The sequence below is a fragment of the Phoca vitulina genome, unplaced genomic scaffold, assembly GCF_004348235.1.
Source record: "Phoca vitulina isolate PV1807 unplaced genomic scaffold, GSC_HSeal_1.0 scaffold20, whole genome shotgun sequence".
In the NCBI taxonomy this organism is placed as follows: Eukaryota; Metazoa; Chordata; class Mammalia; order Carnivora; family Phocidae; genus Phoca; species Phoca vitulina.
Genome location: NW_022589723.1, coordinates 29,944,136 through 30,064,310, shown reverse-complemented (window position 1 = coordinate 30,064,310; position 120,175 = coordinate 29,944,136). Strand labels below are relative to the sequence as shown.

The window sequence follows — 120,175 nt, the reverse complement described above, 5'->3', positions numbered from 1 at the left end:
GTAAACTGACAAGGGCCTTCTCCCCCATCCACGGTCTTCCTAACATAAACTAACCTCCGAAGGACCTCCCCTCCCCAAAGGCAAGACGGGCCACGAGAGAGGCCGCTCTGCATGCTGGGGTTTGTAGTCTCCTCGGAGACCCAATCCGCGTGCTCCTGGGGCGGTGCCGCCTTCCGTGATCCTTTTCCTGTTGGTGGGCGTTGGCGAGCTGGGGAGCCAATGAGGCCACAGTAACGTGGCAGCCACCCACGAGCCCGCGTCTTGGCCAGTCCTGACGGCGGGCCGGGCCACGCCCCCCGCGAGGTCCTACTACCCGGCGCCGACCCAGAGGGGGGAAATAAGGACCACCTCCTGCCAGGAGGCGGGCAGGAGCCCCGGTTTCCCCCCAGCCGCTCTCGGTGGTGGCGCCGGTGCCCACGCCGACGCGTCCCCACCCTCTTCCGGCCCTCGGCTACCGGGGCCGCGCTCTCTTCGCTCGGTGGATGCTGCGCCTCTCCGAGCGGAACATGAAGGTGCTCTTCGCCGCCGCCCTCATAGTGGGCTCCGTCTTCTTCCTGCTGTTGCCAGGTCCCTCGACGGCCGACGAGAAGAAGAAGGGGCCCAAAGTCACCGTCAAGGTCCGTCCTCCCCTCTCCCGACCTGCTTGGCGAAGCCCACCCCCCCCGGCCCCCACTCCCCCCGCGTCGCCCGCGTTCCGGCCTCGGCGCCGCAGGTCACCGGTGTCCGGGGCATTTAAGCTCCCGGAGCTCAGGCCTGGGCGTCCTCGGCTTTGGCTCAGCCCCTCCCTAGGTTCCCGGCTGTGGCCTCGTGGCGTCCGGGCGGTCTTGCTCATTCACACCAGAGAATGCCCGACTCCTCCCCGACACCCCAGCCCCAGCCTTAACCCAGGAGCGGGCGCCCGGCATGTGCAGCCGGGGCTGGCACTGTCAGCCTCAGAGCAGTCTTTCTGCGAATACCGTCCAGCGCTGGGGAAATGGTGAAACATCACGTCTGGCAAACTGTGAATCCTTTTCTTTACTTGGGCCAGATGTTACCCACTTGCAATTACAAAGCATAGCAATCTAGTTGAAACTTGCATGATGCTAAGTTAGATTCCCCTCCTTATGGTTTTTGGATGTTCATTTCTAGAATCTGCACTCATTATTTATGTAGACTAAAGGTTGTTTGCTACCCTATAAAGGGAGTGCAAACAAACATTTCCTGGGAACAGGGTCTGGAGCCTTCATTAGATTCTCATAGGGTTTTTGTCACCACCGAAATCAGGTTCAGAACCACTGCTCTCAAAATATGGTTCTTTCTCTTCCACCTTCGTGGTAACTTCTTGGGCCCTCGCTTCCCTGGCAAGACCCCTTCAAAAAGGCTGAGTTTGAAATGGTCTTCTTCCTCAGGTGTACTTTGACCTGCGAATTGGAGATGAAGATATAGGCCGGGTGGTCATCGGTCTCTTTGGAAAAACTGTTCCAAAAACAGTGGATAATTTTGTGGCCTTAGCCACGGGAGAGGTAAGTGGCTGGAGCAGAGGTAGTGGAACTCAAGTGAAGCTGGCAAGTAGAGCTGACAGCGAACGGATGTGCAGAGCGGGGCCCGTCTAGCAGTAGCCCTCACCAAGTACCAGCAGCTCACCGCTCTCCTGCAGCTCTGGGAACCTGGTATCATCATAGCTTCTGGAGGTTTTAAACTAAATCCAGAAATACGGATTTTTAAAATTTTTTTTTAAGAAAAATTTTCATTTTTAAGACATTGCGGTAATCAAGGAAAACATATCCATGGAAACTAGTTTGTGGCTTGTGCACCAGAACTTTCTCTTAAGGGTAAGGGGCCCAGAGCTTCCCAGGTCTTAAAGAAACAGGAGTGCCCCGTTTAAAAGTTTGTATTCCTCTTAACTCTTAAGAAGAAACTGGTGGTTGGGCGCCTGGGTGGCTCAGTTGGTTAAGCCACTGCCTTCGGCTCAGGTCATGATCCTGGAGTCCCGGGATCGAGTCCCGCATCGGGCTCCCTGCTTGGCGGGGGGTCTGCTTCTCCCTCTGACCCTCCTCCTCCTCATGCTCTCTGTCTCTCATTCTCTCTCTCTCTCAAATAAATAAATAAAATCTTAAAAAAAAAAAGAAGAAACTGGTGGTTGCCAGAGGGGAGCTGTGGGGGGATGGGTGAAACAGGTGACGGGGATTAAGAGTACACTTATGATGAGCACTGAGTGATGTATAGAATTGTTGAGTCACTGTATCGTGCACCTGAAACTAATATAACACTGTATGTTTACTGGAATTAGAATAAAAAATTATCAAAGAAAAAGTCTGTATTCCAACTTTGCGGTGACCCAGCAGGTAACTGTTGTTTTTTGGTCTGTTTTCTTGCATCTGTTCTTAGGATTAGAAAAAGAGCAGGGAAAGGTGGAGACATCATGTGAAGCAGAATTGTATAAAAGCAGAGGAGCGTGCCATCTTAGCCCTTCCTGGGTCTGTGGTGCTCCGCGCCTGGCCTGCTGGTAACTGCTCACTCAGCAGGTCAAATGATGAATCTGATCAGCAGTGGTGTCTCTTCTGGGAGCAGGAGCTGTGGGCTGGGTTCCTGCAGGGCCTGCTTAATATCTGCCTGGTGTCTCATGCTGCCTCTCACCTTCTTCCCTTTTCTAGAAAGGATTTGGCTACAAAGACAGCAAATTCCATCGTGTGATCAAGGACTTCATGATCCAGGGTGGAGACTTTACCCGGGGAGATGGCACTGGAGGTAACCTCAGGACCTCTGGGCAGCAGGGTCTGTTGGTGCAGCCTCTAACCTGGGAAGGCTGGGCCGTGCTGGGCAGACGAGGCCCCCTGCTCGCCCAGCTTGGAGGCAGGACTGGCACCCGCACGGCGACCCAGCCTCCTTTGTACAGGGACCCCAGGACAAAGGAGAGGAGAACGGTGGGGGGATTGTGTGGCTCTCACCCCGCCAGCAGGCCTGCCGGCCAGGGCCTACAGCCTTGGTGGCTTTTCTCTCGGGGTACCCCCTGGGGGGAGGGGGAGCAAAACTAAACACGTGGGTCAGTGACTCTAGGTCAGGCTCTGTCAGGTTGTTTAGCATCTAGGCGGGAGGAAGCAGGGGAACACGACGTGGCAGCCATAGAACAGGACAGAATGTGAGTGATGGCCATCGGCCGCGGTGCCTGAGAAAGAGCAGACATGATACAAAGCGCTGTGTGCACGGGGTCGGACACAGTTGGGTGAGATCTGCCATCTTCGTGCTCTGTGACCTCAGGCAGGTGAGTCCTCTGAGCTTCGGGTTCCTTCGGGTGTAAAGTCAGAGTGGAAAGAGTTGGGGTGCTGCATGGTAGGTGCCCAGCATGTGGCAAGTCAGTCACTGTCGAGGTGCCAACAAGCGGAGGAGTCGCTTCAGGCCAGGCTGATTGAGAAGTGGCCGCCTTGGGAATGTGAGGGAAGATTTGGGCAGGGTCCTGGCCGGGGAGAACCTGGGCAGAGAGGCAGGGCTAAGGTGAACCCACCTCTGTTCTGGGGCAGGAGCTTGGCTGAAGGTGGGGTCCAGAGATGGAAGGAGAGCACACACCAAACCGGGGCCCAGAGTGCTGGGCCGTGGCCGGACCTGGGAACCTGGGTTTGTCCTGCGTGGAGGGCGGACCCACGGAGGGCTTGAATGGGAGGAAGACCCAGGCGCAGAGGAGTTTGAGGGAAAATAATGTGGCAGTTTTTCGGGGTGTAAAATGTTCGTGTCGGTTCTCTGGCATACACCGTTCGCTCTCTGAGCATGAGTCGTTACTGCAGTGCGCGTGGCAGGAGTGGAGAGGAGGATCGCTAATGCGGCTGGGAGCCACATGGAAGGTTGCAAAGGAAAAGTTGTCAAAAGAAGAATTGAAGTCTGGAGGGAAAGATGACGAAATCGGTTGAGTTTAAAATGAAGTTATCCGTTTGAGTTGGGGATTCCTTATGCGTTGGGAAAGTGATCAGAGCCAAGGATGGAGATGTGGGGTTTTCTGGAGAGTAACAGTAACTGAAATCCTGCTGTCACTGGAGATTTACAAAGAGGACTCTCACCGAGGAGAGACTCTGAGCCCGGAGTTGCTGCAGAGGGTTGGGTTGCTCCCTGGCCCGGGCATGAGATGGCACACACACAGCCCCCCCCCCCAGCGTCTAGTGATTGTCGGGTTTAGCCTTCCCCACCTGCTACGGAGTCAGAAATGCCTCCCTGACGAGCAGCGGTCCAGGACAACTTCCACAGCTGGGTCCCTCTGTGGAACCACGGGATGCAAATAGGTACAGGTTGTGTATGCAAGTGAGTTTGAAAGGTGTTGGGTAAAACAAAATGAAGCTTCTTTGTTACTGGGTTTCTCCAGGGCCTGTGGTCACTAGCACACAGTGTGACTCTCCTGAGAGGAGACAGGGAGAAAGAAGGGGGCAGAAGCAGCTCTGGGAACTTAGGTGAGGATCTCTGAAATGGTGTCGGGGTCTGCCCAACTCCCTTTGTCGTGTACCCTGGCCTCAGACCCCTCGTGGATAGACATACCCCACACATCAACATCCAGCTTTTATTTTGTGTTCATTGATAAGAGGCTCTTGATTATCCAGAACCCAAGGGGCAGCCCCTCCCCACTCATCTATCTTCTGTGCTGTTAGGAAGAAAAGCTGGTCAACCACAGCTGTCCTCCTTTTCTGGAGAGTTCTTACCTCCCCTGCCCCCTGCATAGCACCTCTCTCTACCAGAGTACCTCAGAGTTCCGGTGGCAGACCTCCCAGGCCATCGCCAAGGGTAGCTGTTGATATTTGCCTTATTTAAAAGCCACTAAACTGTATTCCTCAAAATAATTGATCGGGTGAGCTGTTCACTAAATCAGCCTGGCCTCATGCCCCACTTGGTCTGTCAGCATGGTTTGGCTCCAAGACCAGAGGGTAGGAAGGAGACAGCTTTTAGTCCTTATAATCCACTGGAGCCTGGCCTGACACCAAAGACAGGTTGAGTCCCTGGAATCCTCACCCCAAAGATCGGCTTGGTTTGGGCCAACTCAGCTCCCTGACCTACTCTTCCTTCCCAGGAAAGAGCATCTATGGTGAACGCTTCCCCGATGAGAACTTCAAGCTGAAACACTACGGGCCTGGCTGGGTGAGCATGGCCAACGCAGGCAAGGACACCAATGGCTCCCAGTTCTTTATCACGACCGTTAAGACAGCCTGGCTGGATGGCAAGCACGTGGTGTTTGGCAAAGTTCTGGAAGGCATGGTGAGTTTGAGGGGCAGGGGCTAAACCTGAGCAACCTTCACCAGGAAACGGACACCCCAGGGTAGGGGTGCCACCTAGTTTATCCCTTTCCCAACAGGGAACGCACAGCTTCCCAGTGTTCATGTGCACAAACCCGGAGGGCATCGGGAACTACCCTACGTGTCTCTGCCCCCAGGTTCTCAGTTCCTCAGCCTGCCCTGGGGCAGGAGCCTCCGTTTCACTCACTCGCTGCTAGGCTCCGCCCCCCTCAGTTGTGCAGGACCCAGCCAAACACTGTGTCCCTGAGAAGCCACTTGGTACCCACTCCCCAGCCACCCTCCTCCCCCTCACCCTTAGCTCAGCCCGGTCCCACTACAGAGGATCAAAACTACCGCGTCCTCTCGTCAAAGCTGGGCTCTCCCTGTCTAGGGTCCCGTTAGGATTTTGGTGCCTCAAGGTTTGCATGCTGCTCGTCCCATGGGGGTCTCAGCCTTCCCCGGCCATATTCCGGGGCTTCTCCCTTGAGGGGTGGACCTCCGCACTCACGCCGCTCTACTGCTTCTGCCTGCCTTCCCAGGAGGTAGTACGGAAGGTGGAGAGCACCAAGACTGACAGTCGGGACAAGCCCCTGAAGGATGTGACGATCGCAGACTGTGGCAAGATCGAGGTGGAGAAGCCCTTTGCCATCGCCAAGGAGTAGGGCCCCAGGGACCTCTTTGCGCCACCATCTGTGCGGCCCTGGTGCCTTCCCGCGGGTGAAGACCACCCGCCGCAGGGCTCCGTGCTGCACTGGCCCCAGTGCTGGCGCCTGACGGAGCGGACCCCCCCACACACACATTCCCCAGGCCTACCTACCAGCCTGGTTTTGTAACAAAGTCCTACCAATGCTGACCTATTAAAAAAAAAGGTGGGTTTTTTATAACCAGTGTGTGGGCTGGGTTCTTGGGCCTGCAACACCTGCTCAAGTCCCGGTCCCAGCATGTCTGGGACTCCTGTGGCCGGGGGTGCCTTCCCCCCTTCTGGGGCTCTGGTCGGAACCCTATTGCCCTGATAACTACCCACAGGTAGCAAGCAGGAGCTTTTCCTTCTAACCTTTGCCACTAGGGTGCCTCAGCCTTTGCTTGTCCCCCGCCCCCCTGCGGGTGGAGGGGAAGAAATACATCTCTCCCTTGTCAAAGCCTACCTCTAAATGGACTTCTCCCTTTATTCCTTATCCCCTGTTGTCCCTGCCCTGGCACCTCGGGTAGGTTAGTCCTGGGTCTGGGCCAAGGGGGACCCAGCCTCCTCTGAGAAGGGGGTACACACACTGAGGCACATGCCTGTCCTGGCAGGTGGCCCATAGGCCTCTGGGCTGGTCAGGGCATCGGTGGCAAAGGAGCAGGGTGACAAGATGCCTCCGGCTGAGCTTCAGCTGGCCCGTTGCTGCAGCCATAGAGGCCCTGGAGCACGCCATTCACCACCACGTTGGGCAGAGGCTCTGTGGGACAGAAAGAAAACGGGGGGAAGAAAAGATGGGGGGTGGGCCTAGCCTCAGGCCTCTAGTTCCTTGAGCTCCTGAGCCCATAGGCTCTGCCCCCTCCTCAGGAATAGAGGTCAAAGGTAACAGCTGGCCACCCCCCAATGAGGCCTTGGCATGCCCCGCTCACATTCCGTTCACATTAGCTTGGTAAGCCGGGCTGGGGAGGAACTGAGACCAGGAGAGCCGAGGTGATTTCAGAAGAACACAAAGGCTACAGGGGCCGCAGGGCAGCTGTGGCCCCAAAGGAAGGCAGGAGGCGCGAGATGCTGCCTGGAGGTCCTGAGCTGAAAATGGCAGGTTCACCCCCGGCTCCCACCCTGGTACCTAGGCCCTCACCTGGGGATGGGCTGCGAATGTAGGGATCCCTGTGGAAGCCGAAGACAGGCCGGTGGTGCAGCTGGGAGCTAGGAGGGAAGAGTCCCGAACAGTGAGGGAGAGGCAGGGTAGAGACCAGGGATTGAGATCACGAAGCACCCAAAAAGGAAAAGGTGAATGGGAAGTGGGCTCAGGAGGCACCAACAGAAACCGGGATTGGGATTGGGGGGGAGGGGGGGGTAGGCCAGACAACCGCAGGCCGCCTCCTGGCACGCGGCCACCAGGGGGCAGCAGGAGCGGGGTGGCTGGGGCTTTGACTTGCCTGCTGTCATTGGGCAGGAACTCCCCCAGGGCGCTGAAAAGGAGACGCGCTGTGAGCTGCGGTTGGTGGGGGGAGGTGGGGGCGGGCGCGCGCGCGTGAGGAAGAGGTGGAGACACGCAAGCCCAGCTCTTCACCTCCCAGGGGACCACTGCTTCTATTTGTAACAAGCTCAGTTCCGGAGGCGGCTGCGGTAACCGAGACTGTCCAGAAAATAGCCCCTCTGCCCCTGGTCAAGAAAGCTAATGAGGGAGGTCGCGTCTCAAAGAAGCAGCAGGCTGGTGCCTGGCCGATGTAAGAAGGAAAAGGGCTTGGCTTCTCAAACCTTTCCTCACCCGCTTGCTGCAGAGAGACCCTGTCCCCCCAAGCACTGGGGCCCCTCTCTCTTGCCCAGCCATGGCCCCCAGAGGAGCTCACCCCCAGCTGCTGGCCTTAGGGTCTGTGGGGAAGTGCCGAAGATTCAGGAATTCCAGTAACTCCTTGGGCACATCCTGGTTCAGGTACAGGACACCCTGGAGAGATCAGAGGGAACCTGTAATCAGACCCAGCTGTCTTACAGAGCCCAGTGCAAAATGGGGAGGCGGGGGCCTTCCAAAATGACTAAGAATTTCAAGAGCGAGCAGAGCATTAAGCCAAGCTTGGAGCCCTTCTGAGCACTGGGCCCTGGGTGACTCATGGGTTGTAAGCCCAGGAAGCCAACCTGGCCTGGAATCTGGCATCACTGTGTGGGGAAGAGGGGGGGAAGGGTCCCCACCCAAATCCTCAGCATTGAGGGTAGCACAGACCCTCACCCTGGGGGAAAGAGAACTAGCTTTCTGAACTGAAACCACCTGCCTCGTGTTACTTCATCCCATTCTATCAATACAGAGGGCTGTCTGGACCCATGACTGTTCAGAATTTGAGGCTTGGGGTAGTAAATAGCACGCTCAAGATGTGGGTCCCCTTCACTCCCTACCCCCGCCCCTTCCCAGCTGTCTGGGCCACACCTCTGGTCAAGCAGCCTAGGGGGCAACAGAGTGAGCCCCGTGCACACCTGGATATAGGCCTCCAAGCCCTGCCGCCGCTGCTCCAATCCTCTAGTCCTCCAGTTAGGCAGGCGTTTTGAGGGGAAGTCGGGCACTTTGTACAGTTTCTTGATCTGCCAGGAGGTTACCGCGGTGCCATCACAGTATTCCGATTGAGTCCTCAAGCTCACTGCGCCCAACAGTCTCTCCCAGTCCTCCCCGCCCCCACCTCCAGACTTCAGGCTCTACCCTGGGGCAGACGCTAGCGAGTGGATGGTTGGGACGGGGGCGAGAGAGACCCCAGCAACCCCCCCCCAAACGCCCGAGGGCTGGCCGGCCACGCGATGGCATCGACAGTACAGGCTGGGCCCTACCCCCTCTGCACCCACCCCGAAGCCCGCAGGGAGGTCTGTGCCCAGGACCGGAGCCCTCCAGGGACTGGGGCGGCAATGGTGGCAGAGGCTGGGCCCGCAGTTCGCCCGTCTCCCAGGAGCTGGGCAGGAGCCGGGCCGGGGTCGGTCGGTCGGTCGGCGGCGCAGCCTCACCCGCTTGTGCAGCGCGTGGAACTCGCTGTAGCGCCTCTGCACGGTGTGCCTGCGCCCGCGGCACAGCACTTCCACTCGGAACACCTGGCGGGCGCGGGCGGGCGGCCAGGTGCGCGTGAGGCCCCGCGGGCGGGCTCAGCAGGACCCGCGCCCGCAACGCGCCCGCCCTCCCGCGCTCAAAGGCACAAAGCGGCCTGGGAGCCCCGCCAGTCTCCGGGGACCCTCCCACGCTCCCCACACATTTGGGGAGATGGGGAGGCCGGGCCCGCCCCTCAGCTCCGTGCAGTCCCTCGTGAACCCGGACCGTCGTCCACGGAGCTGGCAAATCCAAGCGGCCCGAGACCCTCGGCAGGCGGTCTCCGGACGGCCTGACCCGCCGCGCTCCGATGCTGCAGCCCGGGCGCGGGATCCCCACTGCGCTTGGCGCGGGGAAATCCGGCGGGTCCCGTGCGCCTTCCCAGCCAGTGTCCCCGCTCACCATGTGGCCTTTCTCTGGGCTCTGCCTGGGATCCTCGGGTCCCACCGACGGGATGTGAACTTCCAGCATCCGCACACCCGCTCCAGCCCCTCCGAGCGCGACGCTCCGAGCAAGACCTCTCCCAGCTCAGACCACCGACCCCGGCGGGGGCCCGCCCCCTTCGGGCCCGCAGGCCCCGCCCCTAATTGGCCCCGCCCCGGGCGTTCCCCCGCGCCGCGCGGTCCTGCGAGGGGCAGATTAGGCAGCGCGGGGAGGCGGGAGCCGAGCACCGCCCCCTGCGCCTAGTGGGCCGCAGGTGGGGACCCTTCTGCGGACAGTCATCCGTTTGTCAACATTTACTGAGTACCCGCTAATTGCCAGGAATGCAGATGAGCCAAAATTTCACCTACTCTTTATTGAGCGCCTAGTAAGGACTAGGGTCTGTGGGCGCTGGACATGGAGGGAGGCAGGGCCCAGACCTCGGCGCCTACCTTGGGGGATGTTCTTTGCGTTCCTCACACCCATCCCTGGGACCAGACTGCCCCCCATCCACTTCCCTCCATCTTTCACCTGGACCCAGGTTGTGCAGCCGCCCCTGGGGAGGACTGGGGCAATCTGGCTTTGATGTCCACCTCTTCCAGCATCCACAAGCCCCTTCACTCATTTATTTATTCATCCATGCATTTATCTTTCAGCCCCAACCTGCTTCAGGTCCAGTTTGCCAGGAAGAAGCAGGTTAAGGACCTGGGCTTTGCGTTGGAGGGCAGATAGCTTGGCTTTCCTGAACTGTGTAGACCTGTTCTCATCTGCAAAATTGGGCTAATAGGCCTCCCTCAGGAGAGTGTATAAAAATTGAGACGATCCCTGTTAAGCCCCCAGCAGAGCAGGGGCTGAGAAGATGGCAGCCTGTGGGCTTGTCCTGGAGGCAGAGGTGGGTGGTGTCCGTGTACAGGGCAAGGGATGGGGAAGAGGGACTGTGGGAGAAGGCACTAGGCCGTTCTTGCCCACCACTTCGGGCAAGGCCTTCCTGGCTACGGGGTAGGATTTAATCCAGAACTCTTGCACCCCTTGGGCTAAAAAGGGCCTCTGCTCTCCCACTGAGCCCCCTACACTTCAGCCATAAGGGAGCTGTCCCATTCAGCAGAGTCCCATTCAGGACACCTCTGACTTCTCCCAACAAAGGTCTGGGCAGGTGGTGGAGGGCGGGGAGGCTAGAGGCCTTGTGGTGGGAAGGAGGAAGCAGAGCACCTGTCTTAGGGGTAGGGGCTGGTGATTGGGGGACCACTGACTCACTTCCTCCCCTGCTAGTGCAGAGGTGCTTCTGAGCTGGAGCAGAAACTCTCCCCACTCCCACCCCCAGCTCCACTCCCAGAGAGAAGCTGAGAGGATGACCCCAAAGGGGGCAAGCAGGTCTCACCAATACTATGTCCCACACTTTCTTCCCCCAAATTCCATCTCACAAAGAGCCCCAGAATCAGGAAGCTGAAACTTCCCGCAAGGGAAACGACCCACTATGAACAGAAGTGCTGGGGTTTCATTTCTTCCCTTGCACTTTAGAGCCCCATCACTCAGAGACCCTGTTCTCCTTGTCTATTGGCCAGAGAGTCCTCTCCCAGGACCCTTAGGCCTCTAAACTTCTTGATCACCTGTCCTAATGATGGCCCCCTGTCTCTGTTCCTACCACCCAGAAAACTGCTACATCTCCTAATGGATCTCCCTGTTTTTCCTTGCCTCCCTCTCTCATACAAGGTCCATTCTCTAACTAGCAGCGCAAACCACCATCAAGGCATTGCTTCAAGCCTTCAGAAAGCTTCCCGTTATACTGAGAACAAAACCCACCCTCCCTACCACAATCTACCGAGCTCTAAGTGACCCAGCCCTGCCTCCATCACTCATCTCATTTCCTCTCCTTCCCCTTCATGTACCAGGCTCCAGCCACAGTGACCTTCTAGTTCTTCAAACCCAACAAGCTCTTTCCTGCCTCAGGGCCTTTGCGCTTGCTCTTTTCTCTCCCTGGAACACTCTTCTCTGACTCCTTACCTAGTGGGCTTAGCGCAAAAATTCCAATTCTCGGCCTTAAACCTCCTCAAAGAGACCTTCCTTCCTGACCACTTACCCTATCCTATCACCCTGTCTTCCATTACATAGTTAATGTTTGTTTATTGTGTGCCTCCCTAGTTTTCCTGACTTTGCCCCAGACTCTCATTGCCATCAGGCCAGGGACCTGGTCTTGTCAGGGGTTGCTGCCATGATGCCAAGAATGCAGGAGACACTCAAAAAACATTTGTTGGTTGAAAGCCTCTAAGACTGAATGGGGGAGAGGATGTTGGGAAAAGGCTGGGGAGCAGAGGGAAGCCCTGGGAGAGAGGCAGGAGGGAGGAGTTAGAGGAAGGCCTGTGGGGGGAGAGGGGGAGTTACCTTCAGAGTCAGACACCTCTCTCTCCCTCTTTCTGTGTGGAGTGTTGTCCACCTTATTTATTTGCTAAATTTTCAGGTGTTCCTGAGAAGCCTCAAATCAATGGATTAGATGCACCTGACTTGTAAAACATCTGGTAGTGAACCCGCAGCTCCTAATTCCACAGTGTTCCACGGTACACAAGTGAAGATCCAAATGAAGAAAGACAAGATCCTTGGCCTGGAGACATTTTAGGATGTCTCTGGGAGGTAAGTTCTGGAGAATATTTTCCTGTAAAGAGGCATACATGACCTCCTGTAGACTCCAAAGCCCGTATTACGGTCAAGGGAAAAGCTTATTTTCTGTAGTGGATGAACACGGAGCTAAGTTCCACACACTCTAGGACGGGTGTGTAGACCTTCAAAGCGACTGCTGTTTTTAGAATGAGTTTTCCTGTACAAGCCTTTGCCTTTTCTCCATCACTCTCTAATGAATGAATTTCATTTCCAAGTTTCTGCGAGAAAGGGGCTTAAAAGCACTGGTTTTTTTGGCCAGAGTATTTCCAGATCAGACTATAGAGCAGTGGTTCCCAGGCCTCCACAGGCATCACCATCATCATCATCACCTACAAGGCTTGTTGAATCGCAAATCGGCTCTGAGCCCAGTTTTCTGAGCGCGTGGGCGGTTTTCACACCTTCCGGGGCGCTGCGGCCGCTCCTGGTTGGGGGCCACACTGCAGGCACCAGTCTCTCGCCTCCTGGGGATGAGGGTCACCGCCAAGCAGAAGGCAGCGAGGGCTGGGGGCACAAGTGTCCCCTCCCCGGCCCGGTCTGGGGCGGCGCAGGTGGGCTGGACCGCGGCTGCCCCCTGGCTGGGCCCTGGCTCTCCCGGGCCCTCCGCAGCCGGCACACAAAGCCCCTTTCAGTGGCCGGGCTTCCGCGGAGCCGCCGACGCTGCTCGGGAGGTGGCTTAACCTCTTCAAGAAAACAAGCAGCTCCTGGGCTGGTGGGCGCCGCCGGGCACAGAGGCTGCATTCTTCCCGCCGGGCCTGCAGCCGGAGGAGGCGGACTAGCCCGAGGGGGCCCAGCCCCGCCACCCGCGACCTGGCCGCCTGATGGCCTCACCCCCGAGGCTCTGGTCACCTGGACAAGCTCAGACAGCTCCTTGCCCTCGGGGTCCTTATCTGCACAGCAGAGCGTTGTGTGTGGATGGAAAGACATCATGCTTCCAAAAGGTTTAGCAGGGGCCTGGCACACAATAAATTAATGTTAGCTCTTATTATTTACTGAATTATACGAATTTGCTGTTTTTGTCACAGTGGTAGGCTATGGGCAATTACATAGGTTCATCCTAATATATTGTTGATTCAACTTTGAAACAACACAAATAAGCTTTACTCTTCCTCTTTCAGTATCCTGAGATTGCAAGGTTAGGTTAAAAATGAACTATTTTAACTACTAACTCGGTGATCAGAATTTTCCTGATTTTGGGGCGCCTGGGTGGCTCAGTCGGTTAAACGTCTCCCTTTGGCTCAGGTCATGATCCTGGGGTCCTGGTATCGAGTCCCACATGGGGCTCCCTGCTCAGTGGGGAGTCTGCTTCTCCCTCTGCTGCTCCCCCTGCTTGTGCTCTGTCAGATAAATAATCTCTTAAAAAAAATGTCCTGGTTTTGTCGATACTGTGCAACCAAAAAACGGTAGAATAAATTGGGAGCAGAGTTTGGTGTAAATCAGCAACTATTCTGTTCATCCTACCAGCCTCTGAGTTATTACTAATTGCCTTTCTAATGGGCACATCTTTTTTTTTTTTTTTTTTAAGATTTTATTCCCAGGACCCTGGGATCATGACCCCAGCCGAAGGCAGATGTTTTTTTTGTTTTTTTTTTAAAGATTTTATTTATTTTTTTGACAGAGAGACATAGCGAGAGCAGGAACACAGGCAGGGGGAGTGGGACAGGGAGAAGGAGGCTTCCCACAGAGCAGGGAGCCCGATGTGGGACTCGATCCCAGGATCCTGGGATCACAACCTGAGCCAAAGGCAGACGCCTAACGACTGAGCCACCCAGGCGCCCTGAAGGCAGATGCTTAACCGCCTTAGCCACCCAGGCTCCCCCTAATGGGTACATCTTTAATAAAATAAAACACCATACCTTTATGTTTTGAATACTGGACTTTGGTGTAGATGTCTACAAAAACAGCAGTGCTGCTAAAACATCTTAAATTATTGAGGAGTCTAAACTCTTCATCTTACACAGGAGGAAATGGAGGTGCATGGGAGGGGAAGTGAGCCCTGGAGACGGTTGTGTTAGGAGAGCACCTTTGATGAGCGTGTCCTGCCACAGCCCCGAAAGCAGTTTGACTCAGGGTGGGTGCTTCTCAGGGGACACACAGGCTCTAGCCCTGGGGCTCCAGCCAGCAGTGTCACTACTAGGAATCCCTTCCCCCCCTGCCCACATGACAAGGACAGCTCAGTTGCTTCAGACATGACCCCGGACTGGGTGGGGGGGGGGTTGGCAGAGGCCTCTGAGGCACACAGCTTCCCAGGGAGATTGTTCTCAAGGTGCTACAACTCCCAACACCCCTTACTTAGAACGATTATGTCACAGGACCAACCAATCGGCCCCTCTGGTGTGCCCAGTGCTGAGGTTCCGGGAACGAAGATGGGCTTAGGAACCCTCGAGTCACAGGGGTTTATTGTGAAGAGTTGCAGGTCCAAGCACTGAGGCCAAGAGGAAAGCCAGGCCAAAGGCTGGAAGGCCCTGAGGTCTGGGACTGAGGTGCTCTCACCACCCACTCTAGCTCTGGGTGCTGTCTGTGGTTTCTCAGCAAGGTTTTGTCTCTGCCACTGATGGTCCCCAGGTACTCACCCAAGCTGCTTCCCTGTCCTCCAGCTTCTGCTCCTGCCCCCAGCTGGGCCACACACTGTGCATGTCTGGGGAGAGAGTACCTCACAGAGGTCAGAGAAGTTCCCATGCCTACAAAAGTCAGGTGGGTAACATGTCCTTAACAGGTCTACTGTGTGGCTTCAGTCGGGTCTTTAAGAACTTAGTCGATTATTATCTAGGTTCCTCTTGTCCATCCCTGTCGAGAATGTGTGGGACATGGTGTGGCAGACAAGCTGAGTCAAGCAGATTGGGTTCAGGTCTTCCCTCTGAGCTTGGGGACAGGGGGACGTGAGACTGAACAGGCTGCTTCAGGTCTCAGAGCCTCAGTCTTTTAATGCAGATAGTGATGCCCATCTGGAAGTTCCTGATGCTAGATGCGAGATGTTTGAAAGCCCAAAGGCCCAGAGTAGGCCTTTAACACATGACAGCTCTTATTGTGAGGCTCCACAGTGGGAAGGGATTACCCTGCCCCTACACAGGTTCCCGCCTCCCAGGTGCCTTGTCATTATTTCTGGTGAGGCTGCCCAGAGGCCTGCTGGTTGGGCGCCTGTGCTCATCACCGCGGCCACTCAACATGGAAGAGGAAGCTGAGCGCTCCGAAGCTAGGAAGGGCAGCCATTCAGAAACAGTGGTTACATCCCTAGAGGGAAAGGTCCTAACTCAGATTGGACAGTGGTTTTCTGTGCTTTTCTTGGACCCCAAGTGCATCCGATGGAGGCTGAGCAGCTGGCTCCCTTGGAGCAGCCTTGGGGGTGAGGGGTGTTTTCTGCTCCCGAAGTCTGGTCATCACAGCCAGAGGGGCATTCCCACAACAGACAAGGGCAAAGGGGAGGAGTCCTGTCTGGGGCAAGTGTGGGGCAGGTGGCGATCACCTCCCAGCCTGCAGGCACCCCCCCCGAAGCACCATTCCTGCCAACCCCAAATCAGGCCTGATTTCTGGATCTCTTCAAAAACCCCAAGATCTGGGCCCACAGGCTCGTAAAACAGTAACTGCCAGAGCTGAATGGCAGTCATTGCCCCCTTAGGCTGCCTTTGTGGGTGAACGTGGAGATGGGTAGGAACAACACAGTCCATGATCTTAAGGAGTTCCGAGCTCCAGAGGCTAATGAGATCATCTCAGAGATAACAGTGCCCACAAGAGTGAGAAAGACCAGAGGTTTAAGAGGATGACAAAGAGTTACAAAGGAGGTAGGGCTACCATTCCAGTCTGGGTGTAGAATGGAAAGTGCATCAAGGAAAGCTTCCTGGAGAATGTACATATAAAGTAGGCCTCAAAGGATGCACTGGGTTGTTTTCCCATAATGAAAACACTTTATTAATTTTTATGATTATAAAAATAATACACAAATTCCAAGCAACATAAAATGGTATAAAAATTTTAAATAAAGCAAAATTCCATCCCTTTGGCAACCATAGATAACAGTTCAATCAACATCCTTCCCATATATAATTTTGTATAAACGTAGACCATACTATACATGTAATTCTATAACCTTTTTTCACTTAAAAATGTTTTCCTTGTCAATGAATATAGCTATGTATCATCTCCAGTGACTGTATAATATCCAAATGTATGTACCATAATTCATTTAATCCCTTCCTGCTGTACATTTAGATTGATTTCAATTTTTACAACTGTAAACGATGCTAAGATGGGCACCTTCAGAGTCATCTTCATGGACTTGGTGTCTAGACATGTCTACGGGAATCCCCAGTGAATGTTCTCACATTCGCCAGTGCCCTCCGTCTCTACCTACTTACACTCCCATTCAGACAGGTGTAATTCTGAGACTGCAGAGAGGGATGGGAGCCGAGACAGGGTGCATCAGGTAGAAAGCCCACCATTAATAAAAGGCTCCTTAGGCCGCACGGAAGTGAGAAAGGAAAGAGCCTGTTTGGAGGCAGTTGCTGTGAGGTGTTGGCATTGTTGTGAGGCACCGGGAGATAAACCGGAATGGTGAGCTGCGGCCTCTCACAGAAGGCTGTGAATGCCAGGTAGAATCTGCAGTTGGAGATCATTCAACATTTATCTATTTGGCACCTATTTTGAGCCCAAATCTTTGCTAGGAACCATGGAGTTACAAAGACGTACCACTTCACAGAGTTGACTATTTGGCAGAAAATGCCATCATCAACCACACACCTGGTGTCATAAGACATTGGCAGATGACGTACACACCATCCCCACAGCTAGAAGACAGGCATGAGTGGCTCTTACCCATTTCTAACGCTCAGCTAAGGCCCTACTCTCCCCAAGCGCAGAGCAGAAAATCTTAGCCAGTGTCTCCAAAGATAAAGCCTTCAGTTTAAGCGTGTGCCAATTGCAGCAAAGGTCTGCTCTTCTTTGCTGCAGAAGGGATCATCTTCCCCTTCCCTCCTGTTTCCTTAGGCTGCTGTGGGGAAATCCCACGACCTTCGGCCTGATGCCCCTCACAATCCATGGTTTCCACTCCCATGTGGGCCCCAAGCATGCTCAGCAACGGGCACTCATTCTATCGCCATCTCTCTCCTCAACCAGTTCCCAGTCCCACCCGTAGCAGATTTCATCATCTTCCCGTTTTTAAACTTTGAGCTGCAAAGGCATTCTTTATTTTCTTTAGGGTTCCCAGCTACAGGTGCATTCAGGATGCAAGTCTTTTTAAATTTTCTTTTTTAAAATTTTAAGTAGGCTCCATGCCCAACATGGGGCTTGAACTAACAACTCCGAGATTAAGAGTCACATGCTCCACCAATTGAGCCAGCCAGGTGCTCCAGAATGCAAGTCTTCTGGAAAGAGTTCAAAGTTACAAATATTTATGTGTGACACTTTCTATCCTTCCTACTTCTCATTTATTGTCACTGACTATTCATATTGAATGTTGGGGTCCCTCCAGCTCAAAGTCCTCATCCTCAAGGCTCTGGAGCCCAGAGATTCTTAGGGGAAATAACACAAGGAGAAACGGGGGAAGAGTAAACTTCTCTCCACACTTCTCTAAACCATCTGACTCAAAATAGGAAAACCAGATATCCCTATTTGAGAACACTGTAATTATCAAGCAGGAGACCTTTACTCTCTGCCCCACCGTATCTTTCTTCCCCACACCTCCTCGCCTCCCGGCCTGGCAGTGAGGCGGCTTGCTCTGTGCATTTGCTCCCAGACAGGCTCTGATGGTGATTCCCTTTCTCTCCTCTGAATTTTATTAACATGCTGTCTGACCCACCTTTAAATAAAGGCTCCTTTCACTCTCTCTCCCACCTCTCAGCACGGGCCTCTTATACTACAGGCCATGGTCGGCACCTACTGTCCTCACTGTTCCGCTCCCATCTGTTCCAAACCTACTTGGCCTCCTATGTTACCTGTGTCATGAAGGGCTTCACGGCCTACTGCGGAATCCCAGCCAGAAACCTGCAGGTGAGGCTAGCTTCGGCCCTCCCTCAGGCCTCTCATCAAAGCAGTGCCCAGATACTGGTGGGCCCACGTCCGCCTCCCGAGCCTCTCCCTGGAGCTCCAAAACCATTCTTTCTGCCCTCCTCAGCAATCGGCTGGCTGGGATGAGCCTGGCTGCTCTCCTTGCTTCCAGTCTCACACCTTCTGATGTGACTATGTTATTTCCTGCTTAAGTCCCTCCAGTAGCTCCACACACTTCAGGTAACATTCCAAGCACCTCCCAAGTTGTATCGGTGTGATCTGCTTCCTGCTCGTCACTCTCTGCAGGCTGCCCACTGACTCGACTCTGGCCACACTGAGCCACTTGCATTTCCCAGATGTGCCTACCTCCCACTGTCAGGAGGCAGGGAGGCAGAATGGCCCCAGCAGAAGGGGCGAACACCTCTTCACCTTTAAGACACAGTTCAAGCATCCTCTTCTCTACAGATTTCTTCTTCCTGAGTCCCCAGGTAGAATGACTCCTTTTGTACGACTGTGCAGGCCTTTGGGCTCAGTACTCTTAACCTCCTGTTGGCCTTCTCAATTTCCATGTCTGCAAGCTCTGTACAGAAATGCACGGACCCTGTCAGCCTCAGATGCCGGAGGCTGAGGAGAAAGTTCTGAAACCAGAGATTCTATCCCAGGAAATAATAAAAATAAACTTGCATCAGGATGATCATTGGATGGAACATAACAAAGCAAGGAGAAAGTTTTAAAATTAAGTTTCTTTGGAGAATAAAGTCTCCATATGGAAAAGGGAGACTAGGATAAACCCAATGGGGCTAGACTGGAAGTATCCGTGTGAGTTAATGATTTCTAGTATCTGATTCTTTATGCCATCTCTCTCTCTCACTATTGCTATAGATCTTTGTCCTTATTTTCTTGCCTGGCCACCAAGGGCCTAGAAGCAATGAGCACTCTCGGCACCCAGACCTCGGTTTCTAAATATAATCCTCCACCAAAAGAAATCAAGACTCCTGGAGAAAAGACTGATTCTAGGGCTGGGGCAAGGAAGATACAAGAGAAGCCTGAAACACTTTATTATGCCAGAAAGCAACAAAAGTGTTCAAAAATGAAGGGGACAGGTTAAAAAGACACAGGACCCTCCCAGAAATCTGGGATGATTTGAGAATCAAAGTAAACCAAAGCAATGGCTTGCAACTCAGTAAATAGGAAACCATTCATTCACCCTGATAAACATGTAGATTATTAAGTAGGGAGAAAGGATGCTTTTCTTTAGTAGAGTGCCAACCAGTAAATGCAGATTACAGAGTTAGAAAAGCATAATGGACGAGAAACAAAATATTTACATGATCTCAAAGTATCTCCTCACAAATTCCTTGTTAATTACAAAAGGGAAAAGAGTAACCAAGTGATCAGAGTTAACTTCAGCTTAACAGGACCAACTGACATCATATGCCAACTTAAAATTCACTGAGGATACATCACTTCTGTGATGTTCCTGCCTCATTGCAAAACCCTAATCTAGTCATACGGAACCATGAGGCCCTGTATTCTTAAAATGCCAAGGTAATGAAAAGCAATGAACCAAAGGCTGTGAAGTTCTTCTGGATAGAGAGAGACACGTGTAATCATGTGTTACAACTAAATGTAACACATGATCTTGCACCAGGAAAAAGGGAATGGCTATAAAGAACATTACTGGGACAACTGACAAAATTTAAATATGGACCATGGGCTATATAACATTATTTCAGTGTCCAACTTCTTGATTTGGATAACCATACTTACGGTTTTAAGTTATGAGACAGCATCCTTGTTCTTAAGGAAATACTAAACATTTTGGGGTAAAGGGGCACAATGTCTGCAACTTACTCTCAAATGCTTCAGAAAATACAATACATAAATATAAATAAAAGTCAAAGCAAATAAGGTAAAATGTAAAGACTCGGTAAATTTGGGTAAAGGATATATGGGAGTTCTTTGTGATATCCTGGAACTTTTCTGTAAGACTGAAATTCTATTAAAATTTAAAATTTACCAAACCACCAAGAATCCAACAACAAGGGACGAGTCAGAATTATGGTACAATCACTCTGTGGAAGCCTCAAAATTACATAGCCTTAGAAATAAAGCTTGTGAAGATATATAACAACATAGAAGAAATGCTTATAAAATATACAGTGCTGAGTGATAAAAGCAAGATACAAAATATTTTGTGTATATTATTACAACTAGGCAAAAGCAAACACATAAGAAAGACTGGAAGGATAGAATCAAGGGTGGTAATGAGGATACTGGGAGATAGGAAGAGATTGAGTGACTTTTTCCAAAAAAATCAACCTGCTGAAAAAGATACTTGCCAGCACTGCACTCCCCGCCCCGCAACATCCCTGCCCCCACCAGCCTGGTGTACCGGAAAGCAGTGTCCTTGACTGCATTCTCTTGCTTCAGGCTGCCCCTCCCCAAACCTTGACCACCCACCAAAGAGAACTAACAGAGCAGGTGTGGAATACCCTCAGAAAGGGGCATCTCTGGGGCTGAGGCTGGGGCAGGGGGCCTGGGAGTGGCGAGGTTCCGTGGCAGGCAGTCTGCCAAGCCGACCCTGCAGAGCAGCTCCAAGTCCCCTTGGAGCAGCCAGTTTAAGCAGCTGTGGACACAGCTGAGGGGAAGCCCAGTAGCAGCGCATTGGAGACTCGAGCCTCCCTGGCCAGGCCGGGACAGAGACCCCTTTGAATGCCCTTGGCCTGTGTGGACAACACTCGGCCTCTTGTTGGCATGCTACCTCCTGGGCACAGACAGTAAAGCTTCTTGGAACCTCAAAAAATTTAGGAACTCTTGGATGACCTTATCTGGAGGCAGAGTGCCTGGCTCTGTCGTCAGTGGAGACAGCGTTAAGTGCTTATCACCCCTTTACACTTTTCACATGAATCAGTCTTCTGAGGATGTGGCAAAAAAGAAGTTCAGAATACAAGACTGCTATCAGAGGGCAAGACTCAGAGAGCCCTGGGCAGCTAAGGGAAATAGTAGGAATAAAAGAGAGTCTGCCTCCTTTGCAGGAGAATCCATTTTGCCTCTCTTACTATAAGAGATGTCTTTACAACTCCTTCCCTAAAAAAGCAGGAATAAGAATTAAACAGATTAAGAGACCCTCAGAGCAGGTAGCTGAGGTAGACAGGAAAAAAAAAGAAATCCTAGTTCCATAGGGACGCAGCAGCAAAAGCTTGTAAACTCCTGTGGAGAGAAACTTACTCTACACCTGGGCAACTTCTTGGTTCGGATTCCGGACCCGCTTCCCAACTGCTCCCCGTCCTAAAGCAAAAAGCACCACCATTCTGAGTCATATGACCTGATTTTAAAATATTTTATTACATAATCTTTTCATGGCACCATCAGGAGTAACAGAAAACGTTATTCCCAGTTCCTAACCACATCCTGAAAAATATACATTTGTATTTATATATTTATATCAATACTCCACCCCTATTCCCTAACTCCACCACCTAGTGTAGGTCTTTTGCTTAAAGCAAGAAACTATTCTCTCAGGTAAGAAAATATATATGGAAGCTAAATGAAGTAACGGTTAGAATGGGGACAGGTTGGTCGTGGGGGCGGGGAGGAAGGGGTAAAGTCCAGGCTAGGCAGGATGCATCACTGGAGTCCAGCAGAGGTGGAGGACAGTGTATAAAAAGGCAGCGTCAGGCAGGTGGGTTCTGGCGTCCTTGGTCCATTAGGAGATGGCCTTTGCCTCAGGAAGGAAGGCTTCCCAGTACTTTGCCAGCTGCAAAGAAGTGGGGACAGTAAGCAAGTGCCCCACCGAGTGGCAGAGCCTGAGCCTAGGAGGGGAGCAAGCACTGTGCCTTAGCACAGTCCCCCAGATGCCTTAGCCACCTAAAGGGAGGCTAGAGCTGAGGCCAAGCTGAGGAAATGGCTAGGCTGAGTAGACCTTGGGACAGATTGGCCAGCAAGCCACCCTGCCCTTACCGGTCTCTAGACTGAGAGGAAGTATCAAGTGCAAGGGAAATTGCTAAAGACAGTCCTGCTTCTGCCCTGGAGGAAGTACCCCTGTGGGGGCCACAGCTTTGCCCAGCTCAGTTAGCTCCTCATAGTGGGGCCCCACTGTTCACCACACTGACTGGGGCCTCAGCCTTAAGAGGGTTAGGTGGTAACACGGGATTGTAGGGAGATTTGGGGTTTGTCCTTAAAAACTAACTTCTTGTAGGATTTGGGCAATCCTGCTTAGCCAAAGACCCTATTAGATGCTCCATGTTAGAGCAACAGGGCCAGCCCATCTCATCCTGTTACCAAAGCCCAAAGTAGGCAGCTGGCCTCTGGAGCGGGCACAGAGGAGGATGAATAACTTACATACCTGCTGCTGTGAATATAGGAGTGTCTCAAGGTACTTGATCACATGGTTTTTGAAGTCCTTGGATTTCTCTTTCTATAGGAGACAGGATTCTAGAGTGATCATCCAGACAGCTGCTCCTACCCCTCTTGATGGGGTGGTGTTTATTACTGATCAAGGCCAAACACAACCCCAGAAACTATAGCCAGCAGCTGGAATAGCTATAATTTCCAGTCAAACAGCTTCTGCCAAGGCCTTGCAAAGCTTTCTTCATGGTGGGCAGGGGTTGGGGGATGAAGGAAGAGAGGAGAAAGGAAAGGGGACCAGAGGACATAGGACAGCCGCAAGCCTTGTTTTGTGTCTAACTGCCTAGTCCAGCAACATAGGACACCTACTTTGCCTCAGAACACAAATGTGAACACACACACACACACACAGGCCACACCTGTTCACAACTACCACCAAGTCACCAGCACTTCCATCTGTCTCCCTACTCAGTAGACGTGAACAAAACCAACACTACCACTAAACCAGGCACTGTACACTTGTGAGGAGTAGGATGTTCCATCTCACCTCAAACCGTATCACTTCTTTTCGGACCACAGTTGAAATCCTTTCAAAGTCCCTTTCATACTGAGTCACCCGAGACTCCCACTGGGAAGAAAGGGGAAAGAAAGGATCACTTAATATCATGACACCATTACAGAGTCTTTACCTCTGAACAGCAATTCTACATATGAGACCTGAATTGGTCATTATGTTTGTCTGTCTCTCTGGGTAAGACTAGAAACCATATGGGATTGGGTGTGTAAGGCCATCTGGCTGGAAAAGAGGTACTGTGTACCCCAGGCCAGGCCTGATCTCTAAGAAAGTTCTGGCACTCCATAGCCTCTGGTTTAGGCACCCACCAGCAGAGCTGGGCGTTCCAGAGAACTGAATTTAGTTCTCACCAGAGGGGCATATCTGAATCACCTTGGAGTTTTTTGAAGACCCACCCAGGACTCTTCCTGCAGAGATTCTGATTTGACAAGTCTGGGGGGGAATGGGAAAAGAGCAAGCCTGGACTCCTCAGAGGCTTCCCCAGCAGCCAGCGTCCTTTAGACTCAAAATAGCTCTCTTGGGGCGCCTGGGTGGCTCAGTTGGTTAAGCGACTGCCTTCAGCTCAGGTCATGATCCTGGAGTCCTGGGATCGAGTCCCACATCAGGCTCCCTGCTCGGCGGGAAGTCTGCTTCTCCCTCTGACCCTCCCCCCTCATGCTCTCTCTCTCTCAAATAAATAAATAAAATCTTTAAAAAAAAAAAAAAAAAAATAGCTCTCTTGCCTGCTGTGGGGTTTCAAGCACCGGGGGGGGGGGGGGGGGGATGGGACCTGGGCTCATTCAGGAGCCAGCCGAATACCCCCACTGGTCTGCCATGGGAGGCCTTACCTCTAAGATCTCGTCCTTGGCCTGCTGCAGTTTGTCAGGCTTGTTGGCCCAAAGCAGCCGAGCCTCAGCCTCCCGCTTCTTCTGCAGCGTAGCTTGAGCATCCTGCCAGCGCTGCCAGGTCTTCATGCGCTGGTCGAAGGCAGCCTGTGGGGGTGGGGGGTTGGGGAAGAGCACAACCAGCCCTTCAGGAGCTCCACTGGCTCTGCCGGGGGTGGGGTGGGGGGAGGGGGACTCTCTCCCAGCAGCTGTGCTAGAGAAGGGCAGATTCTGCAGCCACATGTTAGTGCCCAGCTGGAAGCTTAACATCAAAATGCACAAGCTCGGGTAAGACTCCTCTCCAAGCCTCCCGGAGGCCAGTGCCATGCTGCTTCATGCTATTCCCAAGGCTGGGTGGCTGGGAGCATGGTAGGTGGCCTGATGCCAATGCCCAGGACTATGGCTCCCGAACTGCCTCCCTCAGGTTAGTCCATGGGTCTCCACACTTTTCCTGAGCTCCTGCCATGTGCCAGGAACTAAGAAGACAGTGGGGAATGAAACATGTGGTTCTGCTTTTACTGGAGCTTATAATCTAATAGAAAAGGCTGACATTATATTAAAAATTACCAATAAATAATTATAGGTATGCAGAGTACAGAGAAAACAAACAGGGGACCTATAACAAAATAACAGAACTGGAGACCTAGCTTAGCCTGGAAGATTATACCAGGGCAGGCCAATCTAAAGAAGCAACCTTTAAATTAACATCAAATAGTATACAGGGTTAGCTTAACAGATCTCTAAATAAATACTAGAAGCTACCACGGACACACGGCTTCCATCTCATCTGTACATTCAACTGTGGGAGGCTAGCAAGGCTCACAAGAAGCTCCCCAAGGGGGCGCCTGGGTGGCTCAGTCGTTAAGCATCTGCCTTCGGCTTGGGTCATGATCCCAGGGTCCTGGGATCGAGCCCTGCGTTGGGCTCCCTGCTCAGCGGGAAGCCTGCTTCTCCCTCTCCCACTCCCCCTGCTTGTGTTCCCTCTCTCACTGTATCTCTGTCATATAAATAAATAAAATCTTAAAAAAAAAAAACAAAAAAAAGAAGCTCCCCAAGGTCCACTTGCTGGTTTGCCCTGATTCTAGTCCCTTGATCACATTTCCAGAGGAGAGTTGTTGGCCTAGCCACACCATCCACCACCCCCACTGGCTCAGTAGGCTTCAAGAGGTGGCCTGGATGAGAGATCTGTAGGTGGGGCCAGCCTCCCAGCCCTGTTCCATTTGCTCTCCTTTGCTGCAGAAGTTCCCTGGATGTTTTCTAGGTCTCCTTAGTGCAAGCCTTTGCTAAAGTTTAAACCTTAGGGATTGAAATGCCACCACATTCACCTTTCCCAGCACTGACTGTCACTTGTACTCACTTGCAATTTCCTAGCAGCTCAATGTCAAAGGACAGGTAAAGGGTAACTTCGTATCCACGTAAGACTCAAGCCTAACCCTCTGGGTTAAGAGCGGTGCAGCTCCAGATTCAGGGAATAGCAGAAAAGAAGTATTTGCTCATCTCCTCAATCCTTCCACCAGCTCATGATTATGAGGGCAGGTGAAGGGTCTCTGAGAGAAGCCCAGCTCGTAGTTCCGCGCACAGGCATGCTGCCCCAGCCCTTGCACGGAGCTCTAGGCTGGACCGCTCTCACCGCTGTCCACAGGGGCTCACCCAGCCTGGAAGGGAGGTCACATCCAAGAGTTGCGCTCTCCTGAGACTCCAAACAATGCCCCCCTCTGAAAACTTCCCCAGAGAGGGCCCTTCCCTGATGTGGCGCTCCAGTCTTTGTAGTCTGACCAGTTCTACGAATTCCAAAGCAGGTTATTTTTCCAGCCTCTTATCTGTCTGTAGTTAGCAGCAAACCAAACAGCTGAGGGAGAGGACAATGAGCAACCTCACAGGCTATATTGAGCAACTCTACCATAGAGGAAATGAGAGCCCTGGGAGCAGCTCGGGTCTCGACAACACAGGAGCTCCCTGGTGGGGGAGATGCTGGAGATGGGGAGTGAGGTTGGCTCTGCTCCAACTCAGGAGGCTCATCCTGGTCCCAAGCTGGTTCAGTGGCAGACTGAGGCCTTATAAGGTAGGTGCCAGGATCCCTCTTGGCTCTTTCCTCTATCACAGGGAGGCCGTGCAAGAGCTAATACCACTGCCCAGTGAAGCCTCCTTGGCCGCTCTAAAAGGTCATGGGCAACCAGACTGCCCTGGTTACCAGGAGAACAGGTGAGGTGCCTGACCTGAGAGGCAGGCCGCAGTGTTGTTACCAGTGTGGTCAGCACAGCAAAGGACTCTGGTGACAAGCTCTCTCAGCCCCCTGGCCACACTCCTCCATGCAACGCCAAGCCGGTTCCGTGTAGTTACCTGCCTGCCCACATTAGAGGGACAAGTGGAAGCCAGCAAGAGCTCTTACCAGGGCACAGCCGCCGCTCACTGTTAAGGAGGCAAAGACCAAAGGACTGAGGAAGTCACTGCTCCAGGGGGCCAAGACAGCAGGTCTGTAATTCGCCTCGTTTGAAGAAAGGAGCACTGTCCAGCTTCAACAATAAGGAGGGGCCTACTTGGAAATTCAAGAGTAGTCTTTTCTCTAAATGCATTTTAAAAACTGGCTGTAGGCCTCAAAATGACTCCGTGATAACTAGCTAACAGTTAAATGGATTTTTTGGTTCACAAGATACCTTCTCTCTAGTAGAAAAAAGCTACACCTATTTTCAGCTATAATGGATGGAAGTTTCTTGGGAAGGGGAAAAGCAAAAGAAAGACAAATTAAATCAAGGGGAAGAGGGAGAATGAGGAAAGGAAACAGAAGCTTACTCGGACTATGGCCAGGAGACGAATGTAGTCACTCAGGAGCTCAGCAAGGAGGAAGAAGTCATTGTTGGCCTGTTCCTGGTGGAGCTGCTCAATTTTTTCTTCCACCTCAGCCAGCTGGGAGAGTGCCCGTGACAATGCTGTGTTGTCCTCAGAGCTCCCAAGCATGGCTAGACTCTTTGCAAACTGGGCTGTGTTCAGTGCTAGCTCTGGAAGAAGACAGCAGAGGCCTCTGATCTCACAAGGAAAAGGGACAAGTCAGCTGGTACTGCATGGCATGCCTTAGCAAAGCTGCCCTCTGCATATCTAACGACGGGGGGCTCTGCAACCCAGCCCCTTACACCACGGCCGTCTGTACTTAGAGAGTGAGGGGAGTGCAGTGCGGTCACATGAGCAGGAAGAGGCACCTGCTGGCCTAAGTTTCACTAGGTTGAGGCCTACCTGGAAGAAGCAGCTCCAATATTCCTGGAGAACTAGGGGCCAGTTGATACAAATAGGCCAAAGGAATGATTCTAATTTTTATGTTAAAGCTCATTGTTAGCAGTCTGTTCGCATGAGAGAGAGTGAATGTATGTGCACAATGGATAGTCTTATATGTTCTAGAGCAGGACAAACGTTTTCTGTGAAGGGCCAGATGACTGAACCTTTATGGACCACATATGGTCTCACTTTATCTCTTTTTTCACTCTTCACTTTAAAAATGTAAAAACCATTCCTAGCTCGTAGCAATAGACTGAGGGCCAGATGTGGCCCATGGGCTAGACCCTATTTTGCCAACCCTTACACTGCCTTCAATTCTAACGGTTTTCTGCCTGTTTTGATTTCTGATTATACCATGTTTAAGGCAGAGAAGGAAAACATTCAAACTTGGCCAATTTTAGTAGCGCTTAGGCAAAGGTTAGGAGACATACATGGTTTCCATGAATTTACATATTGCCCATTTGATCATGTAGCTGAAGTATGTGACATCACTTTGGATATAAGCCACCAATTCAAATCATACCAACTTAAGTCCAAGTTCTAGGTGAGGCTGTACGTGGTATGGTTTCCCTGCACCCTTCCCAGGTAGAGTACAATGTTCACAGTGGCTGAGGCAGGAGGTGCAGGGCATGCCTTTTTGATGAGAACATCAAGGACGAGGTGGGCTGAGAATTTCAATTTGAATGGCTGATAGGCTTGGGAACAGGATGCCCTCCCATCTCCAGCTCACTGGAGACATCAATTTCCCCCAGCTCCAAGTGCATTTCCAAGGTTGTTACCTTTCCTATGGTTGACTAGAGTTTCTACAACAGCATGCAGTTTCCGTAAGCGCTGCTCTTCACACTCTACCTCCTGGAGCTTCTCCTCAAACCACTGAAACACACAAGCCCAGATCTTTAATGGAGGGGACTCATATAGGTGTCCAGCACAGCATTTCCTTAGCAGTTTTTTAACAAAGGGACTGAATTATCTTAAAAGGAAAGTCTCTGAGAAATTCAGGACTCCTCAGGGCTTCTGACCCATAAGACTGAGGGAGCAGGGGAAGCTGAGAGGCACAGGGCTACTCACAATGTCTGATTCATTCATCTTGATGGTCATTTTACTGACGGCATCTGTGGCTTTGTTGAACATCTTGAGGAGACCAGCGCCACTCAATGTCTGGGTACCCACAGCGCGTGGCAGCTACAAGACCAAGAAGGCGGGATGGCATGTTATCTGCTGCCCCTATTTTAGGTTCAGAAGAATTAGTATCCATCAGATGGTGTGCCCAAAACTTGCCAAAAAAATCATTTGAACTGTAGATTGTTGTTTTCAAAGGCAGTTAGACACATCTGTAACTAGCACGTAGAGAAAGGAAAAAAAATCAAAGTACTATGTTAAAAAGAACTAGCAAAATTTTCAGCTTTTGATATAGTGTGCAGAAAGAAATGAGAATAGGATTGTTATGTGGCCAGGTGACCTCCTGTTGAGTCTGTCTGCCATCCCAGCATGAACTCCTTAAATATCAAACATGCTTTTGTTAAAAGATCCTTTGGATTAGCATACTCTGCACACAGCTGGATGTAAGGTCTTGAGAAGCTTTGAAGCTGTGCTGTGATTCCATTTGGATTTTCCTCAGTGAACAAAGGTCTAAGGACAGGAGCATTATTTGTTCAGATTGAGGTTACTTTTGGTTGGTTCAGTCTTACCACTACTTTGCTAAGGTATGGAAGGGATGGTAAAGAATCTACAGTAATTACAGTATACCATGCTGAAAAATTAGATTTTGGTGCTCAGGACTGTTAGGGCAGTAGTTTTCAACTTGGGGCCATTTTGCCCCCTACGGGACATCTGGCCATGGCTGGAGATAATTTTGGTTGTTCAAACTGGGGAGGGGTGCTACTGGCATCTAGTGGATAGAAGCCAGGGATGCTGCTAAACCTACAATGCACAGGGCAGCTCTCTAGAACAAAGAATGGTCCAGCCTAAATTGTCAAAAGTGCTGTTGTAGACAAACCCTGTTTTAGGGGTATGAAGTGGGGATGAGGGACTAAAAAAGAAAAATGGATATAGGATTCCCACAGGAATGAAAAGATTTCTGCATAAGGTAAAGAAACTGTAATTAAAAAATTTCATTTTGGGGGGAAAAAACCCCATATACTTAGTACCATTTTCTTCATGAGAGTAATGCATACTATATGTAAATAAAAATTTAAAAGTAAAAACAAAATGAAAAACCAAATACAAAATGATAGTCCTACCCTGTCACTTACTTCCTTCTAGTTTTTTTGGTATGAGATACAACATTGTTTTATTCCAGTGTTTCTTTTGATTCTTAATGACTAACATGCTCCCATAGCTCTATATACATGCGGTTTCAAGTTTCACTTTTTATAAATTTTCTTTTTTTTTAAAGTAAGCTCTACACCCAACGTGGGGCTCAAATTCATGATCCTGAGATCAAGAGTCACATGCTCTACCAACTAAGCCAGCCAGGCACCCCATGTAATTCTTTTAATGTATATTTCCAATGAATATATATAAATACTTCTGTATACTTTCTGTTCATAATAAGAATAAAGTACTTGTCGTATTGGTATATTTCACTTACTTCTTCAATTGTTAGTAACTGGGCCATCTCCAATTTTTCACAATCATGAATAGCCTATGCATAGCCTGTAAAAAAAGACTGTCTACTTGAATCAACACTTTTGCTCGTGGCAGTTCAGTGGTCTGTGGTAACTGGTTTTGAACCAACGCCCCTCAGCTCCTGGCATAAAATAAGCATTCAATTTGAGCCAAGTAGTAACTTATGAAAGACATGAAAAGGACTTGCCAAACAGATCGTTGTGTTGTTCCAGTAAGACAAAACCAGGCTGCAGTTTGACCTCTAAAACCAGTTGCTTTCGACTACAGGCAGAAATTCTTTTATTTCAAAGGCTGAAAAATACCTGTCATTCTTGAGGGCTTACAAATTAGGATACAGTCTCGTACTAAGCTAAATGCATGTAAAGCGCTCAAATGTTTGTTGAATGAACTAGTTTCATTTCACTAGAGGCAGAGAGAAATTATGAAATTCAGTCTGTATAATACTAACCTCTTCTTTTTCCAAGAACTCCCTGACATCAGGGTCCTGTAACATGGTAGGATGATTCACAATCCTCTGAAGGTACCTACAAGGTATAAGCAGTTATCTGGCTAGTCAACCTGGCCTCACAAGGTGTTGGCTGTCATACAGTGTAGGCAAGGGTACAATGTCTTCCATTACTTTTAAGATGTCCTCAGATAAGGCACTTAAGTGTGACTCTGCTTAAAAGCACATTCAAATTCATGTTCTTCACTTTTCTAAAAAGGGAAGAAAAATAACTGCTCTGAAAGAGACCTCGGAGCCATTCATATTTGACTGTCCAAGGGAATATCCTTGTCTGCTCACTCAGGATGAGGAAAGAAAAGATGGTCTGTTCCTAAGGTGGGAAGGTCAGAGACTTAGGAAAGGTTAAAGAGCTTATAGAGGTGTGAATCTTTAATTCAGTCAAGTCTCATCTCTACTAAGTTCAGTGAATGTTTCATGATTAAGTCTCAGTTTCAGCTTCTCACCTGTTCTTATGTCATTCAATGGCCCTTACCTTTCTAGAGCGGCCCTCCGTTTTTCAAGAAATTCTGCAGAAGAAGAATCTTCCTTCCCAACTTTTACTTTTGTCATTCCTGGAATGGAATTTGAATAGTAAAACTAACTAAATCATCATGAATTAAAAAAACAAAAACAAAAAACCCACAAGAAGAAAGGCAAGGAGAACAGCATTACAAAAAACAACCAAAGGCCACTTCTACACTTCTATGTCATGAGGAGGCATGAACAAAAGGTTCTTTACATGACAGTCATATTTTGAACTAGTCTCAAAGTGCTGAAGGTTCTAAACTCTGGGAGTTGCAGAACATTATACGTTTTCTAAAAGGGGGCCATAGGACTCTGAGTATAGACTTATAAACATCAACTAATTAGGCAATGAGAAGGTTCCTCAGCCCCCCACCCCAATCCCCCACCAACTTATTACATTTCAGCCTGGAGGAAATAGGAATCATTTAAGACTCCTGATATCAATACAAACATGAACACAACACACACACACACACACACACACACACACACACACACACACACACAGAGCTGTGAAAGTTCAAAGCAGAGCTTCCTACTGCACCTGAGGAAAGAGTACATGTCAAAACATGCTATTTCTAATTTATAGGAAAACGTTGGAAATATCTCTTCCCTAACCATAAGATTCCACACTGTTAACAGCAGTCTCATATACTAATTAGAAAGTATATTGCAGAAAGAATGCAAAGGAAAAAAATCCAAGTAGAATAGAGACCACACAACTTACCTATTAGGCTTTTCTCAGGTGGAGGAGGGACAATAAAGCCATTCTGAGAATGTTTCTCTGAAAGCTTCTCATAAAGACCCAGAAAATCACTAAATCTTCTTTTCACTGCAAACTGTTTACTCCTGAACATTGGTAAGCTCGTCTTGGGGACAGAAAAAACACAAGGCAATTTCATTTCAAATAGAAGATGAGTATCTTTAAAGTCATCTGGCTGATGTGAACGGAATCTACTTCCCAGATCCCTGTCCTTCTGCCACCTGGCAAATAACTTTCTCCAAGGCTGAGATTCTTAAACTTTTTGAACTTCAGTCCCCTCTGGCTGTCTGGGAGTCTACAGAGCCCTTCGCAGAATAATGATTTTAAATGCATAACATAAAATGTACAGGACTATAAAGGCAACTAATTAAATTCAAATCCAGTTCCACTTCCAGGTTAAGAACCCTTTCTCTAAAAGGAAACAGATGTTGAAGTCTAAAGTGGAAATCTGTGGTCACCTATAACCCATTCATCTTGCACTGCTTTATTAAGGGTATTTGCTGCTGGAATTAAAGCAGCAAAACTAAAGACAGACTAAAGGGGGAGGATCAGGTGAAATGTCCACACTGTAGACATTTTAACCTCTTAAGTGTCACTGAATCTAGATCTCACAGGTGGCAGGCCACCTAGTAGTAGTGAGACAATATAAAGGAGACTTCTAGTAAAAAAGACTAGGCCTACATCATAATGACAGATCATTTAATACTCACCAGGTAGGCAAAATTTAAGGAGGCTGTCCTTGCCAATTGTTGGCGAAGAAGTATATCAAGGAAAACTTTTACACATGCCAATGGGAGTATAAACTGTTACAAAGACTTTTAAAAAAGTTTGTATTCCAAAAACAAAAACGGAAGTTTGTATTCCCTTTCCTCAACATTCGCTCTATCTATAACCCAGGGGAACTAACTACTGGTTATACACCCTAGAGAAACTCTTCTATGTGTTTACTAGGAGACATGTGCAAGAAAGGTCATGGTTTATAATTACAAAAACTGGAAACATGCCGAATATTCACAATAGGAAAATGGATAAATATATTATGCTATAATCACACAACGGACTAACTATAGCTACACACAACATGGATGGGTCTGAGAAACAATGCTAGTAAAGAAAGCACTATTTTCAGCATGATGCCATTTTTATGAAACTTAAGAACAAAGCAAAACAGTATATTGTTTAGAGATACATATGTGAAGACTCTGTATAAAGGAAATGAGAGACTCAGAAGAGTGGTTGCCCTGAAGGTGTGAGGCAGGGGATATGACAGGGAGAAACACGCAGGTGGATTCAATGGTACTCATCTTAAGACTGGTGGCAGGTTCAGGCCTTCATTTTTTATGCTTCATAACCTGCATACAACATTGTGTAAGTTTTGTATGCATTAATGTTATATAAAAAAGGAAGACCAGACCCGAGGGGTAAAAGGGTAGGGAAAGTATTAAAAGAAACTCCACACAGGAAACCTCGTAAGAACTGAGGATTTTTAAACAGGTGATATAGTTTGGGACAATCCACCAAACTAGTTCTAAGCCACAAAGGTCCTAAGAGGGATGGGAATATAGCAGATATACCACATGTCTTAATAAAACTTACAAAGTTTCACACTGAAGTGTTAGCTCTCTGGAAGAAAAGTGGAAAGGCTCAGATGAGATTACCAAAGGAATGCAGGCTTGCTCCATCTTGAGTAAACTTGAAGGAGGATGTTGGCAAAGAAACTAAAGAAATACCCAGAAATAATCTGAATGATGACCTTCTTGATATAAACACCCAAGTCTATTAAGCTGGTCACCAGTAGGTCACTTGGACTCACCTGTGTTGTAACTTTGTAGGCTACATAGGCATTCATACCATCCCCTGTGGGAGAACAAGAAAGCACAAGAGGATTATTCTGCAAACCAAAGCAATGCTGATCTTGCTTACATTTAACCAGGAATCGTAAGCCACAGGAGCCCTGGATAAGAAGGGATACTTGTTTCATCTCCAAGCTTTATATACTATCCTACAATCTCCTACTTTGCCTTAGGGTCTCTGTGTCACATATCATGTCCCCACAGATGCTGGCAGGGCCCCAGGTTGAGACAGACAAGAGAGTCAGCCCCCTGTTCCGAGGCCAGGCTCCATTTATACCCTCCACAAAGCAGCACTGGATACTGACAATCCATCGGTTGTTACCATGCCAATATTTGGGCTGCTTATACACATCTGTCTAAAACTAAACAATTCTCTTGCTGTATAAAGCAGGAGGAGGAGAAGGAAGCAACTGATGTAAAAGGAAACAAGCAGTTCTACCCTAAGCTAGCTCTGGGCTCGGTTTGCTCTTTCAGAAATACTGTCACGGACCCCTCCATTGGTGCTGGGGGACACTGACCTCTCTCATCTAGCATGTTCACCCAGAGCAAAGGGCCTGGCAGGAAGACGCTCTGGCTGCCTGATGTCACACAAATCTCTTTCCTGGAGAAATTATTTTTCTGAAAAAGCCTTTGACTGTTAAATAATTTGGGATTCAAGCAATTGTTTTTCTCTGCGGTAGTGTCCTGACCTAGACCACTTAGGGACATAAAGGCACCATTGACTCCCTGAGCAGGGAAAAGACATACAATGGACTCAGACAAAGCACCAGTGCTAGAATCTGATGTTTTGGGTTGGTTTTGTCCCCTTCTTCCCAACCCCTCGATTCCTTCCGGAACCACACCAAACAGGAAAACCTAGGTCAATAATTACTAGCTGCTTAAGTTTCTGAACTGGTCCTGGGAGAGGGCCCAGGGGAAGAAGGTAGAGTACCAGATCAGCAGGGTCCCATACTGCAACTTGGTTTCAATGACATGGCTAGGAATGCCTGCTTTTATAAAGTACACAGACAAGCTGGAGATTATAATAAAGGGCTTGTCTTCTCTACCTCTCTAATCCTACCAAAAGGGTGTATATGAAACAGAAATCATAAGCTAAACTTAGAAATTACTGTATATCAATTACCACTGTTAGTTCTCTTCTAAACCACTTATGCTACATTGCCTAACACTACTAAGAATGTTTACCACTGTAAAAGGAAAAAAAAAAAAATCTAAATTTACTTTATAGAAGAAGTATTCAAAATTTCATTCACAGGTCATAGTCAAATTTCCAAAAGGTCAATCCCATAATTTAGTGCCTACAATTAAGGAAAGCCTAAGTGCAAACATACATAAAACGTAAGAGCATAGCACGATCTTCAGACAGTTTGCCAGCGTATCAGCTGCTTTTACACTGAAGCAATGAGAAAAAACATACCTGCATGTACATACAGAGTTCATAAAATATGGAAATGGGCTAGTAATACAGCAGTATTTCCTAAATAATTTCAGAAAGTTGAAGATGGCATATACACATTACCAAAGCTCTAAAAAGCACATCCTGGTAGAAGTGGGATTCTAATTAATTTTTAAAAAAGATTTCTTTACTTATTTTAGAGAGAGAGAGAACAAGTGCGCCTGAGTGGGAGGGGCAGAGGGAGAGAGAATGAAGCAGACTCTGTGCCGATGGAAGCCGGGCTCGATCTCACAACCCTGAGATCACCACCTGAGCTGAAACCAAGAGTTGGCCACTTAACCAACTGCATCACCCAGGCACCCCAATTAATTAATTAATGTTTTTAAGGTTTTATTTTTAAGTAATCTCTATACCCAGTGTGGGGTTCTAACTCATGACCCCAAGATCAAGAGTTGTATGCTCTACCAACTGAGTCAGCCAGGTGCCCTGGATTCTTATTTAGATTGTGTGTAGGAATGAGAAGCACATGATGAATAAATAGCCCACACAAACAGAAGGTGTTGTTACAAAGATCAGGTTTTTTTTTTGTTTGTTTTTTTGGTTTTTTTTTTTTAAAGATTTTATTTATTCATTTGAGACACAGAGATACACAGAGAGAGAGAGCATGAGCAGGGAGAGAGGCAGAGGGAGAGGGAGAAGCAGGCTCCCCACTGAGCCAGGAGCCCGATGCGGGGCTCGATCCCAGGACCCTGGGATCATGACCTGAGCCGAAGGCAGACGCTTAACCATCTGAGCCACCCAGGCGCCCCTGTTTTTTTGGTTTTTTTTTAAGTAATCTCCGTACCCAACGTGGGGCTCAAACTCACGACCCTGAGATTAAGAGTTGCCGGCACCACCAACTAAACCAGCCAGGTGCCCCAAGATCAGGTCTTGAATATGAATATGCTTTAAGTAGCTGGTTTCCTGGCATCAACATGACTAAGAATCTAGACTATGGTGCCAGGGAATGAAAGCTAATCACCTAAGTGATTTGTAGTTAAATAAATCTGATCCATGGGATATTTAAATTACTGTTATGGGTTGAATTCTGTCCCCCTAAAAAGATATGTTGAAAGTCCTAATGTCCCAGTATCTCAGAATGTGACCTTATTTGGAAACAGGGTCTTTATAGAAGTAAAGTGAAAATGAGGTTGGAGGGAGTGGCCCCTAATTCAATGTGACTGGTATCCCTATAAGGAGAAATGTGGACAGAGAGAGACACATATAGAGGGAAGACAATGTGAAGACACCCAGAGAGAATGCCATGTGACAATGAAGGCACAGATTGGAATGATACATCTATAGGCCAAGGAATGCCTGAGGCTCCCAGAAGCTAGGGGAGAGGCAAAGAACAATCTTCCCTAGTACCTTCAGAGGGAGAACGGCCTTGCTGACACCATGATTTCAGACTTCTGAGCAAATATATTCCTGTTGTTTTAACCCATCCTGTTTGTAGTATTTTACTATAGAAGCCCTAGGACACTAATATATTCCCTCCCTCTCCTGGTTTATTAAGCATTATGACTTTAATTTTTTTTTAAACATCATGATTTTTAAATATTAAAACAATTACTATTACTTACTTATAATTTTTCTTATTCTACCAAGGATTTAAAGTAGGTAATAATTAGCTTAAAAATCAATGTGCTTATAGAATATTTAAAATATTAGAGAGGCAAAAAATAATTCCACACATGTAATCCAAAGTACTGGTCCAGGCTCTACCATGGGCCATACTGTGACCCGACAGGAAAGCTGCATTTTACCTATTGGTCCTCTGTTTCCTCTACTATTGGATGAAGAAACTGTGTAAGATGCTCATAAACAGGGCACCTGGGTGGCTCAGTGGGTTAAGTGTCTGCCTTCAGCTCGGGTCATGGTCCCAGGGCTCCTGGGATCGAGTCCCGCATCAGCTCCCTGCTCAGCAAGGAGTCTGCTTCTTCCTCTCCCTTTGCCCCTCCCCCCCTTCTTGTGCTCTCTCTCATGCTGCCTCTCTCTCAAATAATATTAAAAAAAAAAAAAGATGCTCATAAACATCCTACCAGTGCAACAGTCTAGGAAAAGTCAACCTCAACAGTTCAATGACAAACCATTTTGGCACAAAGTCTAGTTACACTTTATAAATTCCTCTTCCTAGTTCAGAACAGAAAAAGGGTTGGAAATTACATTTATTCTTAACCATATAAACACCATCCCTGTTCAGGAGGAAAAGCTCTGTAAAGCCTCTTCTTTCAGGGACTATATATAGAACAAGGAAAGTCGAGGCCTATTACTCTCTGCTCACTAATAGCTTTTACAAGCTTAGAACATGGAAAGGCTATCCAGAAAATCCAAGTTCTGGCCAAAGTTAAGCATTGTGCTTTCTGAAAATCTGACTTCCCCCAAATATGACCAAAATTCAACCTGGGTCCTTTAGTCTTTACCTATCAAAGAGAGATGCAGACTTACATACTTCTTTAGGCTATCAAGTGATAAATGATACATAACAAGAATTCCAAACTTATTGGGGGAAAAACAAATTCAGTACTCTCAAATTTTAGAACATGTGTTTTAGGATGCTTAAATGGAATTTATGATTTCAAAAAAAGAGTAAAATGATCTTATCAACTCTATGGGAGAAAGCAATGTTTGGGTTTTTAAAAAAGGATTCTGGGGCGCCTGGCTGGTTCAGTCAGTGGAATATGTAACTCTTTATCTCAGAGTTGTAGGTTCAAGCCCCACATTGGGTATAGAGATTACTTCAAAATAAAATCTTTGGGGCCCCTGGGTGGCTCAGTTGGTTAAGAGACGGACTCTTGACTTCGGCTCAGGTCATGCTCTCAGGGTGGTGAGATTGAGCCCCATGTCGGGCTCTGCACTGGGCGTGGAGTCTGCTTAAGATACTCTCTCTCCTTTTCCCTCTGCCCCCCACCTCCCAGCTCGTGTTTGCTCTAAAAAAAAATAAATAAAATAATAATAATAATAAATAAAAATAAAATAAAATCTTTTAAAAAGGATTCTAATAGTATTTAATGTCTCTGGTTTTTTTTTTCCCCAAAAACAAAGAAAAGCCTAATAAAGTACTAGGTAACTGCTATTTCTGGCCTTAGAAGCATAACAAGGGGTATAATCTTACAGGAAAGATAATGACGAAGCACTTCATGTTGGCTAATTCAGCTCTGAAGATAACTGTGTAGAAATTAGCTAGCTATGCTTTCCTTGGCCACATCCTAACATTAGAAGGAGTCCCAAGTACACTCACCTATCTTTTCAGGATCAGTTATACCGACTGTCAAATCAAACTGGTCTTCCTGTTCTTCTTCCTCTAGCTTTTAAAGAGAAGAAAAACCATGAGAGTTAATACACAAAAAAGGCTATTAATTTTACCCTGCACTTACTTTGTATCAATATAACAACATCAAGCTATATCCTTCTATACATCAGTGTTCAGCTCTGTCCCTTCCCAACAATCCCAATGAATCAACTTTCACAATTTTAAGCCTGCTCAAAGGTCTTTGTTACATCTATTTGCTTAAAACCTTATTTTGATCATAATGCATAATTACTAGATTTTGCAAGACTTGCCTCTGTTGGTCTAAGGAGGGAATGAGGAAAGACTATACTCTTGAATATGGGAGCTGCAGACACTAAGTATCATTAGTGTCCATTGAAAGCCTCTGTGCTATCCTTTGGGTGACAGATACTCTGCCCAAGAAAGAGGTATTGGATTCTGGCTGTTCATTAACCATAAAGGTCTTCTTCAAGAGTCATAAATATTTTCTCAAGGTTCATACTCAACTGAACTTTAGACTGGCAGCAAAGTCCTAAAAATCCAAAAGAAACAAGACGAAAGGCATAAATTCTCACCTCTTCATAGCTTGGCTGGGACTTAGAAGAATTTATAGCTTCCTGTGGAGGAAGAGAAATGAGCGTTTTGGCCAGCACCTTCTTCTGATTATTTTGTGTGCTGTCCAGGGAGAGCTCCACTGTGGCATCTAAAAAAAAAGTTGATATTCTATAATGAAGATCAATAATCGGTCTTTGATGGCTAAGTTTCAGTTCTATAGGCTTAAGAGATAAAAACAATAGCAACCACTCTCTATACTTAACATGTTTTCAAACTGAGAGCAAGTGTTGAGAAATCTGACCCAAGTGAACAGAGTAAGAGAAAGAAATTTTTACATGGATACATTTTTTTTTTTTAAGATTTTATTTATTATTTGACAGAGAGAGAGCAAGAGAGAGCACAAGCAGGGGGAGCAGCAGGCAGATGGAGAAGCGGGCTCCCTGCTCAGGGCTTGATCCCAGGACTCCGGGATGATGACCTGAGCTAAAGGCAGATGCTTATCCGACTGAGCCATCCAGGCGCCCCGGGAAGCGTTCTTCTAGCACAGGCTTGACGGAACAATCTCTCCCATTTCCAAATACAACTACTTGGCTATCCTCTCCTACCTAAAATTTAGGCAAGAACCACATATTAAGCAAAAAGACTACAAAGTCAGTGTACCAATTTATTTTACTCTTGGGACTATTCCTTTAAAATCTTATATAAACTATTTATTCCTATTACAATTGTTTGGAAAAGAAGAATAAGTTCAGCTAAAGGCAGCTGTATTGACAGCAAAAAATGACATCAAAGGAAGTCAGGAAAACTGGTAAGCTAGAAAAAATAGACCCAACATACAAACACAGTAATACTTGGGAAAAGGCACTATTAGCCACGCCTGAGGATGGCAATGTTGTTTTAGCATGGTTTAATAACTGTTTACAATTATAGTTTTAGATCAGCTTGCAAAGATTTTTTTTTTAAGATTTTATTTATTTATTTGACAGAGAGAGAGAGAGAAAAGCACAAGCACAGGGAGGAGCAGAGGGAGAGGGAGAAGCAGGCTCCCCACTGAGCAAGGAGTCCGATGCAGGACTCGATTCCAGGACCCTGGGATCATGACCTGAGCCGAAGGCAGATGCTTAACCATCTGAGCCACCCAGGCGCCCCAAAGATTGTATCTGATACATGCTGTCCAAAGGGGATAAAAAGATGTTGTAATATCTGAAAATCTTTCTAATAAAAATAGTTTTAAGAAAATCATGCTTAAAAGCCACCTTTGTCTATCTGGGAAAATCTCAGTTGAGATATTTATGTTTTTGTTATTATAAAAATTATTAATTTCTTTGTATCAAAAAAGATTATAGGGGCGCCTGGGTGGCTCAGTCATTAAGCGTCTGCCTTTGACTCAGGTCATGATCCCAGGGTCCTGGAATCGAGCCCCACATTGGGTTCACTGCTCTGCGGGAGGCCTGCTTCTCCCTCTCCCACTCCCCCTGCTTGTGTTCCCTCTCTCGCTGTGTCTCTCTCGTCAAATAAATAAATAAAAATCTTAAAAAAAAAAAGAAGTTCAAAACTTAAACAGCAAAGATTTTGTTTTCTTCTTCAATAAACAAAAACATAAATATCTATTTGAGTTTGGCCTGATCAGTAGGTATTCAATTTTAGTCTTAGGGAGTTCAGAGAAAGCTATTTTTTATTTTTTTTAAAGACTTTATTTATTTATTTGAGAGAGACGGACAGCATGAGCAGGGGGTGGGGCAGGGGCAGAGGAAGACAGAGAAGGACAAATAGACTCCCTGCTGAGCAGGGAGCCTGACATGGTGCTCAATCCCAGGACCACGAGATCATGACCTGAACCAAAGTCAGATGCTTAACCAACTGAGCCACCTAGACGTGACTATTTTTCTTTTCTAGATTTCATTTGGAGCTAAAATGAAACCAGAGATGGGGGTCTATAAGGCATGACTAAGTTCTAGATCAATGTGCTAATCATTAAATGTGAATCATGTCTACAAACATGGTTGCCACACTGTTAGAACCTGGTCCCTATCAGGAAAAGAAGAGAGGTGGTAAGATAATCTGACCGTGGTGTGGGAGTATAAAACAAAAATAGTACACATAATAAACATCTCAGGATGATAGGATTCTTTGGAGCAACCAACCAGCTGAAGTATGTTGAAGATATTCAGATCATGCAGGCCCTACGTAAATAATTAAGTTAATAAATGGGTTTGGAAATGAAACAGGAGATACTTCTCATTTAAAACCTTTGACTTACTAAGTGCTACTAAAAGCCTTTTGAAGAACTGGGCATTTTCTCCTGACATTCATGTGACAAAGATGCAAAAACTACATTAAAAAGTGGCTTTTTTCCCTCACACTTTTGATAAGAGTAATAGAGAAGTCTTTGGGCTCCATCACTGAACTAATCATGTGGAAAATAAAACCCAAACATTTAAATTTCCACAATCGATACCTAAAACACCTGAGAAGCTACTCAAGTCCTAAACTAAACGTCTCATCACAGGCATTCCTAAGATTTATTTATTATTTTGAGAGAGAGAAAGAGTGCACACACGTGTGGGCAAGCAGGTAGAGGGAGGTAATTTTTTTTTAAAAGATTTTATTTATTTGAGAGCGAGCGAGTGAGCGCGCAAGAGCTTGAGAGCACAAGTAGGGGGCTGGGAAGGGGCAGAGTGAGAGGGAGAAGCAGGCTCCCCGCTGAGCAGGGAGCCTGATCCTGGGATCCTGGGGTCATGACCTGAGCTGAAGGCAAAAAAAAAAAGCCACTTAATGGATTGAGCCATCCAGGCGCCACGTTGATTTTTCTTTTGAAAAGTTTTCACCTTTCCCTTCCCATTTATATCCTCTTATTTTTGGTCTTTGCCATTTCATTCTTGAACAAATTTGTGATTGCGTTCTGAAGTATCCAGTTTTTCTCTACTGCTATCCATTTTATATAATTCCATTAGATTAGTCTTCTTAAAACATTACCCGTATCACTTCCTTTATTCAAAACTGCCAATGGCTCTTAACTGACAGTAGGATGAAAATTCAAACTGTAATTATTATTGATGTCTAAAATCCTCCTAAACTACATTTCAAGTCTTATCTTCCATGGCTTCTCTAAGAACTCCCTGCTCTGGCCCACCAAGTTTACTGACTGGCCCTCAAATGTACCTTGAATTCCCTGCCCAACCATCTGTACCTTTTCTCCTTTTCTTCTACATAAACCCTTCTTCTTCCAGGAAGCCTTCCAAGGGCACTCTAGAACAGTTTCTCATATGGGCACTAACATTTTGAGCTGGATAATTCTTTTTTGTGAGAGGCTGTCTTGTGTATTGTAGGGTGGTTAGCAGCATTTATAGCCTTTATCCACCAGATACCAATAGCACATCCAGGTGTGACAACCAAAAATGTCTCTCACTGTTGCCAAGTGTCTTCTGGGTGGCAAAATCACCCCCTGTTGAGAATAGGGAAGCCCTCTCAACAAAAAATTATTGGGCCCAAAATGTTAATAGTGCCAAGGTTAAGAAACCCCGCTCTGTCCTAGTCTTAATCAAACTGCAGGACGTGGCTCATTGGTAAACTGTGAAATCAATTTAATTGGTTGTAAATAGCATTAAAAAAAAGGGAGAAACAATAGGATATTTCAGATTGTATTGAAAGTAGTAAGGGCAAGTCACTTAACATTTTTGTTTCAGTTTTATATAAGTATGCATATATTTTGGATTGGGACAAAATGTAATTCTTACTATGAGTCTTGGTCATAAATCTAAAGACACTACTTTAGTCTGATCTCAAACGAAGATCTGAGACTTACTATTTCTAGCATTTTTTTTTGCCACATTTACATTATTTAGTAGCCTGTCTAATTCTATCTGTATGTTTAGGTCTTACTCCCTAACCCTGGCAGAATCTTGATGGCAGGGGCTACATTCTACTTGATTTGTAATCCTCCACAATGGTATCCTTACAGAGTTATGTTTCCAATATAGATCTTGCTTGTTTAATTCAGCGACTCAGAAGACTCCTAGTACAGGTTTTGAGTCCATACTTGCCTGCAAAGAGATCCTGGGGCTCTTGGTCTTGTTCCTCATGGATGCCATTTTCTTTGGAGCCATTGTTGATGAGAAGGGAAGCAATTCCCTTTGGAGACTGGGGCTTACTCTGAAAACGAAGAGATACTCTGAATAAGACAGTACCGTTAAAAACAAACCTAGAAAGTGACTTTTTTTTTTTTTAATATTTTATTTATTTGACAGAGAGACACAGCAAGAGAGGGAACACAAGCACGGGGAGTGGGAGAGGGAGAGCAGGCTTCCCGCTGAGCAGGGAGTCCGATGCGGGGCTCGAGCCCAGGACCCTGGGATCATGACCCGAGCTGAAGGCAGACGCTTAACGACTGAGCCACCCAGGTGCCCCTAGAAAGTGACTTCTAATGCATCCCTCAGTTGCACTCACAGGTGTTTAGCAGAAGACAGGCTCATGATTCAGCCAGTTCAATAAGCAGCAAATCATCATTAGTGATGTAAGTGCTGCCCAAGTAATCACAGAGCTAAAATAAACTCATACATTTCAGAGTTAATTTCTAACACCATAACCTTGCTGAAATGCCCTACCCCAAAGCACATGATACTGACATGGGTATGTGTACACACAGATAATTTTCAAAAGAACCTGTCCAAATGCATTTCTCCTTCTTACTTGATGACCTTTATTCTTTCACATGCTGATGGGGCACATTCTAATGACCAGGACACCACACTGGAGTGCAGAATTCAAGCTCTGATCCTGGCTTACTGTGTGGCCTTGGCTAAACTGTTCACAGAAAAGCAGTTGTGTAGATATTACTGGCCCCCTGACAGGCAAAGGAAGGTATAAGACTTTACATCTAATGCTGTTCATAAATATAAGTTATCTTTTTATTCCGAACTTACACAGACAAATTTTCAACCACACCCATGCCAGACTAGCAGAATAAAAACCAGTCATGCTTAGCCTAGTGGGCACATGGTAAAAATACAGTCAGTTATGGCCTTTATCAAAAGCTCAGTGATCACCCGCAAACAAGTGTCGGGTGGGGCCCCAGACCGGTACCCGAGTGAACAAAGCTGAATTGTGTAGAACATGAACAAAATGCTGGGAATCTGGCTTCAAAAGCCATGGTGTGGTATTGCAGGGTTTTGAAGTCAAACCCCAAGGCCAAATCAGTTAAATGACCTGACTTAAGGAATCTTTTATGAAACATTTCCTTAACAAATCTGAGGGAGTTTGTTCTCAGAAACAGGCCTTTTCTGACCCAAATGAACAAAGTAAAATGACAGATCTATTGGGTATTCTGAATTTGCCATGCAAACAGTTCCATCCCAATACTGGGGCCACCCTTAGGGAAAGAAACTGCTACCAATACGTAGAATTTATATTAACAAACAATGCTCCTACTGGAACTTTTCTATGCTAATAAAGCTTAATTAATACTTAAATATTTTAATACTTAAATATATATGCTTAAATGTTATACCAACTCAGAGACAGTGATCCTGTTTTCTAGGTGCTTCCACAATCTTCAACAACAACAAAATTACTACAGAGATAAAGACAACAAATAACAGGGCAAAACCAAAACCCACAGCTCCCTTTTGCCTCATATATTGCCAACACACACATTTCTTTTCTATACATTCTCTTGTGCTCTTCGACAGTATGGGGATCTCACAAAAAGCCATCTGATTTAATTCAATTCTCACTGATACCAGTTATCTCCAAATGGAGATCCAGGAGAGATTAAAACCCAAAACACATTAATGATATATATATATAATCAACTGTAATTTACTAGTAGCTCACCAGGGAGACTAAAGCAACAGGAAAGGCACAGGTTAGAATTTAGCCATTTAAAAAAAAAATACCTAGAAGGACCCATTCTTGTGATATGGAGATGAATAAAGCCAACTATCCATTTCTGTTTCATCATCTAAACTTGGAAGTTTGAAGACTAAGATAACAGCAGCCTGCCTTTCCTTATAATAATCAGGAGACAGACCCAGATGGATGGGATACTCCAAAGACTACTAAAGCATGGCTACCTATCTCTTCTTCTACCAGATCCCCTTCAAGCCCAAACCGTAAGTTGCTTGACTAGAGGGGCGCCTGGGTGGTTCAGTCTGTTAAGCGTCTGCCTTCGGTTCAGATCGTGATCCCAGGGTCCTGGGATTGAGCCCCACATCGGGCTCCCTGCTCAGTGGGGAGTCTGCTTCTCCCTCTCCCTCTGTGTGCGTGAACTCCCTCTCTCTCTCAAATAAATAAATAATCCTAAACAAAAGCAAAAGTTGCTTGACTAGAACTGTGATGAAAACAAAGATGTGTGCTCCCATACCTAGTATGCTAGGTAACAACTACCTGTGAGAACAGAAAACTGCTCCTCAGATGTACTCTGGGATTCCAACCCCCAGATCAAAGTATTCACGGCTGAGTTCATAGAAAGCTGAAGATAGTTAGACTGATTACTGTATTTATTCTTCCTCTGTTCTTTCCTCTGTAGTTCTTTTACAAAATTAATCTTCTATGTGTATAAAGCGTTGTATTCTGTTCCCCACCACCCCCACCATCTAAGCCTTTTTTTCATGTCATCAAGAGTTGGACAAAAATCGCACTTTTAGTGATTTAACTATTGTATGGGTACACCACAACACAGTCATCTCCCTAAAGATGGATATTTACAGTTTCCAGGTTTTTATCATCACAAATGATGCTATGATGTTCATCCCTATATATAAGTCCACATCTGAGTATTTCCTTGGGATAGATTCTGAAGTAGAATTATTGGACATAAAATTTTAAAGCCTCCGCTAAGCTGACTTCCAGAAAGACCGCCAATTTACACCCCCCACCCCCAATATGTAAGAGTGCTGCACCCACAGTAACATTAAGCATTCTCTTTTCTTCTTCAAGATTTTTAAGTCATCTCTACACCCAACATGGGGCTTGAATTTACAATCCTGTGATCAAGAGTCACGTGCTTTACTGACTGAGCCAGGCAGGTACACCAAATTCTTTCTTTTAAAAAATCTTTGCCAGGTTGACTGGTAAAAAGTCTTGTTTCCACATGTTTACTGGCCATTTGAACCCCTGTGACTTGTCTTGATGTCCTTTGCTCATTTTTCTAAGCTAGGTCAGCACTTAGATGTACACTTTCCTTGCGTAAGTATACCTAAGTTTATCTAAGTTTCTTACATAATGCTCTCTCAGGCATATCGTACAGTACCCCTCCCCAACTTTATCTCTTTTCACATCTGTTTTATTTGGGGCCTTACCAAATTTATTTTCAGATGAATAATTTGGATTAGCGTTGGACAAGCTAAGCTTATATCTTTAGGCTGGGAAGTACCCAGCACACAATTGGTCTTTGAGGCATAACATTCTCAAGTTTTACTTAAAATCAGATTCGGTAAAAGCTGAGAACTATTTTTTTTAAAGATTTTTATTTATTTGAGAGCGAGTGAGAGCGAGAGAGATCACAGAGGGAGAGGGAGAAGCAGACTCACCGCTGAGCAGGGAGCCTGACACAGGGCTTGATCCCAGGACCCTGGGACCATGACCTGAGCCGAAGGCAGATGCCCAACCGACTGAGCCACCTAGGCACCCCTGATAACTATTTTTACATATAAGAAATGGACAAAGTATCCTATATTCACACAAAACTGTTAATAGAAAACAAGTCTTCCATGAGACTAGAGTCTATAACAATAGCTTATCATCAAAATAAATACTTATCTGGGCTTTATAACACATTTTGTATGTTTTGCCCAAGATTAAAAAAATTAATCAGTATTATTAATTTATATTAAAAAGCTAATTTGGGGGCACCTGGGCAGCTCAGTTGGTTAAGCGTGACTCTTGATCTCACTTCAGGTCTTGATCTCAGGGTTGTCGCCATGCTAGGTGTGGCGCCTACTTAAAAAAGTAAAAAATTAAAAGCTAATTTTAAGTCAACAGTTAAATTTCAGGAAGGACTCATTCTGGGGGAAAGGAAGAGGCACACTGATTATACTGAGCTGCAAAATCAATACTAAAAATAACCTTTGCTTATAATTCATATTTTAAAAAATCTCTGAATCGCCAGTACATCACAAAACTATCCATCTATTTAAAGGGAGCTAAATTTCTAGGCAACAGATAAAACTATTTTCTATGATGAAAACAGTAAGTTTGTGATATAGTTAGTAAAGCTAATTATAGCCCTGCCTACTTCCCCCTATCCCGCCACCTTCTCCTGCCCCCTTTTCTGAAATAAAGGAGGCATACTTTCTTTAGTGACAGAGTCCTAGGCTAGGATATCCAACCCTTGCTGACTCCTTTTGGCTGTTAATTCTAGCAGGTGGTTCCACTGATAAGCCTGTTTAAAAGTTCAAGTATTTCTGTTTATAATTACAAGGCACACAGACAGCCTAATCTAACTCTCAGAGAGGCACTAGAAAGAGCTACAGCAAGAGAGCACTTGTGTTAAGAGCAAACAGGTATTCCCCACCAATTACCAGCCCCAAACCATGAGGCCAGGCCACTAACGCAATGTTCTTAGCTCAGGGAAGGACAGTTGCTATCCCTCATAGCTGAACATACCCATTTAGTCCTGAAAAGTACGACTGTGATTCTGCGTAACTTCCCTTTAGTTATTGAGTTGTGATTCTCTTCCTTATGTTGCTCAACTGCTCTTTGCTCTATGCAGAATCCTTGCATTATTCAAGGGACCTCAAAAGGGTAGTACTGTTAAAATTCTCAACTGCATTTAGAGAGTGAATCCAAATTAAAAGCTAAGGTAACACTGTGCTTCTGGAGAACTAGGGTACTCACCTTCTGGCGAAAAATTAATATAATTTAGTAAGGCAAGACAGAGCTACAGAATTGTGTTATCATACTAATGTAATAAGGCAAGGACAATTAGGAAAAAGTCATGCCCAGAAGTTATACCTAGATAACAGGGCAGTCACAAAGTCTTTAAAAATCACCCTGGAAGACCTTGGCATGAAATACTGTTCTATTTGCCACATTTACTTCTACGGAAAAATAAGCTAAGTGGGGTGGTGTATTCACTTTCTATCGCCACCGCAACACAAAATGATCACAAATTTAACAGCTTAAACAATGCAAATGTATTATCTAAAAGTTCTGTAGAAGTTAATACAAGTCTCACTGGGCTAAAATCAATGTGTCACCATGGCTATGTTCCTTTGTGGAGGTTCTATGGGAGAATCTGTTGCTTTGATCTTCTAGCTTTTAAAAGTGATCCACATTTCTTGGCTCACGGCCTACTTCCTCCATTTTCAAAACCAACAATGTTGCATCTCTCTGTGCCTTTCTTCTGTGGGTACTCATTTCCACAGTCACTCTCTGACACTCTTCCATTTTTAAAGGATCCTTGTGATTACACTGGGCTCACTCAGATAACCCAGGCTAATTTCTCTACCTTAAGGTCAACTGATTAGCAACCTTAATTCCATCTTCAACCTTAATCCTCCTTTGCTTTGTAACCTAATACATTCACAGCTTCTGGGATTAGGAGGTGGATATCTTAGGGAGGGGGCAATTATTTTACTTACCACAGGCAGTGACTTCTTTCCCATGCCACGGCCAGTTTCAAAAATGGCACAGATGCACTAAAAGCTTCTGCGCTTGGCAGAATGGAATTTAGTGTCCATTAGATTTGGGAATAGGGTGCATCTTACTCTACGAACTGGTTAAATATTCGGTTAACCCAAAGGACTTCACAATTTTACCCCCCTTCACAGCTAAAGGAGTTCAAGTAGGGGTTACTATCCTGGGGTCCATGAGACATGGAATTCAGGAGGTGTCTAGGAACTTAGATGGCAATAAAGTTACAATTTCATTTTCACTAATTTCTAACTGAAATTCAGCATTTTTTTCAATTACAAAGATAGCCAACAAACCACAATACTAATAGCAGTATTTGACACTATAACAGAAATTAGATATTTTTACTTGACATAACAATTGTTACAGTTCTCAAAATATCATTTATAGTCATCTCTATTTTTTAAAAAAATTATGGTAGTTATAACTATCCCTAGATCTTACCAGGTAAAGCATTAAAAAGCACATATTACAAACATAAAAATTGTTTTAATGTTTTGCTAACTGCATTTCTGTGTAATTGGTTTCCTTGTAATCTTATGTATTTTATACACGTAAAAACATTCTGAGAATGGATCCATAGGCTTCACTGGACTGCTAATGGGTCCGTGACACAAAAAGGTCAAGAACCTCTAGGCTAGTCCCTCTAAGACTAATGAAAATAGAAAAGGGGAAGCTGGAAGGGTGGGGAAAATGAGAGACTTCAAAGTGAAAGGGCATACCATGGTCTACCAAAATTTACCTACAATCTACTGAATTCTATGATGTAATTTCCCTACTAAACTTTTTGGGTTTCAAACTAATATAACTTAGAAGGGCCCAGAAAACTGCAGAAGGATCAGAGTTCTAATGAGTGCATTAACTTCCATTTTGAAAAAGCAAACCCAGTTCAAATCTGCTCTGAAAGCAGAATGAAGCCCCAGCTGTCCACTTGACTAAGCAAGAGAATAAGCCAGAAAAAGTTGAGCAACAGGCTTTTCCTGGAGATGAGATACTTATGGTTACTTGCTCTACTAACTATGAACTACTCCTGATTTATTTATGCCAACAGTTACTCAAGAGGGTTGAGAAGTTTTGAGGACCAAGAGAAATTGGAGTGTTCTTTTTCCTCTCTCTCCTCCCAACCAAACAAATCACAAATGGCTAAGTCATCAGAACTACCCTAACACCTGAAAAAGCAAAGAGCAGCAACTCCCTACAGAAACCAGAAATCTGACTGCAACCTTTATTGCTTCTTCTATAAGCCCCAAACTCTAATTTTAAATAAATTTTTGAGTTTTTTTTTTTTTTTAAAGATTTTATATTTATTTGACAGAGAGACACAGCGAGAGAAGGAACACAAGCAGGGGGAGTGGGAGAGGGAGAAGCAGGCTTCCCGCGGAGCAGGGAGCCCGATGAGGGGCTCGATCCCAGGACGCTGGGATCATGACCTGAGCCGAAGGCAGACGTTTAACAACTGAGCCACCCAGGCGCCCCTAAATTTTTGAGTTATTAGTCATCTTTAAGTCTTTTCTCATCCCTCTACCTCAAAAGTGCTTTGTGACTAATTCTGTTAGCTTTTCCCTGCATAACCCTGAAAGCTAGATTAACTGCTAGTACAATTCTATGATCAAGAAATTAATGATTCTATGTACTTCAAGAAAAGAAAACCTAAACTTACTAGAAGTGAAACTGGTTTACAATTTGAGCTGAGCATTAAAATGAATCTTTGGATATAACAACAGTTGCTGACTTTTTCAAGAACATATGTATCAGACCTGTGTGAAAAATGAGGAATTTCAACGACTATCTTTTTTGAGATTTTATTTATTAGAGAGGGAGGCAGCCTGAGCATGCCTGCATGCAAGAGCGGGGTGGGGGTGGGTGGGTAGGAAGGGGCAGGGGAAGAAGGAGAAAAGAGAAGCAGACTCCCCACTAAGCAAGGAGCCCCACTCAATGCAGGGCTTGATTCCAGGGCCCTGAGATCATGACCTGAGCCAAAGGCAGACACTTAACCAACTGAGCCACCCAGGTGCCCAACTACTAATCTTTTAAGACCAGATTTGGCCACCTAATGTGCCTGCATCGGGCTCCCTGCACAGCGGGGAGTCTGCTTCTCCCTCTGCCCCTCCCCCCACCACTCGTGCTCTCTGTCAAATGAATGATTTAAAAAAAATAGAGAAGGTATATTATCAAAAAACTTACTGAGGACATGTTATATCCTTGGGAACAGCCACCATGCATTTTGCACAACAGAATTAAAATATTAGCCAGCTAAACTGTTAATCTCTTTAGGGCTTTTAATAAAATTACCAAATTCTGTCCAGATCTAAATAAGTTATCCTATAAGCACACAAAAGGAAATAAACTGGTCTTGGGATTGTAACACAGTGCAAATGAAAAGTAGGGAAATTCCTCAAAAAATTAAAAATAGAACTATGATATGATCCAGCAATCCCACCTCTGGGTATGTAACTAAAAGAACTGAAAGAAGGGTTTTGAAAAAATATTTACACACCCGAGTTCATGGCAGCACTATTCACAAGAGCCAAGAGGTAGAAGCAACCCAAATGTCCACTGAGGAATGAGTAAACAAAATGTGGTATATACACACAATGGAATATTATGCAGCTTTAAAAAGGAAGGAAATTCTGATGAATACTAGAACACGGATGAACTCTGAGGACATTATGCTAGTGAAATAAGCCAGATACAAAAGGACAAATTCTGCATGATCTCACTTAATGAAGTCTTCTAAACTAGTCAAATTCACAGAAACAGAAAGTAGAATGGCGGTTACCAGGGGCTTGGGGGAGGGGAAAAGGGAAGCTGTTATTTAATGGGTACTGAGTTTCAGAATTCCAAGACGAAAAAGTTCTGGACATCTGTTGCATAAAAATGTGAGTATACTTAACATTATTGAACAGTAAAATTAAGAAAGTTTACAATGGTAAATTTTGTTTTGTTTTATACCACAACAAAGAAAACCTGATTTATTCTCCCTCAGGATACATGTTATATTGATCACAGATGTAGGCTGGATTCTAAAAATAACATGTCCTTTCCTGTCAATACATAACTTACATTTATATAATTCCCGTAGTTTATAAAACACTGTCAATCAGAAGCCACTTGCTATCCATGACTTCTGAATACCAATAAAAGTTATATTATTCTTTTGTCTTAAACACCAGTGAGAATATGTAAATAAGTCTTTATTAATCAATGACTATTCAACATCTGACTTTTCTTTCTTTCTTTCTTTCTTTATTTGACAGAGAGATAGAGAGCACAAGTAGGCAGAGCAGCAGGCAGAGGGAGAGGGAGAGGTAGGCTCTCCGCTGAGCAGGGAGCCCGACGTGGGGCATGATCTCAGGACCCTGGGATCATGACTTGAGCCGAAGGCAGCCACTTAACCCACTGAGCCACCCAGGCACCCAACATATGACTTTTCAAGTTCCCTGCTGTTTCTTCTTTATTCTGTTTTTTTTGTTTTGTTTTTTGTTGTTTTTTTAAGATTTTATTTGCAAGAGAGAGAATGAGAGACAGAGAGCATGAGAGGGAGGAGGGTCAGAGGGAGAAGCAGACTCCCTGCTAAGCAGGGAGCCCGATGTGGGACTCGATCCCAGGACTCCAGGATCATGACCTGATGCCAAAGGCAGTCGCTTAACCAACAGCCACCCAGGAGCCCTCTTTATTCTATTTTTTACTTCTATTTAATTTTTTAAATTTAAGTGGTCTTCATGCTGGGCGTGGAGCCCAATGAGGGGCTTGAACTCACAACCCTGAGATCAAGAGTTGGACACTTAACCAACTGAGCCACCCAGGCGCCCCCCTATTTTATTTTTTCTAGCGATTTCTGTAATTACTATGGTTTCAATTAAAGATTAAGAGTAGTGGGAAAAAATTCTAATTGGTCTGATAGCTCATCGGAAGAAGTAGTTACCAGATTTGGCCAAAATCTGAAGTGAGGTTATCACTTTTCCTCCTTCCTCTTAGCATGAGAAAGGCCTCTGCAGTTCTCTTTCATTTAGAGGGCATATCTAGGCATACTGCTAAAAAGAGATGGGCATATAAGAATTCCTGGGAGGGCAAATAAAGAACTTGCTTCAACTCTATCATTCAGTGTAAGCATGCAAGTAAGACCACTTAAGTTAAATGAGGCACAAAAATATGTATGCCATTTAGTTTAAAATTTTTAACATAATTTATATATTTATATATATATGTATAATTTATATATATTCTAAAAATATCTTAAGATATTTCCCAGCTGGTTTTCAATCTTAAGGCAATGCTTTCAGATTTGTTTTAATAATCCTTTTAATATTCAGATTTGTTTTAATAATCCTTTTAACTCCAGTCTATCCCTTTCGTGTAACTGGTTTGTAGATTCTGAAATGCATATCATGGGCGCCCCTTTGATTATAAATACTTTTATTACTGTATTAACAAAGCCTCTTGGGCCCTAAAAGAGAGCAGATGGGATGATTAACAACAGCAGCTGTTACATCAATGTCCAGGAAATTACATGCATACCATAAATTATTTTAAATTTTACATGCCTCAGCTTCCCAATTTTTTAATACCCCTCCCTCTGCCTCTAACACCCATCAAAACACAATATGAAGGTAAACTTAATAAGATGCCACTGAAGTCATTAAGTGCCTACTTTCATGATTTTTAGTTAATCAAATCAATCTTATTACTAGTTTTTGATAAACTATATTAACCATTTTTGGGGTTGATAAATATAACTTTTCTAATCCATTACTAGATTCTGTGGGTTCTTTGATTCTTAGCGTAATTACAGTTTACAATGCTCAAGTGTTTCACAGATATTTGAATTTAATCCGCATAATAATGGTGGGCGTAAATGCTATTATTCACATTTTACAGGTGAGGAAACCATACAGAGTAATTAAGTACCTTGCCCAAGTAACAGAACCTGGATGGATTTAAATCAGCCTTCAAGGCCCTTGTTCTTATTTTATTCTTCAATGTTACTCCTTAAGACACAGAAGCACTGCAATCCCCTGTCTTCTTACACAGGCTCACAACTAAAACATTTATTGGAATATAATTTGTATTCAGTGGCTTTTAAACAAGAAATTCACAGTTTAACTAGTGAGAAATATTGGAGTCTTGGCTTCCTGAAGATTAACATCAGAACAGGCAGCTCAAAAAATGGCTTACAGGTGGCATTTTAGTTTCCCCAGCAACTCAATTTTCCTGGATCAAAATCTAACTAAAAATAATTACGCTTTCTGTGGTAGAACACGTTCATTCTGACTCCTTCCTCCTCTCTTTGGTTGGAAATTAGGCAAAGTACTTCCACACAGTCTTATAAGAGAGAAGTACTGATGCCTCCATAAAGTAAACTGAGATCAATCAAGTCACAGCCTCTTCAACTTCTTTTAGAAAACTCTAGAAAACTCCTCACCCTTTCAGGTCCCTTTTTGAAAATAAATCATCATTTGCCTACGTCACCAATCACCTTCAATGTCAGAGTGTCTATTTTCAGATATTTGGTCTGAATATCTACCATCCCAGTAGTTATTTTTTTTTCATCCCAGTAGTTATTAACAGTAGCTCTTCTCCATGACTTATGGGAGAATTACCAAAGGAAAAGACCAAAAATTTGTTTTAAGTGAGATACAGAAAGACTAAATTAGCAGCAAGAGTTATTTCTTAGAATAACAGAGACTTCATTAGACAGTTTTAAGCCATTATATTAGCATCAACAAGTACTTTTTGGGCTGGGATTATGAATTCCATTCCCGAATACAGTACAGGGAAAATTCTAAAGATGTCACCAAAGATATTTCCTAGAAACTTAGCCTCTTTCTGACATAAATGAAACAAGCCTCAACCTTTTTCAGACACATGCTACATAAAGAATTTCAAGCTGTCTTATTTAGTCACTTATATACTGAAATAGGTACTACAAAGAGAAGTATTATCCGAGATAGAATAGTACATAAATTCACAGACCTAGCACTGAAGTCTTCAACCTGGAACGAACTGTACCAAGTCGTGTGAGTCAGTATTCTTATAAAACAACCCAAAACATCTCCACTGGTTCCAGAACTGATTACTGATGTTCACATTCCACATATAAAGATCAGTTTCTCCCCCAACACCTCTTATTAGAAACCTGGATACTATTAAGGGAAACACCGTTTCCTCCTCACATTTAGAGATTTAATCCCACAGAGGTACTTAGGCATTTTAATACAGCTCTTTAAAAAGGACAAAACTTGTCATCTATGTAGTGATTTATCTGGCAGGGCCTTCTTTTCAACCGACTTCTGGCAGGATTTTCCTTAGAGATCAGAGACGTCAACGTAACCCTTATAAACTAGATCCACAATGAGCCTTTGGTAATTAACGGTAAGTTTTGAGCTAATGAAGGATTTGTGGGCGGGTCAAGGTCCTGAGCCACTCCAGATAACACTACTGATGCTAGGAGCAGTAAGGTTAAGGAAAGAAAAAAGTCTGCATCCCATTTCCTTATCTTGACCTATTAAATCAGGCCGCCAGGAAACAACCACAAAACAATCCCGTGGGTCCTTGGGGTCACCACACGGCAGGGCCAAATGCCGGCCTGGGCATCTCTTCGCTGTCAGGGACCTGGGTGGAGAAGCCACCACACCCCTCGCTCCTCACCGTCTGCCCCCGGGACCTGGGAGTCGGGCCCCTAACATCTTGGTACTCATTAAGGGCTCCCAAGCCGCGACTACCGTCACCAACGCAGGGTCTCGCCGGGCCCCGCCGGGCCCATTCTGCCCAGCTTCCTCGACCCTCGCTTGGCCTCTCTTCCCTTCTCGGGCGCCCGCCCGCCCGCCGGCCGCCCCGAAGGGTGCGAACTCACGGCCGCCGTGGCGCCGGTGAAAATATCCTCCCCCTCGGTGTCGCTGTCCCCAGCCTCGGGTTCTGACCCCCCGGCCGCCCCCTCGGACTCCCGCTCCAGGCCGGGGAAAGGCGGAGGGAGTCTTTCCGCAGCGCTACAGCCGCCACCACCCGACGCCATCTTCCTCCACCCGCGGCGGAAGCCGCAACAACAACTTTATAGAGAGATAGCGCCGCGAGCAAAACGTTCCAGAGGAACGAGGAGTGGGATCGTCGTGACCAACCCCGCGGGACGCACAGGGCGGGGGTTCGGGGGCGGGGCCTGGCCGCTGGGGGCGGGGCAGGGCGGCCCAACGCTCCGGCCCAAAGCTCCTACCCAACAAATACAAACCCGGCTTCGCGACGCTGAGTTCTTAACCAAGGGGGGAGTGGGGCGGAAAAGGAAGAGCTAGGTAGGGGCTGCTCAGATTCCTAGGGCCCTTTCTGTTCTGGATAGCTTTAGCCAACAGCCTTCTTAAGAAGATGTTCGAATAAAGGAGTTTGAAAACTCCTCTACATGCTACCTACCTATGCCAGTGCTCTCATTGAGATTCAGTAAATATTTTTGAGGTCTCTCAACAGGCGGCAGCAAAGTTTCACCATTTATTCTTTGGACGACATTTAGTTAATTCATTCAAGAAATATATAGAACATCTACTGTGTGCCTGGCACCCTACCATGCGTTTGAATACAGAAATAAGCTCCTGACCCACTAGGCACTTGAGGGAGACAGGCATGCGAATGAACAAATTCAACGTGTTCAGTGCTGTGATGTGTTCTGGGAGCACAATGAAAGAGGGTATCAGTTATGCTTGGAAAGGTAGGGAGGCCTCAAGGGGGTGAGGCCTTGTAACCAAAGTTACAAGGAAGTTGGGGTTATCCTCTTCATTGCTGTGGAGTGGAGTGGAACAGATGGCAGGGAAATTCATAAATTCTGAACACAATTTTCCTGGGACCTAAACTATTCACTTGTCTGGTGAGCCTAAAGTCTAAATCAGCCAGACAATAAACAAAAGTTTAAAGATAAACGGGATATGTTAGCATAGGGTAATTCAGCAAAATGACCCTTTCTTTTCAATAGAGAAGAGATGACATTTGGAATCAAGTCTGATAAAAGGTTTGTTTCTAATTGCAAATTCCTCAACATCAGGGATTGGTTCCCTCACAGGTCTATGAGCTGTTTGAGGGCAGGGGCGGCCTCCGATCTTCGTATTCTCGGTGCTATACACCAAGTCTGGCAAAGTAAGTGGCCAATAAATGTTTGAAACTTGGAGGGATGGATGGATAAAACTAACATCATCAACCTTGTTCCTGGCATTCATCACAGCCACGAACACCAGAGGACTTAAGACATTCTTTTTAGGATTACGATTTCCAGTATGTCACTACTGGATATCCTGGGCACGAGGAAAGGCCTTTCGTTCTAAGTTGTCTCTGAAGGCGACCGACAGAAATATGCAGCTAGTAGTGGGGAACTGTGCTGGCCTGAGCCCTCTGAGGTGAGAAAATCAAAAGCCCTCTCTTTCCCCTCGACTCCTAGCCAACTTCAGTGGACTTCCAAGACATTCCGTTTCACGGCAACGGAAACTCACTTCCGGCGTGACTAGGAAGTAAGAAAACTGGCTGGAAGCGGCTCCCTCAGAGAAATAACAGTAGATTGTCCTTGCACACGCTCCTCCAGCAAAGATCTCCTTTCCCCTACCTCTTCAGGATTCATTTTCAGCTTATCGAGGGCGCTGAATGAGGCAAACAGTGGCGGGTAACAGACCGTTACCTACCCCTTCTTACCCAATATAGACTACAAATCCCAGAATACATCTCTTTGCCCCTTGGTCCCAGCACGCAATGCACCTCACGTGCTGGGAGGAATTTTTTTTTTTTTTTTTTTCTCTTGTCCCGCCGAAACCGAGCAAAGCATGCTGGGGCTTGTGGTCTTCGCGGGGCCCTTCCCTAGGTCCTCCGCGCTACTCTGTCAGGCCCCGCCTATTTTCTGCTCTCCTGGACCTTTAGGCTTGTCTTGGCCCATTTGAAGACCAGGAAGTTGATAAATCGCGAGGCCCGCTGCTGAGAGACGGTGGCTCGGATGGGACAGTTGCCAGGGATGGCGGAGCGTGAGGATGGAGCGGGTGTCCGGGCTGCTCTCCTGGACGCTGAGCAGAGTCCTGTGGCTCTCCGGCCTCTTTGAGCGGGGAGCTGCCCGGCAGCCCCGGATCATGGAAGAAAAAGCGCTAGAGGTTTATGGTAACTAATTTTACCCAGGACAGCGTTTGGCGTTGTACGTGGAGGTGGGGGTAACGGGGATCTCACCTGAGGGCTGGGGGTGGAGACTCCGGTTTTTGCTGGGTCTCGTCCGAAGCTTGGGAAGCGTTTTCTCCGGGGTCCTGAGTCACGCCGGAATGTGGATCTTTCTAGGACCCGGGCTCTTCCTAAACCTGGGGCAAGCCGAGCCTGGAGGTTTTTAAACGCTTCATTTCCCTTGTCTGCCCCACGCCCTAGTGTCCTTTTCAAGATTTCTGGGCAGAGCAGGCATTTAGGGTGCTTGGTTAGGAAGCAAAGCTGGATTGATTGCACTACTTGTCTCCTTCCTTGCGTCTCCTAGCCCCTGGGTGACTAACGAGTTGGGGACTGGCCTAAGGGCACAGTCGCTCTCTTGTGCAAAAAAAAAAAAAAAAAAAGGCAGAGGTCCCCGAGAGAGGACAAACCCGGCTCCCCGTACCCGGGCCTCGAACTTTTAGTTTCTTATCACAGCCAAGCCAGCAGTGCAAAAACGAATACACACACACACAATCACATACATTGTTTAAATTCCTGGGACCCGCTTCATTGTACAAATGAGAAAACAAAGGTTTAGAATGGTTAAACAGCTACCCGGAGGTCACACTGCCAGTACAGAAACGGTAAAAACCAAGCCCATGTCTTCTGATTCCAAACTTCGTGCACTTTATACCATTTCACAATTGCCTTATGACTCCCTGTTTTGGGACTTATGTAGTATTGCTTTTGAAAACTAAAAAGACTGGCTCTAACTACTGTTCAGCTGTTCCTGCTGACTGCGGGTGAAAGATCTAACCAAAGAATACAAATAAAATGTGTGCAAGGATTAGGGACCAGGAGAAGGAGGCCAGGGTTGGAAAAGATTTTTGGAGCCAATCTGATTTACCCCTCTCTTACTAGAGGCAGGACTTAACCCCAGCTAGATGATTATGAGTAGAATGATCTCCACAAAACGGACACATTCCTGTACGATCAGACTTCTGTCTACAGCATCTCAGGACAGAAGGGCACTTGGGGATACAGCTTTGGAAGAGAGATGATTCTTGTCCTAAAGTTTATATCGAGGGAGACCTATATATGCAAAAATAGACTATTTTTTATTTTATGCAGTAGAAAGCCATCGACCTGAATAAGAGATAGAGAAATTCAGAGGAAGGAGAGATAGTAATCTCTGAATGGGGGATCTGGAAAAACTTAAGGAGGAGTCACTTGAGTTAGGCCTTGAAGTATAAGTATGCTCTGGATATATGGAGGGTAGAAGGCATACTAAGAGAAAAGGGAGCAAAAGTATGGAGGTGACAAAGGAACATGTTAGAGAATGGCAGATAGGTGGGGCTTCAGGATAGAGTTTGTGGTAAAGGGTGGAAGTGTGGTCAAAAATTATTTTAGATACCAGGTCAGAACTGGATACTGAAGATTTAAATGTATAAAGAATATCAATGCAGGGGCACCTGGGTGGCTCAGTCGTTTAAGCGTCTGCCTTTGGCTCAGGTCATGATCCCAGGGTCCTGGGATTGAGCCCCACATCGGGCTCCTTGCTCAGTGGGGAGCCTGCTTCTCCCTCTCCCTCTACTCCTCCCCCCACTCATCCTCTCTCTCTCTCTTTCACTCACTCTTTCTCAAATAAATAAAATCGTTTAAGAAAAAGAATATCAGTGCAGAGCCATAGAAGAATTTTCATCAGGGGAGTAATGTGAGAAGAGCAACATTGCTTTCTTTCTAAATAAATAAATCCAAATCTCTCAAATCAGTAGAAAACCAGAGAAGTTTAATAAGGGGTGAGACTTAATTTCAGGGTTAGGTAGCATATTAAAGAATATAATGCAGCTTGTATAAATGAGCCTTACAGGGAAAATGCCAAGGATGAGGGGGAGCAAATTTCTTTTAAAAAAGCCGTGTTGGGCGCCTGGGTGTCTCAGTTGGTTAAGCGACTGCCTTCGGCTCAGGTCATGATCTCAGGGTCCTGGGATCGAGCCCCGCATCGGGTTCCCTGCTCGGCGGGAGGCCTGCTTCTCCCTCTCCCACTCCCCCTGCTTGTGTTCCCTCTCTCGCTGTGTCTCTCTCTGTCAAATAAATAAATAAAATCTTTAAAAAAGCTGTGTTTCCCTGAGCCCCATGGTGACAGAGCCTTGTGAAGAAGAAGCTTTGTCTTTTCTTTCCTGCCTCCATTTTCAGATTCTGTGGCTAATCAAGTGATAAGCCCAGGAGTGGTTGGGGAGAAGGTGGAGTTTGATTGATTTGTTTTTCCCAGTAGCATTTCTGATTACAGGGGTGCTATTAATAATAGAACAAAACCTCAGGCTGGAGAACATCAAAGTCCATCCTATGTGGATTCCCTCTGCTCTCCTTTCTACCTCACTATTTGTCTATCATTCTCCTTTTCCATATTTTTCTACAACCTCAGAGTAAGAAGGAAATCTTGTCCTCTCCAAGGCCAGCCCAGGCTCCCACATCCTTGGTCTCATTCCCTTCTGCTTATTTTGCCAGTCCGCCATCCTCCCCCCTATACTTTCAGTCTCACTTCCTCTATTTGATCCTTCCCCTTGGGCTATAAAACATACTTAAGTTTCCCTTACCCTTGTCATTGTTCGAGCTTTGTCTAAACCCACTATCTGTTCTTTGCCCTTCCCTTCCCTGCCAAAGCTCTAGGACTACATTTTCGGTTCCTTCTCGTTTCCCCTTTTGCAAGCTGGCTTCTGTCCTCATCTCTCTACTGAAACTGCTTTCTTATAGGTGATCTTCTGGGTTACAAATCCAAAGACCTGTTTCAGCTATCATCATTTTGAATTTTTCTGCTGCATTTAATGTTGTTAATCTCCCCCCGCTTCCATCTCTGCTTCTTGCTTTTCTTTCTTCTTCTGATCCCTAAATTAGGTGCTTCCCACAGGTCTATTCTTGGGTCTCTCCCTTTACATTAGTGGTTTTCAAACTGAGCTGCCCATAAGAACAACCTGAGGAATTTTTTAAGTCCAGCCCATACTACAGATCAATTAAATCAGGATTTTTGGGAGTAGGGCTTAGACATCAATTTTTGTTTTGTTTTTAAAGCAGTGCTGATGATTCCATTGTTCACCCAAGGTTGAAAACTGTTCTGCTCATTCTTTGCGAATCCTATGGGTTCAAGAACCACTCTAGCTTTGTTGCTCTCTTTCTCTCTTTTTAGTTAATTTTTTATTTTAATTCCAGTATAGTTAACATACAGCATTATATTGGCTTCAGGTGTACAATATAATGATTCACAATTCTGTATGTTACTCAGTGCTCATCATGATAAGTGTACTCTTAAAACCCTTCATCTCTTTCACCTGTTCCTCCACCCACCTCCCCTCTGATAATCATCAGTTTGTTCTCTACAGTTGGAAGTCGGTTTCTTGGTTTGTCTGTCTCTTTTTTCCCTTTGTTCATTTGTTTCATTTCTTAAATTTCACATATGAGTGAAATCATGTGGTATTTGTCTTTGACTGACGTGTTTTGCTTAGCATTATACTCTCTAGCTCCATTCATGTCCTTGCAAATAGTAAGACTTCATTCTTTTTTATGGTTGAATAATATTCCATCACATATATATCAGATATATTCATAAATTCATCAATCGATAGGTACTTGGGCTGCTTCCATATCTTGGTTATTGTAAATAATGCTGCTACAAACATAGTCATGCATGTATCCCTTTGAATTAGTGTTTTTGTATTTTTTAGGTAAATACCCAGTAGGGCAATTACTGGATTGTAGGCTAGTTCTGTTTTTAACTTTTTGAGGAACCTCCATACTGTTTTCCACAGTGGCTGTACCAGTTTGCATTCCCGCCAACAGTGCACAGGGTTCCTTTTCCTCCACATCCTTGCCAACACTTATTTCTTGTGTTTTTTATTTTAGCCATTCTGACAGGTGTGAGGCGATCTCTCATTGTAGTTTTGATTTGCATTTCCCTGATGATGAGTGATGTTGAGCATCTTTTCATGTGTTTAGCCTTGGTGCTCTCTTAAACCTTATGTCACAGTTCAGTATTTGCTGGACTGTCCCATCGGGTTGCCCCTTAAGCACCTCAAAATCATTGTGTATAAAATTGAACCCAGTTGCCCCAGCCCCCACCCAGCTTTCTTCCTGTGTTCTCCAGTTTTGTTTTGTTTTTTCATTCTATCAGTGTTCTCCCAGACAGACTTAAAATCTGAGTCATCTTCCTTTTTCCCTTTCCTTGTCTTCTACATCTAAACAATTGTCAAATTCTCTTGATTCTGCCACTGAAATTACTTCTCCATCTGTCCCCTCCTCTCCATTATATTGTCATGTGCCTGTTTTGGGCCCAGCATTTTCAGCTGGTATTCCTGGCTTTGCCCTTAGCTCTGAGTCTACCAGCCAGTGGATGAGTTCCCAGCTGACAGTGTTATGCTGTCCCTGTTCCTCCCTCATTCAGAACCTCTTGAGGATTCCCTATTGCCTGTGGCTGACTGTAAAAGATCCTTGATGGTCTGGTCCAAACTTTTTTTTTTTTTTTTAAAGATTTATTTATTTATTTGTTTGACAGAGACAGAGAGAGCAGGAACACAAGCAGGGGGAGTGGGAGAGGGAGAAGCAGGCTTCCCGCTGAGCAGGGAGCCCGATGCGGGGCTCGATCCTAGGACTCTGGGACCATGACCTGAGCTGAAGGCAGACGCTTAACAACTGAGCCACCCAGGCGCCCCTGGCCCAAACTCTTATATCCTCACTTATGCTGGGTTCCAGGCAGACTCAACATTTTTTTAATTAAAAAAAAAATTTTTTTTTAAGTAATCTCTACACCCAATGTGGGGATCAAACTCATGACCCCAAGATCAAGAACTGCATGCATTGCTGACTCAGCCAGCCAGGAGCCCCTAAACTTCTTTTCCTTTTCTTTCCTTCACCTTAAATGTCAAATACTGAAATTTTTAAAGGCTTGTTTCAGATTCGACTTTCATAAATCCTGATACCACAGTCTCCCAAGCTGTAAGTTATTTCTTCCCCTTTAGCTTCTATGACACTCTTGTCATTCTTATGTTCTCTCTGTAATGTTGGATCCAAGAAACTGGTTATGATCTAATAAGAATCCAAGAAAACAGTTTTCTCAAAAGGAAACTGGTTGTGGAAATTTCTGTGAGAAATCTGGGCAGTTACTATAATATTTGGTTCAAAAAAAAAAAGCAGTCCGTGTTTGGATGAGGACTGGCAAAGTCATCCTTATTGAGAATATTCATGTTTTAACATAATACCTTGTCTCTGATGATTCTTTAGATTTGATTCGAACTATCCGGGACCCAGAGAAGCCCAATACTTTAGAAGAACTGGAAGTGGTAACAGAAAGTAGTGTGGAGGTTCAGGAGATAAACGAAGAAGACTATTTGGTTATTATCAGGTTCACGCCAACAGTACCTCACTGCTCTTTGGCAACCCTTATTGGTAAGGTTTTATATATAAATATGTTTTTAATTCTAAATTATTTTACTGATACTGACCCAAAATAACAATTAGCATCATGTATCACACTTTATAGTTCACGGAGTCTTTTCAAATGTATGTCTTCTGTAGCCCTCACAGCCTATGAGAGAATTTTCCAGATGAGGAACCCAAGACTCAGAGAGTTTAAGTGACTTGCTCAGAATCACATAGCCAGGAAACGATGAAGCTGAGGCTCAAACCCAGGTCCCCTGACTCCAAATGTGAGATCTCCTTTAGTTACCCCATGCTGCTTTTCTTCCCCGTACACGCCTACAATTAAGAGAGTGGGTGTGGGCCAGTCCTCTCCTCAGTTCTGGGGATTGGAGTGGGTGCTGTCAGACTAGCCCTGCTGCCATCACCTTCTTTTCCTCTCGCTGCTCTGTTGGCTTCAGTGCAGTATGGGCCATAAGTCCTAGTGGGAGAGTTCTGTTTGTTTTGTTTTTTTTTTAAGTTTTTTATTTGGGAGCGTATTTCTGAGGTAGTTTTCTATTCGAGAGGCTGCATTCCCAATATTTTGGAGTAGTTAGCTGTAAGATATAAAGAGATGTCTTTGAAGATAAAGGAGGGGCGCCTGGGTGGCTCAGTCGGTTAAGCGTCGACTCTTAATTTCTGCTCAGGTCGTGATCTCAAGGTTGTGGGATTGAGCCCTGCTTGGGCTCCACGCTGGGTGTGGAGCCTCCTAAAGATTCTCTTTCTCCCTCTCCCTCTGCCCCTCTCCCCCCGATCTAAAAAAATAAATAAATAAAAATAAAGAAGATAAAGGAAGTTTATTTCAAACCAAATGTTCATCAGTAGGGAATTGGTGAAATAATCATATTAACAATGGAATGCTATACAGCTATGAAAAAGAATGAAAAAGCTCTCCACGTACCGGTATGGAAAGATCTTTGTGACATACTGTTAAGAAATAAAAACAAGTATAATATTGCTACATTTGTGTATAAAAGGGCAAAAATAGAAATTTGTATTTGATTGTATATGCACAAAGAATATATTAGAAATGGCCAGCTGTGATGGGGATGGGTACTGGTGGTAGGAACTGGGCAGGTTGGGGACAGGGTGGGAGGAAGACTTTACTGTATACCTTTTTATATTTTTAAGTTTTTGAAGTATGGGAATATATCATCTGTTTAAAAATAGATAAGTTTATAAAAACGATTGAAAAGGTAAATATTTTATTATTGCTTCCATTTTTGTGATTTCTGTTTTTCTCTTCTCACTTGTTGATCTGGGATCCCTGTTAGTGATTTCCAGCATATGGGCCACATCTTGAGGGACTAAAGGGTCCATGAATCCATAGATAATATTGTGGTTATTTATTTATTTATTTTTAAGATTTATTTATTTATTTGAGAGAGAGAACATAAGCCAAGGGAGAAACAGAGGGAGAGAGAATCCTCAAGCAGACTCCCTGCTGAGCACAGAGCCTGCCACAGGGCAGGATCCCAGGACCTTGAGATCATAACCTGAGCCAAAATCAGGAGTTGGCCACTTAACCGACTGAGCCACCCAGGCACCCCGATGATATTGTGGTTATTGATATTCCATCCTAGAAAAACCATTTTTGAATGCATGCTTATTTTTTTGTCATTGGGGACAGTTTCTGAATCAACAGATACCAGAAGTACTGCTACTCTCTTGAGGTGAAGGGAAGTATCTTAAAATATTTTGATACATAAGAGTTCTTAAATAGAGGGTCTATTACTCTAAGAGCCTTTAGCAAGTTGATTTTTAAAAAGTGACATTTAGGGAAAAAAAAAAAGTAACATTTAGGGGCGCCTGGGTGGCTCAGTCTTTAAGCGTCTGCCTTCAGCTCAGGTCATGATCCCAGGATTCTGGGATCGAGCCCCCATCGGGCTCCCCGCTCAGCGGGAAGCCTGCTTCTCCCTCTCCCACTCCCCCTGCTTGCGTTCCTGCTCTTGCTATCTCTGTCTCTGTCAAATAAATAAATAAAATCTTAAAAAAAAAAAAATTATTAAAAAGCAACATTTATTTTGTGTTTTTTTACATTACAAAAGTATGTTTCTTGGCAATAATTTGGAAACTCCACAGAAGCATAAAGAAAAAAATAAAAATCAGCTGTCATAAAAGAATGTGTGCTCTAGGCTAAAATTCCAGCTCTGTCAGGTCTGCCACTTTGTGGCCTTAGGCAAATTACTTAACCTTTCTGAGCCTCAGTTTCCTTATCTGTAAAGTAGAGATAATAAGAGTATCAACAGTTATAAAGGTTAGATAATAGAACGCGTGAAATAGATAAGGAATATTTTTTATTCTTCATTAAATACTAGTTTTTAATTATATAGTCATAGAGGTTTGTGCTAATCACATCAGTATATCATAATTTTTATAACCATTTATACCATTTCTAGGCTTTCACAATTTATTAAATAATATGATGAACAACTTTATACATAAATATTTTCATATATCTCTAGTTATTGCCTCAGGATAAATTCCTTTAATTGGAATTATTGGGTCATATGGTATAAGTATTTTTAAGCTTCTGGGTACATATAAGTAAGTCCTTATTAAAAAGTTTCTACTCTTTGACCCAGGAATTAAGGAAATAATTCCATTGAAGAAAACAGTAACATGTACAAAACGTTTATAGTAAATTTATAATAATAAAGCCTGGAAGAAACTATAGTATCTATTAATAAGGAAATGGCACCAATATAATGGAATTTCTTGTTTCTATAGAAAATGATAATCAAGGAATCAAAGTATCTGAGAAATGTATGAAGAAACTGGAATGCTAAGCAGCATTTGATTATGATTGTAATTATCAAAAAACCACGTTTGTGTGGACAAAGATTGAGAAAGCCCAGGAAATAAAAGTAACTCTAAAGGCACCCAGATCCGATTATGGTAGCTACTTCAGATCTGTCCACTCCTTGAACAAAGTGTTGTCAGGATTTTTGGGACCCTTTTAATATGAGTTCCAGTTAAGACCCTTGGCTTTTTAGAAGTTAGTATACTAGTGTAGTAACCATGTTCAATCAACACGATTGGAAAACACATTAAAGGGAGCCTTCTTCCTGGCGTCTGGGAGGGTTTTCCTATGAGCAGGTAGTGTGAAGCAGGGGAAGGCACCTGGGTATGCGTTCCAGCCTGATTGCTTAGGTCGTCACCTACTCAGAGTTATCCTGGTAAATAATTGCAAAGACAAGGAAGACTCAAAGGGGATGAGTGGGTAAGGCAGAGAAAACCAGCTGATAGCCATTTGTGTTGACTTAGTCCGGACAAGAATAGCTGAAGGCAGGTGTGGTCCAATATGAAGGGCATAGGATTTGGAGTCAGAAGGTCTATATTTAGCTCCCAGCTCTCTGCTTGTCAGACAAATCACTTATCATGGTTCCTGGTTGTAAAATGAAAATGATACAATAGTAATAGCTAATATTTATTAGATACTTTTTATGTACCAAGTCCTATTTTAGGCACATTGCATAACAATTTATTTACTACTCATAACAACCCTGTATATAGGGGTACTATTATAATACCTATCTTACAGATAAGGATACTGAAGCTCAGGAGAGGTTAAGTAACTTGCCTAGGGCCCCATAGCTTGTATACAGTGGAGCTTCTTTTGAACCCAAAGTATCTCTCTCAGTAATGCCGTACTGCCTCTCTTAAGGATATTGATGTTCAAGAAAGTGCTTTGTGAATTGTGAAACAGTTGTTATTTATACTATGTGGGTAAAACACCTACCAACAGTGAGTAGAACACATGAGGAGGCTCAGATGATACACAGGTAACAAATTAAAGAGACAGTGTGGGGGGCAGAGGGAAGAGAAGAACCCTCCAGATATGCTTTAAGGCAGATCTTCTAAAGGGAGACCCTCTTAAAGAAACTATATGTTGTCTTTAGAGTTCTCTAATATTTATTATGAAATTACTGTGTTCTAGACTCTAAGTACTCTGAAATACTTTGTGCATAGGAACAGTTTGACTTATCTTTTGTGTCTAGGGGTGTAGATTTAGTTAAAAATTCCTTCCTTGTTTTGAGGTGGGGGAGAAGAGGAACATGGGCACACAGAGGGTTTGTTCCAAGCCCAGTGTTAATTTCTGTTACAAGTCTCAACTGGAGGCGGGGGGGGGCGGGGAGGAGATATTGAACTATGACTTGAGGTTGAGGTGATAAACTGAACTTCAGAGGATCTTGTTTTAGGGAAATAACTCTATTTGTACATTGTAGATATAGAGGATTCCAAATTTGAGAAGTTTCTTGTGGTCCTTTTTAAGTGGCTCTTATTTGGTCTTAAATTTTTGCATGATCTGGCCTGTTGTGAGTGTTCAGTAAAGTTAAATGAGTGAATTGACCTTTGCTTGAAGGTAAATTGTTGTAGTAGAAAGGACCTAGGCTTTGCAGTGGTCTTGGGTTTTATTCCCAATTGCCACTTTACTAACTCAGTGACCTTGGGCAAGTTACATTGTGACCTTAGTTTCATAATTTGTAGAATGGGTTTGGTAATATGTGGCTCACTGGATTATCATGAGGAATATGTAAGACTATATATATTAAAGTTGCTAGCATGGTGCCTGGCTCCAAGGAGACCTACGCTGGATTGAGCCAAAGCTGTTTCCAGCTACTGTATTGTATGGAGACACCTACACACAGTTGTATACATTGTCAAGAATTAATAAGAGAAGAGATAATTGGGGCCTTTTCTTTTTTTTCCTCTACAGGGCTGTGCTTAAGAGTAAAACTTCAGCGGTGTTTACCGTTTAAACATAAGGTAAGGAAGATTTTATTGTTTTATAACAGCTTTATTGAGATTTAGTTCACATTTCACACAATTCATCTGTTTAAAATGTACAGTTTAATGGTTTTCCTGTATTCACTGAGTTGTGCAACCATCACTACTATCAATTTTTTGTGTGTGTTTTTTTTTTAAGATTTTATTTATTTGAGAGAGAGTGCAAGCAATCACTAGTAGGGGGTGGGGCAGAGGGAGAGGGAAAAGGAGACTCCTCGCTGAGGAGGTCCGACTTGGGGCTCGATTCCAGGACCCTGAGATCATGACCTGAGCCGAAGGCAGCCGCTTAACCTACTGAGCCACCCAGGCGCCCCAGTTTTAAAACATTTTCATCACCTCAGTAAGAAACCCCATACCCATTTATCCAGACCTTCCCCCATCCCCAGGCTACCACTGATCTCTTTTTGGTCTCTATAGATTTGCTTATTCTGAATGTTTAATTTAAATGGAATCATATAGTTTGTAGTCTTTTGGACTGGCCTCTTTCACTTAAAATATTATTTTCAGAATTCATCCATGTTGTAGCATGTGTCGGGATTTCCTTCCTTTTTACTGCCTTATATGATTCCATTGTATGGATGTACCATAGTTTATTTATCTGTTGATTAATGGATGGACATTTGGGTTGTTTCCACTTCTTGTCTATTATGAATAATGCTGCTGTGAACATTCATGTACAAGTTTTCGTTTGGGCATATTTTCATCTTCCCTCCACCTAGAAGGGGACTTGCTGGATCTTTTGCTAAGTATATTTAACTTTTTGAGGCACTACTAGACTGTTTTCCATAGCTGCTTCACCATTTTACATTCCCACCAGCAGTGTATGAGGGTTCTTATACTTCTGTATTAATATTATCTGTCTTTTTCATTATACCCATCCTAGTGGGTTTGAAGTGATAACTCATGGTTTTGATTGCCATTTCCCTGGTGGCTAATAATGTTGAACATATTTTCATGTGTAAAAATTTAAAACCAAGGAAGAACCACTTAGAAAGGGCCACAGTAACCTCTCAAATTTAGAGTCCTCTGTGCCCGCAAGGTACCAAGCCCACTGTGTGGTTTCCTTGAAGTATAGTTCATGCAGGAATAGCAGGGTAAATGCTTGACTTTTCCCCTTTATTTACCATTTTTCAGAGTTGAGTCATGCATAATTTTAAACCGAAGTAAATGAATATAGAGTGATTTTATACCTGTTGCTTTGTTGTCTGGAATAAGAGTTAGTATTATGCCACTAGCCGCTAGAGGAATTCATATGGTGTTTTGGGGTGGGGGGCAGAGGGAGAGAAAGAATCTTAAGCAGACTCCATAACAGCGCAGAGTCCAGCACTGAGCTCAATCTCACAACCCTGAGATTGTGACCTGAGCCAAAATCAAGAGTCGGGTGCTTAACTGACTGAGCCACCCAAGTGCCCCGAGGTGTTTTGTTTTTTAAAAAAGACTGTTCTAGATGATCTCTAGGGTCTCTTTTAGCCATAATAAGGTATGATTTTTTTCACTCTTGAAAAACATTTATCTTAGTAGTAAAATAACTGTAAGAATTAGTTCGTACACTCCAGTGTTCTCTGGAGAGTAGACATGTCTTTATCATATAGCATGCGTTATTTGTCACAGGATTTTGTGGGTTTGTCTCAGAAGGTCTAGTTCTTGGAGGTTAACTAATCTGAGGAAATGCAGCAGGACCAGGAGGTTTAGCTCAACCAATATTATACTTGAGAGTAAATTTAGCAAGATAATAATAAATGAGAAAAGGAGGATACTGAAAACTATATTGTGATCCCATTTTTGTAAAATAAGCAAAGAAAAGAAACTTCCAACTTTGGGGTGTGTGTGTGTGTGTGTATAAAATCTGTATTCCATTATGTAGGTATGGAGAAAAATATGGAAGAAACTACACTAGATTATTAGTATGGCTTTCTTGGGGCTTAGGGCAGAGAGGAAGTTTAGATATTTTAGGTACTGATTTGGGAGGAAGAGGTAGAGTGTAGGGTAGAGAGATCCATGAGTAAAGTATGTATGAGATCTCATTTGTGTAAAGTTTTATTTGTGTGTATTCATTAAAAAAAGTAATTAATGGGAATACCCCCTGCAGGCCTTCCGCAGGTGACCAAAATTAAAAAATCCTAATTTCATATATGTTAAGAAAGAAAAAAAAGAAAAGAAGAAGAATGTAGCAGGAGGGGAAGAATGAAGGGGGGGAAATCGGAGGGGGAGACGAACCATGAGAGACAATGGACTCTGAAAAACAAACTGAGGGTTCTAGAGGGGAGGGGGGTGGGAGGATGGGTTAGCCTGGTGATGGATATTGAGGAGGGCACGTTCTGCATGGAGCACTGGGTGTTATGCACAAACAATGAATCATGGAACGCTATATCTAAAACTAATGATGTAATGTATGGGGATTAACATAACAATAAAAAAAATCCTAATTTCAGGGCCCCTGGGTGGCTCAGTCAGTTAAGCGTCTGCCTTCAGCTCAGGTCATGATTCCAGGGTCCTCGAATCGAGTCCCCCATTGTTTTAATGGGCTAATAAAATTTTTGTCTGTCACTATATGTTGACACAGTTCCAAGCAGGGAGTCTGCTTCTCCCTTTGCCTCTGTCTCTCTCATGAATAAATGAATAAAATCTTTAAAAAAAATCAACTAATTTCAGTCCCTGTTTCGGAGGGATTTGTCCCTAAGTCATTGATGTTAAGAATACTATTTGGGGGGCGCCTGGGTGGCTCAGTTGGTTAAGCAACTGCCTTCGGCTCAGGTCATGATCCTGGAGTCCTGGGATCGAGTCCCACATCGGGCTTCCTGCTCAGCGGGGAGTCTGCTTCTCCCTCTGACCCTCCCCCCTCTCATGCTCTCTCTATCTCATTCTCTCTCTCAAATAAATAAAATCTTTAAAAAAAAAAAAAAGAATACTATTTGGGCTTTCATTCCTAGACACTTGAGTCCACTGTGCATTTCACTTCACTTGTTATCTTAGAGTGTTCTAAATGTTTTGGTTTTAATATTTTTTTCTTCCTAGTTGGAAATCTACATTTCTGAAGGAACCCACTCAACAGAGGAAGACAGTAAGTCAATCTTGACCCATTAAAAAGCAACTTCAGATAGTACTTCATCTTGGATACTGTTATTCTGCTATCCAAGTATCTGCGGGTCATTTGCAAAAAAGTGAAGAATTAGTTATTAGCTCTTCTTTGAGGTGGGGAACGTAGGCTTTTCAAGAAGGTAATTTTTCAGTAGGACTCTAGGTGAACTAGAGGCAGGCCCTGTGAATATTGGCTGATTTAGCCTAGTAGCTGCACATCTCTAAAGAATATCCAGCTCTAGGAACCTTGACTTACAAACTCTAAAGAGGGCTCGATTTTTTTTCTTTGGTGCAGGATAGAGAGCTATGTACTTGAAATTGAAATTGAAGGTCTAGAAAAGAATATGGACATTTCTCTTTTAAACTCTTACTTTGAGCGTGCTTTTAGCAAATTATAGACAGAAGATATGGGCCAATACCTTTATTATATGAAGATCCATGCAAGCTCATTAAAAAATAAAACACCTAGTAGATTAACAGAGACGGACAGAAAATTCACAGAACTAATAGATAAACATGGAGAAATGTCCTCTCCCTATTTATCAAGGAATTGCAAATTACAGCAATAGTAAGGAGCCGTTTTTCACCTGCTGTTTTATGTGTGTGTATGTTTACTTGTTTTTATTAATAATACCAGATATTTTTTGAAAACTGATAGCTCATGTATTGTTGCTGACAATACAATTGGTGAAAAATGTTGGGAAATAATTCAGTGATAAGAATCAAACCATAAAAATACTCATACCCCTTGGTCTAATAATGCCACTTTCAAGAATCTCCAAAAAGAAGGCTGTATGTATAAAGGTGCTCCACGTCGCATAGTGTTCATAATTAATTTAGAAGGCTTATAATTTTTGCTATTTTAAATAACCCTGTAGTTTAAAAAATAGGCTTAAGGGGAGAAAATAGTAATTTTCAAAATTGTATTTACTCTTTATATGGAAATAATGTATATGGACGAAGACTAGAAAGAAAGACATGAAAATAGTTGTGGTAGAGTAGTGGGAATTTAAGGGGTATTTTTCTCTGTAAGTCTCCCTTGTAGAACTTACAAAAAGTGAGCCAGCTTTAAGTTATCAAGGAGTTAAATTCTGTTTTAATGGGCTAATAAAATTTTTGTCTGTCACTATATGTTGACAAAGTTCCTCGGCTAACTTTTGTCTGTGTTTTGCAGTCAACAAGCAGATAAATGACAAAGAGCGAGTGGCAGCTGCGATGGAAAACCCCAACTTACGGGAAATTGTGGAACAGTGTGTCCTTGAGCCTGACTAATAGCTGTTTTAAGAGCCACTTAACTTTAATTGTTTGATATTTTTGTTTAAATTCTTTGTAAAATGTAAAAGACATGTTTAATACATAGGTGATTTGTACCTCAAGGCGTTTTTTTTAACAGATGATTTGCAAGCAAGATTTAATTATAAGTAGTACCTAGTTTGTTCAGTGTATAACATTCTCAGGATTTGTAACACTTAAGTGATTGGACAGAAAAATATTTTCTAGTGATTATGTGTCAGATGAGTTGCTATTTTTCTGATGCCTCTTCTGATGATAACTACTTTTCATGTCAAATATTTACTGTGCCCAAGTGTATTCAATTTAAATCATTACTCTGTAGAATAAATAAAACAGAGATGATTCTTGTAATGATGTACCTTAGAATGTTTTCGTTGAATTATAAATCTTAGTGTAAATGCCAACTCTAAAAGATATTTACAAAGCTTTATTTTCTGATTATTATGTAGAATCAGAAATCTGAGAACCAGAAAGAACCCTTAAAATCAGGAGTAGGCCCTGCCTTCAAGGATAGTCTTGGACCCATTTGTAGATGAGGATCAAATGTGGAGTGGGCCAGATAACATACGTAATTTTGAAGATCAAGAAGTCCCCAAAGAAGTTTTGATTAAACCAATCTAAATTTATGGTTTCTTCTTTACTTGAACTTTCTTCAGTTTATTTTAGGGGATAATGATCATTTGAAGTGTAACAGGGTGTGGAAGGTGGCCTCCCAGATGTTCCCCAGTGATCCTTGATTCCTGGTCTTCATTCCTCTATATATTTCCTTCTATATTGAATCAAAGCTGGTAGGTGTGGCTAATCAAGAATCAGAGGTGACAGTGTGTGACTTCTGAGGCTAGATCATAACAGGTGTTGTTGCATTCATCTTGATTCCTTGAATTTCTCACTCCGTGGGAATCCAGCTACCATATCATGAGAACACACGAGCAACCCTGTGGAGAATTCCACAAGGAGAGGAATTGAGGCCTTGCACCAACAGTCAGCACCAATTTGCAAACCATGTGAGTGAACCATGTTAGAAGTGATCCTCCAGCCTCAGTCAAGCTGATATCTTGACTGGAACTTCACGAGACCCTGAGCCAGAACTGTCTAGCTAAGCTGTCCACATTCCTGACCCAGAGAAGCTGTGAGCAATAATAAATGTTTTATTGTTTATACCACTAAGTTTTGGGGTAATTTTTTATATAGCAATAAGTAACTAATATAATAGGTTATTGGAATGGAGCTCTTCTGCCTGAAATTTAATAGAGGATACAAAGGGAAAAATAGGAGAACTTGTTCCATGGCTCTTGAACCCTTTTATCCACTTCAAGAATATATGTTTCGAAAGAACAGAGGATTTTATAAGAAGATTAATGAAGAGATTTTTTTTGAATAAAGCTGTTGCTGTGTTGAGTTCCAGCCCCCATTTTGGTGGAAGGGTAGGAAGGGGACCCCTTCTACCATTATCTGCTGAGGGGAATTCCAAGGGGACAACTCGGAGAGTTTGGAAATGTGTTCCCTGCAGTTGGGGGATCCAGTAAACCGGTGCTTGACTCAGGTCTGAGGAAGAAGATGGATGAGGACCGAAGGCTGGGCCAAAGGCAGACTGATTCCTGCCTAGGAGGTCTGGAGGGCAAGAGAGAGGCAAGGCCAATGGCTCTGATGGCAGAGTCCTCAGGGCAAGGTATGCATGACTATTTCTCATGGACTGTGCTGTGGTCGTATTTGACATTGTCCAATAGGCCATCAGCAGAGCCAAGGAGACCTCCACAGAAAGGGTCTGAACATGTCCTGCCTGGTGCCCCAGAACTGAAGAGAGAGGACAGCAAGGGCGGGGGATGCATCTGTCAGGGTCAAGGTGTACAGCAGGAACCTCGGGTAAGCTCATGAGAGTACCAACCCAAGAGAGAGCCAGCCCTAATCACCAGGGAGGCCCAGAAAGCACAAAGCCAACCAGCTAAGTAAGAACCATCCTATCTCGAGTATTTCTCCCTCGTCAGCCTCCAAAGCAGTGGTAGACTAACTAGCCAGCAGGGGGGCTGGAGAAGAGGAAGGGACTGCATCCCATTGCTCTGCTGTAGGTTCTAAGCCTGAAGCAGGACCCAAATTAGCCAAAGAGTTAATGCCAAGTTTGTAGTTTTGACTATGAGATATGACTAGATTCTTTCATGCAGTGAGATTTTATGATTAAAAGTGACGGGAAGACTTTGTTTGACAGAAATCGTCTGTCTGCCCAAATCTTCACTGTTGGGCAGAGGAAGATCATACCTTCTCAACAAAGTGTCAAAGGATAGTGAGGGACAAAAATAGAATGAGTTCTATAACATACTGGTTCTAGAAGTCCTGTGGAAATCGTCTTGGCTTCTGCTAAGTCTGCACTGTCTTCAGCCCAGCTTTTGTCCCACATTCTCCCTCTTCGAAGAAAGGTGCTGTCCGGAAAATCAGACGTGGTGGCATTGGAGCACTAGCTTTGTGGAAATGTCACTACTGATTCCTGATCTTTTGCTACAAAAGTTCTCATTGGTTCCTCTCTTTTTTCCAGGTCATTAGAAATCAGTCACCCAGCAAATGTAAGTAGATCCGCAAGTAATGAAGTATTGCTGATTTTTAGTCATCACTGTAATCACTTCCTTCAAATTACAAATCCACCAGAGTTGGTCCTTAGCACCAACATCCAGTTGCTTGCTTCATGGCAGTCTGCAATGGAGAGCCAGGGCCAGAAGTGTATCTAGTGTGTACCCTGTTTCATGTTCTCCCAGCCAGCGCACATGTGCTTTTTGACTGGCTATCTGCTTCTAAAAGATAGGGCAGGTATCATCAGAGGGGCTCTGAGACTAATAGCCCAGGGTCAAATTCACATCAGTCCTCAAGTTCTGACTGTTTCTCATCACTAGAGCCTTGATGGTCTGGGAAACCCAGGAAGCCATAGCTAGGGTTTAAGGAGGAGGGCTGTCTTTATAGGCCCTTCTTTTTTTTTTTTTTTTTTAATTAAAGAGAGAGAGTACAAGCAGGGGGAGCGGCAGGTAGAGGGAGAGGGAGAAGCAGGCTCCCCACTCAGCAGGGAGTTTATAGGCCCTTCTTAAGAGACCTTGATACATAAATGCTCATCGCCAGTTTCAGGTGGCTGGAATCTAATGAAGTCTGAGATCCCTAGTGTATGCTCTCATCAACAGATATTTTATTTTATTTTTTTAAGATTTTATTTATTTATTTATTTGAGAGAGAGAGAATGAGAGAGAGAGAAAGCACATGAGAGGGGGGACGGTCAGAGGGAGAAGCAGACTCCCTGACAAGCAGGGAGCCTGATGCGGGACTCGATCCAGGGACTCCAAGATCATGACCTGAGCCGAAGGCAGTCGCTTAACCAACTGAGCCACCCAGGCGCCCCTATCAACAGATATTTTAGTGAGTACTCTCTTGAGTAGCCAGCACTATCAGGTGCCGAGGATGCAAAGACGGATTGGCCCCTCTCTGTCCCCGTGGAGCACGTACTTAACCAACTTCTGCCTTCAGCCCCTCTGCTGCAGGCCATGAATGATGCTGGCCATCTCTTCTAGTGCCTGAGCTTGGCTTGGCCAGGGAGGCACAGAGGCTAGACAGCTAGAAGCAAAGACAAAACCATTCGTTAGGGACTGTCGAGTGAGGAGACCAGCTAGAAATGGGTCGTTGCTGCAAGCACTCCCACCCTGCTGGTCCTGCTGCCCTTGGAAGTTAGATGTGACTGCTGTGTCTGCTACGGCCAGAATGATCTCTCCTCTCCCTGCTGTTTTGTGTGACTCACTCCAGCTTCAGAGCCCTAGATGGGGTCTCTAATCCCAAGGGCCGCGTCTATGCCCTGAGTGCCAGGGAGGCGGGAGAAAGGAGAGGCTGGCCTTCTGTATGGGACACTACCTCTCTCTCAGCAAGACTCACGTGGTGGGAACTCCCCTGATTCGTAAGAGGGTTCCAATGACTAATGTCCACTACGTTAATAATATACTTAGATGAATTTGTGCTTAATCATGACAGCATCTATACACACAAGTGAAAAGTAGAGGCACGTATATTTATAAGAGGTATTATCTAGTCCCATCTCCTGCTGGATCAGCAAACTTTTCTCAGAAAAGGTCCAGATAGTACATTTTCCAGCTTTGTGTCTCTGTTGCGGCTATTCAGGTCTGCTCTTGTTGAACAGAGGCAGCCATGACACGATGTAAATGAGTGAGTGCGGTTGCATTCCAGTAAGACTTTTTTTATGGGCACAAATCTGAATGTCACTTAATTTTATATGTCATGAAATATTATTGTTTGGATTTTTTCCAACCATTTGAAAATAGAAAAACTATTCTCAAAAGCCAAAACCAAAACCAAAAAAACAAAAACAAAAAAACCCCAACAACCCGTTCTTGGCTTGAGGGTTGTATGAAAGCAAGTATCAGGAAGAATTTGGCCTGTGGGCCATTTGCCGGCCCCTGATCTGTAGAAATGATTCATAACCTTTTTGGAGGGTCTCCGACCTCTTTGAGAATCTGATGAAAGGTGGGGAATGGATCCTTTTCCTTTTCCGTTTCCTTTTCCGAAAGGAAAAAAGGCGCTCACACGATACTTTGCGTGTGACTTCAGGACTTCATGGATTTGCTAAGGAGTCAGTGGAGGCCAGGTTTATAACTCTCGTCTGCAAATAATGCTGCCTGCGCGTTTGGGCTTCCTGTTCTTTCAGTAACTCCTCAGAGCCCTGGGCTTCACAGCTTTGTTTGGAAGCCGCTACCTTCTTAAATCGTAACATATACTCAAGACGCTTTCTCAGCGCTACCACAAAGCAACTGCTTTGTTACCCAAACTGCAGATGTCTCCAGCAGGATGCAATTAGCTGTAAATGGGTGAGGACTGTTTTTTAGGAAAGAGAAGGATTGCTATAAAAGCCGCATTGCATTGATAGCCCAGTTAGTGCCCCTTGTGTGTTAATACGGTGGCAGAAGGGCACCTGGGTGGCTCAGTCGTTAGGCGTCTGCCTTCGGCTCAGGTCATGATCCCAGGGTCCTGGGATCGAGTCCCACATCGGGCTCCCTGCTCGGCAGGAGGCCTGCTTCTCCCTCTCCCACTCCCCCTGCTTGTGTTCCTGCTCTCGCTATATCTCTCTCTGTCAAATAAATAAATAAAATCTTTAAAAAAAAAAAAAAATACGGTGGCAGAAAACAAGCCAGTGAACTAAGGGTTGAAACACATCACTGATGCATTACTACTGGAGACGCTATTTTTTTAAAGCTGCCGGTGGGTCCTGAATATTTGTTATGTTATTCCTTAAATATTTGTTGTATATATGAAATATTTTACAAATGATTTTTTTTAAATCCCCTGGATTTCGCCTGGCCCATAGCTTGTCCCTGACTCAGGTTAGACTGCCTATCTGGCAGAGGCGGACTCAGTCCCTGCGTGAACTTATTAGGGCCAGATGTGCTAGGGGAAGGGGTAGCAGTTGCTGTACGGGCTGTGAGGTTCTCTTTGAGTACTATTATTATCACACAGACCTTTGCCCCTCGCAAAGGAGGTGGTTCAGAGCACAGACCCAGGTGCCAACATGCCACCTTGCTCTAATCCTGGTCTTAGCCCCTTGGGTAGCTGTGTGACCTTGGGCAAGTTACCTAACCTCTCTGGAACTTAGTTCCCTCATCTGTGAAGTGAGGTATTTGATAGCGCTGCTAAGAGGATTAAGAGGGAGTGCTGAATACAATGCCTGGAACATATTAAATGCTTCACTTTAGTGTATGTTAAGTAAAAATAGAGGAGAGGGCCCCTTGGTGCTAAGTTACTTGATGGGTGCAAGTTTTCCTCGCCAGCTGGGTGCAATCACCTGGGGAGCACTAGGTGGCAGCAAAGCATGTCTCCTTAGTGTCAGCTTTCAGGTTTCCAGAGGGTCAGCCAGGAGCAAGACAGAGCACTGCCTGCTGAGCGTCACCTGCGGAGGGACCTGCGGAGGGACCCCTTTCCCCACCCAGGGCACCCTTGCCACCCCTCTTACCCGGCTGCACTAAATGCCACACCACACTGGGCACTTTGCCTTTGTTCTGACTGGGGTGATTATCATGGAAGGCTTTCTTAGATGTGGAATTACTTTGCCAGAGGTTAAGAATAATTTTGAGGGTTTTGATGTATATTGCTGAATTGCCCTCTGAAGAAATTGTACTGATCGACATCCTACCGAGAATGGGGGTTTGTGTCTCGGCCCCACACTAATCCTGGGTATTTTTACTTTATTTATTTTCGGGGAGGGTATTGTTAGTTAAAAAAGATCTTTGCCCAAGGTGGAAGATTTTAAAATGCTACTTTTTTTTCATTCACATTATTTGCTAAGATTAAACATGGGAAAATATTTCTATTGGGATTGATTTTAAATCCCCTGTTTATATCCTTTGCCCATTTTTCTATTGACATGTTCACTTTTACTTTATTTTTATTTTTAAAAATTTTATGTATTTGAGAGAGAGAGAGCAGGAGCAGGGAGAGGGGCAGAGGGAGAAGGAGACTCCCCACTGACCAGGGAGCCCCAAGCGGAGCTCAGTCCCAGGAGGAGCTCAGTCCCAGGAGCCTGAATCATACCCTGAGCCGAAGGCAGATGCTTAACCGACTGAGCCACCCAGGTGCCCCTGAGATGTTCACTTAAAACAAACAAACGAAAAAACTATACAGTATGGGTTTTAGCATTTTCTGTCATATATACTGCAAATATGTTTCCCAGTTTTTCTGTTGCATAGGCATGTTTAATTAATGTCTACTAACTAACGTAAACTAAATTAACATGTTAATAAATAACATGAATTACTTAGTTTTTGAATGGGTAATACCTTCAGGTGGTTTAAAGATCAAAAAGCATAGCCTAAAGTATATGGTGAAAAGACTCCGTCCCAATCCTGTCCACCTGGTTCTCACCCTTCCCCAACAGGTTTCATGATTAATAATTTCTTATTGCTCCAGAGAGTTTTTATGCCTGTAACAGCCAATACAAATATATATATATATATATATATATATATATATATATATATATATATACCCTTTTTGGCACAATTTTTAGCATACATCTTGCCAGACCACGCTGTTCTATGCTTTGCTTTATTTTTTTTCTACTTAACAGTGTGTCTTTGAGATATTCTCATAACAATCTACAAAGAACTTCCTCATTATTTTTCACAGTGTTACAGTGTTCCATTGTATGTATCATATTTTTTTTTAAAGATTTTATTTATTTTTTGACAGAAAGAGAGAGAGAGACAGCGAGAGAGGGAACACAAGCAGGGCGAGCGGGAGAGGAAGAAGCAGGCTTCCCGCTGAGCAGGGACCCAGACATGGGGCTCGATCCCAGGACCCTGGGATCATGACCTGAGCCGAAGGCAGACACTTAACAACTGAGCCACCCAGGTGCCCTGTATGTATCATATTTTATTTAACAAGCCTCCTATTGATAGACATTTAGATTATTTCTGTTATCTTGATATTACAGACCAGGCTATAATGAGCAAGCATTTATATACCTCATATCATACATTTACAAGTGGATCTCTAGGATAAATTTTTGAAAACGGGATTGTTGGATAAAGGATCTATGCATTTACATTGTATAGATACTGACAAATTGCCGTCGGTAGCGATTGCACCAGTTTGCACTCCTACCATCAATGGATGAAAGTCCCCATTGCACTGCAGCCAAATAGAGCATTATCAAACTTTTAGATTTTTGTTAAACTGATAGGTGAAAAATTTTATCTCAGTGGAATTTTAGTTAGTATTTTCCTCAAGATGAGTGAGGTTAAGCATCATTTTTATATGGGTTAGAGACATTTGTATTTTCTTTAATGTGAACCATTCATATCATTTGTCCATTTTTCTAGTTAGTCTTTTTCTTAATGATTTGTAGGAGATCTTTACATATTAGAGTAGTGATATGTGTTGCAAGTTTTTTTTTTTCCAGTTTGTCACTTGTTTTTGATTTTTCTCATTTTTTATTGCCATGAATATTTTTCTTTTTTTTAGTGTTTTTTTTTTTTTCGTGTGTTTCTTGTTTTATTTTTATGTGATTGAATTTATCAATCTTTAATTTTATGTGTCCTGGATTTTTTGGTCATAATTAGAAAGATTGTCTCCTCTCCAAGGTTATAAAACATTTTTCCTATGTTCGTTTTTAATACTTTAATGATTTTATTTTTTACTATTTCAACCTTTGAGCCATTTGGAATTTATACTGGTATCCATGAGGAATGGACCCAACTCTCTTTTTATCTACATGGCTAATTATTGTCTTGACATCCTTTGTTGAATGGTCCATCTTATCCATGGCCATTATTTTCAAATCTTACTTTATGGACCATATGGTCATATATTTTTTAAGATTTTATCTATTTATTTGAGAGAGAGAGAGAGACCGAGAGAGAGCATGATGGAGGGGGGAGGGGCAGAGACAGAAGGAGAAGCAGGCTCCCTGCTATCCCAGGACCTTGGGATCATGACCTGAGCCGAAGGCAGGCACTTAACAGATTGAGCCACCCACGCACCCCTGGTCACATTATTTTTTATAAGGAGAAATGTAAAACTTAATGTCTAACCATAGGTAAAGTATTAACTAATTAATACTACATTCATTTAATGGATTCAATGTTTTCAAAGACTTGTTAATTCTTTTGGAGAATTCTCAAGATAAGAGATAAAAGCAAAATATAAAATAATTTATGCCAAACGATCCCAATTAAAAACAAAAGAGTGCATTTACATATAAAAATGGCTAAAAGCAAATATATTAAAAATTTAAGAGTAGTTATCTCTGCCTTTAAAAAAGTTTATTTGCAATGAATATGTTTTCTTTTAATAATATGATAACCCCTAATAAATGTTACTAAACATGCACACACACACCTTATGCCATATGTCTCCTTCATAAAGCCATTTTAAAAAGTCTATTTTTAAGGTGGGAGATAGAGTAAAATGTTATTTTCCCCCTTGGGGAAGTTTCCTTTGATTCTATCCAAACTCCTAGGGCCTAGTACTGTATCACACTGCTCCTATTCTTGGTTATCCTGAGTCTGTTTTTTTATTTCCTATCTTCTTAGGTGCCCCCTAAGTCTCCCACGCTCATGGTACAGTGTTTTCTTGGTGAATTACTTCAGGCTCACCTTGGTCATAATGAAGGGATTCAGCTTCACACAGGGTTTCAGCCTTTGGCATTTCACATAAAGAATGTCCATTGGATGATGGGTCAGGCCTGACCTTTAATCCTGGCTCTGCCCAGACAAGTATGAACTGGGGTAAAAGTCACTTCCCTTGCTTTGGGTTTCCTTCTTCCTTCTATAAAATGAAGGTGTTAGTGGGCGCCTGGGTGGCTCAGTTGGTTAAGCGACTGCCTTCGGCTCAGGTCATGATCCCGGGGTCCTGGGATCGAGTCCCACATCGGGCTCCCTCTCAGCAGGAAGCCTGCTTCTCTCTCTGCCTCTGCCTGCCACTCCCCCTGCTTGTGCTCTTTCTCTCTGTTAAATAAAGAAATAAAGAAAATCTAGGGGCGCCTGGGTGGCTCAGTCGGTTAAGCGGCTGCCTTCGGCTCAGGTCATGATCCCAGGGTACTGGGATCGAGCCCCGCATCGGGCTCCCTGCTCGGCGGAGAGCCTGCTTCTCCCTCTCCTTCTGTCTGCCGCTCTGCCTACTTGTGCTCTCTCTCTATCTCTGTTAAATAAAAAAAAAAAAAAAAAAAAAGAAATAAAGAAAATCTAAAAAAAAAAAAAAATGAAGGTGTTAGATACTCTCTAAGTTTTCTTCCGGTTTAAATTTCTACCTATTAGAAGCCACAATGGATTCTGGCTCTCTGAGGCTTCCAAGGATTCATTAACATCCTTAACAACCACAGGAGTGATTAATATTGAGCCTGGTCCACAGTTGTGAATCTGTTGATTTATACAGAATTGAGAATGATTTATAACCCAGTAGCAAAGCAGTTGTTGTTTTTAAGGAATGTATGCTTCTTCGGTGGTGGTGGTGGTGTGGCGGATGATGTTACTGCTGTTTTGATTTAACTAATTAAGCTAAACTGGGTCACATCAGCTGAGTTTCCTTGTCACTGGATTCCTGAGGCTGTCATATCAGTGTCCCGTGGCTATGTCAAGGTGAGGTCTGTTCAGATGAGTCAGAATATATAATGAATACATACACCAAGCTCAAGGTTGCCTTGCAGGGTGAAACTTTATTGCTGGACTTTCATTTCCCCAAGTGAAATACATGGCTACCATCGGGGACCATGGGGGCTGATTTTATGTTAATCTAATTCTACTACTTGATTTTATAGGTAAGAAAATGGTGGGCAGGTGTTGAGTAACCTATCCACATTCACACAGCATGGAAAACTCAGAGCCAGGAATATGGGGTTAGGATATATGGAAAGAGGTCTGGATTCCAAATGAGCATTTGCCAATTATCAGCATGATTTGGGCAAGTCATTTTTCTGTGTTGATTAAAGTGAATTAAAAGAATAAAATGTGAAACTTTCTAGATTACTTAATTATTTTATAGATTAAAATAGGGGCTAAGTAGATTGACAGAGAAGCCCCTGGTAAAAAAAAAAAAAAAAAAAAGGGCATAATAGGACATAAAAATCAAGATATGATTCAACTCACTCTGTCATTTTCATCAATTTCTGAAAGATATTTACATCCTAATAGGTCTTCACATTAGTGATATTTAATATTCTTAGCAGTATTTTTTCCTCTTCGCAAGGTTTAGTAAAACAATTTAAGCCCTTTAATGAATGCTGTTGTTGAGCAGAAACAAGGCTGAGGAAGCAAGACTGAGCTCTAAGAACCTCAGTGCACATTAATAGGTCTACAAGCTTAATGAGCATTAGTGGGCACTAAACCTGATATTTATTAATTCTTTTCTGGAATGAAGAGGCCTCCACAGATACAAGCTTACATCCTCAGAGCAACCTCTGTTCTACATATTTTGTTTTATTAATTAATTACTAGTTTTCTTTAATCATAAGAGTAATATAGAAGCACAGCAAAAACATTCAAAAAGTATAAAATGAAAACTAGAAGTGTCCTTTTCTGCCCACTCCCCAAAGACAACCAGCTTCAACAATTTTTACTTTTAGTTTTTCTGCTAATTACCATAATAAATGTTATGTTTTACTTCCCCCAACGTTTGGTTTTGAAAAATCTCAAACTTACAGAGAAGTTGCAAGAAGAATTCATCTAGATTTATCAGCTGCTAATAGCTTGCCATGGTTAGCTTTCTCATACTCTACAATATACATTCTCCTTTTTGCTGAACCATTTGAGGAACAGCTGTAGACATTATGCCATTTCTCCTCCAAATACTCCAACATACATGCCCCAAGAATAAGGACATCCTCTTCCATAACCACAATATAATTCTCCCACGCAGAAAATGTAGCATTGGTTGATTACATAATGAAATGTCCATATTCAAATTTCCATAATTGTTCGATAATGTCCCTTTTAACTTCTTTTTTTAATCCAGGATCCACTCATGATCACACATTGCATAGAGTTGTCATCTCTTCGGTCGCCTTTAATGTAGAGAAGTCATGTTTTCTTTCGTGACAATGGTATTTTTAAAGAGTACAGGTCGGTTGTCCTGCAGAATGTCTCTTAATCTGGATTTGTCCGATTGTTTCCTCTTGACCAGATTCAGCATCCACATTTTTGGCAGGAATACTACATAGATGATGTTCTTTCCCAGCACAACACATGATGTCAGTTTGTCCCATTATTACTGATGCTCAGTTTAGACATTTTATTGAGGTGATATCTACCAGATTCCTTCATTGTAAAAGTACCCTTTTCTCTTTGTCAGTAATGAGTAGTCTGTGGCATGGTAGTTAGAAACCACGGGAATATCTTGTTTTCCAACCATCTTTCACTCAGCGGTTTTAATATCCAGTGATGAGTCTTGCCTGAACACTCATTGCTATGTGGTGGGAAAGTGGTGATTTTTCTAATTCCATCATGTCTTCTCCACTTATGAGTTGGCATTTTTCTTTAAAAAAATTGCTCTCCTGAGGCACTTGGGTGGCGGAGTTGGTTAGGCGACCAACTCTTGGTTTCGGCTCAGGTTGTGATTTCAGGGTCGTGAGATTGAGCCCTGCTTTGGGCTCCACACTCAGTGGGGTGTCTGCTTGAGATTCTCTCTCCCTCTGCCCTTCCCGCTTGTGCACGTGCTCTCTAAAATAAATAAATCTTTATAAATAAATAAATAAATAAATAAATAAATAAATAAATAAACAAATCATTGCTTTCCTTCCTATTCCTCTCTTTGTTTTAATTTTAATTTTTAAAATAAATCTTATAGGGGCGCCTGGGTGGCTCAGTCATTAAGCATCTGCCTTCGGCTCAGGTCATGATCCTAGGGTCCTGGGATCGAGCCCCGCATCAGGCTCCCTGCTCTGTGGGAAGGCTGCTTCTCCCTCTTCCACTCCCCCTGCTTATGTTCCCTCTCTTGCTGTGTCTCTCTCTGTCAAATAAATAAAATCTTAAAAAAATTTTTTGTTATAAATCTCTGTGAAGTAAATAGGGGTACCTTTTTTTAAAAAAAGTTTTTATTTTTAAGTAAATTCTATCCCCAATGTGGGGCTTGAACCCAGGACACTGATATCAAGAGATGTGTGCTCTACTGACTGAGCTAGCCAGGGGCCCCTTAATTTTAATCTTAATTTATTTATTTAATCAATTTTTTAAGAGGGGGAGGGGCAGACAGAGATGGAGAGAGAATCCTAAACAGATTCCATGCCCCGTGTAGAGCCCGACTCGGGGCTTGATCTCACAACCCTGAGATCATGACCTGAGCTGAAACCAAGAGTTGGACGCTTAACCAACTGAGCCATCCAGGTGCTCCTTAATTTTTATTTTTATTTATTTATTTATTTATTTTTCTTTTAAGATTTTATTTATTTATTTGACAGAGAGAGACACAGTGAGAGAGGGAACACAGCAGGGGGAGTGGGAGAGGGAGAAGCAGGCTTCCCGCAGAGCAGGGAGCCCGATGTGGGACTCGATCCCAGGACCCCAGGATCACGACCTGAGCTGAAGGCAGACGCTTAACGACTGAGCCACCCAGGCGCCCCTAATTTTTATTTTTAAATATCAGATTAGAACATATGGATTCTTGGGGCACCTGGGTGGCTCAGTTGTTAAGCGCCTGCCCTCGGCTCAGGTCATGATCCCAGGGTCCTGGGATCGAGCCCCGCATCGGGCTCCCTGCTCGGCAGGGAGCCTGCTTCTCCCTCTCCCACTCCCCCTGCTTGTGTTCCCTCTCTCACTGTGTCTCTCTCTGTCAAATAAATAAATAAAATCTTAAAAAAAAAAAAGAACATATGGATTCTTTTTAAATTTTTCAGTATATTATATCAACATATTAAAACCTATTCCTATCATTATTTATTTCAATACTCAAATTATTCCAAATCTGGTCAGTGGGAGCCCCTTCAAGCTGGCTCCCTTGTCCCCAACACATTAGTTACCATCCATTTTTGAGCACTTCCTTACTTTCTAGCACAAGATGTTCTAGGTTGTAGAACATCCTGTCCTTTCCCTGACTTTTGCTCTCATCCTTGCACTCTCCCTGCCCCATCCTTGGTATCAGCCATTTCCTTTAGGGGCTTCCATTATCATTAAAAATAATATAATATAAGCTAGAGCAAATTCCTCTCCTTCTACCCCTTCTTCCCTTTCCGCTTCCCAAATTGTTAGCTATATACATTTTTTGTGTTGTCAAGATCTATAGCATTACATATTAATCGGCACATACAGTTAAACTAGTTCATTCTTTGCTTAAGCATTGTTTCTAAAAATTAAAAGCCAGTAAATGAGTTCTCTTTAGAAACAAATATGCATTGGGTGTCAACTTTTAGTGTAGATATGAATCTCCTAAGGGGCCTGTTAAAGATTCACATTCCTCAGCCCTACCCCCAGAAGTTCTGTATCATTTCATTTAAGGGGTCTGGTGATTCTAAGACATTATGAAGTAGTACTGGGTGGATAAAGAAGGAAATATAATCCCGTGTCATTAAAGTTTGGCAGCTTTATTGAGAATCCTTCAAGTGTCAGCCCCTAAAGAATTCTTTTGTTTTCTTTCTAGCTGTGTTCCATTCTTCTGGGTCCCACTCAGCTCGAGCTATTTCTTGTATCTCACCTCATCCACTTTCTTGGACCCTTTAAACTTTTTTTTTTTTTTTTTTAAAGATTTTATTTATTTATTTGAGACAGAGAGAATGAGAGAGAGAGAGCACATGAGAGGGGGGGAGGGTCAGAGGGAGAAGCAGGCTCCCTGCCAAGCAGGGAGCCCGATGCGGGACTCGATCCAGGGACTCCAGGATCATGACCTGAGCCGAAGGCAGTCGCTTAACCAACTGAGCCACCCAGGCGCCCTAAACTTTTTTTTTTTTTTTTTTACATTTTCCAGAGTAATTCTTTTTTCATCTCCAATGCATGTGGTAAGATTGCTGAGCCATTTTGCAAAAAAAGGCTTCATTTTGCTCTCCCATTCACAGTTTGGTTTGATAAATGAGGAATCTGTTAGTCTCCTTTGTATTCTTGAGGCAAGATGCTTTTCTCCTCTGAATTCTTTTAGGATTTTTTCTTTATTCTTACGGTTCTAAAATTTCATCCTGATTTGCCTTGGTATAGATATTTTTTTTCATTAACCCTACTTGGCCTTTGGTGGGTTCCTTTATTTTTTTTTTAAGATTTTATTTATTTATTTGACAGAGAGAGACACAGCGAGAGAGGGAACACAAGCAGGGGGAGTGGGAGAGGGAGAAGCAGGCTTCCCGCAGAGCAGGGAGCCCGATGCGGGGCTCGATCCCAGGACCCTGGGATCATGACCTGAACCGAAGGCAGACGCTTAACGACTGAGCCACCCAGGCGCCCCTGGTGGGTTCCTTTAATCTGAAGATTTTTACCTTTTTTTTAAAAAAAAAAACCCAAAGATAATTTTCTTTTAGTATATCTTTTATTATTTCTTCCTTTTAATTCTCTCCTAATACTCATTTTAGACAAATGTTGGACTCCCTAGATCTATTCTCTATGCCTCTGAACACTTCTTCATATTATCCATCTTTTTGTTCTTTTGTTTTGTTCTGGGAGACTTCTTTATTTTCCAGTTTACAAACTGTGCAAGTGGGTTGGATGTGTTGTTAGTCTAGCTTTCCTGTTGGGGACTGCGTGGGGAACACAAGGTTGGGGACAAACTGCCAAAAAAGATTTTTTTTGTTTTTTTTGCTTTTACTCTGAGCATGGCACACCATGGTGTATTTCACTTCTAGATAAAACTATCCTTTTCTGCCCTCTGTCCCTCATGGAGGGCCAAAGTCACCTCTGCTCCACTTCTCCCGAGGGTCTCCACTGCCCTGTCAGGAGGCTTCCCTGGGTAGGTTTTTCTCTTTTTCACAGAGTTATTATTATTATTTTTTAAGATTTTATTTATTTATTTGTCAGAGAGAGAGCGCGCACACAAGCAGGGGGAACAGCAGGCAGAGGGAGAAGCAGGCTTCCCGCTGAGCAGGGAGCCCAATGTGGGGCTTAATCCTTGGACGCTGGGATCATGACCTGAGCCGATGGCAGACACTTAACCAACTGAGTCACCCAGGTGTCCCTCACAGAGTTATTCTTATTCAGGCTTTATCTCAAATCCAAAGCTGCATCCTCTGGCCAGTGGATAGGTGGAAGAGTAATGGAGGAGTCTACTGGCCCCGCTGGGCCTGGTGTGGTACTTCCTGAGTGATCCTGTCACACCATACACTGCTCCCCAACTTCTGCTCTTCCTAATGTTCAGTGCAGAACTTGGAGATTTGGGGTATGGCATAATTGGTGCTCTGGAGTCAGATTGCCTGAGTGTAAACCCTATCTCTGCTACATGTTAACTCTGTGAGTCTCACTAAGTCTCATCTGTAAAATGGAGATTATAATAATACAGTGATTGGTGTACAGTAAGTGCTCAGTTATCCTTAGTGACTATGAAGCCTATGAACTCTGATACCTTGAGCTGTGTTTTTATCTCCTTTTTTCAATTAGTCTGATCTCACTGATTTTCCTTTTCTTTTGATTTTAATCAAAATAGCATATGTACATTATTTTCACGAGCAAATACTTTACAAGTTTTATAACTAAAAACCACCATCCCCTGCCTCATCCTGCCCCACATGTAAGCCCCACTCCCTAGAAGCCACCAGTTCAACCCTTGAGACTGTTCTTCTGTTATTCAGCACCGTGTTACTAAAAACCATTATTATAGTCCTATTTCACAACTTTTCCATTTAATATATCTATTGACTTCCTACTAGGAAAGATGAGGGTTTAATGCTCATACTGTTTCCCATCCTCCATCCTTCTCTCTAATGAGAGAATATAAATAATTACTGTTCACATTGTTATGACATGTGAATATTATTCACAGCTCAAAGCTGAGCTGTAGTGTGTTGCGATGAACATTTCCTTACTTACATACTTTTTTGTTATTTTTTGGAATTAATAATCACTTTGTCACTTTTATTCATGCATTTTTTTGTGTGTGCCTATAATAAATGCATCCCCAAACTTTCCTCTCAAACAGCACCACTCAACAGGTTAAAACACTGAAGCCTGATGTATCAGTTTCACTTCTTTCTCAGTCCTGGAGCCCTCTGTTCCCTGCAGATTCCTCTGCTCCAATCTCAAGTGGTTGCCCTCTAGGCCTGCTGCACACTGTCAACTTTGGGTTTCCCCTTCATGGTCATCCTGGGAACTCCATCCACTTCTCTCTTGTGCTGGAAGCTCTGTGATGAGGTAGAAAACTCCAGGTTGAAGGAAGATGTCTTCATTTGGTTCTTGGCCCTTCACCATTGAGCACATTCCTTCTCTCCCAGTATCAGCCAGGTTGTTGCCAACTCAGCACAAAGGGGTTCACTGGAAGACTAGAAGGACTCAGAATCAATGAGAGGCTGGAACAGAAGGGACCAGAGAGGCTCTAGAGGCTGGAACAATCTGTCCAGCATGTCTCTGCTGCTGATGGCCACTGTGAACATCCTGGCAGTACTCGCTTGGGATTCAAAGTGCTGGGCAGAAGTATGTGATTGGCCAGGCCTACTCTCATGGAGACTGGGGTCGGAGGAGGGAGGATTTTCTCCCTACAGCTTTGGTGGGAGCTGGTGCATCGCCTCTGCTTACACCCTAATGCTGTCACCATAGTTGTTTCCTCTTAAATAGGAGGGAGGCATTGGACACTGGGCAGCCAAAACAAATGCAAATGGGCACCACACTCTTTGAGTGTCAATTTCCCCATCTGTATAATAAAAATAATATCAGTCTATAAAAGTATTCAACTTGGAATTTAAATGAAATAATAGGAAAATGCTTAGTACAGTGCCAGGCTGGGATAGATTCTCTATAAATGTTGGTTTGATCTGAGTAGAGGGATGAACATATTCTATGTGGATGCAGGGACAGAAACCAAGCATGAGAGGCTGGAAAAACCTAAAAGGGAAGAGCCAAGGGGGCCTGGGGTCCTTGACCCTGGAGAGCAGTTCTGGTGAGGAAGGAGGCCCAGTTCTGTTTGGGGTAGAGGCCACCGTAGACGGCCAGACTTGGCCTTTTTGCCTTTGTTTTCCTGGATGCAGCTGCTTGTAACTGGGTCGGGACCTGGGCTCAGCTGAGAGGGAGGCACAGACCAGGGAGGGCAGGGCAGGAGCCCTGAGTTGGAGGGCCAGCCTATGCAGAGGTCGGGGATCAGCCAGGGGTGTGGAAGGAGCCGCTACGGACTGACCAGGTTTGGCCCTGAAGTTTCTCTTCAGAGGAGGATGGGGAGGCACTGCTGTCCTCCCCATCCTTCCCTCATGGATCCACCAAAGGCCTCTGATGGGTCTAACCACACCACCAGCAGAGTGTGAGAAGGACGGCAGGAGTGACTCAGAGGACCCATTAACAAACAGAGGAAGGTGCAATCTTATCTTCAGCTCAGCAGATATGATTGTGACATCGAGGAGGAGCTCTCTCCTCAGAGCAGCCTTCCTGCCACTGCCCGCAGCACTCAGGGACCATCCCTCCCACCTCTGGGCTCCTCTGGGTCTCTGCCCAGCCTCTTGCCTGGCCCCAGAGCATGGGGTTCTGGACCTTTGTTTCCAGGATAGCTTCTCTGCTTGCTTGGAGCTCCTGAAGAGCAGGGCCTGTGTCTTCTCTCAGGGCCCAGCCCAGGGCCTGGCCCACGATGGGCACCAGGAAATGTCTGAGAAGTAAAGGAGGCTGGAATTGAGCTGAGTCTTAGATAAATGAAGGTGAAAGGAAGAAAGTATTTCAGGGAGAGTCGCGGTAACAACATGGTTGGTTGGCCCTTCCCCATTGGGCCAAGAACCAACAAGTGACAGACTGTCGTGAGAGAGGGACACATCAGTTTTGGGAGAGAAGGTGACATTTGTACCAATGCTTTCTCAAATATTTTGTCTGGTCCTCATATCAACCCTGAAGGAAAGGTGCAATAGTCTCATTTTACAGATGAGGCAACTGAAGCTCAGAGAAGGAAAAGTGACTTTCCCCCAAAAAATGGCATAACAGGACTATAAATAGGCCTACCTGACTCTCCGCTTAGAAATGTAGGTAGGTGAAATTTGTAGCCCTAAAGGTAGGCACAGTTTGGGGGGCCTCTCTAAGAACTCCGTGCCCACGACACCAACCTCTGCCCCAAACTGAAGGTGATGGCCAACGCCTGGGTCATGATCCGACTGTGTGACCCCCGTGTTGGCTCAGGTGAGAGTCGGGGCAGTAAATGGCAGGTGGTTTCATACCCCCAGCCCTTTGTGCACACAGCTGCTCCCACCTGATGTGCTCCCCTCCCCGCCACCTCCTACTCACCTGGTCCTCTTCTTTCAAGTTTGAATCAAGCCTCTCCTTCCCCTCAAGCCCCTCATGATGCCTGCTGGAGTAGACCTGACACTTCTGGGCATTGCATCTATACTTGCTAACGGCACCCAGCCCCAGGCGGTGTCCTCGAATGTTTGCAGAGTGCATGGGTGAGCATACTTGCCCAGGAAATCCCCATCCTCGCTTCCAGGAAAAGGCAAGGCCTTCCATGCTCCAGCCCCTTTCTTAGTGGGGTCAAGGCCTTGCTGAGTCCAGTAAGGCTAGAGGTTGAAGCAGCCGCCTCTGGCTGCAGGACTCAGTGGGCCTCCTGAGGGAGGAAAGAGGAAGGGCTTCTAGGCCCGCTCCACACCCCCTGGCCCTGCCTGGCTGGGTGTGGGAGAGCAGAGGGCACAGGGCAATGTGGGCAGGGCTGGGAAGGGCCGAGAATTCAGGCCACCAGGCCACCTTTGGAAGGAGGAGGTTTCCTGCCTGCCTTCCACCCAGGAGGCAAGCCAGCCAGGGAGGAACCACATGCACCCTCTCCCGGCCTGCTCTGATAGCCTAAGAAAAGAGTCAGCACTGGGCCCACTGTCAAGAAGCCTGCATTCCAGACTTCATTTGACGCTTGCTAAGAACCTGCTCTGGGCCAGGCTGCGGGCGGGTGGGGTGAAAAGATGCCTAAGATCCATTTCCTCCTCTAGGGAAGCTCACAGCAGACATTTAAGGAAAAATGAAAAGAGCTAAGACTCCCTGAGCACTTTGCCATGTGCCAGACACTGATCTAAGTTCTCTGCATGGATCCATAATGAATTGAACATTCACAACAACCTAGGAGACAAATTCTATTCTTAGCTCCACTTGACCATTGGGGATAATGAGGCACAGAGAGATCAAGAAGCTTGCCCCAGATCACGCAGTAAGTAAACTGCATGCAGGCATCTGGCATCATTCGTCCTCACACTATGCACCCTGTAGGCCAACCCCAGGACCAGCTGCCCCGGCCAACCCATGCGGCATCTTAATCCCTGTCTCCTTGTCCACAGGTTGTTAGGCTCTGAATACTTGCTAGGCACCAAAGTGTGCTTTAGGATATCTCCACTTTCATTGCCCTTTGCTGCCTGCCACGGTTACCTCTTTCCCCACGGGCTTGTTCCCTGTGGAAGCTTCAAGCTGCTGTGACTCACCCATCTCATGGTCCCTTGGAGTGTCTTGCACAAAGCAGGTGCTCAGATGCGTTTGCAGTTTGGTGTGTTGATGGAGGGTGCTTTCATTTCCCCAGATCTCTGTGACATGAGCAAAGTGGTTCTCAACCTGTCCACGGAAATCCCTTGGGAGTGACAGCACTCCCAGAGGTTGCCACTCCACTGCCCAGACGCCACTCCCAGAGGTTGCGATGTCATTGGTGAGGGGTGCAGTCTGAGCATGGGGATCATTAAACACTCTCAAGCAATTCTGATGTGCAACCAGGGCTGGGAACCCCCGTTTTAACACCATTTTAGAATACTTGGAAGTTTCCACTGAGGGCAGACAGTGTGTGGCGGTGGGGGGGGGGGGCAGGGGAGCAAAAAGAGCCTGGACTTGGGAGATGGGCAGGCCAGATTCACAGCAGAGCTCAGCCACCTACAAGTTGGGGGAGCTTGGGCAAGTCAACTTTCCCAAACCTCAGCTACCTCATCTGTGAAAAGGGATCATTGCATCCACCCCAAAGCTAAGTTCCTGGCACTGAGAAGGCACATGCTGGAAGGAATGCAATACGTGGCAGCTATTAAAATGAGTTCTCCATCTCTCCACCCAACATATGATTACTAAGTGCCAGGGACTTCAGTATCCTTGGGAGAAAATAGAAAACAAGACAGTTGTGATCTTGCGCCATTTACATTCTAGCAATCCAATTTAACAAACTTTATTGGGTTTGGGCTATCAGCCACTGCCTGGGTACACAGATGAACAAGACATTGTCCTTGCCCTGAAGGCAAAGAGAAGTGGACACTGATGATAACTAAAACAGGGGAAGGAGAATGCCAATTCGGTACAAACCAAGAATGGTGGGGCTCAGGGGAGAAAGCCTTCTGGAGGGGAGATCGTATCCATGGAAGATATGATACCTGAGAGGGCCCTTGAAGGATGGATATGATTTTGTAGGATGGGACTGGGGGGTGAGTGGAGTGGCTTAAACAAAACATGGAAGCAGGAACAGCCAATAATCCAACCCGGGCAAAAGAGCTGGCTGTGCAGACACAAGAGGGAAGAGGATGTATGTAGGCCTGGGAAATGCAGGTTGGAGCCTTAATTGCCAGAGTGAGGCATTTGTACTGTTTTCCCAGCTGTGGGAGCATGCAGGAGCTGGAACAGAATTGCTTGATTCTTAGCTCTTAATACCCGGCCCTTCCTCTGGTTTCGTTCTGGAATAGATGCACTTGTTGCCACCTTACCTTCTCTGCCCACTGCCACCTTGGTCCCATGTACAGTGCTCAGTGTCCTGTTGCTATTCTCAGGTGAGGGTCTGATACACTCAACCTTAAGCAAAAAATGCATTTCCAGATGGTACCTCCCTAGGCAATTGCATTTGGCAGGTACAGCGCAAGGAGCACCAAACAGAATCTGGCGGAGGCCTGTTTCTAATCCTAGCTCTGCCTCTCACCAGCTGTGTGACCTTGGGCAAGTCACTTTTTCTTTTCTGAGCCTCTGTTTCCTTGTCTGAAAAATGACAGGCTGGCTGGGATGATTGACAATGACTCTTCCAGCTGTGATGTTCTTTGACTAATTTGCCAAATATCAAACCTAAGAATGTCTGTTTTGCCTCGTGCAAGGGGATGCCATTGTTGCAAATTAGTGTTAAGCATGAAGGTCACAGGGGAAGAGATGGAGAGGTGACATGTAGGTGTTCTGGCAGTGTCGGCTGAGTCCAGCTTGGATTCATCACAGCCCAGGCTATGATGTGAATGGAGAAGCCTCCAGAACATTTCATCTTTCAGCCATGCAAATCATTCCCAACCTCTCAGGTCTTCCCAGTTGAAGCCCTGGACATTGTGGAGCAGAGATAAGCCATCCTGTGCACTGCCTGAATTCCTGACCCTCAGAATTTGTGAGCCTGACAAGATCACTGTTCCAAGCCACCAAGGCTGAGGTGGTTTGTGACATAGCCATAGATAACTGGAAATGGGGGCGGGGTGTGTTTTGAGGGTAGTCTGAGGATAAAATGTCTCACTACACTGGTGAAACCTCCGTGGGTATCCTCCTCTGTCACTGACTTTGGAAGCCACCTCTGGTCTTGGGTATTACTCTAGGTAGCATGGTGCTCTTGGGACAGGAGGCTCAGAGCCTGCACTGTCCTGGGATGTGATAAAGTTTATAAACAAGGAAGCTCTTTGGTCTTCCTCCTGGCTGTCCAGGCACTGGTCAGCTGGGGGGCAGGGCCCATGTGTACTTGTCAGTACCCCAGTCTGTGTGGGGGAGGTTGCTCACACTGGTGGAGGTCCTCTAGATACATCTTACACCTTTTTTAAAAGATTTTATTTATTTATTTATTTTAAAAGATTTTATTTATTTATTTGTCAGAGAGAGCACAAGCAGGGTGAGTGGGAGAGGAAGAAGCAGACTTCCCAGTAAGTAAGGAGTTCAATGTGGAACTTGATCCCAGGACCCTGGGATCATGACCTGAGCTGAAGGCAGATGCTTAACCAACTGAGCCACCCAGGCGTCCCTTACACATGCTTTCATTTCAGTTCATAGTAGCTCCATTAGAAACTATAAGAAGGGGTGTTAGCCCCAGTTTACTGATGAAGGAAACGCTCAGGTGACATGCCCAAGACTATCCATGGGGAATGGCAGAGCAGGGCTTTGAACCAAAGAGCAGAACTCTGAATCTAACACCTTTTCCTCTAGGACCTCTTGACTTAGGGATGGGAAACTCTGGGAAAGGGCCTCCATTTCCTTTCGCTAAACAGTCTCTTGTCTTCAAGTAAGTTCTGTCTTGGCTGTGATTCTGCTTCCGCTTCCTTCTTCCCATCACCCTCTCCACTCTCATTCTTTTTTTTTTTTTTTTTTCCTCTTGAGATTTTTGGCAGAAGGAAGAGAGGAGGAATCCACTGCCAAGTCCTTTATTAAGGAAGGCTTGATGGTGATGTGGGGCTTCACAACCAGGCAGAGGCTGGGGGGAGGGGGCATAGAGGACAAATGAGATTAGGCCACTCCCAAGCTGGGGGTTGGTGGTAACAAGAGGAGTGTCCTTCTCCATCTCAGCCCCCACCCAGCTGTGAAACGCTGGTGGTGAGGTTCCCAGAAGAATCCGTCAGGGAGCATCCTGGCTGGGAGGGAGGAAACGGCCTATTCCCTCGTGGGACTTCCTCTTTCACGGTGTGTGTGTTGGGGGTGGGGGGAGAGGGATGGGGGGACAAGGAAATACCATTTTCTGAGCGGTTGTGCCAGGCTATATCAGATTATCATCGGCTCATTTAAATCAATTTCCAGATCAGGCTTGGAGAGGTTAGTTGACTTGCCCAAGGCCACACAGCCTGTGAGCGGCAGAGCCGCTAAGGACGCCCGGAGGGTCTCGCCCCTGGCGCTCGCCACCACTCCTGGAGGTGTCTGGGGACCTGGCAGGAGGCTCTCGGCCCTCACCTCGGGGCTGTCCAGAGGGGGCTCCCAGCAGGGGGCGCGCTGAGCCCCAGTCCCGGGCCGCCGGGCGCGCCTCCAGCCGGCGCCTGGGACGGGGCCGGCCGCTCCGCCCCCTCGGCTCCTCCGCGGCTCCGCGGGCGGGCAGCCGGCCGGGCGCAGAGCAGAGCCGAGCGCCGCGCACCCCGTCGCGCCCGCCGTGCCCGCCCAGCGCAGCCTCCGCCGTGAGTAGCGCCCGTATGCGGGCTCGACGGGCGGGACAGCGCGCGCGGGGCTGGGGCTGGCGGGGGGCAGATTGCTCCGGGGCGCTCTCTCGGGTTCCCCGAGTCCCGGTCCCTGACGCCGCCTGCCCCCCCGCCCCCGGGTTTGGCCGGCCTTGCCCTCGGGCGCTGTGGCCGCCCTTGGACCTGTCCGCTGCGCCCCGGGGTAGGGGGCGGGGTGGTGCTCCGAAGCCTGGCACTTTGACCCGAGGGACGGGGTGGGGACGGCGGGCCGAGGCTTGGCACCCGGGGAGGAGATAGGAAACAGACTTTCATCAACTTAGGGCCCCATGATGGGGAGACCACTACAGATTTCCGGGAGGAGAGGGGCCAATCTTCTCAGCATCAGCCACCTCGCACACCTCCTCTCCCCATTTGCACAAGGACGTGATTCCAGAAGGCTGCTCCACACACAGTCAGCTTGCTTGTGGCAGAATGAAGCTGTGGTCCCCGTCGTCAGGGGCCCGGGCCAGAGCTAGGGTGGGAATGGGGGTAGCCAGTAGGTCTGCAGCGGCTGGGGTAGAAGGGCACAGGAGGGCGTTGTCAGTAGTTGACCCTGACTTTGGGCCAGGCATTGTGGATGTCTCATGGCATGTGTGGGTCTGGCTAGTCCTCACTGTAACTTTGCCAGGTGGAAATTAGTATTCTCACTTTAGGAAGGAGAAAATGAGTCCCAGAGAGGTGAGCATTGAGGCCATGGAGGTAGGGGTAGGTGAGGCGTGCAGCCTGAGAGAGAGGGAGGCCTAGCTGGTTGCCTCAGAAGCGGGCGGGAGCGGCCCTGGGGGCAGCTGGAGAGAACACAGCCCCTAACACCTTGTACTCCAGAATCCAGCGGAGGGCAGCTGGGGGCCGCTGCTGTGGCTTCTGACTCTGTTTCCCAGCTGCCTCCATGTAAGGTATTTCTGGGAGAGTCCTGGTGACTAAGGGGAGCTGGTGCTTTGGCCTCTTCACAAATACTTTCAGAGTCTTGTTCTTCTCCTAAGATGTGTTTTTAACACGTAAAGTGGCCCCACCGATAATTCGGCTGCTTTGGGAGAGGCTTGGGCGGGGGCGGGCGGGGGCACAAGGGGTGTGTGGATGGGGGTGGGGGTGTGCTAGTCTGGAGCAAGTTTCCAGCTGGCAGGAATGAGACCTGAACTGACCCTGACCAGCCCCCTAAGGTTTCCCTCCTTATTAGACGTGAGGGTGAACAAGCAGGCTGTCCAGTGGAGCCGGACCTTCACTAGAAAAATGGGGTTTTCTCACATCAGCTTAGGCAAATGGCTGATCTCTGAGTCCGAGCTTCCTCCTCAGAGATTGGGGTTGGTCAAAGGCCTGACTGCATGGAGGGGCTCTGCAATGCTGGAGCCCCTTCCCTCCTGTGGGCAGACTCCTCAGAGCCTGAGTGTGATGATTCCTGATGTGGGGGGAGGTGTAAGAGGACCATCATGCCTGCCCCCTTGCAATGGTCCCATCTCACTGACTGACACTGGGTGAGGTGGGGTGAGGATCTCCAAATGTCCAGCAGAGTGAGGTGGGGTCAGTGAGTGAGAGGATTTAGTAGGGTAGAGAGTTCCCTACTGGGGTGATCCTCTAGCCTTGGAGGCCTCCTCCTAAGTGTTCCCTCTGGAGGCCACTGGCTTCCCCAACCCCAGTGCCACTTTGGGGGGTTGAGGATGCTGTCATCAGAAGCCCGGGCAAGACAGCTGGAGTAGGCTAGCTGTGTGACTTAAGGTCCCATCCCCTGTCTGCACTTCAATTTCCTTCTTTGGTCAAACAAGTGGATTATAGACCAGACAGCAGTGGTTTTTCAAACTCCTCCCGCCCCCAGTGAATTCTTTTTTTTTTTTTTAAAGATTTTTTTTTATTTATTTTTGACACAGAGAGAGTGTGTACAAGCAGGGAAAGAAGCAGGCAGAGGGAGAGGGAGAAGCAGGCTCCCCGCCGAGCAGGGAGCCCGATGTGGGGCTCGATCCCAGGACCCTGGGACCACGACCCGAGCCGCAGGCAGATGCTTAACCGTCTGAGCCACCCAGGCGCCCAGCCCCCAGTGAATTCTTACACAGAACCCCAACCTATAGTATAGATAAAGGGGAAATGCTTTGGCTCCCCTTCCTCATGCTGGTGGCTCCTGAAGCAGAGTCTAAAACCCCCCTGGATGATCTTTGCCATCCCTTTTTGTGAGGTTCTAGGAAATCTGTGTTAAACCTCAGAAGTGTTGCCTACCATGAGGGCTGAGGGCAGGAGTGTGAGTCCTAGTGATTCCATTAAGAGAAATGTGGGTGTTAAGGTGGGCTTCGCCCTTGGAATGTCTGGAGCAGACATCCTGTGCCTCTGACCCAAAGTTGTAGCTGTGTCCCTCCCCTCTGCCACGTGGTTTCATCTTTTTGGAGCCAGAAAGGTACCTGTGCCCCGGGGCCTTCTCTGGGTCCTAATTGGTGACTATAATTCCACCTCAGACTTTCTCCCCTTTAGTTTTACGTCCCTAAATTGGTAAAATTGATAAAATGCAAATTCCTCTTGGGGAGAGATATTAGGAAAAGGCTTTAAGTCGTTACTAGTTGTTTTTACCTGATGAGGCAGCTGAGCAGCGGCCTTGAGAAGTGAGGCTGGGCCACTACCATGAAATCAACAAACATTTAGGGAGTGCCTGTTGTACACCAGCAGCGACAAGGGGACAGAGGTGAGAATGTGACAGCCACTGCCCTCATGGGGCTCCAAGACAGGAGGCAGGAGGGAAGGAATTCACATTTGTTGGAACCATCCCAACACTACGTAGGTCATTTTACATGTTTATCTCATTCGTCATAATGTAGATCTTAGTCTCATTTTTTATTATGTAAAATTTTGATTGCATACAAAACAAGTGTACATATCACACATTCATGTAACCACTACTCAGAGCAAGAAACAGCATTGCCAGCACCCAGAAACTCCCCTTGTGTCCCAGACGTAACCCCCCCACCCAGGCGTGACCACTGTTCTGACTTTTAGCACCATAGATGAGTTTTGCTTAAGCGGAATCACACAGTATGTGGTCTTTTGTGTCCGGCTTCTTTCATTCAACATTATGCTTGTGAGTTTTATCCATGTGGTTGCACATTGCGGTAGTTTATTATTGTTGTAGAATAATTCCATTGTATGCGTATAACTCAGTTTACTTACCTATTCTATTGATGGCCCTTTGGTTGTTTCCGATTTGTAGTTATTACTAATAGTGCTGCTGTGAACATTTTAACACGGGCCATTTTGGGAAACATCTACATGCATTTCTCTTGGGTATGTCCATAGAAACTGCCCAACAGATTTCCAAAGTGTGATTCTCCTGGCAATGTTTGAGAGTTCTGACTGTTCCACAAAGTCACCAACAGTAGGCGTTATCTAGACTCATTTTCCATATAAGTCATTTGAAGCTCAGGAAAGTTGTGGCGTGCTCAGTGCGTGCAGAGGTGATAGAGCTGATTCGAGCTCGGTCCTGGGTGACCGTGGAGTCTGTGTTTTCTCCTTCTGGGTTCGACAGAGACAGTTATGAGCCAAAATGTGAAAGCTCTAACCCTGAAGAGACCTCTCTGGGAATTTAAAGGGGGTGGGGGATTTTAATCTGTTGTGATGAGAAATAGAGTCATGGAACCTCACAGAGTTGGTAGCATTTGAGCCAGGTCTTATGGGAAGCGAGTGGTTTTGCTAGGAGGGCTCTCCAGGTGGGCCTTCCATGGAAAGGACCCAGCTTGAGCTGAGGCGTGGGAGTTTTGGGGGAATGGGAAAGGTCTACTTTGGCTGAAATATAAGATATGTGAGGGGGAGGGGACTAAGGCTGGAAAGTTTAGTTGGGGCCAAACTGGTGGTCCTAGCTTGTCCTTAGGGGGCTCCCTTGCCCCCCAGCCTCTGGCTACCCCTGGAGCCCAAGGCGGGGGCTCATCATTTTGCTGGGGATTTGGGGCTGCTTCGAATCCAGCTCAGCTTCTGCTAGCAAATGGAGCTAGCCTGTTGCCAAATGGAGGATCTTAGCTGTTCTAGGGACGAGTCTCAGGGTATCTGTCAACAGAATTTTTTGGAGTTTTCTGCTTCCCTCTAGTGTGTGAAATGAGTAACCCCACCCCTCAGGACCTACCTGACCCAAAAGAAGATGATAGATAGAAGTCCTGCCACCTTCTGGGCTAGTCTCAGGAAATTTGCCAGGATGGAGGCTGCGGGGGGTGGGGGTGAGTGAGGTGGTCTAGCTTCAGATTTTGGTCAAGCCAAACTTTCCAGGAGGATCCCAAAACCTTTTCCCTAGAAGGAATTGAAATGCTTGTCTTCGTTGCTGTGGGAAGCAGAAACACAAAGAGTGGCTCAGGATGAGCCAGATATTAACAGTAATAATCACCTTTCTTATCTGCCTAGGAGTTTATGCCCTTATCACAAATGGATCCCCCATGGCTGTGTGAAGTACGCGATGGAGATGTTACCAGTCCCGTTTACAGATGAGGGGACTGAGGCCCAGAGGGTGCCAACCTGTGTGGGTTAGACAGCTACTACACGCCCAGGCTAGTCTAGAACTGGGGCTCCTGGGAGACTGCTCTTTTTCATAGTCCATGCTTGCTGGGCTCAGGCCAAGCACAGGGTGAAGACCGAGCAGCAGGGAGGATGCCTGATGGACCATGGACATCAACAGGCAGGAGTTCAGCAAGTGACCGTGAGAGTCAGGCCCAGGAGCCAGGCCAGCTCTGCCTGGGGGACTTCAGGGCTGTGTGCCCCATGGAAGGGAGGGCGGCAGGTGGCGTCGTGGTTATAGAGGGCAGCACTGGAGGAAGGAGTGTGAAATGTATACATTCTCGGAGAGTTGGAACAGCTTCAGCCACTTGGCATTGATGAGACGCACCCTTGTGTAATGGTGCCTCCACCCAGCCTGGTGAAAAACAGTCTTTTGGGGCTCATGGGGCCCTGGGTGTGGTTGGTATCTGATTGGCAGGCCGGAGAGAAGTTGCCAGTGCTAGCCAAAATGAGCTCTGAGAGGCCTTTGCTAATGACTCTTGAGAGACACATCCACAGTCATTTGCAGACTGGGCCCTGGGTCCTGCCCCTGTGGTGCTGTCCAGGGTGGCATGTGGCTGTCCCAGGAATGGGTGAGCTTCTTGGGGCAGGGAGATCCCAGGTTAGGATGCAAACAGTCTTCTTCTGGTGGGGTGGTAAACACTCCCCACGGCTTGGGGTTGTCTCTGGCTCTCACTGAGGTGCTCTGGGCAGGCAGTTAGGTCCATTTTATAGATGAGGAATCTGAGGCTCCTCTGACAAGAGATGAGGTCCTAGAGCTAGCTGTGGGCAACGTTGGAAACAGAACCTCCAGCTCCTGACTGCTGGTGCCCACTATAATTTGTCACACCGCTCCTGTCCCTCTTTCCCTTGGGGTGATGAGTGAGAGAGTTTACAAATCAGTTCAGACTCGCAGTTGGGTGGCTCAGCCCCTCAGGGAGCTGAGGTCATGATAATCCCTTACCTTTCTACTGCTTTTTCCAGTTTACAGAATAATTTCATGATTTGCTGTGGTTTTTACAGGATTAACCCCTTTAGCAGATGGGCAAGCTAAGTCTGGCAGTTTAAATGACTTACCCAGGCAATTGGGACTCGAACCCAGAACTTCTGACCCAAAGATGAGCGCTCTCTCTCCTGCCTCACGGCTGCCTCTTTTTCTCACCCGCCCTGAATTTCATGAGAACAAATCGCCGAAGTTGGCCATGGGGCTGTTTCTCTGAACGTGTTCAGGGCAGATCTGAAGAAGTGAGGAGGGCTCCTTTCCTGTCTCTGTAACAGCTTCGAATTGATATAACTCAAATAAGAACCATACATTGTCACTCACTGGTGAGAATAGGCTTGGGCAGGGTAGTTCTCGAGGAACTAAGGCCATGGATTATTGTTAAATTATGAGCTCCTGTGCAGCTGATTACTTTTAGGCCCAGACTCTTAGGCTTACGCCAGTGTTCCCAGCTGTCCTGACCTCAGGTTTCCTCCGGTTTCAGGGCTGTGTGCTCCAGGCCTCAATGAGGAGTCCAAACATGGAGACATTCAAGCAGCAGAAGGTGGAGGACTTTTATGACATTGGAGAGGAGCTGGGCAGGTAAGAGGCTGGGAGAGGTGGAGGGGGTGCCTCTCCCGGGGCACTTTTCGTGTGATCGGGTAGGCACGGGCTTGTCACGGGACTCCTCGGAAGCTTTAAAAACAATCCTGAGGAATTCATCTTCACGTGCTGCTCTGCAAATAGTGGTCTCTGTGGAAATAACAACTTGCCAGCAGAAGGGACTAGAATTCTTGTGCCCTATGTTTTCACTATCGCCTGGCTGACTGACAGTAATGGCGGGTCTAAAGGAGTCTTGTTTCATCTGTTACTTTTCTCACGAAACCCTCCCCAAACTCTGGACTGAGACCTGACCTGTTGGTTTTCTTCTCTGAGTCCCACTTGGGATTCTCCATGGCTCTTGGGATTTTGTTTCATAAGCTCAGCGCCTGAATGGGAGGTGAAGTAATCCTCCTGAAAATGGATTCGCATTGAGTAACAGGCCTCACGAGCCTTGTCATGAAGCTTCCTAGGATCTGAGTTATTGGGTGCATTTCCAGCTTGGCTAAATCCAGAATGCCCCCAGGGATAAATTCTGAGATCTGAAAGTGGTTACTGTGTGGAAAGAAAAGATTTTCCGAAGCTCTCTTCTTGCCTTCCATTTCTAGACTCTGCTAATATTTAGATGGTTTTTTAGTTATTACAGAACACCAGCCCTAGAGTTTGATTCTCACTGTAGTGCCTGAGATTGAAATTCATTTCACTCTCATTTTTCATGTGAGGAAACTGGTCCAAAGAGTTTAAGCAAGTTGCCCGAAGTTGCTCAGCCAGCGAGTGACGTAGCCAAGGTCTGGCCAGTCCAGTTTGTACCTGCACGCCTGTCTGCCTTTTCCAATAAGTACAGCACTTGCATACTCACATGAGCTTACCAGTACACCCAGCCTCACCCCCTCACACCACTAGCAGAGTAAAAACTTGGGGGTTTAAAGCCTTCACTGTATCCATGATGCAAAACAGGAGGCCTTTCCCCTTTGTAGAGCTCTTGGGTTCAGGCCTAATATTTTCTTACTTTTATTCGTTTATTTTATTTTTAATTTTATTACTTTAAAAGATTTATTTATTTGAGAAAGAGAGAGAAAGAGAGAATGTGAGCAGGGGGAGGGGCTGAGGGCGAGGGAGAGAGAGAATCCTCAGGCAGACTCCCCCTGAGTGTGGAGCCCAATGTGAGGCTTGATCCCAGGACCCTGAGATCATGACCTGAGCTGAAATCCAGAGTTGGATGCTCAACCAGCAGAGCCACCCAGGTGCCCCATCTCTTACTTTTATTTTTAAAGACAAAATAGAAAGAGCTTCAAAGCCAGAGGAGCCTTACTTCAAGAAGAGGGTGTGTTACTTCCAGTCCAGGGAGTGCTTGTCCTGGCTCACTGGCTGGCTGGGTGGGGGGAGCGAAGGACTGCAGGAGGGGCAGGAGTCCTCAGCCTTTTGTCTGAGCCGACTGCCACTGGCAATCCAGGGCCTGGCAAAGGTAAAGGAAGAGGACAGGGCCAGAGGCTGAAAGGTGGTCAGTGGGAGTCTGCCTCTGAATGGGAAGCCAGGTGCTTCCAATGTGGTGATACCAGGAGGAAAGTGGCAAGCTCAGGAGCAGACCCTGGCAGGCCCTTCCAATGGCATCTGATTCGGGAGCCTCACCTCAGCCACATCGTATGTGGAGGGGTCTGTGCTAGGTGCTCTGGGCACAAAGATGAACAAGACACGGACAGTTTCTGCCCTCCTGGGGCTCCAGCCCTGCAGTGGGGGCAGCCATGCACATGCCAGGGGCAGAGTTGGAAGGGACCTTGTCGGGGTGGGGGGGCTCTGAAGAAGGAAGTCGAGACCATTTCCTGGGGACTTCACCTATTATTCCTTCTTAGTCCTGTCTCTCCCCAGCTTTGTGTATCAGGGCTATTAGAGCTGGAAGAGGCCTCCTGTTAGCTGGTCCTTCACCTGTGGCAGGGTGGGAGGGTCCGTACCTCACAGACTGGGAGCTTTGGATCACCACCGCCCCCCTACATCTCTAAAGCGCTAATTGGAATAGAATGGGTAAGAGGCTGCAGAGCCCTGAGGCCTTTGGAATGGTTTGGCATCCTAGCATTTGTGGTCTAGGGGCCAGATGAGCTAGAAGGCCTTTAGAGATCCATTCTTCCAGGTTCTTCATCTGAAAACTGAGGAGACTGAGGCTCAGGGAGGAGGGGAAGATCTGGCTGGGAGCCATAAATAGGCTGGAGCTAGAGCCGTCTGCAGACGAGTGCTCCGACTCAGAAGGGACAGTCCTATTTTTCTCCCCTCCCCTCCTTTTCTTCACTTAACACACCATTGAGGAGCTACTGTGTGCCAGCCACTGTCCAAGGCAGTGGTAAACAAATAGACACATTCCTGTCCTTTTGCAGCTTATGATCCAGGGCAATGTCTTTTGGGAGAGAAACAAGACCTCCAGGAATGTGTAGAGCTCAGATTCACCCAGGCTGGGTTCTAGAGCCCAGTCTAGCCACAAAGCACTATAGAAAACTACAATGTGTTTGGATTGGTCAATCCAAAGGTGTTTGGATTGACCTGTCTCAGTCCTTAGGAAAAGGGTTTCCGAGGTGAACTCTGAGGCAAAGGGGCTTTTATTATTTCTTTTTAAATTAAAAACTTTTTCTCTTAAATTATAGAAGTAATGCATGGCAAATGTCATAAAGCTCTGAAGAGTTCAAGTAAAAAGTCAACTCTTCCCACCCTCCCTCCTTGTCTCATGCCCACAGCTGGACTTCGACGATAATTTTCTTCTGTCGCCTTTCAGAACTTTTCTAAGTAAAGCAAGTGTGTACGGACACCCAGATGGGATCACGTGACCATAAGAATCTACAACTTGCTTTTTTCACTTAATGAAATGCATTGACTCTCTTTTTATAGCACTATATAGAGATCTATGAGACTTATTTTGGATGAAAGTTTTTTTTTTTTTAAACATAAAAAACTTAAGGCAAGTTAAGCCAATGAGAGATTAGTAGCCTTAACTCAGCAACTATTTTTATTTCTGAGTTCTACCTTCTCCTTTTTCTTGGGCTGTTTCTCACGCCCACACATTCCCTCCTCTTTTGTGTCTGCTTGAAGCACGTATGCTCAGAGTTAACATTCTCCCGGGTGTTGCACTACTGGGGCAGGCTGGGGAGGCTATGGGGAGCAGGGCAGTGCTCATGGCCCTGGGACTGCCTAGATGAGGCCTATCTCACATTTGTTTGTACCAGGCTGTTAGCTCTTTGAAGGCAGGTTCTCATATTCTGTTTTGTTTTTGTTTTTGTTTTTTTAAAGATTTTATTTATTTATTTGACAGAGAGAGAGAGAGATAGCGAGAGCAGGAACACAAGCAGGGGGAGTGGGAGAGGGAGAAGCAGGCTTCCCACTGAGCAGAGAGCCCGATGCAGGGCTCGATCCCAGGACCCTGAGATCATGACCTGAGCTGAAGGCAGACGCTTAACGACTGAGCCACCCAGGCGCCCCTCTTATTTTGTTTTTTGTTTGTTTGTTTAAGTTTGTATTTAAATTCCAGTTAGTTAACAGCCAGTGTAATATTAGTTTCAGGCGTACAATGTAGTGTATTCAATGCCTCCATGCAACACCCGGGGCTTATCGCGACAAACGCCCCCCATCGCCTGTCCCACCCCTCGCCTCCCCTCCCCCCCTCCTCTAGGCTCTTATTTTTTTTTTTTTTTTAAAGATTTTATTTATTTATTTGAGAGAGAGAATGAGATACAGAGAGCATGAGAGGGGGGAGGGTCAGAGGGAGAAGCAGACTCCCTGCCGAGCAGGGAGCCCGATGTGGGACTCGATCCCGGGACTCCAGGATCATGACCTGAGCCGAAGGCAGTCGCTTAACCAACTGAGCCACCCAGGCGCCCCCTAGGCTCTTATTTTGAGAATCACTATAGGACTGAGACAGAGGCCAGAGGGCCCAACAACTTCTGTGATGTCTCCTTGCTCTTTCCTTCAAGGTCTAGGTCAAATGCTGTCTCCCCGGCAAAGCCTGACCCACCCCATCCTACTCTACCCCTTCTGTATATTTAATTACCCCTTATTCTGAGAAGAACCATGAGAGACGATGGACTCTGAAAAACAAACTGAGGGTTCTAGAGGGGAGGGGGTTGGGAGGATGGGTTAGCCTGGTGATGGGTATTGAGGAGGGCACGTTCTGCATGGAGCACTGGGTGTTATGCACAAACAATGAATCATGGAACACTATATCTAAAACTAATGATGTAATGTATGGGGATTAACATAACAATAAAAAAAAAAATTAAAAAAAAAAAAAAAATAATTACCCCTTATTCTGGACCCACATCCCTATTAAATGCTCAGGTCATCCTACTTTATGTTACCTGAAAGGGTTCCCCTGGTCATCCCCCCACTGAGGATTCCTCCGGGCGGGGCTTCCCTCTACAGTGTCCAGAGAGGGCTTTTTACACTTGAGAAGTGCTCCGCTCCCACAGATACCCATCAGTGAGCTGCAGCACTGTCTGGAACCTGCCCTGAGTTAAATCTGAGGCAGAAGACCTCAGCCAAGCCCCCCAGTACCCATAGGCCTTGAAATCCATGAATGTCCAGGATTTTGCAAACACTAAGAGGAGAACAAAATGCAATAATTACTTCCATTTCCTGGTCACACATCATTATATTTAATCCTTGTCATAGCCTGTGAAGCACTTACTACCCCATTTTACAGATGGAGAAACTCAGTCTCCCAACTGTTAGGTACCTGGCTCAAGGAATTCAGATCTTCCTCATCAAGGAGAAGCCAACTGGGAAATTCACTCCGTGCAGCACAGTACATCTCAGAGAAAGTCAGAAATAGAAGCCAGAAACTTTGCTTGCTGGGCAGAGCCCTGTCTGCTGCCCTGGGCTGGGATTTTTGTCCCTCTCTGATCATATACATGCTTATATTTCCTGTTGCTGGGAAGGCGTACGTGGCTCACGTGTGTTAAGAATCTTCTGCGCTCCCGTCAGTGTCTGTGCCGAGTACTTCTCATCCTTCCAGAACATGAGCTGGGTCACATTCCCACGTCACAGATGAGGAAACTGAGGTGCAGAGAAGTTTTACAGTGGACTCTTGTCCCTCGTGCCAAAAGGCTTTCCTGCCACTAACACCAAGCTTGTCTTCTTCAGGCCCAGGAAGCTCTCAGCGTGGTGTTAGTGGTAAGGTAGTCTTTTGGGCCGTAGCTGTACCCTGAGCAAGCCAGTGGTTTCTGAAAGATGAGTGGGGTGTGTGGAGGCGTACGTTCACGTCTATATTCTAGGTCATTATCACAGTCCAGTGACCCTTCCTGGGCACCCACTGGTGATGGGCACCATGATGGATGCAGGACACTTGGGCCTCAGGCCTTGCCCCAGAAGAGCTTGGCTCATTTGGGGCACAAGGCTGCTCTCCTCAAATGAAATGAGATGGAACAGGCCACGAGCTAATAGGGGGACCCCAAAAACATATGCCAGTTGTTCAGAGGAGGAAATCATCACCCTATATAGGCAGCTCCTCACATTCTAATCCAGGAGATGGCAGAGAACCACCCCAAGGTTAGGGCTACGCCAGGGACTGAGGAGCCGCAGGCCTGGGCTTGGGCAAGAGGACACATGGTGGGGGTGGAAGGGTGGGGCTGCCAGGAGGACAGGAGACCGCAGAGGGCCCTGGATGACAGAGGCCATGGAAGAAGGAGGGAGGCGCTTTCATCACTCATTGTTAGGAAGACAAAGCACAAAGCCACTCAAACAAAGTGGTTGCATTGCCCACGCTTCCGTCAGAAGCTGGCACACGGGGCAAATCGCTTGCCCTGTGGGGTAGGTCTCATTGAGCTCAGTTTGCATTAGGAAAACTGTAAGAGCTGGGGGGGAGGTACTTATGTGGGGTGTCACTAAAACCATTATATACCTATATCTACAGAGTACACTCTCTTTTCTACTTCATCGCCAGTACAGGTATTTGTGTTGTGTTGTTTTCGACTTGACGTTGTTTTATTTACACCGTTCCATGTATCCTGAGTCCGTAGAACTTAAACATTTTTTGTTTCAAAATAATTTCAAATTTAATAAGAAAGTTTTCTGAATAACAGAACTCCTATATATCCTTTATTCAGATGCACCAATTTTAACATTTTGTCCCCTCCTCCCTTCTTCCCTCCCCCTCTCTCCTCCTCCTCCCCCTGCTCCTCTCCCTTCTTTCTCCTTCCTTTCTGTCTGTCTGACCATCTATTATTGCTTCTGAACCATTTGAAAGTAGGTTGCAGACATTATGCCTCTTTATCCCTTACTACTTGATTATGCATCTCCTAAGGGCTTGACTGTTCTCTTCCATATCTACAGAACAGTTTTCAGCTTCAGGACATTTAACTCCGATATAATATTTTTCTCTACGCTAGCACCGTCATTCTAATTTTGTCAATTATTCCATTAGTGTTCTTTTTGTTTGTTTTTTGTTTTTTAAGATTTTATTTATTTATTTGAGAGAGAGTGGGAGAGAGCACAAGCAGGGTGGGTGGGTAGAGGGAGAGGGAGAAGCAGACTCCCCCTGAGCCGGGAGCCCGATGTGAGACTCGATCCTAGGACCCTGGGATCATGACCTGAGCTGAAGGCAGACGCTTAACCAACTGCGCCACCCAGGCGCCCTCCATTAGTGTTCTTTATGGCCATTTTCTCCCTGCAGAACAAGATCTGGTGCAGATCATATGCTGTGTTTCGTTGTCATATCTCTCTAGTCTCCTTTAATCTGGAATGGTGCCTCAGCTTCTCTTGGACTGTCATGACACCGATATTTTTGTTTGTTTTTTTTTTTTAAATTTTATTTATTTATTTATTTATTTATTTATTTATTAGAGAGTGAGCAGGAGAGAAACAGCATGAGAGGGGAGAGGGTCAGAGGGAGAAGCAGGCTCCCCGCTGAGCCGGGAGCCCGATGTGGGACTCGATCCCAGGACCCTGGGATCATGACCTGAGCTGAAGGCAGTTGCTTAACCAACTGAGCCACCCAGGCGCCCGACACCGATATTTTTGAAGAATGCTAGCCTTTAAAAAGAAATACAGTACAGTCCATATACATTTGTTAACGTCATAGCCTTCTGCCATAGAGACGTTGCCAGTGTACTCAAGTTCCCCCTGTTGTTTCTCACTACTAAAAATAAATGTTTTTGTGGACATATTTGTTTAATTTCCTCTCTGCATTACTTCTGCTGGGCGTATTCCCAGAGGTGGAATACCGGGTCGAAGGTTATGACTGATTTGTGTAATGGTTTAAAGTAGATACTCAGTTTACCAGGTCACCAGGAGGTGCTTATTTCCGTGTGGCTTTGTCAATATGCTTTCATTGTTTTGTTTTGTTTTTTTTAAAGATTTTATTTATTTATTTGACAGAAAGAGAGAGATAGCGAGAGCAGGAACAGAAGCAGGGGGAGCAGGGGAGGGAGAAGCAGGCTTCCGGCTGAGCAGGGAGCCCGATGTGGGGCTCGATCCCAGGACCCTGGGATCATGACCTGAGCCGAAGGCAGACGCCTAAACAACTGAGCCACCCAGGCGCCCCGCCTTCATTGTTTTTGTGTGCTTTTGGTACTTGGAGTTTTGTAAAGATACATTTGTGTTTTCACAGTGGGGACATTTAAAGTGATGGAGGTCTTCTGTGCTTCTCCCTTAGTTCCAAACTTTATTTCTCTCTGTGACTTTGCCCTCCTTTGTGGTGTTTACTTTTCATTACCTTTCCAGTCATTGGATAATTTGAAGTTTTGAGAGCAACAGAAGGCAGGTAAGGCAAATATAATCATTCCCATTTTATAACTGAAGCAAAGGAGGCTCGGGGAATGTACCTGACCCAGCCTTGCCGGGACCACAGGGTTTGGCCTCCCTCCCCTCAGGGGCAGAAAGGACACAAGGTCTTTGGGAGACCACGGAACTCCAGCAGAAGGTTCCACGTCTTTGTCCGTACTTTTAGAAGCTGGCCCGGAAGGTGTCTCTAAGAAAGCTTTCTGAGAGCTCTGGGAGAGGAGTTACCTGGGGAGGGGACTGCTTTTAGGGCAGAGGAGAGGAGAGTGGGGTTTCCCTGTACTTCTTGCTGAGGAAATGCACGCGAAGGGGAAGAGGTGAGGCTAGTGGTAGGAGTTTGGGCCTGAGGTACCCATCACCTTAGCTGCAGTAAAGCAGCCCAGGCTCTGGCAGTGCAGGTCGGAGGTCGTGGGAGACCCTGAAACTTCTAGATCTTCCCACAGAGCTGATGGCTATGGCCTTCGGTGTCTCTTGGGGAGATTGCCCCAGACTCCCCAGCAGCCTTCACCAGGCTTTAGAGCCCAAGAACTTTAATCTGCAAGGGCTCCTACACTGTCTAGTCGAGGGGACGGAAAACTATAGCCCTCCAGCCACATCTGGCCCGCCACCTGTTTGAGTGGCCCTGGAGCTATGAATGGGTTTTACCCATGAACAGTTCCAACAGATTTGATGAGAGGGAACACTGACTTTGGACCCCAGGTAAGCAAAATGTTATCTCACCCCCCCCCCCACCAAGTGTTCCATTCTTCTCCTTGGAAGATCTGTATTACAAAAAACACACAAAACAAAAATAAAATAAAGCTCCTTATTATATTTTGAATTTCATCAACTAAAAATCTGTGGTGATTTTTGTTTTCTTCCTCATTATATACATACCTTGATTTTGCTTCTTGGTCAGCAGTGCACAAACTGTTTACTCTCTGGCTCTTTGTGGAAAAACGTGACCACTCCTGGTTGACTTCAGTAGAGTTTACTATTTAAGCAACAAAACTTGTAAAAAGTGGATTATTATGGGGTGAGGGACAGGATGTAAACCGATCAAAGTGAAGGGGCCGTTACGGAAAAGGAGGAAGAAGGGGTGAGCAGAGGTCCACCTGCTCCCCATCCCTGCCCTCTCTCTCTCAGAGCCTGTGAGGAACCTCCGAGAAGGCAGTTTTAGAGCCACAGTCTAACTAGGTTAAGCCTGTCCTCTTCAGAGAGTGCTGGGGTGGGCAGGAGGGAAAGGAGCTCTGACTATTAGGGATTGAGTGTCTTCTCTAAATCTGGTCCTGCTCTAGCCACAGGGGTTCATTACCTGGTTTAATCCTCTTGCAGCCTATGTGGTGATAGGTCTTTCTCCCATTTTGCAGATGAGGAAGCTGGAGTTTAGTGAGCTTGGCTGACTTGCCAGCTAGGATTTAAGCCCAGGACTCTGATTCCTGGTCCAGTGCTCCCTTTGAGGTACCAAGTTGCCCAGAATTTTCTTTCTGCCTGAGACCCTCAGGTCCCCTCCACAGAACAAGGAGGGCGGTTGGCACAGTTTCCTGCTCTTGGTGGGCTATTGGAGGAGGTCTGCTGAGAGCCTAGTTGTCCTGCCCCTGGTGTACCTCTAGGGCTAGACTGCCTCCCTGCTCATCCCTGCCCTTGGTGGCCAGCATCTAATCCTGAGGCCTCAGGACCCTAATCTTGAATCCTGAGCTGTTAGCCCCTGGCGTCCTAGGCACAGGGCCTGGAGGGTGAGGAAATACCCTTCCCCCCTCGGGGTGAGGTTAAGTTGGCACCCTGGGGCAGGACCCACAAGCTAAAGGGGGAACGTTAGCTACAGTGTGATTCTAGGAGGCAAAGCATTCCTACCAGTCTTTTGGAGGGGACCCCCAGTTCTCTCCCATCTGTCCCCCTTCCCAGCTGAGAAGACAGGGCAGAGGGGAGAAGGGCAGCTGAGGGATGTCGGCAGGAGGACGGGCTCAGGGCAGGAGACTGACGAGCCCTAGCCTGGCAGGGACTATTCTGGGTGCTAGAGCCACCAGGCCCAGGTTTGATTTTGACTCTGCTACTGTGAGCTTTTAGAACTCGGGCAGCTTCACTCTCGTAGGCTCTGTTTCTTCATCCTAAGATGGTCCCCGTCTCATAAGATTGTTGAAATACCACATGTGGAATCTGAGTCTCTTCATGTTTTCCAGCTTTCTGGGGTCCCGTTCTTTAATGTCCAAATAAGAATAAGAGCATTCCATTGCAGGGCAACCAGAAGTCCTCTTCCTAATCCAGCCTTTCTGGCTCTCCCCAGGGAGTACTCACATCCTCCTCCACATCTCAGGGCCTTGGGCTTGGGGGCCCCTTCCTCCTTTGAGACAAAGCTGGGCTCCCTCTGTGACCTTGTCTCACGCATGGACTCGGGCCCATTTCTGAGTGCCTTCCCTCACCACCAAGATTGGTTGCAGGGTACGCTGACTTTCTCATGAGCTTCTTATGAGAGGAATTTCTGCACAGAGATGGCTTAAAGCATGGTAGCAGACCCCTCAGCTCCTTTGACTCCTGACCTCTGCCATGATGCTGGGGCCTTCCAGGACCCCACCCCAGGCCCCAAGTCTGCTACCATCCTTCATACTTACTACCCAAGGGAGACTCTTTTTCCTTCAGATATAGCCAGGCTAGCTCCTTGTTGTGGCAGCCTGTCCCTAGTGGACCCTGGCTTTTATATCCTGAATCAAAGGCCCTTTAAAGTTTTTCCCAGACAAAAGCCATCTCTGACCTGTACCCACCTTGCCCCCATGATGGAGTCTTCTTCTCCCTTAGTACATGGTGACAGCTCTGAGCAGCTTTCAAAATACCACTTTCCCCATTCCTGCCATAGATGTAAGGGCGTAGCTTGGCCTTTGGGAAGTGCCCAGCAAATGGTCACAGATATGGACATCATTTTGCTAAAAGCCTGGCAGTCCGTTGTTTTGAAGGGCTTATGGGGAGGAGCTGGGTTGGGCAGCTTCTCTGTTACCTTATTTGTTCATGAGACTCCTGACGGAGCAAGTCTCTGTATTATCCTCTCCTGGCTGTGTTAATCTTACCTTTTTGCCTTCGCTCACACTAGACCCCTGCTGAGATGCCGCCCTCCCCGCCCCCTCCGCCCTCCCCGCCCCCTCCGCCCTCCCCTCCTCCTCCGCCCTCCCCTCCCAACCCCGGCTTGTGCGTACTATCTCCTGTACTCAACATTCCTTTCTTTCTTTTTTTTTTTTAAGATTTTATTTATTTATTTGACAGAGAGAGACACAGCGAGAGAGGGAACACAAGCAGGGGGAGTGGGAGAGGGAGAAGCAGGCTTCCCGCCGAGCAGGGAGCCCGATGCGGGGCTCGATTCCAGGACCCTGAGATCATGACCTGAGCCGAAGGCAGATGCCTAACGACTGAGCCACCCAGGTGCCCCAATCAACATTCCTTTCTTGCTAGAACTACTCTCTTCCCTCTCCCCTACCCCCTGCCCCTCACCGCCCCCTACGCAGTACAGTGGAGCTGGGCTGGTCCTTGTGCAGGGGTAGCCCCCGATTGACCCCAAAGCGACCCACTCATTGGCTAGCTGGTATCCTATGAGATGGCTGGGCTACAACCGCCCTGCCCACTAGGAGCAGCGATACTTAGCTAAACGCCCATTAAATGGCCTCTCTCTGAGACTTGACTTGTGCGGAGGGAATGGAGCAGCCGCTGAGGAGCTACTGATTCCACGAGCTAATCCCTTTATGGCCTCTAGCTTCACTTCCGATTCCTGCGTGGATCCTTCCAGTGACTACCTTTCCCTCAAAGAGCTCGAGTAGCAGGCTTTCCCTGCGTTACCTACTCTCACCCGTGCATGGAGCCTTGCTCCAGCCGCTTCCTCTCGGGAGCCTGCCCAGACTAATGCAGGCATGTTGACTGCAGGCTGGATTGGGAGTGTCTACGTTCCCACAACACATGTGGCGACCCTTGTCATTATTTGCCCACGAGTCTGCATTCACCGAGTTTTGCACAGCCCCTTGACGAAAAGTTGCCCCAAAGCAGCTCATAGTCCCGTGAGTTTTCTGATCACAGGATCTGGAGGCCATTCTGTTTTATTTCCTAGTGCCTCACACAGTGATTGGCACATGGTAGGTGCACCATAAACGTTCAGATGAGTTCTGGTTTCAGTTGGCTCCGCTCTGTAGTCTGGCTTTGCACCGTGACCTTAGCCACGTTTCTCCTCTTCTCTGGTCCCCAGTCCCTTTTTTCCAGTTTAGAACATGGCTACCTCCATGGCCTGGCACAGCTGGTGAAGGTTTTGGGAGGTAGGAGCTAAGTGGGGCACTAAAGGGTGGTTGAAATTCGGATAGGCTGAGTAGGGAGGGTGGGCATTCCAGATAAACATAGATATAGAGCCTCCCAAAGGGACAAGAACATGCAACGTATGTTTGCAGGGAGTGGGTCCCCTGGAAACTAGATGACCGGTTCTGGCCGGAGAGCCATGGGCAAGCCCAGGGTAGCAAACACAGGATGGACAAAAATCTAAGCTAGCCGATTTAATGGTATTGGTCACAAGGGTGGGTGGGGTGGGGAAGGAGGGGAAGGTAGGACTATGGATGATCCAACAGTTTTTTATTTATACTTTTCTATACCTCCTAAAAAAACATTTAATATGTAGTTCTTATGTTATAGGGAAGGTATTGCTTTTTAAGTATTTCATGCTCAGAGGTTTGGACTTTTTGCTGGTTTTAAACTGGAAGAGAGGTTCATGGGACCGGATGGAGAAAGGGACATGGGAGTCAGGCTAATTCACTCTTTAGGGATCTTGTCTGTTAGGTGAAGTGACACGTACTTGTATGTATTCTAGCTCAAGTCCTGATTCCAGCTAATGCTGGCTTTAGGAAGCTCTTCCTGAATAAGAGCTTCCCAAAATAAGTCTGGAAAACCTTTGCCTAGGACTTGGAAGAACATGACCATTAACTGAGAATGGAACTTAAACTGTTAATGGCAGCAGGTGCTCATTTAGTGATGACAGTGTTGTGCCTTTTCTGTCGTCTCTGTCAGACTGCCCCGTAGCCAGATGTTAACTGGCACTTGGATGGTTCCTCTCGTAAAGCTGCACTCTTGTGCCCACGGGTATATAGCTCTGATTTATCTGCCTTACCTTTCCATTGACACTTTATCTGCCTTACCTTTCCCTGACTCTTTGCAGGGAAAGTGATTCAGGACTATGTCGAAGCCATGTCTTCCCTATAGTCTGTCAGACACGGAGTCAGGAATAAGTGGCTGGCTGATTAAACTGAAGGATGTAGGGCACCTGGGTGCCTCAGTTGGTTAAGCGTCTGCCTTCAGCTCAGGTCATGGTCCCAGGGTCCTGGCATTGAGCCCCGCATCGCGCTCCCTGCTCGGCGGAGAGCCTGCTTCTCCCTCTCCCACTCCCCCTGCTTGTGTTCCCTCTCTCGCTGTCTCTGTCTCTGTCAAATAAATAAAATCTTTAAAACAAAACAAAAAAATAAACTGAAGGATGTGGTTGACTTAGCTCCATTGTTTTGCTTACTCGCCAAAACTTACCTCTCAGTGCTTCCCAAATTTTCTCTACTCTAGCTGCTATGCCCCTTGTCCAAGCCTTTTATTTTTACATTTTTTGTAAGTTTTAATTCCATTTAGTTAACATACAGTGTGATATTAGTTTCAGGTGTACAGTATAGTGATTCAACAATTCTATATATCACCCGGTGCTCATCACAACAAGTGCACTCCTTAATCCCATCCCCTATTTCACCCATCCCCCACCCCCTCCCCTCTGGTAACCATCAGTGTGTTCTCAATAATTAAGAGCCGGTTTCTTGATTTATTTCTCTCTCTCTCTTTTCCCCTTTGCTCCTTTGTTTTGTTTCTTAAATTCCACATATGGGTGAAATCATATGGTATTTGTCTTTCTCTGACTTATTTCACTTAGCATTATACTCTCTAGCTCCATCCACATCATTGCAAATGGCAAGATTTCATTCTTTTTTATGGCTGAATAATATTCCACTGTATATATATACCACATCTTCTTATCTATTCATCTGTCAATGTACACTTGGGCTGCTTCTGTATCTTGGCTATTGTAGATAATGCTGCTATAAACATCGGGATGCATGTATCGCTTTGAGTTAGTGTTTTTGTATTTTTGGGGTAAATACCCAGTAGTGTGATTGCTGGATCTAGGGTAGTTCTCTTTTTAACTTTTTGAGAAACCTCCATACTGTTTTCAAGAGTGACTGCCCCAGTTTGCATGCCCATCAACAGTGCACAAATGTTCCTTTTTCTCTGCATCCTTACTAACACTTGTTGTTTCTTGTGTCCAAGCCTTTTTTTTTTAATTTTTAAAAAATTTTAAAAGATTTTTAAGAATTTATTTATTTTAGGGAGAGAGAGAGAGCAGGGGGAGGGGCAGAGAGAGAATCTCAAGCACACTCCCTACTGAGCATGGAGCCCTACTCAGGGCTCGATCCCATGACCCCGAGATCACAACCTGAGCCGAAACCAAGAGTCAGATGCGGGGCGCCTGGGTGGCTCAGTCAGTTAAGCGTCTGCCTTCAGCTCGGGTCATGATCCCAGGGTCCTGGGATTGAGCCCTGCATCGGGCTCCCTGCTCAGCAGGAAGGCTGCTTCTCCCTCTGCCTGCCACTTCCCCTGCTTGTGCTCTCTCTCTCTCTGTCAAATAAATAAATAAAATATTAAAAAACAAAAAAAAGAGTCATATGCTTAACCAACTGAGCCACCCAGACATCCCCTTGTCCAAGCCTGTTAATGAGAGGTTCTTTTTTTCCTTCGGAGCACCTTCTCTCTCATCTCCTTCTTCTCTTCCCCTAGTTCTTCTCAGTCCTCAAGTCCAGTGAAAATACCTCCTATTACTCTGCAGCCTTCCATGGTACCTCCCCCAGCCTCGTCCATCTCTCCAACTTCGAGGAGTCGTAGCCCTTAGAGTCTGTGCCTCGTACATAATTGCTCTGAAGTGGAAGGCTTCCTGGAGGTTCATTCTGTATCCCAAGCCAGACTGTGAACACCTTGAGGACAGGGGCCAAGGTGTATCTTTCTTAGTGTTCCCAGCACCTCTCGCATGGGGCGAGTCCACAGAAGACAGTCAACAAACACAGGGGCTGGTGCAACCATAACCCGCGCTCAGCCAGCGCTGAGCCCCAAGGGCTTGAGTTTGCTTCTACAAGCCCAAGAGAAGGTAGAAATGCAGCATCATTTTCCTCACAGCCCTGCTCACACGACCTTCTTTGTTTTCTTGCCTGGAGGGGGCGGAGCAGGAGAGCAGGCCAAGTGTGCAGAGCTGTTTGACATCCCAGCATCTGTACAGAATGTTCGCTTGTTCTCCCTCTCGGGGGCCCGAATGGCCCCACAGCACAGCTTCTTCCTGCATTGGGGTTAGCCTGGTGGCCTCTGTCCGGCTCGTGCTTCTCCAGGACGTGGCGCAGCCGAGTTCTGCCAACCCAAGCGGGGTGTCTAATTCCAGGGAGAGAAGGTGCTGGTACTTCCCCTTGTGGGGGTACCAATCTCAACTGAGGAGATGAGGAGGAGCCCTGTCGCCGTAGAAGTTCCAGATCCGGGCTGTGGCCTTCTTGGGGCTGAGGGTAAGAGAAGTAGAAAGCCTCATTTGTGGCGTCCGAGCCAATAGCCCTGGACTTAGAGTAGAGAACTTGATTCAAGTTCCACTCTGGCCACTAAGATGTTGTACCTTGGACAAGGCAGTTTTCCTCTCTGGGCCATGGAGCATGTTGGTGGTGCGACAGGGACCTGAATGCAGGTCTCTTCGCTCCAGGTCCTTTGCTTTCTCTACTGCTGCACAGAAACACTTACTCCTTTCAGTACCGGAGGCGCTCTCAGGAATGGGGGCTTTCTTCCAGAGGTGCACTGTCAGGGATCTACCCCCAAACCATGACCCTCCCACATCTCCTTCCTGTAGGTATTTCCCTTTAAGCCTCCAACTCCCTTGGGGCTACTGGACAGTCTGTCTCCTTCAACAGCTGCAGGGAGATCCTTCCCAGAGGAGGCAGGGACAGGGGAACTGCTTGGGTGAAGCCAGCAATGCCTTCCCACAGCTGGACTCAATAGCAGTTTGTCATACGAATGCATGAATGATGCATGAATGAATGAATTCCAGCAGGAGACAGGAGAATTGATGATGCCATGATGTTACCTTAATCATCACTGTAGGATAGGAGACCAGGACACTCTTGGGAAGACGACCCCCCCCAACCCCCACCCCGTGAAATGGACTATCTCAGAGAAGCACCTGCTCACCTGGAAACAAGAGGCCTAATAAAATGCTGTTCTCCGTGTTGAGGCATTCAACGAGAGGACAATAAGAGAGAGTGCTGGTATGGAGTGGAGGGGTCCAGGCTTTGGTTCTAGAGCTGCATGTGCTTAGACAAGTCCTTTCCCCCACATGGCCTCAATTTTCCCATCTCCAATACATATATATTTTAAGATTTATTTATTGACTTGAGAGAGAAAGTGTGTGCATAAGAGGAGGGGCAGAGGGAAAGGGAGGGAGACTCCCAAGCAGACTCCCCGCTGAGCGTGGAGCCCAATGTGGGGCTTATTCCCATGACCCTGATATCACGACCTGAGCCAAAACCAAGAGTTGGACGCTCAACCCACTAGGCCACCCAGGCGCTCCTCCCCCAAGGGGTGGAGGCCGGGCTGGAGGCCACGTGCTCGGCTGGTGCAGGAGTCACTTACCTGGCGCTGCGGCCCGTGGCGCAGGAGGGCATCTGGGGCCACTGGGATGCTGCTGCTGAGATTAGACAGGGACGTTTGGCACTGAGGCCATGCCCAGGGCCTGTTTTAGCAACACGGCTAGTAAATATTGACCCTGTGACACGAAAATGGAAAGCAGAGATGACTACGTTAACTCACTCAGAGGGTCAGAGCTCACCAAGTCCTGATAAGACGTCCTGTAGTTTTGCAATGTGGAGGTGTGTCACTAAGAAATAAGTTGTTTAGGGGTGGGGAGAAGGGAAAACAGGACAAGGAAGCCTTCGTGAGTAGTCTACTGCTGCTCTTCTGTGGACACTGGCTGGCCTATGTATTCATCTGTTCACTTTTTTTTTTTTTTTTTAAGGTTTTATTTATTTGTCAGAGCGAGAGAGAGCGCAAGCAGGGGGAGCGGCAGACAGAGGGAGAGGGAGAAGCAGGCTCCCCGCTGAGCAGGGAGCCCGATGTGGGACTTGATCCCAGGACCCTGAGATCATGACCTGAGCCGAAGGCAGCCGCTTAACCGACTGAGCCCCCCAGGCGTCCCTCATCTGTTCACTTTTAAATGAATGGATACTTACATCCTTGAGGCGCATAGAGAAAAGAATGCAAGGAAATGCACCAAAACATCCCCCACGACACTCTCCAGAGATGGCCAAATTGTCACTTGTTTGGATTTTTCATATACTTTTCCTATTTTCCACAGTGCCTGCAACGATCACATATTACTTTTATAATTACAAAAGGGCAATTTGTTAGAAATAAATGATTTTTCTGTGACGAGTCTGAAGGAAATTTCTGAAATCTCCCAAGTACCTCAGACCTTTGTGTTTTGCCTGCTGAACATTGTGTAGGAACACGGTCATCAAGAGAAAAGTCCATATGGGAGAAGCTACTTTTCTGAATAAACCCTGATCTGAGCTTGTTTCCTTATTGATTTGTGCCCACGAAAGCAGAATGGGGTGGGAAAAATTCCAGTCTTTTGAGATTTCAGGATTTTTTTTTTTTTTCTAAGTTAGCAAACACTTAACTGCTTTGAGTGCTTTCTGTTTGCCAGCTCCGTATACCACAGAGGCGAGGCCTGGCTTGGCCCAGAACTGGCAGGTCTGAGCACAGGACACTCTGCTAAATGGTTACATGGGAGCCGAAGGTGGCAGGGGTCAGGTCTGGAGGGAATAGGCCTTAGAATTTGCAGCATTGGGGTGGCAGTGCCATTTGCCATCATTATAATAACTATTGCTAATTCAGCACCAATCATATACCAGGAGCCTCCCGTGTACGATTACTGATCATCACAAAACTGTGTGATAGGCATTAGCTAGCTACCTTTTAGGGGTGAGGAAACCAGGGCCAGGAGAGTCAGAGGCAGGCCTGGATTCAAACCCACGTCTGCCTGACTGCCTCGAATGTGCTCTTCCCACCATGCCAGGCTGCCTCTCAAGCGATTTAGGGTTTTGCACTAGAGAACGGAACTTCCAAAGAGAACATGAGCTCACAAACAAGATGCATGCGGCCTTTACCCAGGACTGAGGGTCTTGGGAGGAAGAGGCAGCCCCAAGTGTAAACATGGGCAAGTAGCTACAGGGAGGATCCTGGTGCGTCAGCCCTGATCCCAGGACTGGGTGTGTCTGCCCTCCTCGGCCCTGGAGTGATCCAAAGGGGCCGGTAGGGCCATGAGAACCGAGGGATAGGTAGACCTCCTTTGAGGTTACTTCTGGCCGGTCCAGAGGGCCTTTTATCTGCAGACTGCTTGTGAGATGGAGGGCGGGAGGATTTGTTGGGGAGAAAGGAGTTGGAGCTCGAAGTTGTGGCATCAAGGCCTGTGGGTGAGGAGGAATTGGTCTCTGGGTCTTCTTTTTTTTTTTTAAGAGGTTTTTTATTGTTATGTTAATCACCATACATTACATCATTAGTTTTAGATGTAGCGTTCCATGATTCATTGTTTGCGTATAACACCCAGTGCTCCATGCAGAACGTGCCCTGTTTAATACCCATCACCAGGCTAACCCATCCCCCC

The 120,175-nt window shown here is 46.0% G+C and overlaps 5 protein-coding genes across 14 annotated transcripts in view; 3 read left to right on the top strand and 2 right to left on the bottom strand.

The window, feature by feature from the left end:
* Positions 1-295: 295 nt before the first annotated feature.
* Positions 296-6,109, top strand: PPIB (peptidylprolyl isomerase B). Its single transcript, XM_032417764.1, has 5 exons — positions 296-617; positions 1,389-1,502; positions 2,634-2,727; positions 5,024-5,208; positions 5,765-6,109. The coding sequence occupies exons 1-5, from the start codon at positions 483-485 to the stop codon at positions 5,885-5,887; spliced, it is 651 nt and encodes a 216-aa protein (XP_032273655.1). The 5' UTR covers positions 296-482; the 3' UTR covers positions 5,888-6,109.
* A 270-nt stretch (positions 6,110-6,379) lies between these two features.
* On the bottom strand, positions 6,380-9,506 carry SNX22 (sorting nexin 22). Of its 9 annotated transcripts, none has more exons than XM_032417756.1 (7): positions 9,368-9,506; positions 8,734-8,973; positions 8,374-8,478; positions 7,758-7,852; positions 7,344-7,376; positions 7,043-7,110; positions 6,394-6,664 (listed from the first exon to the last, which is right to left on the bottom strand). In XM_032417756.1, exons 1-7 carry the CDS (start codon positions 9,434-9,436, stop codon positions 6,543-6,545), a joined length of 732 nt encoding a protein of 243 aa, XP_032273647.1. In that variant the 5' UTR covers positions 9,437-9,506; the 3' UTR covers positions 6,394-6,542. The 9 variants fall into 9 exon arrangements, with proteins under 9 accessions (XP_032273654.1, XP_032273647.1, XP_032273651.1 ...); XM_032417760.1 differs by having other exon boundaries at positions 8,890-8,973; XM_032417763.1 differs by lacking the exon at positions 8,734-8,973 and having other exon boundaries at positions 6,380-6,664.
* A 6,479-nt stretch (positions 9,507-15,985) lies between these two features.
* Positions 15,986-55,294, bottom strand: SNX1 (sorting nexin 1). Its single transcript, XM_032417233.1, has 15 exons — positions 55,068-55,294; positions 42,625-42,733; positions 38,602-38,729; positions 37,997-38,063; positions 33,281-33,324; positions 31,432-31,573; positions 30,673-30,751; positions 30,144-30,219; positions 28,136-28,249; positions 27,847-27,940; positions 26,591-26,796; positions 23,765-23,908; positions 22,911-22,991; positions 22,362-22,433; positions 15,986-21,773 (listed from the first exon to the last, which is right to left on the bottom strand). The coding sequence occupies exons 1-15, from the start codon at positions 55,224-55,226 to the stop codon at positions 21,723-21,725; spliced, it is 1,566 nt and encodes a 521-aa protein (XP_032273124.1). The 5' UTR covers positions 55,227-55,294; the 3' UTR covers positions 15,986-21,722.
* A 1,735-nt stretch (positions 55,295-57,029) lies between these two features.
* CIAO2A (cytosolic iron-sulfur assembly component 2A) lies at positions 57,030-73,111 on the top strand. The gene is made up of 5 exons (XM_032417817.1): positions 57,030-57,325; positions 62,609-62,773; positions 67,503-67,552; positions 70,589-70,634; positions 71,826-73,111. Exons 1-5 carry the CDS (start codon positions 57,202-57,204, stop codon positions 71,921-71,923), a joined length of 483 nt encoding a protein of 160 aa, XP_032273708.1. The 5' UTR covers positions 57,030-57,201; the 3' UTR covers positions 71,924-73,111.
* Positions 73,112-95,527: 22,416 nt separating this feature from the next.
* Positions 95,528-120,175, top strand: part of DAPK2 (death associated protein kinase 2) — a 114,421-nt gene continuing 89,773 nt past the window's right edge. For both annotated transcript variants that reach the window (XM_032417430.1, XM_032417429.1), the window contains exons 1-2: positions 95,528-95,606; positions 101,618-101,715. In XM_032417430.1, coding sequence (XP_032273321.1) covers positions 101,639-101,715 — 77 coding nt within the window. In that variant the 5' untranslated portion in view covers positions 95,528-95,606; positions 101,618-101,638. The remainder of the gene's footprint in view (positions 95,607-101,617; positions 101,716-120,175) is intronic.

What these genes read in the sequence shown, in the direction of transcription:
- SNX1 (XM_032417233.1), bottom strand. Translation starts at nt 55,226, where the DNA reads ATGGCGTCGGGTGGTGGCGGCTGTAGCGCTGCGGAAAGACTCCCTCCG. An exon ending in CCCAGCCAAGCTATGAAGAG is followed by an intron (nt 38,064 to 38,601) that starts GTGAGAATTTAT and finishes TCTCTTTAAAAG; the next exon opens with CTAGAGGAAGAAGAACAGGA. An exon ending in AACTGATCCTGAAAAGATAG is followed by an intron (nt 33,325 to 37,996) that starts GTGAGTGTACTT and finishes GTTCTCCCACAG; the next exon opens with GGGATGGTATGAATGCCTAT.
- PPIB (XM_032417764.1), top strand. Translation starts at nt 483, where the DNA reads ATGCTGCGCCTCTCCGAGCGGAACATGAAGGTGCTCTTCGCCGCCGCC. An exon ending in CCGGGGAGATGGCACTGGAG is followed by an intron (nt 2,728 to 5,023) that starts GTAACCTCAGGA and finishes CTTCCTTCCCAG; the next exon opens with GAAAGAGCATCTATGGTGAA. An exon ending in GCAAAGTTCTGGAAGGCATG is followed by an intron (nt 5,209 to 5,764) that starts GTGAGTTTGAGG and finishes CTGCCTTCCCAG; the next exon opens with GAGGTAGTACGGAAGGTGGA.
- SNX22 (XM_032417755.1), bottom strand. Translation starts at nt 9,436, where the DNA reads ATGCTGGAAGTTCACATCCCGTCGGTGGGACCCGAGGATCCCAGGCAG. An exon ending in GCCCAGAGAAAGGCCACATG is followed by an intron (nt 8,974 to 9,367) that starts GTGAGCGGGGAC and finishes CGCGCCCGCCAG; the next exon opens with GTGTTCCGAGTGGAAGTGCT. An exon ending in ACCTCCCTGCGGGCTTCGGG is followed by an intron (nt 8,479 to 8,733) that starts GTGGGTGCAGAG and finishes ACCTCCTGGCAG; the next exon opens with ATCAAGAAACTGTACAAAGT.
- CIAO2A (XM_032417817.1), top strand. Translation starts at nt 57,202, where the DNA reads ATGGAGCGGGTGTCCGGGCTGCTCTCCTGGACGCTGAGCAGAGTCCTG. An exon ending in AAAAGCGCTAGAGGTTTATG is followed by an intron (nt 57,326 to 62,608) that starts GTAACTAATTTT and finishes ATGATTCTTTAG; the next exon opens with ATTTGATTCGAACTATCCGG. An exon ending in CTCTTTGGCAACCCTTATTG is followed by an intron (nt 62,774 to 67,502) that starts GTAAGGTTTTAT and finishes TTTCCTCTACAG; the next exon opens with GGCTGTGCTTAAGAGTAAAA.